General features: G+C 35.5%; 18 protein-coding genes, 1 long non-coding RNA gene and 1 pseudogene across 26 annotated transcripts; 11 read left to right on the top strand and 9 right to left on the bottom strand.

Annotated features, from left to right (window-relative positions):
• The first annotated feature begins 1616 nt into the window (after positions 1-1616).
• Positions 1617-6330, top strand: LOC109149783 (probable protein S-acyltransferase 19). Its single transcript, XM_019297767.1, has 9 exons — positions 1617-2133; positions 2811-2924; positions 3035-3445; positions 3972-4040; positions 4149-4220; positions 4335-4463; positions 4547-4627; positions 4725-4928; positions 5031-6330. The coding sequence occupies exons 1-9, from the start codon at positions 2089-2091 to the stop codon at positions 6039-6041; spliced, it is 2136 nt and encodes a 711-aa protein (XP_019153312.1). The 5' UTR covers positions 1617-2088; the 3' UTR covers positions 6042-6330.
• A 272-nt stretch (positions 6331-6602) lies between these two features.
• LOC109149347 lies at positions 6603-7225 on the bottom strand. Its single transcript, XR_002048951.1, has 2 exons — positions 6949-7225; positions 6603-6868 (listed from the first exon to the last, which is right to left on the bottom strand). It is a non-coding gene; the product is annotated as an uncharacterized LOC109149347 (long non-coding RNA).
• A 2039-nt stretch (positions 7226-9264) lies between these two features.
• LOC109149845 (60S ribosomal protein L27) lies at positions 9265-9901 on the bottom strand. The gene has a single exon (XM_019297855.1). It carries the CDS (start codon positions 9827-9829, stop codon positions 9422-9424), a length of 408 nt encoding a protein of 135 aa, XP_019153400.1. The 5' UTR covers positions 9830-9901; the 3' UTR covers positions 9265-9421.
• A 6410-nt stretch (positions 9902-16311) lies between these two features.
• On the top strand, positions 16312-21211 carry LOC109149339. Its single transcript, XM_019297056.1, has 5 exons — positions 16312-16772; positions 16993-17180; positions 17576-17632; positions 18242-18317; positions 18763-21211. Exons 1-5 carry the CDS (start codon positions 16712-16714, stop codon positions 20832-20834), a joined length of 2454 nt encoding a protein of 817 aa, XP_019152601.1. The 5' UTR covers positions 16312-16711; the 3' UTR covers positions 20835-21211.
• A 2540-nt stretch (positions 21212-23751) lies between these two features.
• Positions 23752-29793, bottom strand: LOC109149338 (auxin response factor 6-like). The gene is made up of 14 exons (XM_019297055.1): positions 29224-29793; positions 29016-29128; positions 28462-28560; positions 28309-28365; positions 28070-28228; positions 27889-27973; positions 27438-27528; positions 27138-27302; positions 26711-26833; positions 26303-26378; positions 25965-26112; positions 24769-25871; positions 24444-24634; positions 23752-24174 (listed from the first exon to the last, which is right to left on the bottom strand). The coding sequence occupies exons 1-14, from the start codon at positions 29462-29464 to the stop codon at positions 23967-23969; spliced, it is 2859 nt and encodes a 952-aa protein (XP_019152600.1). The 5' UTR covers positions 29465-29793; the 3' UTR covers positions 23752-23966.
• Positions 29794-43210: 13417 nt separating this feature from the next.
• Positions 43211-45454, top strand: LOC109149242. Its single transcript, XM_019296903.1, has 3 exons — positions 43211-43269; positions 43698-45203; positions 45294-45454. Exons 1-3 carry the CDS (start codon positions 43218-43220, stop codon positions 45452-45454), a joined length of 1719 nt encoding a protein of 572 aa, XP_019152448.1. The 5' UTR covers positions 43211-43217.
• Positions 45455-51881: 6427 nt separating this feature from the next.
• LOC109149344 (protein ABHD17C) lies at positions 51882-55682 on the top strand. 2 transcript variants are annotated; one of them, XM_019297067.1, is made up of 5 exons: positions 51882-52610; positions 53718-53754; positions 53879-54115; positions 54353-54400; positions 54933-55682. In XM_019297067.1, exons 1-5 carry the CDS (start codon positions 52285-52287, stop codon positions 55386-55388), a joined length of 1104 nt encoding a protein of 367 aa, XP_019152612.1. In that variant the 5' UTR covers positions 51882-52284; the 3' UTR covers positions 55389-55682. The 2 variants fall into 2 exon arrangements, with proteins under 2 accessions (XP_019152612.1, XP_019152613.1); XM_019297068.1 differs by having other exon boundaries at positions 54940-55063.
• Positions 55683-56629: 947 nt separating this feature from the next.
• On the top strand, positions 56630-59087 carry LOC109149241 (annotated as a pseudogene).
• Positions 59088-59377: 290 nt separating this feature from the next.
• LOC109149342 (UV-B-induced protein At3g17800, chloroplastic) lies at positions 59378-62246 on the bottom strand. Its single transcript, XM_019297064.1, has 3 exons — positions 61986-62246; positions 61247-61524; positions 59378-60402 (listed from the first exon to the last, which is right to left on the bottom strand). The coding sequence occupies exons 1-3, from the start codon at positions 62139-62141 to the stop codon at positions 59592-59594; spliced, it is 1245 nt and encodes a 414-aa protein (XP_019152609.1). The 5' UTR covers positions 62142-62246; the 3' UTR covers positions 59378-59591.
• A 796-nt stretch (positions 62247-63042) lies between these two features.
• Positions 63043-68826, bottom strand: LOC109149343 (bZIP transcription factor 16-like). 2 transcript variants are annotated; one of them, XM_019297065.1, is made up of 13 exons: positions 68442-68826; positions 67365-67473; positions 67221-67280; positions 67004-67078; positions 66094-66183; positions 65935-65994; positions 65687-65847; positions 65093-65147; positions 64811-64832; positions 64433-64719; positions 63802-63879; positions 63599-63724; positions 63043-63510 (listed from the first exon to the last, which is right to left on the bottom strand). In XM_019297065.1, the coding sequence occupies exons 2-13, from the start codon at positions 67428-67430 to the stop codon at positions 63406-63408; spliced, it is 1185 nt and encodes a 394-aa protein (XP_019152610.1). In that variant the 5' UTR covers positions 67431-67473; positions 68442-68826; the 3' UTR covers positions 63043-63405. The 2 variants fall into 2 exon arrangements, with proteins under 2 accessions (XP_019152610.1, XP_019152611.1); XM_019297066.1 differs by having other exon boundaries at positions 67221-67271; positions 68442-68825.
• Positions 68827-72237: 3411 nt separating this feature from the next.
• LOC109149341 (phosphomevalonate kinase) lies at positions 72238-76912 on the top strand. 5 transcript variants are annotated; one of them, XM_019297060.1, is made up of 11 exons: positions 72238-72352; positions 72506-72572; positions 72683-72833; positions 73259-73356; positions 73546-73655; positions 73785-73837; positions 74243-74626; positions 74869-74973; positions 75366-75593; positions 75928-76050; positions 76439-76912. In XM_019297060.1, exons 2-11 carry the CDS (start codon positions 72565-72567, stop codon positions 76703-76705), a joined length of 1527 nt encoding a protein of 508 aa, XP_019152605.1. In that variant the 5' UTR covers positions 72238-72352; positions 72506-72564; the 3' UTR covers positions 76706-76912. The 5 variants fall into 5 exon arrangements, with proteins under 5 accessions (XP_019152605.1, XP_019152603.1, XP_019152604.1 ...); XM_019297058.1 differs by having other exon boundaries at positions 72239-72352; positions 72519-72572; XM_019297059.1 differs by having other exon boundaries at positions 72239-72352; positions 72514-72572.
• A 98-nt stretch (positions 76913-77010) lies between these two features.
• On the bottom strand, positions 77011-78863 carry LOC109149345. The gene is made up of 3 exons (XM_019297069.1): positions 78589-78863; positions 77921-78112; positions 77011-77379 (listed from the first exon to the last, which is right to left on the bottom strand). Exons 1-3 carry the CDS (start codon positions 78652-78654, stop codon positions 77191-77193), a joined length of 447 nt encoding a protein of 148 aa, XP_019152614.1. The 5' UTR covers positions 78655-78863; the 3' UTR covers positions 77011-77190.
• Positions 78864-79749: 886 nt separating this feature from the next.
• Positions 79750-84521, bottom strand: LOC109149340 (DEAD-box ATP-dependent RNA helicase 5). Its single transcript, XM_019297057.1, has 13 exons — positions 83926-84521; positions 83730-83848; positions 83489-83596; positions 83219-83299; positions 82507-82585; positions 81771-81856; positions 81558-81614; positions 81410-81477; positions 81110-81178; positions 80795-80888; positions 80460-80624; positions 80278-80370; positions 79750-80114 (listed from the first exon to the last, which is right to left on the bottom strand). Exons 1-13 carry the CDS (start codon positions 84443-84445, stop codon positions 80019-80021), a joined length of 1635 nt encoding a protein of 544 aa, XP_019152602.1. The 5' UTR covers positions 84446-84521; the 3' UTR covers positions 79750-80018.
• A 2467-nt stretch (positions 84522-86988) lies between these two features.
• On the top strand, positions 86989-89542 carry LOC109149812 (geraniol 8-hydroxylase-like). The gene is made up of 2 exons (XM_019297813.1): positions 86989-87934; positions 88782-89542. Exons 1-2 carry the CDS (start codon positions 87029-87031, stop codon positions 89385-89387), a joined length of 1512 nt encoding a protein of 503 aa, XP_019153358.1. The 5' UTR covers positions 86989-87028; the 3' UTR covers positions 89388-89542.
• A 3073-nt stretch (positions 89543-92615) lies between these two features.
• On the top strand, positions 92616-97001 carry LOC109149105 (secretory carrier-associated membrane protein 4). The gene is made up of 12 exons (XM_019296750.1): positions 92616-92832; positions 93312-93425; positions 93532-93594; positions 93899-93932; positions 94026-94148; positions 95005-95067; positions 95178-95271; positions 95397-95442; positions 95550-95617; positions 96001-96049; positions 96299-96364; positions 96746-97001. The coding sequence occupies exons 1-12, from the start codon at positions 92770-92772 to the stop codon at positions 96776-96778; spliced, it is 816 nt and encodes a 271-aa protein (XP_019152295.1). The 5' UTR covers positions 92616-92769; the 3' UTR covers positions 96779-97001.
• A 1649-nt stretch (positions 97002-98650) lies between these two features.
• LOC109149531 (phosphoribulokinase, chloroplastic) lies at positions 98651-102226 on the top strand. The gene is made up of 5 exons (XM_019297339.1): positions 98651-99351; positions 101064-101148; positions 101275-101359; positions 101462-101706; positions 101802-102226. The coding sequence occupies exons 1-5, from the start codon at positions 98819-98821 to the stop codon at positions 102048-102050; spliced, it is 1197 nt and encodes a 398-aa protein (XP_019152884.1). The 5' UTR covers positions 98651-98818; the 3' UTR covers positions 102051-102226.
• Positions 102227-102250: 24 nt separating this feature from the next.
• LOC109149529 (4-coumarate--CoA ligase-like 6) lies at positions 102251-113159 on the bottom strand. Of its 2 annotated transcripts, XM_019297335.1 has the most exons (7): positions 113046-113159; positions 106303-107352; positions 105794-105983; positions 105104-105249; positions 103088-103155; positions 102706-102808; positions 102251-102617 (listed from the first exon to the last, which is right to left on the bottom strand). In XM_019297335.1, exons 1-7 carry the CDS (start codon positions 113106-113108, stop codon positions 102501-102503), a joined length of 1737 nt encoding a protein of 578 aa, XP_019152880.1. In that variant the 5' UTR covers positions 113109-113159; the 3' UTR covers positions 102251-102500. The 2 variants fall into 2 exon arrangements, with proteins under 2 accessions (XP_019152880.1, XP_019152882.1); XM_019297337.1 differs by lacking the exons at positions 102251-102617; positions 102706-102808; positions 103088-103155; ... (1 more) ...; positions 105794-105983; positions 106303-107352 and adding exons at positions 108342-108695; positions 108817-108925; positions 109075-109142; positions 110162-110307; positions 111343-111541 and having other exon boundaries at positions 112014-113159.
• Positions 113160-119028: 5869 nt separating this feature from the next.
• On the top strand, positions 119029-122148 carry LOC109149530. The gene is made up of 2 exons (XM_019297338.1): positions 119029-119451; positions 120641-122148. The coding sequence occupies exons 1-2, from the start codon at positions 119066-119068 to the stop codon at positions 121932-121934; spliced, it is 1680 nt and encodes a 559-aa protein (XP_019152883.1). The 5' UTR covers positions 119029-119065; the 3' UTR covers positions 121935-122148.
• A 3295-nt stretch (positions 122149-125443) lies between these two features.
• LOC109149532 (myb family transcription factor PHL11-like) lies at positions 125444-128281 on the top strand. Its single transcript, XM_019297340.1, has 6 exons — positions 125444-126118; positions 126243-126319; positions 126899-126962; positions 127127-127202; positions 127292-127361; positions 127717-128281. The coding sequence occupies exons 1-6, from the start codon at positions 125926-125928 to the stop codon at positions 128071-128073; spliced, it is 837 nt and encodes a 278-aa protein (XP_019152885.1). The 5' UTR covers positions 125444-125925; the 3' UTR covers positions 128074-128281.
• Positions 128282-129593: 1312 nt separating this feature from the next.
• Positions 129594-139806, bottom strand: LOC109149528 (protein ENHANCED DISEASE RESISTANCE 2). The gene is made up of 23 exons (XM_019297334.1): positions 139564-139806; positions 138885-139390; positions 138413-138487; positions 137990-138043; positions 137728-137793; positions 137054-137157; positions 136306-136376; positions 136091-136207; positions 135903-135943; positions 135698-135798; positions 134833-134928; positions 134575-134639; positions 134424-134495; positions 134133-134288; positions 133721-133956; positions 133607-133646; positions 133321-133472; positions 133140-133241; positions 132164-132208; positions 131946-132086; positions 130289-130384; positions 130059-130160; positions 129594-129966 (listed from the first exon to the last, which is right to left on the bottom strand). The coding sequence occupies exons 2-23, from the start codon at positions 139020-139022 to the stop codon at positions 129847-129849; spliced, it is 2190 nt and encodes a 729-aa protein (XP_019152879.1). The 5' UTR covers positions 139023-139390; positions 139564-139806; the 3' UTR covers positions 129594-129846.
• Between the last annotated feature and the right edge of the window lie 537 nt (positions 139807-140343).

Below are 140343 nucleotides of genomic sequence, written 5' to 3'. Positions count from 1 at the left end.
TAGTCGGCTGCCGTAGAGTCGATGCTTTGTACCACATTAGTGAATCATTCTTAACGATTATTACTTTGTCAAAATTATGTGACTTCAACTAACTAAGAGATTCTCAGATGGATACTGCCTCTATTTCCTTGGGACTATATAGTCCTCTCCACGATGCTCCTCTAACTGCAACAAAGTGACCAAGGTCATCCATCAAAACACATCTGAATCCCAACATTTAACACATCAAAACACATCTGAATCCCAATTGCACCAATGTTACATGTCGATTTTTTAATCCTTGCATGAGAACCAACTTTCTCATGAGTTCATGAAAATCAATCTTATTCATTAAAAAAATAGATCTATAAAAGAGATTAATTGGAAGGATTAAGCATGTGTGTATATTAACTTACGGTCTGTGCAATAAAAAAAATCCCAATTAAAAAAAGCAGACGAATTGTGTATATTAAACATTATGATATGTGCATATTAAACATGTGTTGTGTGCAACATAGAGACATTTTTTCTAAATTATAATTGAAGGAAGCTAGAGGCAACAACATTCTGCCTCCTTCCAGATTGGAGATGAGGTTACAAATATGGCCAATTAATTGCTATGGTACCCACAAATTTTTAAAAAATGACAATATTTTTTTACTAGTAATATATTGGTCATGAGTAAAATAAATTTAATTGCATCATTTTAATGAGTTTGAGTAGCAAGTATAATACTATTGACTTTCCAATAAACTTGAATGTGTAAAATATGATAGTCAGTCTTACCCCCCCCAAAAAAAAAAAAAAAAAAAAAAAAAAGTGGTAGTCAACTCGTCATTAGAGCCTTAGAGGCATAGACCGTAGTCATTATGAGGACACCACAAGATGACAATGAAAAAAGAAGAAAAAAAAAAGAGTGAGGGACCCACCATAATTATTAATAAATAAATATTTTTTAAACAATTATTAATAAATATTAATTTTCATGTATCTTTCCATCAAAGAAAGGGCCTCATCACTCCAATACCCTTCTTTTCCGCACCGTGTTGGCTGCAGCTTTTTATTTTTATTTTTTCGCGCCCCACAGACCGCACCACAGTAATACACTAATACATATATATTTTTATGAATATTATTACCTATAATATTATGAAGATGAATTAAAAAAAGAACGCAATAACATTATGCGTATTATTGAAAACTTAAGATGCTTCATATTTAATATTTAAACTTATATTCCAAATTCTCAAATGGTCATTCTCCATATGTCTCGCGATCTAATTTGTAGTGAAATTTGTCCCACCGTAAATCTGCCAAAATTTGGAAAATATAAAAATTTGCTATTTTACTAAATCATTAAATGAAAATATAAGAAATAACTGAATTTCAAAAAAGACATGGTTATAAATTTAAGACAACTGATTTCAAAAAAGATTTAAATTTAATTTTGATGGCAATTTTGTACTTACCAATTAAGTTACCCTAACATTAATGCCATCAAGACTGTGGACCAAGGGAATGTTCATATATGTATGTTTGATAGAGGTTTCAATGTAAAATGTATAAAAATGCTATTTTTTTCTTACAAAAGAATTATGATAACTGGAATGGTTCATATTGCAAATCAATCCTTTTTCACTTATTATGAATGCAGAAAATTTAGGGATGTATGTTGTTGTTTTGTTATTAATAAATGTTTGTCAGTAAACTAATGTCTGTCAGTGACCTAACCCATCTTCTTCTTCTTCCCCCTCCGGCGGCTCAACTATCCTTTAAACAAAAACAACTTCAAATTCGTTAAGATGGGTCGGCGCTAACTCTTTCAGCTTCAATTATTCTTTCGTCTTCTGCCCTTTTTGTCGTCTGGGAATGGAAGCCCAACATTCTTCTTGGATTTGCAGTGTCATGAGGGGTTCTTTTTTCTAAGTGTTTTTTTGTAATTCTTGATTGGTTGTTTCAATGTTTCACCTCTGAGATTGGGATCTTCTGTTTCCCCAAAGAGGAAAGTTGAGATTGGCCTGCTCGCTATCATTGGGGGCTTTCAAGAAAGGATTTTTTTTTTTTTTTTTTTTTTTAAAGGAGCTTGGTTAGAGGTTGGAGTGGGAAGCTATGGTGAGGAAACATGGATGGCAGCTTCCGGCACACACCTTTCAGGTCTGCCTTTTTGGTTTTCCTACTTTTCTTAATGTGGTGATGTTTTTCTTGTTCAGTATCTGCTCATAGGATTTAGTAAAGACACTACTAAGAATTGCATAAATGTTGCTTAGTTTTATGAACCTACTAAAGGGAATTCAACTTTAAATCTCATCCCTGTGCATACTTGGGTTAGGAATTGTGTTTTCAATTTTGGAATCCTTTTGGGCTGGAGTGGGCAGGAAAGATAATGGATTTAGAGAGTTTAAGGTGGAAAAAAGTAGCTTTGGTCTTAATTTTGTGCCTCAGTGGGTAATTACATAACTGTATGGTGTGAATAACTTGCCCACAAAGGCGAAATTCCTCGCCCCTGATAGGCTAATGGAGGGGTAAATCACGGTGATTCAGCAGCCCCTTGATACCAAATTGAAACATGTGCTCTATTTCAACTAAAAGCCTAAGCTGATAGTTGGATTGCACGTTAATGGCTATATGCTCAACATCTACCACCCAGGAACTAACCGGTGCGGGTTGCATGGTGTGAATAACTGCATATTGTTAATGGATGCGAATTTTGTTGCTTTCTTGGTAGTTAACCATAGTTGATGAGCTATTTTGGGAGACCTTATTTGAGTTCTTCATGTTTCAAATATGTGCATTTGCAAGTACATTTTCTAATTTTTGACTGCTTTTTGTAGGTCGTTGCAATAACCGTTTTCTGCTTATTAGTGGTTGCGTTTTATGCTTTCTTCTCTCCTTTCCTTGGAGGACACGTTTGGGAGTATGTACTGGTTGGAGTCTATTCACCAGTGGTACGTGGATTGACTAAATATTGGAATAACCTGCCCACCTTGTTGGATATGGCAGAGATTTTGTCCTTAATTTATGCTTCGATAACAAGTATAATCTTTTGTGGTTGCAGGCACTCCTGGTTTTTATTCTTTATGTTCGGTGCACTGCAATTAACCCTGCAGATCCGGGTATAATGTCAAAGTTCGATTCTGAGCTATTAAGCAATATGAGCCCAAAGCATGGACTTTCTGCAAAAAATACATCTGGGAAGTTTGAAGGACTTGGCGGAGATGCAAATTCTTCTCCTTCTTCAGTCTCGAGAAGTTCATTTGGTGCATCGCACTCTGTTAAGAGAAGTCAACCGGAAGCTGACAGAACAGATGGTCGAGTAGTTTCTTCTAGAAGGAGGTCTTCTTGTTGTAAGATTGGAGGAATCTTCTGTGCCTTGTTCGTACACGAGGATTGTCGCAAACAAGACGGTGGAGGTGATCAGGAAGGTGCGAGCGAAGATGCTTTGTTCTGCACACTGTGCAATGCCGAGGTATTTATGGCACGTTTGGTTCGCGGAATAGGCCTGGAATGAAATAACATTCCCAGCAATAGGCATATTCCTTTGTTTGGTAAAAACTTCTATTCCCAGGAACAACAATGGGAATGACATATTCCCCTTGCAAGGGGAATACAGATTCCGCACACTGTGCAATGCCGAGGTATTTACGGCATGTTTGGTTTGCGGAATAGTCTTGGAATGGAATAGCATTCCCAGGAATAGGCCTATTCCTTTGTTTGGTAAAAACTTCTATTCCCAGGAACAACAATGGGAATGACATATTTCCCTTGCAAGGGGAATACAGACTCCCCCTCTTGATATTAGGCTATTCCTGAGAACTCAGGAATAGCCTAAAGTTGTTATTTCCTATTTTACCCCGCGCAAACGTTTATACTTCAAGGGAGCTATAATTTGAAAGTACCGAGTTATATAGACGGTCTTCATATCAAGATTGTTGAGTGCTATACATTCCTAGTTTGATGCCCTTTTTGGATTATTTTTGCTTCTTTGCTTGCAGGTATGCAAGTTTAGTAAACATTGTAGAAGCTGTGACAAATGTGTTGACGGATTTGATCACCATTGTCGGGTATATCTTATAGCTTTGCAGAAGGCATATTTTTTTATTTTTCGTCCCTTCTGACTAACCTAGCTTTATTTTGTTCGGGAAGCTGACCAAATTTGTCGAAAATTGCAGTGGCTAAATAACTGTGTCGGGCGAAAAAATTATGCTACCTTTATATCTCTTATGGCCATCAGTCTAGTATGGGTACGTTTTATGGCAAATAGTTGGTTGAATATGAAGAAAAGAAAAAAAAATAAAAAATCTCCGGTTTCTGACTCCTCTCTCTCTCTCGCCACTCGTACACACACGAATGTGCAGCTTGCTATTGAAGCCGGGACTGGAGTTGCTGTTTTGGTTCGGTGCTTTGTGAATAAAAAGAACATGGAGGCTGAAATAGTCGACAGATTAGGGAATGGTTTCTCTCGGGCTCCATTTGCAACCGTTGTGGTAATTTGGTTTCGCTCACCCCGCACTGTTGTGGAATTATCCAATAGCGCCATAATATAAAATTGCGTTTTTGCGTTTTGCAGGCTGTTTGTACAGCGGTTTCTGTCCTGGCTTGTGTGCCCTTGGGTGAACTCTTCTTTTTCCACATGATACTGATTAGAAAGGTAGATCGTCGTATATTTTTCAGCGTTGTTTTAGAAAAATATAAGAAAATAAAAAAGTTTATTTACGACCAAATGGAGCATTTTTGTCTTGTGTCAGGGCATTACAACGTACGAATATGTTGTTGCAATGAGGGCGGCCATGAGCGAGGCCCCGGGGGGAGCATCTATAGATGAGGAGCAGGGAAACATTCTACTCTCTCCAACGGGTTCTGCAACGACTGGTTTCAGCGGTGGAAGCTCGTTAGGCCTGCAGTATAAAGGAGCGTGGTGCACCCCTCCTCGTGTGTTTGTTGATTATAACGTAACTATCTCACGGTTTTGCCCTTTCTCGTCTTCGATTTTTCCGCTCTTTTCTTGTTGCAGTAACTGATGACATGAATGTGTTCTGACTCTTGTGGAGCAGGAAGAAGTTGCGCCTCAATTGGAACCGGGAATAGTCCCGTCAACGGTTGATCCAGACGCAGCTGGCTTCGAGGACAAGGGAAACAAGGCATCTAAGCGGCCCGTTAAGATCAGTGCGTGGAGGCTCGCCAAGCTGGATTCGAGCGATGCTATGAAAGCTGCAGCTAAAGCCCGAGCATCGTCGTCGGTCCTACGCCCTATTGACAACCGTCGTTTGGGTGATTCTGAGCTAAGCTCGAGCGAGAATATGAGTGTGAGAAGCAGTATGAGTGGTGACACGGGTGGAGGAAACAAAGACACGAGAAACGAACTGAGGATTTCTCCGTTTAGGAACTCGTTTGCGCCTAGTCAAGGCAGCCGGGACGAGTACGAGACGGGCACCCAAAGCATGAGTAGCTTCAGCAGCCCGAGCCATGCTCACGAGGCGGTCACGCTAAGCCCCCTCCCACGGGCTGCTACTGCACTAAATGGCATTATTATCCCCGAGCAGGCTCGGGCGCCATTGGCTAATAACACCCGCCCGTTATCTTTCACCTCTTCGGACTTCGATGAAAAGATCGTGCAGAGAAGTGGCGCTGCTGACCCGTTACTGCTCTCTGCAGTCGCTCCACCAACGTCTCTCCTCAGAGACGTTAAACGAACATCTGTTGTCTGGGATCAAGAAGCCGGGAGGTACGTATCTGTCCCCGTCTCAGCTGCAGAAGCTCGTGGCAGACCGTCTTTACTATCAAATCCTATCCCTCTCCCTCGAGAGCCTTCCCATCCAGCACCAAAGCCTCCTCCGGTCCAGCAGTCCGAGAAGCTGATGTACAGCGGGGAGTCTATATTCTTCGGTGGCCCTCTGTTTCGCGGGCCCATCAAGGACAGTATGAAGAACGAGAGAACCTCCGGATCAGGAAATGGACTTGAGAGGCTGCCACTGAACTTGCCTCGGGAATCCAGGTTCAAGAGAGACGGCGCCTCCCACCAGCTTCCTGTGTTCGCCCCCGGGGATTTGGTCAGGCCACAATAAGTAGGCGATTGTAATGTGTTTTGTATTTTAGAGCATTTGGCATTTGCAATGGGGGGTTGGGGAATTGAGTGTTTTGAGAAAACAGAAGAAATCTCTGAAGGGAGGTAAGATTTAGGCCTCCAGGAACCTGCAGCCTAGTGATTTGATTCAACTAGCAGGCAGAGGTTCCAGTGGTTTCTTCTTCAATCAATTTCCTAACTTTTACCACGATGTATTATAGAGCAGATGGACTCGTAGACCCACTTTACCCTTTCAAAATTTGATTTATGAGATCAAAAACTCTCTTCCTTGACGTACTTGGGTAGTTCAAGTGGTCAACTAATTAACATGTATTTTTGTTTTTAAGAGTAATGTCATAATGTGAGGGTTCAAATCCCAATCCCAAACTTAAAGAGTCATTGTGAAATTTTGACCGATCACTCAAAACTCAGAAATCTAAGTCAGTAAAAGAAAACTGTACTTTTATGCAAAAATTGCAATCACTAGAATTTAGGGGCAAATTATACCAAGGACCAAAGACTCTGGTCTCAAAATAACCCTTCAGTATGTTAACACATTCTGTACAAAAATAACCTTCAAATTGAATTGACATATTCTATCAGTACAACTTGGAACCATTAACTGTTCAAGCTATCAAAATTCAAATATTTTGACATAAAATATTAAACTAAGATTAAGAGAGTAAATAGAGAGAGGATAGGATGAATCTAAGGTTTGGTCTGTTTTTGAGCCTTTTTTCTAGCAGTCCTCTCTTTAAATCTAAGGGCAGGGTTGAATCCTCCTCCATTTTCGGAATCTACTTTTTCATCCAACTCTCTGAAAGACTTCTGCGAATTGCATTCACAAGAGATTTGTAAGCAAATGTTGTAGGAAGGAGAGATAAAGGAATTGAGTTCCAGTATGGTACCTCACTCATCTCCATGAAGCTTACGGCGTAGAAAGTAAGAGCAGCTACGGCAACTATTCCGACTACCGGCACACCAAACTGTTGAAACCCATCCATTTCTTCTTTGCGTATCTTTTAGCTTCAAATCTGGTCCGGTTTTTGCTCCGTTGATATGGTGAGACAATAGAGCAATATAGTTTGTGGTTGTGGATAAGGTTAAGGGATATACGGGTCTTCGCACAAGCACGAGATAGACCACGATAACCAAAACAAAATAACAATATTGCCTCTCGTATTTTGAGATTATGACATTACTATAGCCACGCGCTCCCATTAAGACGTTTTTCTTAATTTTATATTTTCAAATAACAATTAAAGTTATTTTCAAAAAAAAAATAATAATAAAGATTATTGGTATTGTTGAAAAAAAAATGTTTTAAGGGGTTATAGTATGTGCTAATTATATGCTACTATGTTTGGAAGTTGTTTACAAAATATTATTAGTGATCATTTTTATAGATAATTTTCTTTGAAAACATAATATTTTGTTGAGAAAATCTCTATGTTTGTTGTGATGTGAAGCCTACATTGAAGTTAAGCATTATAAAGCCTTATGGCTAATTATTTTGGATGTGTGATTATATGCCGTATTAAACCTATTTTACAGGATGAGGGTGTTACAATTGCTAAGTCTTTAAATAATCCGCAATTATAAGAGACCCCTGTTATATCCGTATAATCAAGAAACATGTTTAAATACTAAAAATGGTATTTTATTAAGGGCAGCTGCAAACATTTCTAGTTGAACTAATCTTGCATCTATTTCATATCCGATTGATTATACAAGTATATAAATATCCAAATGAAAGTAAATTCCTATCCACTATAGACCCATATATTGTAAATTCCTTAGAAATCACAAGTAGTGAAAATCTGTTGCAGGAGACAGGTAGCAATATGCAACTGGATATGCACCATGCTGTTTAATACTGCCATTTGATCTATGCCCCGGAAACTAGAACAACCTTCATTTCAATTATGAAGGGGTTCACCAGTAAGAAGCAACAAGAATAAATCAACAATCTAAATCTATGAAATCCCACACATTTCATTGTTAATGTTACTCGATCATCAATACATACACACTAGAACCCAGAGATCATACACCGTAAATTCCTTAGAAATCACAATACTGTAATAAAAAATTGTTGCAGGAGACAGGTAGCAATGTGCAACTGGAAATGCACCATGCTGTTTAATACTGACTTTCGATCTATGCTTCGGAAACTTGAACATCCCTCATTTGGTTTTATGAAGGGGTTCACCATTAAAAAGCAACAACAATAAATCAATATCCTAAACCTACAAAGTCACAGGCATTTCATTGATATGTTCCAATCCCTACCCAAACAAACCACTTCCAATTCAAGTCTGATAAGAGGAAAAAGACCATTAGTAGTAGGATTAGATCAATTCTGTGAAATAACAATCTAAATCTATATAGTCCCACACATTTCATTTGTAATGTTACTCTATCATGGATACATACACTGTAAATTCTGTGAAGTAACAAAAAACTGTAATAGAAATTTGTTGCAGGAGACAGGTAGCAATGTGCAACTGGAAATGCACCATGCTGTTTAATACTGACATTTGATCTATGCTTCGGAAACTTGAACATCCCTCATTTGGTTTATGAAGGGGTTCACCATTAAAAAGCAACCACAATAAATCAATATTCTAAACCTATACAGTCACAGGCACTTAATTGACATGTTCCAATCCCTACCCAAACAAACCACTTTCAATTCAAGTTTGTTCGAGGAAAAAGATCATTAGTTGTAGGATTAGATCAGATATATTGGTCTATGCTTTCATTGACACGCACATTGTACTGCATTAACAATGCCCGTAACGCCTGTGAAAGCAACCTAATCAACACCATATGCTTCTCAACATAAGAAGCAACAACAATAAATCAAAATTCTAAACCAATGAATTCACAATCATTTCATTGACATGTTCCCAATCCCTACACAAAACAAACCACTTTCAATTCAAGTCTGTTCGAGGAAAAAGATCATTAGTAGTAGGATTAGATCAGATATTTTGCCCTATGCTTTCATTGACACGTACATTGTACGTCATTAACAATGCCCGTAACGCCTGTGAAAGCAACCTAATCAAACACCATATATGCTACTCGGCAACAGTTTATATTATTCCAACTTCAATAACAAAGACAAACATGAACTTAATGTAAGTTTCAACGGTAGATAGAAATGATGAAACTGTAAATACTAGACTATGTCAAGCAATATATCAATACTCAGGAACTAAGCAATAATTAACGAGAGAAATGAAATATATTAGAAATTCGATTGTCACATATAATAAGGATAACATCTTCAAGTAAACAAAATCCAGTTGAAAAAATTACTAAGAGAAACAGACAAAAAGCTCATAGGCTGAGAGTATTTATGTATTGATCTACTCAGAACCTGAGTTTGGAAAAGAACCACCTGTTCTTCCCAGTTTTGAACCGATCTTCGAGACGAGCTTTCGCCTCTTTCGCGGCAGCGACTCTCTTGTCCCGCGACTGAAGGCAGTCGGGGGTGACGGCGTCTTTCAGGTCAACGTCCAGGGTGTAGCGCGTCGGCATAATGTGGTTGTAGTTAACGAGCTTGACGAAAGTCCTCACGCGAGACTTCTTCGCCTGCTTCTTGGCGGAGTCCTTGCGGATCACCTTGCTCGGATACTTGGCGATCCCGGCGACAAGGCAGTGGCCGTAGGGGCGATCGCGAGTGCCGTCGTCGAAGGACTTCACGATGACCGCCTTCTTGCCGGCATAGCGGCCCTGAAGGAGAATAACGGCCTTGTTAGGCTTGAGAAATTTCACCATTTTCGACGCTAGCCGCCGCTGCTTACTGCTGCGAGACGAAAATGAAACCCTAAGGTTGAGGTTGCAGATGGTTTCTGAGCTTTATAAAGAAGTTATATACGAGTGTCACGTGCGCCCGGTTCCTCTGTGGAGCCCTAGATATTATTTGGGCTGACTCTACTTTTTGGACAATGGTTCAGCGGTCCAGCCCTGGTTTATTGGGCCATCTACAAGGCCCAATATTTGTAATTACTTAAGATTAATAAGAGTCTAGATCAAGAGCACGAACAACGGAAAACAAAGAGATTGAAAAATAGTTCATATAGTTAAATTTGGGCAAGGCCTTCCGAGCTAACAAATGGGCGACATTGTTCGCAGACTGTTTAATTAACAAAAAGTGGATTGGGGTTTCCTTGAGGACACATTAGAGAAGTTTGGATTCCCGGGAAATCTTATCAACCTAATTCTTTTTGCTTTACGTGAGAGTGATATCTCCATTCTTTGGAACGGTGGCTGGCTTCCGTCCTTCACACCGGGGCGGGGCATCCGTCAAGGTGATCCGCTTGCCCCCTACTTATTTAATCTCATCATGGAGCGTCTGGCTTACGATATTCAGGACATGGTAACTGCAAAAATTTGGAAGCCGTTACATGTGACCCGTGGAGGGATTGGTCTCTCTCATCTTTTCTTTGCGGATGACTTGCTGCTCTTTGGAGAAGCTTCGGATAGCCAAGTTGAGGCAGTTATGAACTGTCTTGACATGTTTAGTAAGGTCTCTGGCCTCAAGGTAAATTACTCTAAATCCCTTATCTTCTGCTCTCCAAACACTTCTGCAGGTATGAAAAGAAGGATCGGCGAAAAGACGGGTATTCCAGTGGGAGATCATCTAGGCACTTATCTGGGTATTCCCATGCTTCATAAGCGTGTCTCTAAACACACTTTCTCTTCCATCATCGATAAAATGAGGAATAAGCTATCAATGTGGAAAGCAAGTGCGCTAAGTATGGCGGGTAGGAGAACGTTGGTCCAAACTTCTCTTGCCACGGTCCCAACGTACACCATGCAATCTTTGGCCATCCCGGTAAGTACTACTAAGGATATTGACAAGCTTTGCAGGAATTTTCTCTGGGGACATGCCGAAGACACGAGGAAAATCCACACAGTCAACTGGGGTGAGATCTGTAAACCCCGGGACGCTGGGGGCCTTGGTATTCGTAGAGCTATTGATTTCAACATGGCGTTTCTCACCAAATTGGCCTGGCAAGTCTCGACCAATCAAAGCAAACTTTGGGTTAAAGTCATTCGTGAGAAGTATATTAAAAATGGGGACTTCTGGACTGCCTCCAACACTGGCAATCCCTCTTGGGGCTGGCGTAGCATCTTGAAAGGCAGACAAATTCTTAAAGATGGGGTGCGTTGGAAAATTGGCACTGGTTCCTCTATTAGCTTTTGGCATGACCGGTGGATGGGAGATAAAGAACTTTCCTCTCTTATTCCCCTCCCCATACCTGACGCTGATTATCATAAAACAGTTAGTCACTTCATCTCAGACAGCAACGATTGGAAGGTGGCTGAATTAGAACCACTTCTACCGGCTTCTATGGTGGACTGCATTCGCGCTATCCCCATCCCCGTCTCAAGCGGCTCTTACGACAGAATCTTTTGGCCTCACTCAGGTACTGGCATTGTCACTGTTAGTTCTACTTTTTCCTTTATTTCAGGTACAGGGGACGAGTCAGACTCCTATGATTGGCTATGGCGCACCAAGTGTCCGGAGAAGATAAAAATTTTCATGTGGAAGATTGCTAAGGATGGTCTCCTAGTGAACAGCGAACGGGTAAGGCGTGGCCTCGCAGTAGACGGAATCTGCCCGATTTGTGGCACTGGTGAAGAGTCTCTTGACCACCTTTTTAGACAGTGTGAAAGGACGATCGACTGTTGGCGCCTTGCTGCTTCTCCACCTGGGTTCAACACCATCAACCACCTTCCTCTCTTCAACTGGATGAGGTTGGCCTGTACGGATGGTCTCCAAGGTGCTGCTAATGACACCTGGCGGCACCTCTTCCCCTTCATCTTGTGGCATATTTGGAAGGCTAGGAATACAGCTATCTTCAACAACCTTTGGGCGTCCGCTTTGGACATTCTCAACTCAGCGAAAGCAGAAGCGGAAGGATACCAATGCGCCCTAAGGAAATTCAATGGCCCGTTGGTAGCTAAGCAAACATGGGTTCACTGGCTCCCACCACAACCGGGGATAGTGAAACTGAATACAGATGGGGCGAAACGTTCCTCCACTGGCGTCGCTAGCGCGGGGGGCGTCCTACGCGATCACCAGGGTAGATGGATCACGGGTTTCACTACTAAAATTGGTATTACAGATAGCTTCGTTGCGGAGTTATGGGGTCTCCGGCAAGGTCTTTGCCTCGCAAAAGATCTTGGTCTACACTCTTTGTTGGCAGAAGTGGACTCTTTGGCAGTGGTGCAAGTTCTAAAGGGAGATACAAGTTCTTCTCCGGAAGCGAACACGCTTATTTCTGATTGTAAAACGCTTATGCGGTTCTTCCCAGTCTTTGACATTGTTCACACTCTCCGAGAAGGCAACCAGTGTGCGGATTTTCTAGCTAATTTGGGACAAAGTTCTCCGTGGGGGGTGACTATCCTTCCCCATCCTCCCGACGGGCTCACCACATCCTGGATCGCGATGCGAATGGCGTAGCTACGAGACGTGTTATTTAGTTCCCTTGGGGCCTTGGCCCCTTCCCTCTACCAAAAAAAAAAAAAAAAAGAAGTAGATATTAGAAAAATCTCTAGCTATTTTATTAGCATCATGGGTAATGAGATCAAAAGATGAATGCAAAAACTGAGGGGCCGTTTACTAACTGGAAATTTCTGAGAATTTCCGGAAACTGGAAAATAGAAAACAGAAAACATGTTTACTAACACAATTTCCATTTTCAAAACTGAAAATAATTTTTGAAAATTTCCGAAAAACTGAAACACACTTAAAAACTGTTTTCAAAATAGAAAACAGAATCATCTATCATCTATTTAGTTATATGTCACTATAACCACATTACTATGATTACATTAATTATCATCTTATTTTACTTATCACTATCTTCTATATTTTCTACTTACCTTACTTATTTAAACATAATTTATTTGCTTACACTTTAAAGTTAGACATTATTTACATTATCAAAATTAAGAATTAAACTCTATATAATGTTTTAGATTTTGATTGAACTCAATAAACTAAATTTTAGGTGAAAACTAAAAAATTAGAAAACAAAAAACAGAGAACAGTTTTATGTTAGTAAACAAATTTTCTAAACAGAAAACAGAGAATTGAAAACAAAGAATGAAAATTGAAAAATTAGAAAATGAAAACAGAGAACAGTTTTCTGTTAGTAAACGGACCCTGATTCTTCATTGCATTGACAACGTTGATGCAATCTGTCTCCACCTGAACATGATCCAGATTCAGCATCTTCAGCCATTTTAGCGTATCTCTAACTCCCATAGTCTCCGCTTATGCTGGTTTAAAAACTCCTTTCTAGAGAACTTCTTTGACAGTAACAAAAGACCCGATTGAATCCCTCATAATGAAGCCAAACCCCATCTTTGATTACTTTTTGTTTGATAGAAAAATTAATTAATAAATTAACACCCGTTTTGGTTCATGAAACAAATATTTGAGAATGAATGGAATTGAAATTTCATATCAAATACAGTACCATGAAGAATAATTACATTGTTTAATTGATAGAAAAAAATTGCTGGAAAAATATTTATTCTATTGTTTGGTTTGGTTTTAAATTGCTATGAAAAATGAGTATAAAGACTAATATATATATAATAATAATAATAATAATAATAATAATAATAATAATAATAATAATAATAATAATAATAACAACAACAACAACGTTCTACTGGACAACATTGTCCTACTAATTTTTATTAATAATACTAAGGGCGAGGAGTCGAAAACTTTTTCTTCATTCTTGAGGAAAACATTTTTCAGTAGCTAATAGCAAATATTTGATTGTATTATTGTTTTGTCCATATGATAGTGTTGGCAAAAAATTCAATAATAATTCTACGAAAAAATGATTATTGTTATTTATGGAAAAAATGGAAAAAATATGGGAAAGACAACCACAGGGACGAAAGGGTATTTCTGGTAGGTAGTTAGAACGAGTCACTCTTTCCTTAAAACCTTATTTGCCGCCTCCTAACGACGATGCTAGGAGCGTTGCGGCCAAGGTTTCTGGTTTTTTTGCTACATCCCAACGATGCTAGGAGCGTTGTGGACGAAGTTTACACGAGTCAAGCCTTTTAAGACTAATTTTGGAATTTGATTTGTACCCCTGCACGAGAGAGAACCTCTATGTTATACAATTCAATAAGCTTTAGAAAAAGCTCTTGTATAAAAAGTGGTGCAAACCCACTTCCCAAACCAATGTGAGAAAAAGACTAGTTTAAAGTCTTTCCCTTTTATTTCTCCAACTCAAATTGGTCTACTTTGATAATCAATTTCTCATTATCTGTTTTTGAGCATACAATATATCAATCTCTTCGTCTCAGTATGATGAACCTGAATCCACGTCAACCCGACCCAATCGGAAGTGGACCCCACTAATAATTGTACCATAAAATAGCCACTTAAAATGTCATTTTATGCATATTATTTGTTTAAACAATCCCCCACATGAATGAAAATTTGATTTTCGTGGTTGTTTTAAAATCGGAAACAACTGTGTTCAACGGTCGATCCCTGCATAGGATAGATAGGTGCCTTTCCTTGTGAAGATATACTTACTCTACTGGTTGTTCGATAGAACGCGATTCTTTGAACCGACTGTCGTTTGTGTAGACGATGACATATCTCACACAAGAACCTTCCAACCACGCTATGTTCTCATGATTGTGCCTGTTTTGGTCGTGAGTCACCGTTTCTGGTTCTGGAATAGTTTTTAAAGAATTGATCTCTATTCAATTGTCATTTGAAGCGACCCTCACTTCTCTCTCACATATGTGATTCTTTTTCAAGTATCCCGCATACTCGTACATGTCAAATGGCGATGAATCCATCTATGCTACCACCAATAACCCAATTGCACATACACACTACCAATAAAAAAAGAGAGGACATGTACTGAAAATGAAGACAATGATAATATAATGCTACCCAAACGAGAATTAATTTAAGAACAATTAGAAAAATTTAAACCAAAAATAGTAGTTATTTAGACTATCGTTTTTAGACTAGCGTTATTACAAAGTTGCAAATATTTATTTTAGTGACAATATAATCAATATCTCATATATTATCTTGCATTTATATACTTTAAATTACCAATTTAAAAAAACAAATTCAACATTTATTTACATATGCATAAACATCTTTGATATAATATTATATTAATATACTTTGAAATACTTATTTAAAAATATAATTGCATTATTCCATTCGCGCAAAGCGCGTAAAATAACTAGTTACTAAATAAACCTAAATGGATTGGCATTATTTGGATTTTATGAACTACACACTAAATCTGAATGGAAATTTAAATTGTAAGTAAACATAAGAGCAACACTATCAAAGGATATTTTGAGAAGAATGTCACATTAAATAACTCTTGTTCACGATCATAGCTGATGTGAGAATCAATTAATTGAGAAATAATTGGCTTGCAAAGACCCAAAATAATATCAGAGTTGTTTTTGTTTTTTTTTTTTTTTTTAAAGGAAGGGAGGTGCGGCCGCTGGGCGAGTCATAGTGGTCGCCAGCTGGCGGCCACTCTGACTTTTGTTTAACTTTTTATTTTATTTTTAAATGTCAGTTTTGTTATTTTTTATTTTTTCTTCTTATTCATTCACATTTTTATCTCTTTTTTAATCACACCTTACAAAAATCTCTCAATAATCGTACAGAAAATCAACTATTGTGGATGCTCTAAATAGTTAAGGAATATATATTTAAATATTTTAGATTATTGTGTATCTGAATTTAAAATTGGGTATGATATCGAACATTAAATGTTTGTCTATATTTGAATTGAAATTTTTGAAAATCAATCTGATCATAAAATTTGTTATAAATATAATAATTCATAGAGTTGATTATATTATTTGTTTTATATTTATAGGTAACAGTTTACTATAAGTTTGTTTGTCTTAATTGTATTTTGAGCAGTCTTTTGTGAGACCGTCTCACGAATTCTTGTCCGAGTCGAATCAAAATAAAAATGTAATGTCCATACTGAAAATGTAATACTAATCAATAATAAAATACTCCGTATTACATTTTTCTTATAAAGTAATAAATTTTTTATTTTCGTATTACATTTTTATCTCGACTGAAATAAAGATAAGTGAGATACTCTCACAAGATCTTTTGTAAAAGAAAAATAAAAAAATATATATATTATTTCTATATATACATTTACATCTACAAACTTAATAATAAGAAAGAATAATGCGTAGTATAGTTGTATAGTTGTATACACACCCAAAGAAAAATAAAAATCTATCAGTAGTACGGATGCGGGGGTACTGATTCTCTCTCTGTGCAAAAACGCATTCTCTCTCCTTTCACTTTCGTTGACCCCATTAGAGCCTCCTCTCCTCTCCTCAACTCCACCGTATATTTATTTCTACCTGCAACTCTACAATACACGCTACTTACTGTCTTCTATACTCTACCTGCTCCTTCATCATCCCTGTTTTCTGCCGAACCCTAGAATTCCAGTCATTCACGAAAAGCGCTTATTGTATTAGGTGAAATATTCACTTCTTTTGTCTATAGATGTATGTATATGTGTATGCGTATGCGTGTGCGTGTGTGAATCTGTAGGGGTTGCTGAGGCTCCGGATTTGCTAGCTGTTCTTCTGATTATGGAGAGATCCTCTGGACGGGATTTCAAGGACTTCACCGACTCCTCTAGTTCCGCTTCTGGTATTCAGCTCTCTGCTCTCTCTCTCTTGATTTTCAATTCTCGATTGTTGTTTTCAATAGGAGAGGAAGTGGTTGGAGTTTATTCCTTGATTTGTGGTTCTGGAGACTGGAGATTCTCTTCTAAGCCAGATTCTTTTGTTGTTTTGGATTGGGAGAATGCTGAGGCTTGGGGATTTGTGAAATGAGCTGACTTTTGTTTGTTTTGTGGGGTTCGGTGCAGATAGTGGAGTTTTCAACGCTTCTCAATATGCCTTCTTCGGGCGGGACATTGCGGAGGAAATTGAGTTGGGCGGTTTAGAGGATGAGGAGGTGCGGGAGGATACTAGTAGTAGCGGTGCTCCCGTTGCCGGAGGATTTGGCGGTGGCGATGATGGGGTGCATGAGTATCATTTATTTGAGAAAGAAGAGGTATGTTTTGTTTTGCTTTGCTTTGCTATGTTCTTGATTACTATCCTGGAAGTGGCAAGTAAATGAAGCCCAAGTATTGCTTGATTCCACTCACTGGGAAGAAATGTGCAAAATTATGAACTGAGGTTATTGTGTTTCATAAACAGAAGATGACAGAAACTGATAAGAATCTGCTACTTTATTTTTGAATATCCTATGATCTCAACGTGTTTCTGTGTGTATGTCTTTCCTCCTTGCTTTAGCTTCTGTTGATTATATTTTCAAGTTTGTTATGGTCGTTTACCTATGAGTTATTCCTTATCTATACTTGTGTTTGCAGCATTTGATATCTAGTTATTACATGATAATAACTTACTTGACTGACCTATGTGTTGCCTCTAATTCTTTATTTGCAGGGATCTGGACTAGGATCTTTATCTGATTTAGATGACCTAGCAACAACCTTTTTGAAGGTCAGCCAGATGGAATTTTCAATTCTGCAGCAATTAAACTCTTCGGTGTTATCTTCTTTCCCTTCATCATTGTACTAGAGTTTTTCATAGCATTTCTTCATTTTTTTTTTTAATTTTTTTTTTGAATTTGAAATCAATGTAATGTTGTTCTAATACTCATAGCAATTCTGATTTTGCCAATGGTATTTCTTTTTTAGTTTTGTGTTTGCTGTGTACACGAACGAAGCTGATAAAAACATGCATTGTAAATGATATTCAAGTGTAAAATTTCCTGTAAACTTGATGCTTTCAAGGATTATACTATTCTTAGAGGTTTTTATATGAATATTAAATTGTCTGTCCTAAGGCCTAACCTTTTCAGGATTACCTTTACCATAATTTACATGTAATGGTATAGGTTGAACATATTATATTTGCCATGATAATTTTATGCATTAGTCATCAATCATCATTATCATCTCATGCAAAAAGGTATTATATCTGTGCCAAGTTAATTATCATCATTTTTGTAGTACAATTTTTCTTAAATCATTGCTATCATCTTAGTATTCTTTTCTAGACTATAGGCTTTGTATTTTTCTTGTGACTTCACATAAATTCTCCTTCCAGTTGAACAGAGTTGTTGCAGGTCCAAGGCATCCTGGGGTTATTGGTGACCGTGGATCGGGATCTTTTTCAAGGGAAAGTGAGTATTCATATTCCAATATACATCCATGGTGTCATCATATATTGCTCAGTTTTTAAATTTATATTTATTACCTATTTGCATAGTGATTTTCCTTGCACTTGTCACAATATTTGCCATCACTTAACTTTTTGCAGAGAATGTGTTCTCTTATGCATCATATAGTTCCATATTGAAGGCATCTTTGGATATTACTAGTTATCAGTAAATAGGAAAGGTCAATGAATGGAACTAAAATGGGCTTACTCTAATTGTTTTCTAGGATGATCACAACCTGACCCCAGAGAAACTCACGGTTATTACTTGCTTTTAGTTGGACAAAGACACCAGGAAACAAAAAATCTAGAAATTTGAGCATGAATTCTACAATCTTTGCCTTAATCCATTTCTCCTGTCTTAAATTTGTCAATCGTAGGATTCTATATTAATGAAAAGTTCCGTGTAGGTTCATCTACAGCTGACTGGGCAAAAGATGCTGATCTTCCTGACTGGCTTGATCAACATTTCTCTGATACTGAATGTTACAGGGAAACCAAAAGATGGTCTTCTCAGCCACACCTCTCTTCTATACATCTTTCGGAGTCAAAACCACTTTATAGAACGTCTTCATATCCTGAGCAGCAACCACAGCAGCTACAACACTGCTCCAGTGAACCTATTTCAGTACCAAAATCTGCTTTTACTTCCTTTCCTCCTGGTGGCAGATCTCAACAGGGTTCACCACGTGGCTTTTCCCAACACCGTAATATTTCCTCACTTGGGCATCAGTCACCATTCTCTGCTACAAATTTGTCTTCTCTGTCAAATTCTAATGTGCATCTGTCTGGCTTTTCTCATGGGCTTCAGTATGGAAATATGCCCCAATTAACCTCTCCTGGTTTCTCTGTAAATAACCACCTACAAAACAGTTGGGCCAACCATTCAAACCTATTCCATGGTGATCATTCTAGTCTCTCAAACAACAGTTTGCCACATCAATTCCTGCAGCACAATGTGCTATTTTCACCTCAGTTGATGTCCTCCCAGCAGAGAAGACTACATCTTTCTGCTCAAGCATCTCTTCCCCATTTTCCAGTAATGCAGTCCCAATTGCATAATTCTCTTTCTGCGCCATCTCACCTGGGTAAATATGTACTATCTGATGTGAAAGATTCAAGACCTAAATCACATAAAGGTAAAAGTGTGCGATTTGCTCAACAAGGCCCTGATTCAGGTAGCCAGAAGAATGAAAGTAGTGTCTTGCAGTTCAAATCCAAGTATATGACAGGTGAAGAAATAGAAAATATTCTCAGAATGCAGCATGCTGGAACGCATTGCAATGATCCATATATAGATGATTATTACCACCAAGCTCGACTTGCTAAGAAGGCAGCTGAGTCTAGAGCAAAATATCGTCTCTGTCCAAACAAGGAGCAACCGTCACGGTCTCGTAATAGCACAGAGTTACTGCCTCATCTACGCGTTGATTCTCAAGGACGGGTTTCCTTTTCTTCCATTCGTAGGCCGAGCTCTCTTCTTGAAGCCAATCCACCAGGCTCTTCTGTTTGTGGCAGTAGTGAGCAGAAAGTACAAGAGACCCCTTTGGAGCAGGACCCTAAGTTTGCTGCTAGAATTACAATAGAGGATAGTTTCTATCTTCTTCTTGAGGTTGATGACATTGACCGGCTTCTTCAATTTAGTCAGCCACAAGATGGAGGTGCTCAGCTTAGGCGAAAGAGGCAGATGCTTCTGGAAGGTATGGCAGCTTCACTTCAACTTGTTGACCCACTTGGAAAAACTAGCGGCCCATCTGAGCTGAGTCCAAGGGATGACATTGTGTTTCTATGGTTGGTCTCTATTCCCAAGGGCCAGAAACTCATTTCAAGATACCTTCAGCTTCTCATTCCTGGTGGAGATCTTGCTAGGATCGTTTGCATGGCAATTTTTCGTCATCTAAGGTTTTTATTTGGTGGTCTATCATGTGAGCATGGGGCAGGTGAGACCATTTCTAATCTTGCAAAGACAGTGTCAACCTGTGTCAGTGGTATGGATCTTAATTCACTTAGTGCTTGTCTAGCTGCTGTAGTATGTTCCTCAGAGCAACCACCTCTCCGCCCACTTGGAAGCCCTGCTGGGGATGGGGCCTCGCTCATCTTAAAATCTGTTCTGGAAAGGGCATCTTACCTGTTAACTGATCCTCAGGCTGCAAACAGCTTCAGCATGCCTAACCCTGCCCTATGGCAGGCATCATTTGATGCCTTTTTCAAACTTCTTACGAAATATTGTGTTTGTAAATTTGATAATATAATGCAAGCAGTTGCACAGACAGAAACAAGCACAGACGTAATTAGTCCAGAGGTAGCAAGGGCCATAAACAGTGAAATGCCTGTGGAACTTTTACGTGCTAGCCTTCCCCACACAAATGAGCTCCAGAGGAAGATGTTAATGAATTTTGGCCAGGGTTCCATACCTCTTGCAGGATTCAACTCTCGTGGTGGAAGCAGCAGAAAAATAAATGCTGAGTCTGTGAGCTGTTAGCAGGGATGTCAAAGGTGTCATTACAATGTCCCAGTTGTATATACATAATTCTCAAGGTCATCACTTGGCTGCTTGTGCCATTGAATAGCCAGAAACAGAAACAAGGGTATGCATATACTATAGGCATCATTTTACTGCCTGTAGTGTTCTCTCTTTCATGTCAACTTGTTTTCTTCCCCTCCCCGTTCTCTTTGCACTCTCTCTGCATCTTCTCTTTTAGTTTTATTGTTCTCGTTTCTGGGTTAGAATATGTTCTCTCCTTGTGACAAGACAATGTCTTAATAACTTTGTATTATGTGAATGAGTGAAATTCTGTTCCAAGAGCTTTCTCTTATGCACTCTTTTATATAAAAAGCTTGAAGGGTAGAAATGTAGAATGTACAGGTGAACAATGAAGAGTTTCAGCTGCTGATGTGGTTTCTCTTTTGTAGCTCAGTTGCCATGTTTCAGGATGAGAGTTTGGTTCTGCAGGTTTGCAACCTTTTTCTTACAAGGACAGAATTGTAGTATTTAGATTTTGTTGAAATTATGGAAATCTAGGTTGGTTTATCTTTTTGTGGTTCTTTATTGGCTAGGGTCACAAGGTGGGCTTGAGGTACAATCGTTCTTGTAAATCGAAGATTTTGTTGACATATGGAATGTGTGACAAGGATTCAAACGAGTCAAGCCGAGCTTGAGTCTAGGCAGATTTGAGTTTGATCTTGAAATAGTTATAGTGACTCGAGTTCCAGTTTGATTGGTCTTAAAAATTCAAACTTTTGATTTTACTCATTTGCACCTCTACCTCTAGTGTGGGGTAACAAATGATCAGTGAATGTAGAAGAGAAAACTAAGGGAAAGCATCACACAGGCCTTCAACTGAAGGCCAACAAATTGGTTGATATGTACAAAACTAATAGGGGATGTTTGGTAAATAGTTGTTAGCTGATTGAGTTAGTGGGTTTGGCTAGTTGATAACATTAGCTGATTGTAGAAAAATGTGTAGTAAATTAGTTGTTAAGTGATAGCTGATTACATGCAAAATGACATTTTCAAAAAGCTGATCAAAAAAGTTGTTTTGAGTAGCTTTTTGAATTGACAAGTAAAATGGCTTTTTCAAAAAGTTGATAAAAAAAGTTGCTTTGAGCAGTTTTTTAAATTTTAGCATTTTGAATTGATAAGCTAACTATGTTATCAAATAGGGTCATAGGAGCGACATACGGTCAGATATGATATTTTGGGATATTTAATATTATCTGGACGGTGGCATTGATTTTTCCAATTAAAAACCAATCAGAATTGAAGTGTGAACATATAAGAGTTGGGTGATCTTAATAGTTTGTGATGTTGGTTAACATCATGATTGCTTCAACCAAATAATTCGGTGGCCATACACTCCCATCATTTTCACACCACGTGCTCTAATGGCCTTCTAAAGAAGTGGAATATTTTGATAAATGTGGGTCTTGAGGTTTCCATCATTAATCCATTCGCTTTCTAAATTTATTTTCTTAAAAAATTGGTTGTTATTTTTTTTTTTTTAATAATATGATAATATATTAGATTGATTATCTCGAAAGATCTTATATACCCTAACAAGTATATAAAGGGTTTGTAGCATGACCACCAACCACCAAGAGAGACTACAAGTGTCGATGAAGCCTTAGATTGTCCCATTGCTCTGAGGAGAGCAATGAGCAATACAGTCTCAAGAGTACAGTTCAACTGATTGATCAAAATCCAAAATAAGTTGATATTTTAGCTTTGTTGGCAGGCACAATATAAGGTATAGAATTAGCTTTGTTGGGTGGTAGGAATGTAGAAGAAGCAGAAGCAATGGGGGTTAGAGAGGAGAGAAGAATATATAGAAGGCAGTGCAGTGCATATTGTTTTGCTCCATGTATAGTTATGGTATGTTAGGAAGAAGAAGAAGCATGTGTTTTTTTATTTTTTATTTTTGAGGATTATTGACTATGTTACAATGTAATATTTGTTCATACATACTTTCTCAACATATTGAAGCACAAGGAGTGAATGTCCCAACTAGAGTTTGCACTTGTGACCTCCCCATTTGGAAGAACCACAACGATGCCGCTTGACCATAAGGTCTTTTGCAAAAAGCAGGTGTTAAACACACCACAGCACAGGAGAATGAAGAATAGTGAGTGATGTGAATGTGAGATGGTACAAGTGATTAGTGTAGTGGGGTCAGAACAGAAGAGAACAGCCCACGAGACCAGCTGGTTAGCTGTTTAAATCATCAATTCTCCTACATAGAAACCAAACCTTGGACTTTATCACACACTACATTACTTCCCATCCTATCCAATTAAACACTAGTAGTTGGTACCATTCAATAATCATGTGCCCCAGTCCGCCCATTTCCATTTTGATTTAGGATTACTTCTATCTTCTTTTTTTTTTTTTTACTAACTAAATACAGTTTGAGACACGCCCACAAAATTTGATTCTTATTCAAAAAAAAACCCCAAAAACTTTGAAATTTTACCCTTTACAAGAAGGGAACCCACAATCTTATAATTACATTAAGAGTATACTTATTAACTATCCCAAACTGACTCATCATAGAGAAGCTAGTGTTTGATCTTATCCCATCCCATTACTCTATCACATGGTTAACATGTGCCTTTTTCTATCCACACTTAACTAATGATGCCACCAAATATGATCACTTTCACATCATACCAACACACAATTTTATCAAATCAAAAGCTGAAGAATATCTAATCCAGAAACATCACTATAGTTGAAAATTCAATATGAAATTAAAGCTGTTTGGGGTAGGGGGTCATTTACTTTCTGAGATGCAGGAAGGGATATCCTTATCCTGGTTACAGTGAGATGCAATCCCATGAACCAAACACAGTCGGGATGAACAATGAAAGTTGGAAGTATGCATATATCAGAGGAAGTTATATAACCAAATTTCCATAATAAGAGTTGGTAGAAAGATGTATTACTCTCAGAAATCATCATTTAGGAAGGTAGTAGTAGTAGTAGTAGTAGTAGTTGAATACGAATTTAATCATATTATAATTTACAATCTGATTACCTTACCTGGGAGGGAATACAACAGTTCTAATATGGTACAGTTGCCTTGGGAAGATCCATTACTATTTTAAGTCTTCCTTATTAGTAGTCAAGAGACCCCAATGGTATTCCATTCATATTTCTAGTCTCTTTCTGGCTCACATGAACTTCACAGCTACTGCCACCATTTGGGAGCCTCTGATTTGCAGCAGGGAGATTGTTTGGAAGATCGATGCCTTCTTCTTTCCCCATCTGGTGCACTTCAAATGGAGACAGTATTTTGATATACCAAACATTGTTCACAAACTCCCTGACAACACAAACACAAGTTCAATATGCAAGTAATAGGTGCAACACATTAAATTCCAAGATTGAATGTTGAGCAACAGTTAAGGATGATATATGGTCTGGTCTGGTGGAAGCATGAAAAAGCTATCAAATGCTTAACAGGGTTTTAAAAGAGCTAAACAGTATAACTTTGAATTTGGAAAAAGTATCTTAATTGGATACGGTTTTGGAGGAGCTGCGCTATATTGTTTCAACGTTTAGGATTTGAAAAATAAAAGGGTCAGTGCTTACTGCCAAGGGTCATCGCCGAGGAGAAGTACATCATTCTCTCGGTCAACAAATACAAGCTGCCAGCCTGATCTCTCAGGGTCCTCCAACAGGCCTTCAAGGCCAAACATGCGAGCAAGCTCACTTCGCAGCTCATGATAGCTGCTAAACTTGGAGATATCAAGTGAACGTCCAAAGGACCCTGACTTGTGAACCTGCAGAAGCCAGACTCACACATTAAGCTGCCATGATAAGAAATTCTTCACTAGGAAGAATTTTGAAGGCAACTACTGACAGGTAGTGTAATTGTATTCCAAACATATGTCAAGACAGCAGATAATGAGCTCACCTTCACAAAGGTTCTGTTAGGTGGGTTTGCTTGGTCCACATTTTCTGAGGACTGCAAGAAACCTGATTCATCCACACAACTAGAAGTTCCCATATCTGGGTTGAGGGGATAATCCGTGCCAACACCACTAGTGAAATTACAGGTTGAGAATGGCATATTCAAAAACCCATTCTCACCACCACTATTTTTGAGGTTTGAAATCCCATTCTGCAGTAAAATTGACGAGTCTGTATTAACCCCGAGTAGAGCATTATTGCCTTGGGAGTATGCCACCCCTTGGTACTCAGGAAACTCTTTACCAGGGAAAGGTGGCAAAAAAGTGGGAAGGTCAGAGACCTTAGAGTTAGGTGAAATCATATCTGCCTGGGAAACTACATATGGAGTAGCTCGGGAAGAAACCTGAGATTCAAGAGCAATTCGCTTCGAGGGTAAGGTGGCTAAAGGATTGGTTTCATGCATGTTTAGGAGTTGTGATGCTTCATCATGAGAAAAAGACCTAGGAAGACTCTGTGTAGAAGAATTATTAGAGGTCATAACATGGTTTCCAACTAGATCAGAAAAAGACTGTTGGGGAACAGTTGAACTTAAGGCCTGGAAATGTGAAAGCTGGGACTGAGTAGTTGAATTCATCCTAGGGAGACTGGTGATGGGCTTTGACATTTGCTGTTGCTCTTGAAATTGTTGAATTGGGGGTGGATGAAGTTGTTGTTGTTGCTGCTCATTGTAAGATTGCTGACGCTGCAATTGCTGTTGTAGAATCTGAGCCTGAGATATAACCTGGTTCTCCTGAAAGCTTTGAAGCAAATTCTGTTGAGGATGTGGGCGCTGCAACATTTGACTCTGAATCAGAGATGAAGAAGAACTAGGGATGCTCTGTTGGAACTGCAGAAGTGACTGCTGACTTGCAAGCTTGGAAGAATCAAGTGTTGCCATTGTTTGGTAAATATCAGGTTGTAAACCAAGCATGGAAGCATCAAGCCTTGGTTGCATGAAGGGTGTAATGCCATATCCCTGAAAATTTAGAGATTGAATTCCCTGATCACCCATATTGCCACGCAGCCACGAAAGTGGAGAACTGATGTGCATATCACCATTGCTGAGACCTGAACACAGTAAATGGGTACAATAATGAAAAGGACTAAAGAACTATACAGATGAAATGGCTTATCAGCCAAAAATGCATCAATTAATCACACCTGGGAAAGAGGGTAGCCCAGATGGCCATGGTCGCTTTAGCCTAAGGGAGAATGGGCTTGGATACATTGGAAAAGTTGTAAGCGGTTCAATTTCCCACAAGGAAACTCTAGGCTGTCTCTCCCCAGCAGTTGATTCATCCCATCCTACCTGGGAAATCAGAGAATTATGTAAGAAAGCACTCTCTAAATCCATAAGTTCAGCCTATAAAAGCTGGGGTATTGAAAGTTGTAAATCATGTTAATTGAAAAACTTCCACCACAGATACAAGTGAAATTAATTTTTTTATGAACTATAAAATAGGAATCCTAATTATGAATTACATTTTTTATGCACCAACCTTGACAGACCGCCAATGTGAATTTGGCCAGCGAACAGGATCTAAATCACTGATGCCAGTAATTGTACCCATATACCTGAATCCAAACACACTTTGTGTAAGAGCACAGATATAGACTGATGCAGGAACAGAGAAAAGACATTTTCCTTTATTATTATTACTATTTTTTGGGTAGGGTGGGTGGGTGGGTGGGCGGGGGGGGGGGGGGGTGGGAATTGGTCATCGCTGAGGATTAAGTGTTAAAGAATTTTAGTCACATCTACACTTGGAAAAGTCAATAGAGTAACTGAAATTGAACTCATGTAATGAAGAATTATTTGCATTTATTTTACAACAATGAAAAGCAGGTTACCTCAGAGAATTATTCCAATAAAAAGCATGGGATTTTACAATGAAAATAATACCAACCTGCGAACACTTGATTCTTCTGTTTCAAAGAGCATTCTAAACCGCATACCAACAGAAACTCGAGTATGATACACAGCTTTTGCATATTTGGCTAGAGGTATGACAAAGTCTGAAGGACTAGCCCTGAAATACAGAAAACATGAGTATCAATGTATTCAATTTCTCCAAGCACTCGTTAACCTGAAATTGAGCCTACCCACAACAATGAAATTGCACTACTAGGATTCAGAATCAAAGAATCAAGTATAGAGAACTGTCTTTTGGCAGAGAATTTATAGGTGTAAACAGAGGTCAATCAACTTTGGTTTAAGTGGGGGCACCTGCTATGTCTCAATTTTAGAAAATATATACATTATCAAGTATGCTCCCACTCATTAAAAATCCTGGGGAGTCAAGGTAAAGCCATCAAGTAGAAAATGAAACTTACCTTGGATTGTAAAATATAGTAAAGCGACTATTTGTTGCAGCTGCATGAGCTGCTGCTGCAAGAAGGCCAATGTGCATGCTATCACTAGACAAAACTGATGAAGGCATGACAGTTTGTGGACGATTAGCACGCCGAATTCCCAAAAGCAACTGGTTGTTTTCATTCCTAACAGAAGACACAAGTTTTTCTTGTGAAGTAACATGATGTTCAAAGATGTAAAGACACTAGTGAACACACATCCATAAAGAATAAGAGAGGTAAAGTAAACATCTCATGCTGAGATTTGATGATAATCCCTACCAGATAAAGATGACAGCATCACCTGCTACAAGTCTCTTGGCACTTACAAATACACTCCATCCTGTTGTCAGGAGATGCCTCTTTGGTTGTCCTATTCAATAGGAATCACATCAGTAATGCTTTAAAAGAGCTACTTTCAGAATTCATATGCTAGTTGCAAATTTGGATATATTTAAGAGTATTATCTTGCTTATACACAATTCATCAGTCTTTATTGCCCCTCCGAAATATAAATTATTATCAATATAATAAAAGGAAATTAGAGAAAAAGACATCAGCTAATGGATATATGTATTATTTATGTGTCCAATCACTCATTGTTCACCCTTCAACTATAAACTTTTTCACAAAATTTGTTGCCTTTAGGAAAAATGAGGCGAAGATGGCCATTTCCCAAAAGTATTTTTAAAATTTTCCCATTAGACTTGAAAAACTGTTTGAGTAAACTTACCCCGGAAAACATGCCTGAACTTCCATTCATTCCCGTGAAGATCTTTAGCAATCAATTCTTGTGCAGGAGGCTGCTGGGAATAATCCTGGACAATAAACGAATTTTCACGATGACATGAACAAAAAAAATTGATGGCTGACAAGTTACAAGACTCAATAAAATCTAAAGCAATGAGCCCTACCAGAGGAGGGAAGACTTTTTCAGCTGCTCGCCGAGGCACAGAGAATCCTCCATGAGTACTAGTGTCACTAGCAGTCAAGGTTTTGCAGAAATAATTTGTTGGCTGTTTACTTGGCATCCCTAGTTCAGCAGGTAGCAGACAGACATCCTTTTGCTCTTGCTGCACAGATTTGAATTCATTAATGCAAGGATCAAAGGGAACAACATATCATTAAAACCATAAAAGGGAAAGTATCATACTGCACTTAGCGGCTGCAATGTCATCTGTGCATATACTTCATCAGTCTCGTTATCTGCCTGCAATTCCCAAATTCTTAAGTTACCACCGCCCTTAACAGAGAAAACAGTTCGTATCACTCAAATATCAATCCATAAAAGAAACCGCAAACTTACATGCATAGTAACATTGTGAAGCTGACAGATGAGTTGCGCTGGTAAACCAGGATAACTAGGTATGTGAGCATCTATTTCCTTGTTTGTTGAAGCAGTAACCTATAACAATTATAATATCAATTAGACCCATATACTCCCACCTCCATAGCAAATCAATACGAAAAAATAAATAAAAAAAAAATCAACATCTTCCAAAAAGAAAGAAGACTATTTAGAAAGCAATAAATAATTCAATTAAACATCATATCTGGTACTACTACTACAAGCCATCAACTCCGTTGGGGCTCAGATATATCATAACCTGGTATCAATTCACTTATATAGAATAATAATGACACATATAGAACACCGAAAAATCTGATGGGTTTTAAATAATTTCTTTTACAGTCTCTCATTACATAACAAATCAAAACAGCAACCAATATTCCCCTTTTAATAATACTTCTAAAGCAGGAGGATACTCCAAAATATCACAGTAAATCCAGCATATTATAGCAGCATACTCAACTACCGATCTGCATCTTATCCAACAATTCATGGTTCAAAACACAAACCTGCTCGCTATGCCCTTGGGGGAAGTAGACGACGCGGCTTCCCAGCGGAGGAAGGGAAACAAGCGGGCCAGCACAGGCATGCCACAGCTCCGAATTCAAGCATTTCTTCTCACCTATTCTCACAAAAACCATATGCATCAAAAGCAGATATAATAGCCTGTCCACTAACAGAGCTAGTTGAAGAAGAAGCATAAACACAAACACATACCTGTACCTTCCTCTGCTTGAGGATTAACCCCGGCCAAAGAAACCCTCATCCCGGGAAATGATTGAGCCGCTAAAGAGCTGCTCCTTGTACCGACTACAAATCCCACAAACTTGTTGAAGCAAAAAGCAAAAACCCAAAAGAAAATAAACGTAAAAGGAAGAAGAAAAGTGATGAAGCGACTGGTTGTACCCTCACCCACAAACCCACCCCCCACCCAAACAGCAAAAAAGCATATTCTCATCCGAACCCACTCCCGCAACCAAACACCACCGCCCTCCTCCTCGTCTGCTTCATTCTTTAAGCTCCAGATCCTCTCTGCAACTACCTCAGCTCTATTCAACCCCCTGGAATTCCCCTTTCGCCTGTAGAAGACAAGGAAGCAACACAGGAGCAGATCTCGAAGGTAGGTTGGTATCCAGTCTAGCAAGAAGAGAGGGAAGATGATTGGAAACCCTAAGAAAGAAGAGTAATAATAAGTAAATAGTTCCCAAGCAGAGAGCTGAAATGGGCTCTGCTCATAATACAACAGATCTCTTTGGAAGTTACAGAGAAAATAATAGAAAATGGGAATAATTTTGAAGTGATTGGGTAAAGATAGATTTTTGCTACAGCTATGTTCTCTGCAAATTTCGGCAACAATCAAAATTCTTATTTTTCTTGGCAAGTGTTCAATTAACCCATTCTTCTAAAATAATATCTAATTAGTCATATTTATTTTAAAAATATTGTTCACTTAGCATTTTCTCTATGTTTACATTGGGTAACTCTTCCTTTCACTAAAAAAAAAAAATTAGTAACTCTTCCATAATGCTGACATAAAATTTAAATAAAAATAATTTAATGACTTGTTTTATTATTGACTCATTCAAACCCAGAGAAAATCGCTACTATCTCCTTCCTCATCCTCACCACCACTGTCGTGGTTGCCGATATGAAAACAACTCACCAGCTTCTATTGCCTTTGCACTATCATTTAAGTTTTTTTCCTTGTGTGCTCGTGAAAGGTTGGTGAGTGATAGTACTATCGACACTCTGCACATTCAAAATGAACATAATAAATGCGCTCATTTGCTGTCCAGTTCAAAGTTTCCTGAAAATTTTGATTTCAAACACCTCGTAGATTATATGACATTTTAGAGTTGGTACATGCCTAACCGAGCCAACAGAAGCAAACAAGATAAATGAAATTTTAAATTGTGACTAGGAGCGCAAGGCCATGAATAAGTTATGCCTTCGAACATGTCCAGTAATTAGGCAACGAAGAGTTTCAAGATGGATGACAGTGAGCTATACAACAAAGCATGAAAAGGCATGGTAATATGCATATAAATATGATACAACCATATAAAGTTTTAGCAACCCCATACTAAAAATATTATGGGATTGCTCAGGCACACAAGTAACAAGTGGGATGCAACAAACAATTGTTAGTTTTCATATCGGCATCTACGATGATGGTGGTGAGGATGATGATGGAGAGAGTATCGATTTTCTCTGAGTTTGAATGGGTCAACAATTAAATAAGACATTAAATTATTTGTATTTAAATTCAATGTCACTTGGAAGATTTACCTAGGGATGGCAATTCAACCCGCCACCACTGAGTAAAACCGATCCCCGCCCCGATGGGGACGGGTTCGGGAAATTTTTTCGGGGAACGGGGGCGGGGATGGGGAGAGCATTCCCCGCCCCGACCCCGATTCCCCATATATATATATATATATATATATATATATATATATATATATATATATATATATATATATATATGGTTTAGAAACAATTTAACAAAATGTAGTTTTTGCGGCTCTTGGAGAAATCTGTAAACATCATGGGCTCTTATGAAAATAAACAAAAACAAAAACAAAATGGAACAAAAATTCAAGGGCCTGTTTTCCATTTTTCCCTTTTTGAAAAAATGGCACATTTGGTCCCTGAGTTATTACCGTAATGACGACTCAGTTCTCGGGTTATGACCGTATTTATTTGTAGTCCTTCAGTTATGAGTCAAGTAAGGGTAGAAATAGGCCGAGCCAAGCCGAATTTTAGAAAATTAGGCATAAGCCTGTTACAAAAATTTAAAACCTAGGTCTGATATATATATATATATATATATATATATATATATATATATATATATATATATATATATATATATATATATATATATATATATATATATATATAGAGGCGGGTGCGGCAGTGTCTTACGGTGCGATTATTTCTTACAGGGCGGCAACACCAATAGTTCACCAAATATGCACCATCAACGTTAGGAAATACAACACACAAAACAGAGTAAACAGAGCTCTGCATCACCAAACACACACCATTAGGTGTGAGTAAAAACACCATACACTGTTCGGAAATACACCATTGGGGGTGGTGAGTTATATGGTGTGTTTTTTTGAGTATGTGGTGTATTTTGTGATGTTTTATTACACTTCATTGGGGTGTGTTTTTATTACACTATTGGTTCATATTGTTAACACTGTTGGTGTATTCTGAAATTTGACCGCACCGTCGCACCGTAAGACCCCGCCGCATATGAGCGCTCTTCTATATATATATATATATATATATATATATATATATATATATATATATATATATATATATATATATATATATATATATATATATAATATTAATCAATAAACTTATAAACAAAATTTAAAATATATTCACTCATCTCCGTTTCCCTTCTGCTAGAATTCTGTTAAGACATTTACAAATATATATATATGTATACTTATAATATTTTCTATTTTCAAAATTTAAAACAGAAATCTGTATGTTTACCTACAGTATGTTGTTTTGTTTTTTTTTTAATAACTTACAGTATGTTGTTGTTGTTTTTTTTTTTTTTTTTTTTTGAAATAACTTACAGTATGTTGTTATTGCTTATATATATTGTTATTACATATTGTTACTGAAGTTTGTTGTTATTATTTATATGTTTACTTATATTTGTAAAAATTATATGTTTATTCTATATGATAACTTTCAATTATGAGTTATGACTTGATGTTCCACAGATTTGAACAACTTACAAATTCATTGTCAAAATACAAAAAATGGAGCGGGGATTCCCCGTCTCTGAAAAATCCCCGCGGGGACGGGGATGAGAAATTCCCCATCCCCGCCGGGGAACGGGACGGGGACGGGGAATGGGGAGTTATTTCGGGGACGGGGACCCCATTCCCCGCCCCCGCCCCGTCCCGTTGCCATCCCTAGATTTACCTGATGGAAACCTAGAGAAAATGCTAAGCAAACATAATTTGTAAAGTAAATGTGACCAATTAGTTTTTTTTTTTTTATATATATTTTTAAGAATTAGATGTTAATTGATCACTTGCGAATAGTAGATGAAACTATTTGATTATTAATTCTTTATATTTAATTATTAAATAAATTTCAATTTAATATTTTTACAATATTTTGTTTTACTCTAGTGTACACAAAATAAACCATACTCATGTGTATAGTTGAAATCACAATGCTTCACCTGCTCAACTTTATCATAATTAACTAGAATGAATAATATTGGTATTCTAGTATAAAAAATACTAATTAATTGATTTAATATTAGACTTGAATAAGTATACGAATTTATTACAACTTCATATTTAGTATTTTAAAAATGGTTAATTATAACAAACTAGTTTGAACAACAACGATACTCACCTAGTATAAAATTTAAACTCTAGTTCCATTTAAAACAAAAAGTTTTGAACTGTAACTTGTATAAATTTATATTATTGAAATATATTTATACTTCCAAGGCTGAACGCCAACTCTAAGGGCCCCCCACACCCCGACCCGACAGAGCATTTGGGAGGATGTAAATCATGGTAACTCAACTGAACATGAACTACAGAGGCTAGACCGTGCTCACTGCGCACAAGGAACCCCCTCACTTTGAGAGGTTGCTCCCACACTGCCGCTGGTAAGACTCGATTCCTGGTCAAGAAATACATTTATTATAATATAATAAATTGTGATCGATAGAAATATTGAATATATTAGTTTATATGTCACTGTTTTCAACATTTTAATCATATTTACTTACATTGACTCGTAGATCAATTATAAGTAAATTTTGTAATACAATGGGGTATTTGGCAATTTTATTATTATTATTATTTTTGTTTATAAGCTAAAATTGAAAAAATTTACTTGATAGTGTACACAAAATAAACCATACTCATGTGTATAGTTTAAATCATGATGTTTCACATGCTCGGCTTTATCATAATTAACTAGCTGAATGATTAATATTGGTATTCTAGTATTATTACGAATACTAATTACTCCGTACTTGATTTCATGTTAGACTTGAACAAGTAGACGGATTTATTACAACTTCATATTTAGTATCTAAAAAATGGTTAATTATAACAAATTAGTTTGAACAACAACGACACTCACATAGTGCAAACTTTAAACTCTAGTTTCATTTAAAACAAAATTTTGATTGTAACTCGTATAAATGGATATTATTGAAATACATTTATTATAATATAATAAATTGTGATCGATAGAAATCTTGAATATATTAGTTTATATATCAATGTTTTCAACATTTTAATCATATTTATTTATATTGACTCGTAAACTAATTATAAGTCAATTTTGTAATACAATGGGGTATTAGACAGACAATTTTTTTTTTTTTTTTTTTTTTTTTTTTGGTGTGTGTGTGTTTATAAGTTAAAACTGAAAAATCTATTTTGAGCAATTTTTTGGTATCATTGATTGCATTTTATTTGTAAAAGTATTATTAATCATTAATAATTGATAGCTATTATGGTGTTTAGTATATTTAATTTTTATTCCAAATCAAATTTACATTTCAATATTAAATTATTTTTATTTAACAAAAACAAAAACAATAGTTAAAATTAAAATAGTAAATAACAATGATAAAGATAACAACAACAACAACAAATAATAATAATAATAAATTTAAATTTATACATAAATTTTTAAAAACAAAGATAATTTAATAAATAAAATGATATAGTTATATCATTTCAAGTAATTTTAAAGGTGACTCGATTAGTAGTAAAATATTAATTTATCAAATAATTTTTTTTATAAATGGATAATATTACCAGACAAATTTTTATAAATATATAATATAAATAGCTAACACAATCAGATAAACTAACAACTAATTTTTAAACACGCAAAAAATAATATAAATGAACTACAAATTCATACCTTTCTTAAAATTGAATAAAATAAATCTTGTTTATTTCAATATTAAATACATATAAGAAAGTTAACATTTCAAATTATACAAATCGATATTTAAAATTAGGGTTTCATAATTGCACATCAAACATAAACTATCTCACTTTAAATAAATTCTAATTATAAGATTTCTTTAAACAGTAATACTATAGGAATAATAGAGTGTAGTATTAAATCTTTTCAGCGTTATCGGATGTATACCATTTTAATTATTTTTCGTAGGTGATAAAAATAAATAAATTTTATTTGGGGTAATATTAAAAAAAAAAAAAAAAAAATAACAACCCATTACCCTCGGTTGAGGAAGGTGAGTGTGCCACCGTGCTAACTTTTTTGGTAATGATAAGACCGGTTGACGTGAAGGGTCAAGGGCTGTAGAATGTAGATGTTTTAAAAAAAAAAAAAAAAAAAAAATTATTATGTGATATTATTGGTGTCAATTTATATTTATCTCTACTTGAAACGTACAATGGTACAATTGTTAAAATATACGGAGTTATATTTTTTATAAATTATTTTAAACATATTACACTTTAGTACTTTACTTTAAAAAGTAGTATTACATATTTCACTCATTTCTAAGCTTTTTAAGCAAACAAGTAACTAGCGATTTTTTTTTTTTTCTATTCATTCATTAATTGACGACTTGATCAGGGCGGTTCACAATTTCTTTGCTTTGCTTGCTTTCCCAACCTGTTTTCTCTAAAGATTGCCCTCTCTCGACTGGATCTTGGTCCAACCTACTACGAGAATCCCGTATCCAGCATGCTCATAGTGCATGTCCCGATTTTTTTTCTCGAATAAATTTTTCTCTTAATAGACATCTTCTATAAAACAACGGGCTACTCTCGTTTCTTCATTATAAATTAAGATTTTCTTCGAATTTGAAGGCCCTGATACTACCACTTGTTATTAGCCAGATAGATAATTTTTAGTAACCATAAGGTTACAAGTTTGATTTGTTATGAGAGTTGTAGATTAGTTTTTTTTATTTTTATTTTTTTCAGTGTTGCAAAAATCGCGCCTAGGCGGCGATTAATCGGCGCTAGGCGGTCGGCCACCTAGGCGCCCGCCTAGGCGCTCTAGGCGCCGATTAATCGCTCTAGGCGCCCGCCTAGGAGCTCTAGGCGCCCTAGGCGGTCCCCAACCGCCTAGAGGGCGCCTAGCGATTTTTGCAACCTTGATTTTTTTTTTTATTTAGTCATTTATAAGTAACATAAACTAGTATATCTCCTTATTATCCATTGCTGAGTCACAAGGCGAACTTTGCCCATAATCAACATTCGGGTAGTGGTTGACTGGTTGTGAGCTTTTTTCGTAAATCAAAATTTAAAGAGAATCACGATATCTTATCCATAACTTATGTGTGTAAGTGAGATATGGAGTACTATGTTCTATAATAGAAAAAATGTTTTTTACCCCATAAAAATTTTCCTCATAAATCCATCATGATGTGACTTATAATTATGGACCGGGATTATTCAATCAAATAGTGTTATTTCATTAAAGGAAATCTATATATATATAAAAATAAAATCCTCCTATAGGTTTTTCCCGCCCAAACTTATTGGTCAAATTAATAATAAATCTTATTTGGTAAGTAAATGTGTAATGAAAATTAAGTAAAATTTATTAATTGGTAATATTACATAATTATGGTATAGTATCTCCATATTTTTGGTCAAATTAGAACACAATTCGTAGCAGAAGATGGCATAATTAACTTACCGTAATATTGCATTAGTACGGTAGAATAAGAAAAACAATTCGTATTAGAAGATTGCATTGCATAATTAACTTATGGTAATATTGTATTAGTATGGTATAATAATATTAAATTAGAGTGCTCCGCGTCATTTATGAATATCATTGCTATTCGGTGTAAGCCATTAGGATCCCAACGCCAGTACTATAAAATGATAGCCGAATTTGGGCTTGCCTTACCCTGCGCACTACTCGAGAGATTCAAGAATCATATTCTCTCTTTAAAGTTTTCTCAAGAATGACGGATCGCAGTTCCCAATCTCCAAGAGATCAGAGCGTCTCGGTGGCCGTTAACATTTCCTTTGGTTTGTATTCTCTTCCAGTTTTCTTTTCAATTTTTGACTTTTCCACCTGCACGTGTATGCTTATCAGTGCGTCTTCCCTGTGCAAAAATTTGAAATCCGAATAGAAACTGCACTAGAACGTTGGACAAAGCTTATGTATCCAACTTGGGTGATGAAGTTTCGAACAAAGATATCTTTGTATATTCTCTCACATGTATTTTTTTTTTTTCAATTCTTATTTCAAATTTATTCATACAGATAATCTGGTTTTGTGCATGCAGGAACTGTTTTCATAGATTGGTTCTTTGAATTTATCCACGCTCAAGTATAACAGGATTGTCAAACCAATGATAATTTATATATATATATATATATATATATATATATATATATATATATATATAGTTTCAAACTAACCTGTTTGTTCAATCAGTTGTGATTAATACGTGTGATTATTGTTGCAGGGAATTGCATGCAAAAGTGGTTTTTTATAGCCACTCAGACGATATGAAAGCACTAAGAAATTATCAGAATCTCCCTTAATGAATTACCTTCTCTACTGTGTACAGGACACAAATTTTTATAATTTATTGAACCAAAACATAAGATACTTAATGAATCATTTTATATTTTGTGTTTGTTAGGTGTTTTTTTTTAATATTTATTTTTAATTCATAGCATGCACACAGTTCACTTACCATGAACTAATGTTTGTATTTATTTATTTATTTATTTTTTTTTCTGTGTAAACTGATATTTGTATTCTGATTGTAACACTTATTATATTTTTTTAATGCACGGTTCACCTAGCTTTCCACTCTTAATTTTTCTACATTGTATTAAAACAACTTAAATACTTACAAACAATGAATATAATCTAACTGACAATCAAATGTCAACACATAAAGGAGTTGAGGTGTTTTATCACATACCTGTAATGCTCTTTAATACGAAATAATGTGTAATGAAGCTTTAGTATTGATATGATACTAAAATCTATCTGTATACAGTAATTAAAAACAGTTTAGTCTCACAGTATGATTATTGTGAACTTATCTACTATTCTTATTATAAAATCCTTCTATATAATAAAGTCATAGAGTCATGGCCAATACTACGTTGTTTAGCACATATGGTGGTTAAATTTCATTTTTTTTTTGGATTTTAATTCCTTTTGTGTATTACCGAGAAGTTATTTCGTATATCAAGATCAAATTTGTACATAATGTGAAGCTATTAGTATAAATAAAAAAAAATAATGATTTTTTAAAAAGAAGAATCAAATAACAAGTACAATTTTAGATTTTGTGTTACTCCATTCACATATTAGTATAAATAAAATAAAAAAGTAATAAAATAAAATACAAAGGAAAAAAAAAAAATTTAACCAAAAATTACTTTTAGTCACAAAGTAATTGAACCCCTAAAATGCACTTGCTCCTTCCAAATGTAATGCAGTATCATAGAGGTCCACTTCTCCTTGGGAGCCATTTCAGGTTGTGTAAATAAATGATGTGTGTGGGAGCCATTCAAAATATATTTAATTAAAGAAACCTCCCAAAAAATCCACGTTGTACTGAACCCAAATAAAAAAATGTTAACAATGGCACAATCATAAGGATCAAAGGGAACAATGGAAGACCCAGAAATCCAGACATCATTGATGTATCGAACGGTGATGAGAGACTCATAAATAGGAATATCATTATGAATGAAAATGGTGATTTTCTTGACAACCGAGTTTAGTTTAAGGATAAGTTTACTATTGAGTACAAATGTCTCCTCAATGGATTGTGTATGGTCATATAGAGTGTATTTATACACCATGGATGAGTTCAAAATGGCACAATATTGAAATTATAAAATGGTAAGAGATCTCAAGAAAGGTAAAACTTTCAAATTTTCAATTAATACAAAAAATGTTATAATCCCCGAAAATATATATCTTTAAATTTAGACAAAAATTAAAAATGAAATCAAAAAACAATTTTAATAATTGACTATTTCATTTGTATGTTTCTAGAAAAAGGATGGGCATGACCAGGTTGACTCATCGAGAAATATAGTAATTAATTAATGAATTACCATTAAAATTAGTATAGTAATTAAAGAATTACCATTTGTATGTTGACATTTCCCCCCGTATATTACCATTTCCCCACTGTATATTACCATTCAAATTACAAAATGCCATTCAAATGTTTGATACCAAAAAATATACTATATAAACACGAAATATATATATTGTGCCAAAAAATATAAATTTCTACATACATACATACATACACTTTTTAAATTTCTAAATATAAATTTTTAAAGTATAAATCTATCAATATAAATTATAATTAATGAAATTATATATAATTATGAATTTTCCTATATACATATTAATAAATATTATGTGTATATACAATGTATTATACAATCATATAAGGATATGCATCCGATTAGAGTTTTTATTTATTCATACAAAATTTAGAATTTATATTTTTTATTAATTTCTAAGTACAATTCTCTTAGTTATTATTATTCATATTTTTAGAATTATAATATATATGAAATACAATTTGGAATAAATCAACTTAATTATATGAATTTTTTTTATAAATTTATCTAAATATATAAATGATTAGATATTATATTAACCATACAAAATTTAAATTTTAATTTTGTATGTTATGAAAATAGATACTTGACCAAATATATAAAAGTTTAACTATATTATTATATTGTACATTTTAACATCTTTTTATTTTTTCTATTTTTATTTCAAATCTTATCTTATCTTATCTTATTACTCTATATAATAGCAAAATATTTTTTGCCACATCAGTTTCCCGCCTAAATGAAATTACATCAATTTAAGGTATTAAATACCAATGTGAAATTTATTGTGAAAGTTACTAAATCAGTTGCATGAACAATAATATTGGAGAGACGAATAAGCTTAAACAAATAACACATAAAAAATTTATATGAAAATTAACTAATATATAATGAATTGTTACCAAAGATTAAAGTCACTATGTACATAAAAATGGAAAATGGTTACCAAATTTTGAGAATAATTAAATTATTATAATTGTGAAAATAATGAATACAAATTCTGCGTAACAAATGAGAAAATTCGTTTGAAATTCTACGTAATTTTATAGAGAAATAATAATTTATTAATTATTATTTACATCAATTTATACTATTAATAAAAGTAAAATCCTCATCTTCAACATTCCCGCCCAAATTAATATGAGTATTAATTAATTTGTAAAAAAAAAAAATCAATAAAGCTTAATTGGTAACAAAATTTTATATAAAAATTAACTAATATCTAATGATTTTTTATCACAAATTAAAGTTAATGTGTACTTAAAAATGGAAAATAGTTATCAAATTCTGAGAATAATTAAACCATTATAATTGTGAGAATAACATAAACAAATTCTGCGTAATAAATGAGAAAATCCATTTGAAATTCTATGTAATTTTATGAGGAAATAATACTTTATTAATTATTATTTACACCAATTTATATCTATAGTATTAATAAAAGTAAAATCTTCAATTAAAATGTCTTTCACCCTTCTGATATGAGATTGCCCTTCAAGTTCTAACAAAAATAATTCACGTTGATGTTCGCATATGCCATGACTATCAACAAAAGTCAGGGTCAAACAATAACTCAAGTTGAGTTATTACTGAAAAATTATCTTTAATCACGGTTAATTGTATGTGACTTTTTCCCGAGTCACCCATCCTGATGGTCTAATTGTTTTAACTCTAGACAATGATGGATAAAATTTCGTTACTACTACCAATGTTGTCTACAAAGAGATTTTCAATAATGTATAATTCAAGCCATTGATATTATGTTTTTTTTTATATATACAAAAATGACAAAATTGCTATATATATATCTACATATAAAATATAACTTCCGTATAAATAATTTATATAACCGAGTTGCTAGACAACGAGCTAATTAGCCCAATTAATACAAATTCTAAACACTGATATATAAAATCTCTAGAGTGGTAACAATGAATGTGTATATCTACATGCTAGCTATTAATTAGGAAATTATTTACTCGAATTCAAGCATTGATAACATCAGAAAACATAATCGGTGCAACTCAATTCTTCAATTATATTATATAATATTCGATGTTATAATTTATACAATTGTATATCAATCTAAATATTTTTAAAATATTTTAACAAATTCATTCCGTGCAACGCACGGGCGCAAATACTAGTTAGGAAAACAACATTTTAGAGGGGTGAATATCATTATTATTGTCCACAAAAACGAAATTTCCTTCCCCTCAATATTCCCTCACATTCCAACTTAAAATGATAGTGAACGAGTAAATTACGATAACTCAATGGTCTATTAAGTGAAAAAATTATTGTTTGGTGTGAACATCATTATAATAGTAGAAATTGCTACACTATTGGTTGAAGGGTCGGATACGAGGGTGCAGATCTCAAATTTGGCAAACCAAATATGTCACACAAACAAATAAAACGAAAAATAAATAAAATGTTATGCATAAACTTACCCAGACAACCAAAAGCCCTTTACTCTTTAATTTGTTAGGCGTCAACGTTGGAACTTCGAACGCCATCATTTCAACAATTATTTGATGTATTTATTTATTATTTATTATTATTACTATTTAATTTCACAAATTTGAAAAGAATAAGAAAAGTGGATCATACTAGGTACTGTATATACGAAATTAGACCTCACAAAGATGACATGCACCGACTGTAGACAGTTGTGAATCTGATTCAGACTTCAGTTATGCCCAATTAGTTGAGTACATACCATGTTAGTCTACCACTCAACTACATAACTCTATATCTAATTTGGACTCACATAATTATTCTTATCTTTAATTAAGAATTATACTGCTCCTTAACTTGGGAGCGTAGTTGAGTGGAAGAGACTCACTCATCCTTAATCAAAGGTTAATGGTACAATCCTTGACGCCTTAAATCCTGGCGGTGGAAACCCTGGGTACGTATACCCAAACAAAACAGTTCTTTAATGTTCGGCAGCATATAAATACTAAACATTTTTATATGTTCTACACTTTCTCAATCATTTTCAGTCCAAATAAACTAAGCCCCACAACTAGGTTCAAACCTATAACCACCCATTTTGAATGATAACCGTGATTATGTCATGACACTACATAGTAATTGGCATATAAAATTGGAGGTCGAAGTTGTAAGGTTTGATTTAATTTGCAGACATTCTAACATTATATTGAAACACATATATACATGTTGTTTCATATATGCATTTACAGGAGTGGAACGCGGCATCATTAACTACTGAGTTGATTGGAGTGTGACCTTAGTAGTCAAGCCATGGCCACACTGCAAACTTATAAAACAAAACATCATGCGGCATACGGAGTACTATCCCGTATATGGTCAACCTCAGGGCCAACTAACCGGCCTCTCACGTGCAGTGTAACAGGGATGCCCACAAATGAAGAACACACACTACATAGTACATATCATCAAGTGTTTGAATATATTGTTGTTTGCATGCAGGAGTCCTGGAGTGTGGATGAGTTTGCATTGCACTACTCCTCAATCATTATTCTACTTAATTGGGACACAAAAGTGGTCACCTCCACCCATCTTCTGCTCGGAGTGCCTGGTTGACTCTCTTGTATATGTCTTATATGTTATTAAAAGATCGATAACAAATGTTAAATTAAAGCGAATTGGGTTCACTGAGTGAGTTAGGGATACGGGATAATGTCCTAGATACAGTACGAATAATGTAATTTCGTAAATTTAACATAGGTTATTAGGTTAGGGTTACATATAAATGTAATGTTGAAAAAAATTACAATTTCAGTTCTTACTTTACAAGGCAATTATAAGATTCGTCATTGCTTGTTGGTTATGCTCACTTTTTGTTTATAAGCTATAATTGACGTTGCAAATTTCGTCACTTATCTAACAAAGCATTAGCTAGGGACGGAATTTTTAATTCGATTATAGTTTAAGGACGAGAAGTGAGTACAACCTATTAGAAAAATAATGAAATTGGCAACATTAGTTATAACTTATGGACTAGAAGTGAACACAACCAACAAGTAGAGACAAATCATTCAATTACCCTATAGATGAAAAAGTGCAATTATCCCTATAATGTTTGTAATGTATTATCATCACATGCAATTAATAAAAGAATTGTTTCACTCTTGTGGTGGTAGATACATTGTCAAACCAATACTTTTTTTGATTTTTTTTTTAACTTTGTTATTGATTTATGAGTAAATACCCAAAATGGTCCCTCGACTATAGCTAAATTCCCAAATTGGTCCTCAACTTTCAATTTTAACCAATTAAGTCCTTAAGTTTCAAAATTTGACCCAATTTCGTCCTATGTTAAATTCTCCGTTTAATTCCCGTCAAGTTGAAGGTCAGAGTGGTAATTGCACAGCATTCCCGCCTTTGCACAATATTCCCGCCTTTGCACTTCACCTATCCACCAAGTAAACAAGCAAAATCCCCAAATAATAAAATCTAATCTCTGCATCTCTGAATCTCTGCCTCTCCGAATCTCTGCATCGCTGCCTTTCTCTTCGTTAAAATCTCCAAATTAACAAAACCTAACCTGTGAATTTTATATCTTCGTTGAAATTGAAAGTCGAGGTGCTCATGGCGTGGCTAGGAGCGCAAGGTCGTACAAGCCATGGAAGCAGTGGACTAGGTATGTTTTTTCTTCGTTATTTTTAGTCGAAGTGTGTAAATGTTTGTCTGTAAAGTTTATATATGCTGAGCGTGAATAGTTGTTGGGGAATTTGGGGACCAGTGGGGGAGTAGTGGGTATTGGTTTTGATGTATGTTTGTCTGGTTTTAAAGTTTATATGTTGATTTTTGTTTATAAAATTGGCTTTAAGCAATGGGACCATGAATAGAGGTTGAGAACTGTGGGGACCAGTGGGTAATCCTTTTCAAACAAGCATGGGGACTATACACTTACTTTGTTAACATCTTAGATTATTAAAGTGTATTGTATTACTTGTAATTCCAATTGTGTTTGGCTTGTAGTGCATGATTAAAGTGCTTTAGTTTATTGTAAGTGCATTATTTAAGTGCTTTGTTTGACCCCATGTTTGGTTATTTTTATACTAGCAGTAAATGGGTACAAGTTTTTTCTGAAGTTAAGATATGAGGGCAGAATTGTTCAAAGTAACCCACCTAGATATCTGGAGGGGAGAGTTAAAACCTTTGCAGAAATGGATTCAGATGAGTGGGGCATGATGACATTAAAGGAAAAGGTTTATGAAGTGGGATATAAGAAGGAAGACAACATTAGGTTGTTTAATTTGAGTGATAATGGTTTAGTAGAGTTGCTTACAGATGAGGATGCTTGTGTATTAGCAAACTATGTTGTTAGACCAAAGGTAGTAGAGATATGGGTTGTCTTAAGGGTGGTTGGAAATGATGAAACAAATGGTGGTGAAGCTGAAATCAGTGCAGATGAGAGTGAGGGTGGTTCTGATTGGCTGCAGGGGGATTCTGCAGGTGAGTATGAGAATGAGGAAACTGGAGTAGATGACTTAGAGTTTCTGAAGTATATTGATCCAAATGTTGAGTATGGAGGTGATGAGGATGGTGGTTGTGATAGAGTTGAAGAAAATACTGAAACATTGGATCCAAAGTATATCAATGCTGAGATCCATTTCTCTGGCAGTGAAGGGGAAGAAACTGAGGGAAATGTGAGGTCTGTGGGATATGTTAGGGAATCTGGTGAGGGAAATGGGAGGGAATGTGTACCTCCTAGGCCAGTTTTGCCATCTCCACTGTGGCTTGGGAAAACATTTCTTACCAAAGGAGATTTTAGAGAAGCTGTGAAAACATATGGGTTACAATTTGGTAAGGAGTTAAAATTTGTGAAGAATGACAAGGTTAGGTGTATTGCCAAGTGTGTGCAAGAGGGCTGTAATTGGAGGGTTAACTGTAGAAGAGATCCAGATGAACAATGTTGGAGAATTATTGTTTTAGTTGATGAGCACAATGATTGTGCATGGGTACATGAAAACAGATTGGTAACTGCCTCACTAATTGCAAAAAGATGGAGAAATCAGATTGATGGGAATAGTGAATGGAAAACTAGTGAATTTAGAAAGAAAGTATGCACTGAGGATCACCATGACTTAACTGTTAGGCAAGCATACAATGCAATGTGTTTGGCTAAGAAGGCAATCAAGGGTGAACTAGAAGACAACTTCAACAAAATTTGGAATTATGAGTTGGAGATAAAAAAAACAAATCCAAACACAAGGTTTCTTACCAAGTTATCTGATTTAAGATATGAGGGTGGCAAGCACAGATTGCTTAGAGTTTATATCTGCTGGGAGGCTTGTAGAGAGGGTTTTAAGCATTGTAGGCCACTAGTAGGTGTGGATGGATGTCACCTTCGAGGCAAAGCAGGAGGGATGATGCTTACTGCCATTGGTGTAGATGCTAATGATAGCATATTTCCAATTGCATATGCCATAGTAGAAGGGGAAAATAAAGACTCCTGGTGTTGGTTCTTGAAATTATTGAAAACAGATATTGGGCTAAATAACCTTAGGCAACAAAATTACACCTTTTACCGCACAGGTCACTCATCCAGCAACTGCCACTTCTGTCCAGGTATAATTAATAGCTGTTAAGCATATTTTAATTGTTATTAGCTGTCTCATTTTGTGCACCACTAATAGTTGGCCTGGCAGAACTACTTAGGTGCTGATATCCCTCATCAAGAAGAGATACCAATTCAGACACAACCTGAATATGGTACTGATATAGACATCCAGATTGAGCATGATGACCCTGCCTATGTTTTTGAACTTCCTGTTGAATTAGTGCATCTATCAAGTAATGAAATTCCAGGTGGGATGTAAGTCTTATATATGTTGGTTTTAGATAATGATAGTCACTAATGGTTGTTACTTTGCAATTGTTTAGGTGAAAGCTTAAATGTTGGAAATCAAATGAGAGCTCAAGGACCACCACCAAAAAAAAGATAAAGACCATAGACAATGTGGGAGGAAAACAAGTCATTACATCTACTGGCAAAGCTAAAGGAAAAAAGTGATTGGACATTTAACCTTGACTGATGAGACAATGTAGACATTTCTATTAGAGCTTTTGTTTTTTTTTTCTTTTTTTGTGTTTGATATGTGCCATGTAAACTCTAGTTACACAATTTTGGCACTCTCATTTGGCAGTATGTAAACTCTAGTTAGACAATTGGCTGTCTCATTTTGGTCTCTAGTTAGACAATTGGCTGTCTCATTTTGGTAAACATTGACTGTCTCATTTTGGTAAAATTTAGCTCTGTCATTTTGTTACTTTGGTTATGCAATGAAAAGGCTCTGTCATTTTGTTACTTTGGTTATGCAATGAAAAGGTCCACATTTGGTTACTTTGCTTATGCAGTGCAATTGTCATTTGATTACTTTGGTTATGCAATGCAATTGTCCATTTGGTTACTTTGGTTATGCAGTGCAATTGTCCAATTGGTTACTTTACTTATGCAGTGCAATTGTCTGGTGACTTTGGTTATGCAGTAACTTTGACATTACTGAGACCAAACTAAACTGAAAATTACCCAATTATATACACACATTAAATCACAAAACACTTCATTGATCATAAATTAGTGCAATTACAAATACAATTTCACTTCTAGTCTACAATGCCAAGGGACGCGTTTTAACTAATTTTCCACCACCTACAGTTCTAGAATTGGAATTACACAACACCATCACTAACACTGCTACTGCATCAATTGAAATCATCACCATCACCAGGAGATAAGAACACTTTGATTTTTACCATATATACAAATGATCTTCTGCAGTAGCTGTAGCTCTCAACCTTGATTTCAACTTTTGGATTTCCTCCTCATTTCGATTTATACGCCGTAACAGTCCAGGAATGTTGCCCTTGACCTTGCACACATAGGAGGATCATACCATCTTACGAATCCACACCCATCCACTCTCCTGCCCTATACCCAAAACCCAAAACCCAAAACCTATTACAATCTAAAATTAAACACTAAACAAATATAAATTGTCAGAAATTACTCACCATATTCAGTCCACAGTCCCAATACCTTCTCCCAGGATTGTCATTCGTCCATGAGGTGTGTAGCTTCAACGATTCACCACAATGACAACGCATATTCGACATTACTTCACCGTGTTGAAACAATGAGTGGTTTCTTGAGGAACCATAGCTGTCTTCATTGTAGTTCGAATGCATCTCGAAGAAGGCGGTGAAGGGAGAAACTGAATTTAGGGTATGAAGAGAATGAATGACAATTAGGGATTATTCTACATCTTATAACCGACGAGATGAAGGGAGAACGCACGCAGGAGGGGAAATTACCACTCTGACCTTCAACTTGACGGGAATTAAACGGAGAATTTAACATAGGACGAAATTGGGTCAAATTTTGAAACTTAAGGACTTAATTGGTTAAAATTGAAAGTTGAGGACCAATTTGGGAATTTAGCTATAGTCGAGGGACCATTTTGGGTATTTACTCTTGATTTATTGATCTTGCATGTTTCTCAACAGTTGTCATTGTGTTTCTTTTTCAAATTGCGATGTCAGTCAAAATTTAAAGATATGTCTATAAAGTTATTAAGCAATATTGGAAACGTTGCGAGAAGAGGAGGTGATGTCTTGGCCAAAGTCCATATGCGGCATGGCGGCAGAAGGTTGGTTATGGATGGCAATGAGTCAGGGTGGATCAAGGACTACATCCATCACTCGACTCATCTTATATTTTCTCCATCTACCATACTTCATCGGGTGCGGGTGCCCACCACTTATCATCTTATTATTATTATTTTTAAAAAAATAATATTTAAATTACTTACCCATAATACAATAATAAAATTCATTAGTTAGTGATATTAAAACATAAAATAATATAAATATTTAAATATAATAATTAAATTGTTAATTTTTAAAAATAAACTTAGTAGTTTAGATATAAAAATAATAAAAAGATACACGAAGTTATATAAATTTTTATAAATAATTACATACTAGTACTTATTTTACTATTTTTTATATATATATATATATATATATATATATATATATATATATATATATATATATATACACACAGAGTGGGTCAGATGTGTTATAGGCGGGTTTTGTACATAGAATTCGAACCCAACCAGACCCATCACGGGTTTACTTTTTTAACACCTACCACCGATTCACCACCCACCATCACCTAAAAAACCCGATCCATGCCGAGTGTATTCGGGTGGATATCTGTGGGGCGGATTGAAATTGCCATCCCTAGGGTTGGTGTTGGTGGTTTTTTTGTTTGTTTGTTTGTTTTTTTTTTTTTTTTGTTTGTTTTTTTGTTTGTTTTTTTTTTTTTTTTGTAGGGTTTGTCGTCATGGATCGTTCATTTGGTCTACTAATATCAAATGAGAACAATAATTTTATGAATGATTTCATTATTGATAAATCTATAATATTTAAAGTACATAAAAATATTATTTTATAAGGATACATAGAATTTCAGGATATAAATGGTAAATGATATATTTTCAATAATACATGAAGAGAAATTATTATTATTATTATTAGTGTGTCTAAAATACATAGGTCCTGTTTGGTAAAATATTCAGCCTATAGGTCAATTTTGACTTATTTGACCACTATTAGTTGTTTGACTTAATTAAAAAAATCAATATAAGTGTTTGGTTAATTAGCTTTTTGTAATTCCAAAATGCTAAAATTCAAAAAACTGATCAAAACAACTTTTTTAATTAACTTTTTGAGAAAATAAATTATACCAAACAGCTATCAGCTAACAGTTAATTTACCAAACACCTTTCTACAATTAGCTAATGTTATCAAGTAGTTATATTATCTAATTAACCAAATCAGCTCAGAACTATCAAGTAACATCCATTTACCAAAGTGGACCACAGTCCTAATAAATAACATGTATTGAAGGTTTTCTGTTTTCATTCTGTCGGGTTCAAAGCCCATTATAACTGGTCTGCGAGTCCACAAACTATGCCTATGGCCCATTTATTTTGAAAGATAGTGGGCCCTGAAATTTCGGCCCATATATGATGATATCAACCCGATTCCAAAGAAAGTAAATTGACAATTATGGTGGGGCCTACAGCGTGTTCCAATCTTGAATTTGTTTCGGTTTGGTCCTTTATGTTATAAAACAAAAGAAATGTTGATGTCCACATTTGACCCTCTAATTTCTTGCTTAAGAGATAAGATTCTTTATCACTAAGCTACTGGCTCATTAATGTCAAAATATATAAAATGTATTCACTAAATGTTGGCCAAAATAGTCAACAAAATCTATTTTCAAATTTTAACCAGAGCTGACATTTGATGTCAAAAATCAAACACATAACCTCTGATAATAGTTGGTTCCTGTTAGCATATGGCAAACAATATCCTATAAATATCCCTCATCCCTCAGTATAGAAATCATCCAAGGACCAATATAAAAAATTCCTTTTTTACTACTACTATTACTACTGAAGTTATAAATACGATTTTTAATCTCATATTGTAAGTGGAAACAATATCTTCAGTCTTATACATGTCAATACAATCATTATCTTTAGCCTTCTTTGATTTTCATAGTTGTGTTTAAGTTTCCAATATTTCATTAACACCAACACATATATAAACTTTAGCGTCATTGTAATAATAGTTCATCATATTGTACCCGAATTTGATTTGTGACACTCGATCTATTATTGTACTACTCTAGTTACATACATTCATGACATTTGTACATTTTGATAATTGGTCTAATCCAATCAATCCCTTCCAACAATATTAGATGTGCTAATCCTCGAAAATTCATTAGATCAGTGTTTTTTTTTTTTTTTTTTTTAAATTTCATTAATATAATTCTATTATGACATTTTTTACATACAAAATCATAATACTTCGATTTACTGAACTCGTCAATAATAGATACATATATATATGGTAAGTATTAATACTTGAAATCAAATTTGATTAGCAAGTAAAAGTAGATTACGTATAATTGGTGTAATTGCATTACGTATTTTGTTAATGGTATTTATATACAAAAAATGATATAATTAAATACAAAACAAATTCCCAACACATAGAATTATTGAAGGTGTTTGTCTATGGTTTGAATATGATGGCATTTGTGGATGAATATGATAAGAAGACGACACTTTTCACATGAGATTCAGGAACCATAAGTGCAAAAGGACCAAACTATACTACTCACCAATGAGCCAAAATTTCTACCAAAGATTTGTCCAATCTCTTTACAAATACTAATATTACTCATTGTAGGCATTATAGCATGGTCATATTAGCCTTTTTATAGATTATTCATATGATTTATGTGAGAGCATATATGCTCCCACATAAAAAGTGATTTATATTTATATAATTTATCAATTTGGCCGGGTAAATCAATAGCTGAGGTTGTTGGAAACAAGGGGTTAAAAATATGAGATTCGTTTTATGAATATCGAAAATTTAAAAGTTTGCAATAATTATACAATTGATCACGTATTTTTTTTAATAGTAAAACCTTAGTCATTGATGATCCATGATGAACGACTGTGATCGGTCTTTATTTTTTAAGGACGGATCATGTTCTTATTTGGTCCTACCCATATATATGTGTGTATACGCCACATGGTCCGAATTTATTGAGAAAATCATTGGGCCTAATGAGAAGAACGTTTCAGACGTGTTCATTCAATTTTTCTAAGTTTCAATTTGTATTCACTAATTTCAAATTAAAAAAAAAAAACAAATGTATTTTATATTTTTCTTTCAATAACTTTTCTTCTAGTCATAAAAATGCAAAGATTCTCAAGTCAGTAAACACACTCAAAATATTATTTTCATGTTCTTGCCATGGTTGTCCTTTGAGAGTTTGAGGTATGAAGAAGATAATGAAGGATGACAAAGAAAATTTAATTTGAAGGTTCTATAACAATGCGACAAATAAATAAAGTTACGTAATTGTTTGAAACATGTTAATTGTATTGATCATATTACACAAGTTTTGTACTAAGGACATCTCTAACTTAAAGATTTTTAGGAGGAGCATGCTTATCCATCAAAAGAAGAAAACGTGATTTTGAAGAAAAGGGAAATGATGCGGAACAAGCAGTTACTACACAACATCTTTGACAATATGTACACGACACATACCAACCAATAGACTACTGGCTATCACAAAGTCGTACCTATTATGTGTTTTTTGTTATATATATATAATGGACGATGTAAAGATAAATCAGTATTATATTAATGACGTGAAAACAAAATCCTTATATATAAAGAAAAAGGGTTGAAGTATTAGAGATATCCTAAAATAATTTAATTACACATTTTTCTATTGTTAAATTGTAATTTTTTAAATACAAATAGAGAAACATATTTGACCTCTATCTATGCAAATGTATACATAAACTTGTGTGTATAAATAATACGGAGTACTCTACTAACATTAACATAACCCCACATTATAACATAAATCATGCATCCAAATGTTAGTAACTTTATTTTCATTGTTTTAGTTTATTAAAATCGTTCTTTATATCAAATCTTGTATTTACTCTTACTACCAGCTGTAATGATCAATATTTAAGTATATTTAATGTCAGACAAATGCTAAGCAAGAATATGGATGTCTCTAACTCCTAACCAGACAACACCGTTACAACATAAAAGTGGTACCAAATTTACATTTAAGAATACATTTATTAAATTATAAAAAAGAATACATTTTTTTTGAGTAACCAGAAAAACCCACATTCACACTAACCAAAAAAATATGAATTATCCACAAAAACTTACCTCGGTGATTTAGTAGATAGTATTTTGAAAAAAAAAAATCACTGTTCAAAATGTAGCAGCTTTAGTGTGGAAATTATGGTTGAAGTGGACAGATTCCTTGTGCGCACCAGCATTTGGCCTTGTATATTGAGTCACTAAATTATCATGATTTACCTATTGTCACATGGTTTGGTCATGTCTGTTTGAGTCACTGAATTAACGTGATTTATCTCTTTCCACATGCTTCACCTTTTTTTCACATACTTTGTGACAACGGAACCGTGATTTACCTTCTCCACATGCTTTATCAGGCTAAAGAGATCAAGATTTGAAATTTGATCAATATAAGTGGTCATATCTGATTAACTTGGTTGAAGTTGTTATTAAATTATAATATAATATAATAGTGAATAAAAACAAAATCAGAAAGAAGAAAAAAAGTAGAGAAAATGACATACAGAAAATGGTCTCTCTACACACAAGTCTTGCAGTTTGCCACCTCAAGAACTCAACAGTACATACACAGAATCTCTCTCTCTCTCTCTCTCTTTCTCTCTCTCCCATAAACACAGGAAAACACAGATTCATTCTCTATGTAAGTGAAATTTGAAAAAACATTGTAGTAATATAGTACCAACAACAATATGATCTCGTTTCACAGATTTAGCCAAACACAGTCCTAAAAGCCTCTCTCTTGGAAAGCTCATATTTTTCTCTCTCTCTCTCTCTAGAACTCTGTAAAACCCCTTCACCATCTTCACCCAACCACATAAACTCCGCTCAATCAATTCTGGAGAACCCCATAAATCATCTTCGCACCCACATGCATTGATGAGTTGGGTAGTGTTGAGGAGCTTCTTCCATATTTCTGAGAATGGGGTGTTTGATTTCTCAGCTGGCGGCGAAGTTGGCCTTCTTTCCGCCGGCGCCGGCGACGTACCAGGTGAAGGCGCGCGACGACGGGCGCCTGGTGGCCGTGTCCGCCACCTCGGCGGCGCCCATTTCCGGCGCCGCCGATGACCCTTCTCTGGATGTGCGAGTGGTGGAGACTAAGAGGGGCAACAAGATCGTAGCTTTTTTCCTCAAGAACCCTTATGCTAGGCTTACTTTGCTGTATTCTCATGGCAATGCCGCTGATCTGGGCCAGCTTTATGACTTGTTTCTTCAGCTTAAAGCTAATCTCCGAGTCAACATCATGGGGTCTGCTCTGCTCTGCTATTTCCTTTTTTTTTTTCCAAATTTTCTTTCCTTTTTTTGAGGTTAAAATCTCTGCATTTTATTTAAAGAGCTCATTGCACCTCTTAATGTGAATATTTACAGATTTCCCAGTTATAATTTCTGGGCTTTGATTTGGAAAGAACTTACTTGGATATGGTGGATCTCCGGTCTCAAAATTTTTAATTTTAAAAATAAAAATCTGATCTTTAGCGCCACTGTTCTACCCATACCCTCTTCATTTGTTTCATCATTAATCTGGAAAAAGGGTGGCTTTTCTTGTCTTTCTTTGGATGCCCATTTCGTTTCTTAAAAGTAAAAAGAGAGTCTTTTTCCTTGGTAGGGATAGGTGGGGGAGAGGGGGGTCACTTTTTTTTTTTTTTTTTTTTTTTTCTTAAATAAATATGTTTCTATGTATGTTTTGAATAAACTAATGTTGTTCCATTCTAGGTTCGTACGATGTTTTCGGCTGCTGCTTATTGTAGTGCTGCTCTTTGAGCTGAAAATCTATGGGGGTTTGATAATGTGGGTGTTCAGTTCACCTTTTCTTTTTCCTGCTAAGTAAAAGTTAAAAATGTTAAAAGTAAAAGGAGAGCTTGGGTTGAGAGATTTTATTGTTGTCACAACTCACAAGTCCCTTTCCACTTTTTACTGTTTTTTTTTTTTTTTTTTTTTTTTTTTTTTACTTTGCCTTGGAGTCTTGGTATGGTAAACTGACTTTTAGATAGAGTTTTAGATAGAGATATTTCTCATTTTGCTCTCTTTAGTGCTAGTGATAATGGCTGTTGAGCCTTAATTGTACTCGCTGTTCTTGCTTTGGGCTTTGTCTTTTCTTCGCTATTTGTACAATGGATATGGCATTTCCCCGTTGGGCGAACTTTGTTTCTTCTCTCATCAATTATTCAGATTGCGATAATTGTAATGAGAATCAGCTATGGCCACCCCCACGAGAAAATAAGAGACTGATTGATTTTGATTGCGGTTTTTGTAGTTTTCTACTTTGTATGTTGTCTAGTTCTAGTTCTGCATAGTTGCTTGCAGTTTAGATGTGACGTTTATTATTATTTTTCTTTTTATCTCGATTATGTGCAGATATGACTATTCTGGCTATGGAGCCTCTACGGGGAAGGTACGTTGTTTTCCTTTCTGTCATGATGAAGGTTGAGTGATTGTGTAGAAAATTCATATTGTCATTATTGGTTTGAACTTTGAAGTGTTCTTATTTCACTTTTTTTTTTTTAAATATTGTTTAGCCGAGTGAATTTGATACGTATGCTGATATAGAGGCAGCGTATGAGTGCCTTGAAACCGAATATGGAGTTAGTCAGGAAGACGTAATTCTTTATGGACAGTCCGTTGGCAGTGGCCCGACTTTGCACTTGGCAGCACGATTGCCGAGGCTGAGAGGCGTAGTTCTACATAGTGGCATTCTTTCTGGCCTCCGCGTGCTTTGTCATGTGAAGTTCTCGTTTTGTTTCGACATTTACAAGGTGATTAGCCCCATCGGAATGAGATTAGCATGTGTTATTGTTTTTTTGTTTTTTGTTTTTACTAAGCTATAGTTGTCTCAATCCTGCTAACTGTTTGGTTCTTTGCGATGAAAGTGGTTGCAAGTTCATATTTTCATCTTTTCTGGTTTTCATTTTTTGAATAAGCGTTGTGTTGATTTGCGTTATTCTTGCTGTGGCGTTTGCCTTACTCCAATTAACGTTCATTTGAATGTGCAGAATATAAACAAGATGCATAAGGTAAAATCTCCGGTGCTTGTGATACATGTAAGTTCTTCTCAACTGCCCTAATTTGAGCTTGAAATGTTCTAATGAAATGCGTAGTTGAAATGAGAATATAACCTATTTAAAAAGGCTAGACTATAAATTTTCAACAATCGACAATAAGGTTTACTCGTCTAAGAAAGGGAACGAGGATGTACAAGCATGTATTGCTGTTCTATGTACATTGAGAGCTCGTATAGGTTCTATGAGACATTTGGCATAATAACAATTGGCTCTAAGACTTAGAACCCAAATAATCGGGTCTAAAAAAAGCCTAAGCTGATAGTAGTTGGATTGCAACACAGATTCGACCTTTGGTCTGGCTCTGATACAAAATTGAAGCATGTGCTCCATCTCAACTAAAAGCCTAAGCTGATAGTTGGATTGCACATTAATGGTTATATGCTCAACATCGAGGATAGTCCATAAAGTTTTGTATTTGTTGGTAGATTTCTGAGAGCCTTATAAGTTTGTTTTCTGCAGTTGCGATTGGGTGCATTGTTGTTTTGATATTTACTGATGATGCGTTTGGCAGGGCACAGAAGACGATGTTGTGAATTGGTTACACGGTGATAGACTATGGAAAATGGCGAGGGATCCATACGAGCCCCTATGGATAAAAGGCGGCGGGCACTGCAACTTAGAGCTTTATCCCGATTACATTCGCCACCTGCGCAGGTTCATTCAAGAAATGGAGAACATGACCACCCAAACTCGACTAAAAAAGATCCGCCAAACCCTCCGTCTACCAAAGCGGTCCAACACTAGTCCGAGCTCCACCACTCGCTGCTGTGAAATGAAATGCCAAAAGCCGAGATGCTTCGAGTGCTCAAAACCTACGTGCCCGAAATGCTGCTGCTGGCCGAAATGCCCGGAATGGCGGCCAAAATGCCCGAAATGCGTGTGCTTCAAACCGGGGTGCGTAAAGTGTTGGTGTTGGTGCCCAAAATGCTCATGTTGTTGTTGTTTCACAAATTGTGCATGCTGGTGATAGATATGGTGGGAGGTATACACAGAAGAAAGTTATACAGATTTCCCATGACCCTTCTTCAATCTGTGTAGTGTTAGATATGAATTTATTTATTTATTTGTTTATTTCTAATCTTCTTTTCATTGGATCAATGGCTTTAGATTAAGGTATACAATTCAGTCCTGTTTCTCCTTCATCTACTCTAGTTTGATCACCTTCTCTTGCTAAGCTTCAATTGTTAAAAACACCATTAGTGTAATCTGATCTCAAAATTCTCTGTTCCTTTGAATTGTAAGGCTATTTATATCCTTGAAATACTACGTTTCATATCTTAGCAATGACAAATTTTGTAAGCCTCATGGGTTGCTGAATCACCGTCTAATGGGGAATATTATTTATTTTTCACACTGATAAGTGAGGCATCCCCATCAGTGATTTTCGAGGAGGCTATGCTGAAGTGGAAGAGAGAGGAACCTTAGTCTTTGTTGAAGGACCAAGATTTTTGTCAGCTCTGTGAGTCCCACCATAAAAGAAGACAAAGAACTCAACTCCTCATGTGGGCGCATAAATGTTTAATTTTTTCTTTTTCTTTTTCCTCTCCTCCAAGCTTCTCTTTTCTAGTCAAAAACTTCTCAAAAGCTACAACTATTGGTGATGCTCTGATATGTAGTTTTCTATAAGAACCAGTCACCAAGCTCAGCCATGGACGGCTGCTAGCTGCATTGGAAAGGTGGAAGCTTTGTTTAAGGATTATGTCAGTTTCCACAAGCTGGAGTTTTCATTAGAGAGGTTAAATCTTCAAGAATTGGAAAGACCGTTAGAAGAGGATATGGAGCATATAGAAACAAAATAAAATAGTGGCCGTTTTGGTTTGTATTTTGTAATGCAATAGAAAATGAAATTTAGACTTGGTCTTGTCGATCTGTACGTAAACTCGCAGTCATTACCTGAGGATGTGCACTGGGTAAACTTCGTCTTATGCACTACATGGAAATAAACTAGTCTAGGTTACCCATGTTGACTCACTGGAAATAGAACTTCTAACCTTATGGTTACCGGTCAACAGCCTCAACAACTTACTAGGGTTATTCAAAATGTAGGAACTAGGAAGCAGAGGTGTGACATATCTACTCTACCCTACTATTGCACTATTTATGCATATCATTCAATACTGATGGTTCAGCTATATATGGAGATATATGATTTGTATCCCAGAAAGGCTGTGGATATGCCTATTTGAACTGCATGGATTCTTGGTTATAGTGAACTTACTTGGAGTCTCTTGATAACCAGCTGATGGATCCTTCTGTTTCACAGAGGGTTGAAGAGCAGAATGTGTCTAGTTCACTGTTTACAGGAGGGTACAACAGTGCAACTCTTGCTCATTTGATGGATAAGGTGATAGACTTGGAAGTCAACCATCCTCAGATGGCTGGTGCCAAAGGGTCCTATTGTGCAATACCAGGATGTGGTGGAAAGGTCATGTCCGATGAGAGGGGCGAAGATATTCTTCCCTGCAGATGTGATCTTAAGATCTGCCAGGATTGCTACGCGGAAGCTGTGAAAACTGGTGATGGGATTTGTCCCGGTTGTAAAGAGCACTACAAGAACACTGTTGTAGACCAGGACAGACAGCCTTTATCTTTAGCATCCAATGGTGGGCAGTCTAGGATGGAGAGAAGGTTGTCGTTGATGAAGCTAAGCCGAGGTTTGATGAGGAATCATACAGGGGACTTTGATAATAACAGATGGTTGTTTGAGGCAAAGGGGAGTTATGGTTATGGTGATGCTGTACAGCCAAAGGAAGAAGGATTAGGAGATGATAAAGATGATGGTGAGTATTCTGAACTTCTTAACAAGGAATGGAGGCTACTTACACACAAATTGAAGATACCTGCCATAGTTATCAATCCATACCGGTAAGTCCTTGTGGCCATGCTTTGTGCTGTTCTCCTGTCATCTTCTCGTTCTTGCCCAGTTCTGATTTATGACACACCTGTATGCAACAGCCTCCTGATTTTCGTTCGCATTGCTATACTTGGACTACTTCTTGAATGGAGACTGAGTCACCCCAATAATGATGCAATTTGGCTTTGGTTTATGTCCATTGTTTGTGAGATTTGGTTTTCATTCACATGGCTGCTTGATCAACTTCCAAAGTTCTGCCCAGTCAATCGCGCCACTGATCTTACTGTTCTGAAAGAAAAGTTTGAAGCACTTACTCCTGCCAACCCCTCAGGGAAATCTGATCTTCCAGCTATAGATATCTTTGTTTCTACTGCAGATCCAGAAAAAGAGCCACCACTTGTTACTGCAAACACCATTTTGTCCATTCTTGGAGATGACTATCCGGTTGAGAAGCTTTCGTGCTATGTTTCAGACGATGGAGGAGCTCTTCTGACCTTTGAAGCCATGGCAGAAGCTGCAAGTTTTGCCAACATATGGGTGCCATTCTGTCGGAAACATGATATTGAGCCTAGAAATCCAGAATCTTACTTTAGCTTGAAGAAAGATCCTTACAAGAACAAGGTACGCCAGGATTTTGTCAAGGACAGAAGACGGGTAAAGCGTGAATATGATGAGTTCAAGGTCAGAATCAATAGCCTTCCTGACTCTATACGCAGGCGTTCTGATGCCTATAATGCCTGGGAGGAAATTAAGGCTTTGAAGCTTCAGAGAGAGGTAGATGGTGATGAAGTTATACATATACTGTGTGACAAAGAGATTGGAAATCCATATACTGTGTGACAAAGAGAGACGCTTTTCGTGGCACAGCACCAATCAATTTGACAGACAGGCTTCACCAAGTCCTCAGATGGGCAACCGGTTCTGTTGAGATCTTCTTCTCTCGTAACAATGCTTTCCTGGCTAGTTCCAAGATGAATTTCCTGCAGCGAATCGCCTACCTCAACGTTGGCATCTACCCTTTCACATCCATATTCCTCATTGTTTACTGTTTTCTCCCAGCACTCTCATTGTTCTCAGGCGGGTTCATCATCCAAACCCTCGACGTTACTTTCCTCACTTACCTCCTAGCCATCACGCTCACTCTCTGCATGCTGACGGTGCTTGAGATCAAGTGGTCTAGCATCAATCTGGAGGAATGGTGGTGGAATGAGCCGTTCTGGTTGATTGGGGGCACAAGTGCCCATTTTGCTGCTTTACTTCAGGGACTACTGAAAGTGATTGCAGGGATAGAGATCTCATTTACACTGACCTCAAAGTCTGCTGGTGATGATAATGACGACGAATTTGCTAACCTGTATATCCTCAAATGGAGTTCACTGATGATTCCACCCACCACGATCATCATGACAAACTTGATTGCAGTATCAATTGGGGTTAGCCGGACAATATACAGCCCTGAACCGCAGTGGAGCCATTTGATAGGCGGATTGTTCTTCAGCTTTTGGGTGTTAGCTCATCTCTACCCTTTTGCCAAAGGACTGATGGGTAGACGAGGTAAGACTCCAACTATAGTATTCGTTTGGTCTGGACTCATGGCCATTATCATCTCCCTCCTGTGTCACAATCCAGCCCCCAGCACGAAGTGATCAAATTGGAGGTTCATTCCAGCTCCCTTGATTTTTCCGTCTATTTATTGTTTTCCAGCAACCTCTGTCACCTGGATTTGTTATCAGTATTCATATAGAAAGGCAAAACATATATACATTCTCTGTAATCAGACACAAAGAAGCTGAAAGTAAGATGATTCTTTCATTGATCTTCTTCTGCTACTCTCCACATTTTGAGGTTGTGTGCTAGAATAAATCTATGATTTTGTGTCTATGGATTCAACCTTTCATCTATATCAATGAATTCAAAGATCAAACAGAGTGAATTCTTTCAATTCCACTTCTAAAGGCAAAGAGGTAGTCACACTACAGAGTTGTTAAACCAACAATGTTGATCTAACTGCTACCACACAGTTTTTGGGCAATGACAGTAATCAAAAAATTCAAAATCCATGTACCTGTCAACAATTCAAGCTCGAAGCATTGAGAAACACATTAGTTAAAAATTCAAGATTCTTGATATGAGTAATAAGCGTATCCTGAAGCTCTGTATAAAATCCAGATATTTTACATGAGCTCAGTGTTCATAAACTAGAAAATGCTCACCTCATAAGTTTTTTATGAGTATGCAATTTACAGAGTGGAGAAAGACTATTTAAGAAATAGTATCCTGCAGGAAAAAGGAATGGTAGACAAAAGAAAACAAATTTTAACTATTCAAGAAATGGTATTTTGATTCAACATAGCTTTCTGCTTCCCATAAAAATGATCCTAAAGCTACTGCCTCCAGAACCAGCATGGTCAACCCAGAATATGATAGGGAAACCACTTCGTCATTAGACACATCGAGGGTACCATCTTCTGAAACCTTGATGTCAGGCCTTCCAAATAATGCTTGTGTCTGCTTTTCTATCACAGAAAGTGCTTCTTTAGATCTTAAGGTAGCATATCTCTGAAGGGTCTCTGCATCCAAATACATTACATAGGATCTCAACCTATATGATTTACTACCATCAGTGACTGAGCCCATTAAACCTTCTGTATCGACATCCTCAGGTTCAATCACTATTAATGAATCTGGATCCCAGAGTTGATTTCCAGCAGGCTGTTCAGGTCGTGGTTTGCCCAAGAAACCTTCAGGAAGGGTATTCATAGATCTTTCAAGTTGATAACGCTGATCAACCCTTTTGAGGAAGTATCCATACATTATAGAGGCAGCATAAAGTTTCCCGAGTTTGATTTTACTGATTTGAACAATGTTGTCAAAAGGCCCTACATCACGTTCACCTAGAACCAGAGAAAGGTGGCTAACTATCATTTCAAAAGCCTCAGGAGAGTGCACAGATTCAAGCTTCTGCTCTTGATTAGGCCAAAAATCCACTCTTCCAGTGGGATCTGAGGTTGCTGATATCTTTGGAATCATTGATATATCTTTGTCTATGAACTTATGTACAACTATTGAGTATAAAATCTCCACTAGTGCTTTTCGCCTTTCTTTCTCTCTCACTTCAGCTATTCTCCTGAAATTCAGCAAATTTGTATTGGTCAGTAAAATAGGGGTGTCTCAAGCTGGTGCATCCAAGAAGTTTAATACCTACAAATTGATCTTATCTCATACTTGTATTACAATATTTGAGTGTAAAATTTATGGCATGGGACAGTAATATTAATAATGGATTAATGGGCCCCTAAAACTTATAGATCAAACCCTTCAAACATATATGGTTTGCTCTCCAAATTGCCAGATAACACCCTCATCACCCACTTACCCTCTCCTTCCAGCCTCCCACATTTTTTTTTCTTTTCTGTTTTCATTGCATTCAAGTTTTTTGTTTCAAAATTACTACCTCTTGTTCTCTCTCTCTCTCTCTCTCATTTCCTTTTTAATTAAAACTTTTTTTAGCCACGTATGTTTTACTCAAGAGATTTTGGGAAATAAGGATTTTCATCAAACACTGTTTTTCTTGTGACAGAGATAGAACAGTAATGTCACAAAAACTTGCATTCACACAAGGAGCACAATAAAGGCAATCGTTTGAGAGATTGACAATTTAATTAATGTTTTAATATTATTTTCCATAATGATTCAATGATTATAATTTTGCAGAATGCACTCCTTTTCAGGTTTATCTCACAATTTTATTTATTTATTCTAAAATGGCATGCCTAAATATAGATTCATGCACATGGAAATATCCCATATCCCATATAATAATTGCACAAGAAATAGTAGATTATGTTTAATCAATGGTGAGCGAAGGAGATAATGATGTATCTTTAACTATTGACCTATTGTCATCAAAGGATACTATATAGCTAGGAATTGTGAACCCAAATACTTGTAAGATAGATAAAGCTTCTTACTTATAGAGCAAATCTTGAGATGGAGGTAGTTTTTCTTTTTTCTGTTCATCCTTTTCATTCTGAAGATTCTCAAGCTGCTGATCAATAGCCGCCAGGAGCAGATGAGGATTGGTTTGCAATGTTTGTTCCAAAAACTGACCAATGGGAGACTCCAACTGAAGAGGAGCAAATGGGACTGAATCACCACCCGAATTTCCTGATGCTCTTACTTTTAATCTTCGGGTTTGAGACCTATCTTGTCCATTTTTTAGCTTTCGAACAGAAAATGATAGATATCCCTGCAGAATAAAATGGAATTTTACCCCCAAAATAATAGGAGAAAAAACTTGAATTGAAAATGTTATATTTCTGCCTACAATTAATTACTGAATATTCATCTTCCTAATAAAAGCTGTGTTTTCCAGAGTCAAGTGTATAATACTATAATTAGATATCAATATACCTAGCTCTAATTCTTTTTCTACTTACCATTCCAAATTCAAGGAAATTTAACAGTCCAGTATATTCATACAATTAAATTATATTAAATTTTATTTTAAGGAACATTAATGTGCATCAGATACTCTAAACATTTCCGGTTTCCCTCCTCTGAATCCTCTCCCTTTTTCTTGTAAAATTATTTATAACACACAATATCAGGAAATAATTTACACAATAAAAAAATATAGCCAAAATTACTGAATGATTAAGATAAAATACTATTTCTAATGCAGTAGAAGAAAGGTAAAAAGAAGCTCACAGTGGGGAAAGCAGGGGAGAAGAGAGACTTGGTGGAGTCTGAGAATGAGCGGAAATGATTGAATTCGTAGGGGAGCTTGCAACCGCCGGCAGCTGTGGTTGCCGTTGACGGAAGAACCACCGGCGGCGCATCAGCCAATATGCCGGAAATTTGCATCGCGTAAGTGGTTACGACAGGGCGGACGACTGATAATCTTCTTCGTGGTGGTGGTGCTGGTCTTGTTTCCGTTATTCTCGTGAGAGAAAGATGTTACGTGGCCACCACCCTAAATATCTAATCTGAATTCTGAATAAAATAAGTACAATAAAAAAAATTACACCAAAAAAAAAGTACAATAAAAAAATAATAAACTTAGGGGAATTTTTTTTATTTCTTTTTATAATAAAACAAATTGAAACTTTTTTACTTGCCAATATAACTCTTTATATTCATTAGTTATCTTAAATTAGTGGATGGAGTATATTTATATATTTTTTATATTTAAAGGTCAGAAGTTTAATTATTATCAACACTTTCCTGATCGAATTCGTTACACAGTACCGTTCTAGTGCAAAACTGATATCAAAAGGATAACATAGCATCACAATGTTTACATTGTTTCGTTCTCAAGGTAAAAACGGTAATAAGAGTTTAGAGTCCAACGGGGTAGTTCAAGTGACAAATGAGTTCTCTTTGTGAGGGAGAATTTCAAAATAATTCGAATTTGATTTCCACAAGTGAAAATTCCCTTGGGCCAACTCCCGTGTCTTCGTGTCTCCCGAAACAAACGAAAATTAGTCAGGTGGATCTGAACCGTTAAACGGACAGCGAAAGACACCAAAAACTTCATTATAGGGTAGCATGTATGTGTGTTGCATGTTAAAATCGACGCACATACTTTCGCAGCCTTAATAGAGGCTCTTCAAACTATTAACAAAAGGGCCAAAATATTGCGAGTGATACTTACCCTATATTGTCAAAGTTAAAACGACTAAATGTTAATCTTTAATAAATTGTCTATGTGAGAAAATGTTGATCAATTGAGTGCAAGATAGATACACTAAGAATGAAATTGAAATTAAAATTAAAATGTGTACAACTTTAATTTGTTGTCCCCAGGAAAACCATATTAGTGCATAGGTACAAAGCATAAGCATGAGATTAACAGAGATACCGCCCTTATATAACACACAAGGTTGCAGCATAATTAAGATTTAAGACCTCTACATATCATCCATCCGAGTTCCTCAAACCATAAAACATTTGAGAAACAATGGACAATATTTGACAAACAGAACCCTACACTAGAAAACTAGAAACCTCGCTGTTGCAAAATTTAAACTAATATCATCTGCAAATTAAATTAATTACTTTCTGTTACCAAGTCATTAAGTTAACCCAAACGGTCGAATCATCGATCTGCAATAAGGCAGTCGGAACATCATTGACCACCCTGCAAGGGCTCTGCTTCTGATGACTGCGTGCCCAGATGTTCATTCCTGCTCGGCCTGGGGTCGTCTTTCCCAGGAGCTTCACCGAGTTTTTCCTGCCATAGATTGCATACATTTCTTATCCAGAATATAGTTTCTTTGGGAACACCATGAAAATTAATGAGGTAGCTAGTATTAAAATACCTTCAGAGATGCATTTTGAGCAACAAGCTGCTCATAGTCACTCTTGATGCGATTTATTTCTGATCTAAGAGATGCATTTTCTTCCTTTAAAGCTTCAGCTCGTTGTGCCAGTTCATCGCATTCTGCCTGTCCCGAAACAAGAAAACAGTATAAGGGACTAATCCCGACCCACAAAAGCAAATGATTAAAGGGATTAATTTTACCTGTTTGCGCAACCTGGAACGGCGGGCAGATTCCCGGTTGGACTGCTTTCTTCTCTGCCTCTTGAGCTCCTTCTCATTCTGAATATCAGGAAAGAGATGGTTAGGTTATGGAGGACACGACAAGATGAAGTGCCTTGAGATTGATGTCTAGCACAATATCATTTCCATTTACTAATATAACTAGAGCATAGTTGATCAATCTCTCAAGCAAATACTGGGTATTGTAAGAATCATGTCTGCATCCACATGTTGGTTACGATCACAACAAATAATATTCTCGACGTCATCAATGTCGATTTTTCTACTTTGGTGTGAATGTTCTGTTCTTACAGAGTTTCTATAGCCATTATATACTGTATGTAAGAGTCTATCTGCTATGACTCTGTGAGTAATGTGTAAACATCACAATAATCTCTATATTAATATCTAGTTGATCGGAGCTTTATTTTACAGTTGAGTATACATATTCAGATCCCCCTAAGGACAATCTCACAAAATTGATCCAGTTGTCCCTAACCTGATCCCTCTTCCGAAAGAAAAGAATGGAGCAATAAACAAGGAAACAAAAACAATACATTCATAAATCATAAAGGCTAGAAAGGAATCGACAGTTGAAGGACAAGAAGACAACCTGAACCCAAAGTTGTGGTTGAACACCCTCCCGTGATCCAGCAGCAACCATTCCACCGGCAACTGGGGCAGAAGGTACTTTCCCTTGGATACCATGAATAGCAGATGAAGCAGCAGAGCCCCAGTAGTCCATTCCAATATTCAAGTTTGTAGTGGGGCCAGGAACACCTGATGCAGTCCCACCTGCTGTTATTGGCAAAACTGCCATAGTGTGGTTCATCATTGCATGAGCATTACTCTCTCCATTCTGAGAACCATGTGCAGCATTACCATTCTGAGGTGCTTCACCTGTAGTAAAAGGCATCACAATTGTTTTTTTATTAATCAAATGCACTGCAAACTATTCACTGCATTTCCAAAGGATTTGAACCTTGCCTACCTCCTGACTTTGTTTGTGATTCCTACAGAAATAAGAACAAGATCAGATGCAGCGGGCAGAAGACTAATATCACTTATATGTATTAGAGACTAGAGAGACAGGAAACCAAATACAGTTTCATGCATCAAGAGGAAAATAAAGTACAACATAAAAAATATAATGTTTTCCATAAAAAAAAAAAAAATTAAAAAAAAAATTAAAAAAAAAAATTAAAAAAGAAGTATACATTGCCATCAAAATTATCTTAAAAAATTACTAATAACTAAGATATAAAATACCTACATTTTGAGAGTTTGCATCACTTCCCCCACTTGAACCTTCACTTGCACTCTCAGCACTGAAAAACAATATTATTGATGTTGACAAAGGTTTGATATTAACAAATTGTAGGGTTACAGACAGTTTAAACATTAAAAAATGTCAAACAAGCAGAAGTGTATTCTCATTTCCATAGGGCATTGCATCCAAAGGTGGTTTATTCAATGTCCTTATGTAAAGGTGACCTATCAACTGGGCTAACATTTTACACACAGACAAGTTGATGTGTCCCAACTAAACATTAAAAAAAATAAAGCAGTGAAGAACCTTAAAAAATGGAATAAAATATCAATAAACAGAAATATGTACAGTGTACTAATATGCACATAAAGTTAAAAGACAATACTTTCACCTAATAGAATACACCTCTAGTGCTGGACAATCTTCAAGCACAAAACCATCCATACTTGCATGTAAGAGGAAAAATGGGATATGGAGCTTGATTGCTTGTATGGTTCAATAACATTTCTGGAGCATGATTAATCACCTCACATCTATAGTCAAATGCACTTTAATTTATTTATTATGTTAAGTTTTCCAATTAATATATCATCCTACCTTTTAGAATATACTCCATTTGCAGATGCTTTTCCAGGTTCATTATTTTTCCCTGTAACCATATTCAAACTGCCCAAGCTTCCCTTAGATCTTTTAATGGGTAACTTCTCCTTCCCCTCAGATGCCTTACTATTCACTTCTACATTGCCCGAAGTATTAACCTAAAATGCATATAAAAAAGTATAAGTAAAACACATATAGTATTATAAACAACAGTGGTTGTCTAAATGCAAAGTTTTAACACTCACTGAAGCCTCTGCAATACCATTTGGAGAAGGCACTGGAAATGGACTAAATGGGTAAGCTCCCTGATAAGTTAGTAAATGCCTAAAAAGTTAGTATGATGTAGAAGTAGGTAAGAAGTGTAAGCTGAAAAGGCATTAAATAAAAAGAAAAGGAGCAAATACCGGTGGCATAGATGGATGAGCATAAATACTACCATGTGGATACATTGCAACATAAGGATGTGGTGGAGTACCATATGGCGGCATGAGATGCTGCATAACAAACCAAAAGGGATTTTTATATAATAAATTTGAGATTAATAGTCACCTCATAGAAGGAATGGACTTTTGGTTTGGTTTATTATAGTTAAGAATCTCATAGGTTAAAAGAGTATGATGAAGAAAAGAACTAACTAATAGAAAGTGAAATAACATTAGAAATATAACATCATAAACATTTTTCTATCATTATAAATATGAGAATAATAGGCAATTTTACATTAGTAGTCCTACCTCACCCCTTATGCAATAGATGAAAAAAATAAACTAAAAGAAAGGAAAAAAAAAAAAGGAAATTACTACTCCAGAATAAATCATTTTGATGAACAAAGCAAGAGATGTGAATATACAAAACCTATGCCTTCAGTTAGATTTCCTATTAGAGGTTGGGCCAAGACCCAACTCCTTTTACATAGGCTATGCTCCAAGCAACAAAGCTTTTAACAACTCCACTTCTCTTCAAATATGAACCAAATAATTAATTTAGAGTACAGTCTAAGCATTGCCTTTCACAAGGTTTAGGAACTTCTGATCTAGGAGAACTAACATCAACAGTTTTTTAGATTTCTAAAATCTAAACTGATTAATATAGACAAAATCTTAAAAATGGATCGATCATCTCCAGTGTTTACTTGTATGATTTACCCTTAGGTCACTAAAGAAGCTGGATAAGAATAATTTGCAAAGTGCATGCTTCAATCAGTTAGTATTTGGTAAATACACAATAAGGATTTGTTTCAAAATTTTCCTGGTAAAAATATCATAACAGCTGCAGTACACCAAATGACAAATTGAAATAAAACAATTTTGAAACCTGAACTCCCCACATATAAGGGTGTGCTTGAGGACTTGATGCCAAGAACCCATGTGGTGGCACAGGAGAGAATGCCTGCAAAGTGACAACCCAGTACTCGTAATAAAATAAAATAAAAATAAATGATAGCCCGAATATGATAACTATCAGTAATGAGATATGGAGTAACAACAAAGGAAGCAGCATGTTGACATAGCACGCTTAAGAGAAGCTCAACCTGAAACCCCGGCCACTCTGGATTGACCGTGCCAGTAGTCGTAGCCTGTTCCTGCAGAATCTCAAAAAAATTGATGTCCTTGGTTGATAGTATGTCCAGCATTTGTTGTGTATAAAGGATGCAAAAAGAAAAAGTATCATTTACCTGTGAACTAGGAGTCTTTGGCTCCTTTGCTTCCTTCGGGGATTTATCCCTCTCACTACTACCCATGGTCCAACTGCACCGCTATACTAAAAGGTTTCCTCAGACCATCCTGTCATACATATATACATAAAATTCATCATAAAAATCACTCGAATATGGGTAGATGCACAAAAATTTGTGTATACAACTTCACACTTGCTTATGTAGCCTTATTTGATCAACTCTTTGTGGAGTTCACCAATGTACAAGTAACCAATGAATACAGAAGTTGAGAAACCACTCACATAGTCACATAGCTATGTGAGATAAATGAGCATTACTCACAAGTGTGATGAACATTCAATTCATGTGTAATCAACATCGCAGATTTGCAGCTTTCAATATTTACTTCAAAGATAATGACATTATAGTGCTGAGCATTCATTATTGGTGAGCTGGTGCTTATCAAAATCAGAAAGATCAATATAAACAGAAAGTTGCATTTATACTGTATGTTATGCATTTGCATCCATATCTATTTACGTGTCAATTATATACATGGATGAAAAAGGCAAATAAAATAAAAGAAATCATTTTGTACAGTTGTATATTATTCCGTAGTAATTAAAAGTAAAATATTTGATCTTTGAATTAAAATCTTTAAAAATATATTATTTCAATTTTGCACACAACAGATAATACCAGAAAATCTAGCATCTGAATGCTTATGAATGCACACATAGGAATATTGAAAACGTATATGAACAGATAAAGACAACTTAGCTGAAACAGATAGAAAATATCAAACAAACAGATACGTTTCTTAAGGACCTGATTCCATTCTAAAAATAGAAACTTCACAAAGTTACTCAAATGTAATATTTACTCCAAACAAGAAAAGCTCCCTAACTCTGATAATTTTTAAACAAATTCCCTACATCTAGAATTTCAACTAATATACATAAAACTAAATCTAATCTGACAATGAAAAAGATAACAAAAGCACAAAATTCCTCTCCTAAGAATTCATTCAAAAATAAATTGAGAAAAAAAAAAGTTGAAATTTGAGAGGCGTGAGTTATGAGAAATTTCAATTACCGCGAAGGAAGAAGAGATTGAGTGAATCGGGAGGCGGTTCAGCTTCACTCCGTGTTCTGAGTCCCAGCTGAAAACCAACAAGTCGGGTATGTGTAGGTTTGTCGTGTGTGCAGAAATTTGTGGAATCGATGAGAGGAGAGAGAGGGTTAGGGATTTGGAGGTAGGAGCGTGGGGACGGCGAGCGGCTGTTTCCGGCGAATTGCGGAGAGAGGGAGAACCGGAGACGGGCGCAGAGTTTGATCTCCAGGTGGGTGTTGGATTGGCAGATGACTTGTTAGCTGATTGTGTGTCGTGGACCCTCTTCGACGGCTCAGATTTGTCTACCTGTTTCTATCAACTTACTCCCTGCCAGGCCAGCACCTGCCTGCAATGCTTTTCTCATTTTCTGGTCGGGTTATCGGGTCGGTCTCGGTCTATGATATAGCACCGCGTCTACTATTTAACTTTTTTTTTCTTAAACCAAAAACTTTATAAATCATTAAAATGAAACAAGAAGTAAATCGTGGATACAATTCGGGGATGATATCCCAATAGTAGAAATGAGATTAATATTTCATAATCAAGTTCGTTGATCTCTTAATATGATGGTAAAAATAAAAAAGACTCAAAATAATCTATAATGTTAAAATATTATTTGACAATAAAATTAATGTAAAAGAGGTCAGTACTTTTAGTATACAAAGTCGAGAATGCTCTAGTCTAATCATATACCAGTTGGATTGTAGTGTGGGCACGACTCTTAATTCATGAGAACGCTTCTCTACAAGCTAAAACGTTTGTTATGTATGGATCAATTGCACCATAAAGTTTGCCATTAATAACTACAACAAAACTTCCTTCATTTGACAATATGATTGCCCCGAAAGAGGAATATGCACCATTCGAAGACCAAGTTGCATCCACTTGACAAATGAGAGGGAATATACTACTAGTTTGCTTAAGAGGACGAACTGCTAAGATGAGTTAACTATTTAACTATTATATATAGGAGACGGATCAGGTGAGAACCATCTGCCTAGGAGAAAATTGAGAAGCAATCGCAGTCGTCAACGTGAAATTTGAAGTGCAAGTAACAGTTTCATATAGTGCACCAAAGTACAAGTAGAATGTATTGAAAGTGCATCAAATAATGTACACTGAACATCAATATTAAGTGCACCAATGTAAAAGACATTATCATTAGATGCACCAATGTTAAAAATGTAAATTACTTGCATTAGTAAGTGAAAATTGTTGCACTTTTAAGTGATTTTACTTGCAAGTAATTTAGAATTTAATTATACGAGTATATGTTACTTTATTATTTTATTATTTTATTATTTTTTTCAAATTACACATTGAGTATGTAAGTTTTTCCAAAAAAAAAAAAAAAAAAAAAAAACCAACGAAAAGAAAAAGACTTTTTACATGCCCAACATGCGTTTGCAATGAAAATTTCATCTTTTTTATTTATGATAGTGGAACCCATAAAAAACTTATATTTGTATGAGTATATTTTTTCTTTCTATGGTGTTGCTCTAAGGTTTGGCCTTTCACATGTACTATGAAATGCGGCATTATATGATTTTTACATAATTTTTTCTCTTGCAAGTTGCAAATTTTGAGCAAGGCTCATTGTTTAAAATAAGGGTGCAGGTGTGTGTTAGGCGCGTAAATTTTCTTATTTATTTTTATTTTTATATTGTTGTTGTCATTATTTTTTTTCCTCAACTCTTCTATTTTTTACTTGTTAGGACAAAAGCTTACAATATTTTGAACTATTGAGATTGTTCTTAGATGATCGACTGGACAATTAAAAATTAAAAATTAAAAATTGCCAAATCGTGACAACCCCCTTTTAACAATTTTAATCAACGATAATATTATATAGATAAATTTGAAATTTAATTGCTATATTTGTTCAACTTTAGGAAGTGATAGAGTATGTGGTACTTTTTCTCCAAATTAAACTAAGATGCATCTGATTGTAAAATGTTGTATAATCTAATCCCTTAATACATTCGAGGGTATATTTGATTCAAATATTGAAATCAGAATAATAATGACAATCAAATATTTAGTAATGGTAGTGAGTTTAGATTAAGCAAAAACAGAAAAAAAAAGTCCATTTGTTTAGTAGTAGATAAAATTTAGAATCAAAATAAATAAATAATTAATTAATTAATTAAAATACAAATAAATAAATATCTTATAATATATATATATATATACACACACACACACACACACATACATATGTGAATATATATTGAAGTTTCATATTTAATGCATTAACAATGACTTTTTTAAAGTACTAAAAATAAATACCAAAGATAAAGATTAACTCAAATACAAAATATTTAAATCAAAACACAGTGAGCTAAACAAACGAATCACTAAGAACCAAAATTATCAAATTCAAAATCAAAATAGAAAAAACTTAGGAGCATGAATCAATAACTATTATTAATTTTGTATTTAGTTTAACTTTGTCAATCAATTAAGAGTTCGTTTTTTTTTTAAAAAAAATTTTTATTTTTTATCTAACTAATGGGAATGACGTCCAAAGTTAGTCATGTATTCTAATTTCTAACGGTTCATATGCTTATAGAGCATTTATTTAATATAGGAGTAAATGACCAAAATGGTCCATCGATTATTATGAAATTACCAATTTGGTTTTCGATAATTTTTATTCTCTAATTAAGTCCTCAACTTTGAAAAAGTTATCCATTTTGATCCTCAGTTTGGTCAGCGTTAAAATTATATTAATTTGTAGGGCACTAATGAAATTTCATTTGATAATATCTATTTTCTATCTTATTTAATTATTTAACCCTATTTCTACGGTTCTACCACAGATTGACGCTGCATCCTAATTCATTCTCAGAGACAACGCTCAACAGTCACCTCCGACAAGGTTTTACAGCTATGTTGTTATCGTCGGGTCGCCGTCCCCAGCCCTAACCCTAATTCTTCCGCTATCCACAAGAAAAACGACAGCAGTTCTTCTTCGATTACAGATTCAGCCCTGAGAAATCGCAAGACCAGAGTCCTCGACGAAGATACCTATGTCACCGCCATTGAGAAGATCATCGAGCGGGATTTCTTCCCTGACATTCCTAAGCTACGGGATCGACTCGACTGGCTCGAGACCGTCCGCACGGGCGACCCGCTTCAAATTCGCAGTGCGCAACTGAAAATTATTGAGTGCCACCACGGCAAGGTCCTCAATTATGACATTGTAGGTAAATTTCGAACCCCCGGCTCGACATTTTTCAGAAACTCTGCCACCCCCTTTGATGATGCTTACAAGAGCCATACACCAAGTGTAGCCGATAATGCTAATAATAGTAATGATAATGCTGTTAGTATTGGCAATGGTGGTGAGGGTGAGGGTGAGGGTGAGGTGGATGTGTCCTTGTCATTAGATGATGAGAAAGTGAATAGAAAGAGGACAGAGAGGTACGAGCAGGTTAGCGGGTAAAATTTCATCAATGTCCTACATTTAAACAGATTTTTAACGCTTAAACAAATAGAGGGCCAAAATGGTTGGTATTTTTAAAATCGAAGACTTAATTGAAAAAGAAAAATTGTCGGACTAAATTGATAATTTTACAATAGTAAACTCATTAAGCAAAAAAAAAAAAAAAGTATAGAATACTCGATTTAGAATACTTAAATTATTTATAATTTTTTTGGAAATACACAGGAAATATTTTTTTAGTGTAGGAGTCACGAGTCAGCAGCGAGCGGCGTGCAGTGGCGGCGGCGGCGATACATTTTTGAACATAATATAATATAATAATATTAAAATAACAAAAAAAGAAATCTGTTAAAAGCCGAACATAGCTGTCTCCGTCTTCATCGCGCCTGCTTCGTGAATTTTACAGTCTCATTCCAGTCCGAGAATTTCAGCACCTTCATCGCAGGTACAATCTCCCGCGCACGAATTCATACTTTTTGCCCAATCCTTTATAATCAGTAGCTATCATTTGCTGTTTGCTTCCCTTTCTGAGAAGAAAAGTTACTGGTTCTACATTTTCTTTCTTTTCCTAACAAAACTGCAAATTATTCACATCTAGATTTGTAGTGCAGCTTGTGGATCGCACGGAAAATCATAGCGTAGGGGATCATTGAGAAGATGGCTGTGTAAGTTAGCGATTGAATTTGTTTGTGTATTTGTATAATTATGGTAAAAGTACTCTTAGCATCTGCCTAGATGGAAGTGTTAATTTTTAATGTTTTTGGTGCTGGAATAGAGTTGCTTCTGCTCCGGGGAAGGTTTTGATGACTGGAGGATATCTTATCCTTGAGAGGCCAAATCCAGGGATTGTCCTGAGCACAAATGCTCGATTTTATGCCATTGTGAAGCCACTTTATGAGGAAGCCAAACCTGATAGTTGGGCATGGGTGAGTCATTATACTTCTGGAATATCCATTCAGTTTACAGTAATATGTTTTTCCCTTTTTCCTGGGCAATTTTTTTAGAATGGTGTGGTAGTCTAATTGGTTGGCTTTCATGTTTCTTTGGTGGTAGAAGAAATTTGGGATTTTCTAATGACTACAAATTATGCTTGTTGAATTCTTCCTCATATTTTGACCCTTTTCATTACTGAATGCTGTTTTCTTAGTGTTTGACTTGCTTAACTGTTTTAGAATTGACTAGAAGTCTGCATTTTCATAACTGTTATTTATTTTCTTTGATCACTGTACACTTCAGTTTGTTCTTTGCCAAGCTCATTTCCATCGTTTTTTTTTTTTTGGAAGATGAATTCTACTTTCACATTTTCACATGCAAGGTTTTATTTATCTTAGGCTGCACTGTGACTATGCAGGCATGGACAGATGTGAAATTAACTTCTCCTCAGATGTCAAGAGAAACCGTTTACAAATTGTCCCTTAAAAACTTGACACTTCAGTCTGTCTCTTCAAGGCAAGTTTTAAAATTTCGCTCAGTTCATGTCTTTTTTACTTGGATGGAACATATGTACCATTAATCCATATTTGATTAGAAACATTATTTTGGTTGGTTTTCATGTTTAAACAATTGTGAATTAGATGCAAAGCCTGGCCTGCCCTTATATGTACTGATGGATGCTTTGTATTGATGGCTGTATAACAGTGATTCAAGAAATCCTTTCGTGGAATATGCAGTGGAGTATGCTGTAGCAGCAGCACATGCAACCTTTGACAATGATAAGAAGGATGCATTACATAAGCTACTTTTGCAAGGTAATATCTGGTACTTTGAATATTTGCCTTGTCTAAAAATTAGACATTTCCAAAATACTGTGCCAATTTGCAATTAGTTTTCAAAGAAAGAAAACAAACAATTAACATTATAACCGGATTATCATGCAGGTCTTGATATTACAATCTTGGGTTGCAATGAATTCTATTCATATCGGAACCAGGTATTCCATCCTCAAACTATTGACAACATATATGAATAATCTGCATGTGCTATGTTTTTACTTTTTTACTGATGATTATTGCTTGCACCTTTTTATTTGTTGGCATATATTATCTTTTCCATAGTGACCATACTTCAATTCTTTGGACAATAACCATCAAGTATGTGATGCGAATTATTTTTATCATAAAAAACACATTGTATGCATTTTGAGCTGAAGTATTGCAAGGTCCAGAGGTTCTTCAGCACAATCGACACAAATAAAATAAATAATGTTATCAACATGCTACATGTAGATTTCCCCCTTTCCTCCCCTCCTGAGTCCATGCCAAAGATAAGAAATGAAAAGGTTGTTTTAGTCTCTTATACATTGCTGACATTAATCTTTTAACTCTTCGATTTGTAGATTGAAGCACGTGGACTTCCTCTTACACCTGAATCTTTGGCTTCCCTTCCACCTTTCAGTTCAATCACCTTTAATGCAGAAGAATCAGGTGGGGAAAATCGCAAACCTGAAGTTGCAAAGACTGGATTGGGATCATCGGCAGCTATGACAACTGCAGTTGTTGCTGCTTTGCTTCATTACCTTGGTGTTGTTAAGCTTTCCTCAACTGATAATCATATTCAAGAAGAGAAAGATACTGCTGTTCTTGATGTTGTTCACATTATTGCTCAAACGGCCCACTGTATAGCACAGGGTAAAGTTGGTAGTGGATTTGATGTGAGTTCTGCAGTATATGGAAGCCAACGCTATGTACGGTTTTCACCTGAAGTGCTTTCTCCTGCTCAGGTATGCATTTCACTCCTTATCTTTCATGTGTTAAGATGCTCTAGAACCAATTTTCTTTGTCCTAAAGGAGTAATAGAAATAAAGTCTGAGTTTTCTCTTGGTTGTGACTTTTTCTTTACCTTCGATTTTTTTTTTTTCATTTTTTTTTGCATATAAATATATAATTAGAGTAAGTTATGTTTTAATTTCCTGGATAATTAGATTTACTTGTCCTTTTTTTTTTTTTTTTCATGGATTTCCAGAATGCAGGTATGGCAACACCATTGACAGAAGTCATCAGCGAGGTCCTAAAAGCAAAGTGGGATCATGAGAGGACCAAATTCTCGTTGCCTCCCTTGATGACTCTTGTAAGTTTTATGAGGCGTATGTCATGTTTCTTACTGTAGCTTTGCCTATCTGCTTCAAATGCTAAATGATGTCGATAGTGTTTACAAGCAGAAAGCTGTCTCATGGTGCCATGTTAAGATGGGTATATACCGCAGTGTTTTAAATTTTATATGCTATGTGCTGTGTTAAGCAAGGCGAGATCTGCAAGATAATTAAAACATTTTTTTGGATTAAAGCTTTCATATGCCCCCGACCCACATATGGAACGCAAAAGAAAAGGAAGAAGCTTTTCTTCTCTTTCGTTTCTAAAACATTTTACTGCTGCAGACTGTTACTTCTAATGAATTCTGAATCGTGTTTCATGCACAGCGATTTTACCTCTATTTTGAAGTGCTAATACTGCTCTTTGCAGTTACTAGGAGAGCCAGGAACTGGAGGATCTTCCACACCCTCAATGGTAGGAGCTGTAAAGAAATGGCAAAAGGCAGACCCTCAAAATTCTCTACAAACATGGAGGAATTTATTAGAAGGAAACTCTTCACTCGAAATGCACCTGTACGCCTTATGTAAGTTAGCAGAAAGTAATTATACTGCTTACGAGTGTGTTATCAACAGCTGCTCCGCACTTCCATCTGGAAAGGTAAATCTTAGTATCTTCCGAAAACAAATATTACTTGTCAGTAGCTTTACATCAACTTCAATAATTTGTGCATTGAAATGCCTGCTGATTGCATATACAACAGATTTTTCTTAAGAAAACTTCTGCATTCTTTTTATCTTAAGCGATGGATATTGATACGTGTCCTCGTTATGAACCTCATTTTTTCTGATAGCCTATTCTCCATTTAAGTATCCATGTAGTTGCTAAAGGTGATAAATATGGTCAAGCCTGTAATTGAGAAACCCATTCTAGAATTCTAATCAAACTGTGGATGTTTGAGTTGACCTTCAAAAATTATGTTTTTCATCAACAGTGGATGGAGGCAGCAAATGAGCCGCATCAAAGAGAAGTCATTAAGGAATTATTAGGAGCTCGGGATGCCATACTTGGGATCAGATATCACATGCGGAAAATGGGTGAGGCTGCTGGAATCCCGGTGAGTTCTCTTCCACTAGATAGGGAAGCTCATTTCTTTCTTCGTTCCTCTATTTTCCCCAACCCGCTATCTCCCTGCCAAAAGTAAAGCCCATCCTTGTGCCTCTATGAACCAACCGAAATTTATTTTGGATTTTGCTATTGCTAATTAACCTTCTGCAGGAGTTTCTGTATTTCTGCACACTTATTGCTGATCCAAAATTTTGCCACCAATTTCTTGCCATCTTTATTCATATATATATATATATATATATATATATATATATATATATATATATAATGCTGCAAACTCAGTGATTGTTGGTCAAAAGGATTCTCTGTCTGTACTAAGTAGTTTGTTTTCCCTCCATTTTGATCATTTCTTTTATACCACATCTCTACATCTACAGATAGAACCAGAATCACAAACTCGGCTTCTGGATGCTACGATGAATATGGAGGGAGTTGTATTGGCTGGTGTTCCAGGTGCAGGTGGGTTTGATGCAGTCTTTGCTGTTACCTTAGGGTCTTCAAGCAACAATGTCGTAAAAGCATGGAGTTCACATAACGTACTAGCCCTACTTGTAAGAGAAGATCCCCGCGGTGTTGCCCTGGAGAACAATGATCCTAGAACCAGTGCAGTCACATCGGGTGTTTCTTCCATCAAGATTGAATAGTGAAGCCAAAACTAAACTAAACAGCAGGTTCCTCATTCCATCAAATTAGCAATTTTTAACACGGTTATAGAATAATTATTTGTCTTGAATTCCAGATTATTTGCTGTTTGGTCACATGTACTGTACACAAAGTAAGTTTACAGGGAGCATTTAAAGGTGTGATGTAGGGTGAAGAGAAGTAAACAAGAGCTTTTTGTAACACTCTCATTTCTGTTCCCCCAAATTTAATAAAATTTACCTTTTCACTTCACTTCCATGAAAGCAAATTCTAATGGTGGAAATATTGATTCGTATACAGCAGGGTCTATGCAAGAAAGGAGAAAGATCATATTTTTATAATATAATTGACATATAACATATGCAAGCATATATTCATTCAAGAGTAGCAGTTTTAAGAATGAAGAAAAAAGTATAGAAAACCATATATTTATATGCATCGTTCTCGTTCTTGAAAGAGCTTCCAAGGTTTTAGAGCAACACCATAGCTAAATCCCAGATTCCTCGAGCAATTTTAAGATACTATGCTCTGGCGCACTGATTGATGGCAGAATAGGTCGATTAGTCTGGCGTTTTGATTTCGTTGCAGCAACCTCTGCCTCTATGGCTGCCCCTTCCTGCTCCATAACTGGCCTTCCTCGTACTGCAGAAACACGCTCCCTCCATATTCTTCCATCCTGCAGCTTTCTCATCAGTTTCATTACATCTGTTATACTGTATGAATGATTTTGATGACTACCTACTGAGATTTGAAGTAGCAAACAAAGTATTTTTGGGTAACGAGGGAAAGAGTGCACACTGGCTAATTGGCTAAACCCGGCCTTGTGAGTTGTGACCCTAGCCAGCAAAGGACCACAAGGAGGTAAATCAGCCTAGGTTGCCCATAGTTAATCGGCTCAAATCAAGAAAGCTAGTGGGCCAGCCGCTCCCACCGGGAGTCAAACTTGGAACTTTGTGGTTACCAAGCCAACAATCTGACCAACTTGCCCCGACAAACAAACTGAAAGATACCAAAACTCCAAAAGCAAGAGGCTGACATTGATTGCTCAAAAACTTTTACCTTAATCATTGAAAAGTGAAGAATGTTAATCCTACTCCTATTCCTAAGATCATAGAACCAATTACTAGATTTTGAAGTTGTGAACCAGAGTAACAGGCACAACAAATTCTAACATACCACACACCCTATGTAGACTCATCAACAACCTCCAAACTTACATTCAGTATTGATGGTTCTGGCAAAGGACACTGGATCGGTGAATCATTGTCGAGAGGCTCAACAGGGTGCTCAATCGGCTTAAACTCAACCGCGACCTCAATACCATGAGTGGTGGTGGTGGTAGGCTCACCTCCTGCTACAGCAGAAGCCCCAGCTGCCTCACAGTTTTGGGGACATGTTTCCCTTTCATCCTGCATTTGTAATCAAATCTAATCAAAGCCAAAAAACTATGAACCCTACACCACAACAACTCTAAAAGTCTAAAGAGAAGACATTTTAAAACTCAGAAGTAGGGGGAGCCATCCATGACACCATCAATCTATTCTGACAAAGTGACAAACAAAATAAAACCATCAAAAAATTTAATCTTTTTTATTTTTCCTGAGAATTGCAGTATAATATGCATAAAGTCAATTTCATGACAGACATTCAACTACCATTAACAATTCCAAATAGCAAATTAAAAAATGGCATCCCCATAGAAAGTTCAAAGCTCATATTTTTAACGGTTAGAAACATCATAGGATCATCATATCAAACAACACAGCGAGGTACACACATCACAGAACAAGGCAACTTTAAACAGGAAAAGAAAAGAAAAAAAAAGATAGAAATTTGAAGACAATGGAATCAAGAAAAGTGCAGGGTAAAGAAGAGTGTTGCTTACAAGGGCACTTTGAGCTCTTCTATGGGCAGCTTTAGTGACAGAAAATCTTGAAAATACACCCACCATATTAGGCTCGTCCAAAAAGATCTAGTCTTTGTCGCTTTCTTTATATCCACCACAATGATATACATATATATAGTGAGAGAAAGAAAGAGGAAACGATAAGGTGATGAGTGTTTACTTAAAATGGGGGGGGTTTGTTTGTGTATGGATTCCAGGTGTCTCCATCATCTTTGCACATTAAATGGCAGTTTTGTTCCCTTACGCTTGTACTCTACTATTACGTTGTAGATCCCAAAACCACTTCCCTAATAATTCTTCATATTTTTACTACAAAAATTAAACAAAACTATACGATACTACAAAATCGACATGAAAATGTCTCACAATATACATATAGGAGTATAGGACACACGAGACATTTTTTGGGTGGGGGATGATGAGGTGAAGGTGCATTTAAGAGCATGATGGTGAGGGTAAATTTCAATTATGGCAAAGATGTTTCTTGAACTGCAGAGCCGCCATGTGATCTATATTTAATTTCTAGTGTTGCTTGCATCACAGCTGGGCCCCACCCACTTGCTTCTTTATATATATATATATATATATATATATATATATATATATATAGGGTTAGGTTCCTGTGAGAACAAGTCTTCCCGTGGGGTCAGTGCAGCATAGACCATTAGGTATGCATAAATGCACCACACAGTGTTCGAAAATATACCATTATGTGTGGTGCTGGTGTATTCTCGAACACTGTATGATGCATTTATGCATACCTAATGATATATACCGCATTGACCGCATAAAAAAACTTGTTCTCACAGGAACCCAAATATATATATATATATATATATATATATATATATATATATATATTGCTATCATGTGAACTTGTGAACCCTCATACACGGATGATGTGTGAGATTAGACAGTCAAGATCTGGCTCAACAATTGTTTTATGAAATACAAAAATACATATCAATTGTATGTACATAACTTAGATCAAGATTCACAATGCACATGATAAACCAAGGTCCACAACATAATTTGAGATGTATGAAATAGTGGGGTGCAATTATTTTAAAGAGGGCAAAAGAAGCACTGAAGTGTGAGTTTATAGAATAATTGCATTCCAAGACTAACCAAACAAACACATCAAATGGGAAATGCACACTGTATAGAGACAGAGAGACATTTTTCTATAATTAGAGTTTGCAAATAAATATAGGATTGGAACTACATGAACAAGTGTACTTTCCATATCATCAAAAACATGTCGGCATATCTTGTGTGCAAACAAGATATCCAGATGAAAGAATAAGTAAATGGTACAAGCATTATAATTGAATTTCCTCTTACTGCCCTGCTGGCTGCTACTGGTACTAGAAAATCGTCGTTTAAATAAGACGCTTTGCATCCCAAAATCAATCTTCATCGTCAGAATTATCAAATTTTATCTTTGTTGCTTTTGCAGCATTAGGAGTGATTTCTCTGAAATGGGCGCCATAAAGCTTCGACTCCTGATTCATGCACGCAAGTGGTTAAGATGGCAAGAAGCCGAAAACAGTAACAAGAAACAGCCAAGAAGGGGAATCAAATTTAAGAAGCGGGCAATTCAAATCACAGCTCTTGTGGGATGACAAAGAATGTTTCGAAGGGAACAATATTGGAGTGGAGCGTTACCTTTTTCTTTACATGAGTACCGAATTTCAGGAGGTCAGCTGGTACGATTTGTCCTGCTTCTTTAAGAACATTTACCAATTCCCCTGCGAGTCCCTGCACAAATTTTGTAATTCTAGTCAGATCAAGTAGCAATCATCAAAGAAAAATACGAAAACTGTCATCTTTACTGAATAGAATAGTACCTTGTTTTCTTTCGTGAAGAATGTATGAGCTACTCCTTTCTTACCAGCCCGTCCGGTCCTTCCAATTCTGTGAACATAGTCTTCCGTTGTGAGAGGAAAACTATAATTAATTACAACTTCAACATCAGGAATATCCAGTCCTCGGGCAGCCACATCTGTGGCTATCTGCAAAACGTTGAAAAGATTGAGGATATCATTGCAAACAAGAAAAAAAAAATAGTAGAGACAAAGGAATTTGGAGTATATACAAACTGAAGGGGGGAGAGAGTAAAGAAGACCGTGAAATGAATTTCATATTATAATAAATGAAATTTAAAGTGGGGAAGAAAGTATACCAATAGGGGACAACTTCCCTCCTTAAACAGTGATAATGCCTGTGTGCGTGCATTTTGTGCCTTGTCACCGCTTATTGAAACTACTTTCCAACCCCTAGAGACCAAAAACAAATTTAATATATTAAAATATTTTCAAAGATTCTAAGAGCCAAAAGTTACAAGTTCCTATTGGGGTAAGTATCAACAACTAACCAAAGTTCATAGTCACAGCAGAGTCAATTGAAAGGTAACAGTAAAAAAAGTTATTTATTTTTTACTTAGTTTTGCAGGGCAAATAACAGCATTTAAAGAATGAGGTTTAACAATTAACACTACCTCCTCTGTAGCATATTTTCAACTCGAGATGCTTCCTTCTTGTATAAGACAAAAACCAGTACCCTATTCCTGCTCAAAGAGGACAATTCAAAGCATTATCAAACTCAAGCAGTTCGAATATGTTTTGTATTTGCGAATAGATTTTGAATAAAAGTTGTCCACTTTGTGTGAAATGGACTCAAGATGTGTATGTAGCAATATGCATTCAAAATCTCATTTAAGACTATATGCATCAAAGTTGAGGCTAGACAAGATTGAACCCCGTTAGTTGTCTTATTATTATTCTGTGGAATCAAATACCTTCTAGACTTGTGGTACTTTTCTAACAAATTTTGTAGGCGTTCATCTCGTGCTCTGTCCTCCAAGACCTGCAGAGAGAAGAATGATATTTGCATTCCATTGAAAACAAAGTGAAATGTCTGAGCATCTTGTTCAGCTTAGTACATACCTCCACTATTTGCATGACATCATGGTTGGCAGCTAAATCTTCAGAACCTACAACTACCTGAAGCAAAATTCAATTTTCAGATATTTGTAAACGGTAGAGAGTATAAAGAAGCAAAAAATAATAATACACCATAGCATATCTACTACAGTTCAGTTTCATTCTTCAATAAAAAATTCAATGTGCATTCTTAATTTTCTTATAGACAATTCATACCTTAACTGGGTTGGGGTCCATGAACTCTTGAGCTAACTGATGAACAGGTGGGGGCCATGTAGCACTAAACATAACCATTTGGCGAACTGAAAAAACAAACAAGATTAGAATAGTCAGCACTATATGCATTCAAGTGGATCAGAGAAGAACTGTATAAAAGTGCTATCTGAAGGTAAAACATAAAAGATTATTATACAAAGTGAGCATGACATAGAACAATGTTGGGTCAAGCACTAACCATGATAAGTGGTATTCCTAAAAATGATATTTCATTAAATTGCAAAATAATATGGAGATAAAATCAAAGCTCACTTTGGAGGAGAATAGAAACAAGCACAGACGAATAGATGGTAGGAAACTTCCAAGCAGAACTATGTATAGAGAGCAAGTTAAAAAGTTCACTTACTGAGAAAAACATATTGAACATGGAAGGCAAGACGCCAAGAAGAAAAATAAAGAAAAGAGGTGTCAAGAATAGCATCATTTTGTTCATGGGCAGTCTTGCATATTTTAGTTGGTCATTGGGGAATTTACTATTCAACAATATTTCTTTAACAGTCCTAGCTTGAATAGGGACAGATATGACCAGGAGGAATCACAGTTCTTTTTTTTTTTTTTTTCAATAATTAAGATATGCATTTCACAGTCCAATTTGGCTCATTTTTTATTTAACATTAGTTGTAAACTAGGATATCACCCAACAGTCATCAATGAGCAGATGCTTAGATTTCCATACCAGAGCATGTTTGGCTCAATATAGAGCGAACCTCTGGTTCAAATCCCATATCAAGCATCCGATCAGCTTCATCTAGAACCTACATCATAAATCACAATTATTAAAACATTAACTGGACATGACATGATATAGCACAACCCTTTTAATTGTGCTTCAGACCAAAAGGCAGACAGAATCAAGTCAGTCTTAAATAAAAATGGCAAAAGATAAGTAAACTGCATTTATTTTTACTCGTGAAAAAAAAAAAAAAAATGATGCTTAGTTTCACCCTGAGGGAAAAAACAAAGCGCAGTAAACAAAGAAAATGGCATGAAAAAAAGTTGATTTAAAAAATCTGTGATAACACAAACACTAAAGGATTAATTCTAATTGCATTTTTATGAAAGCAATACTTTCCAACAAATTCTGATTTCTTTTACCAAATTTGGTTTCCTAATCCTTGTAGAATTGGATCTTATGTCAAATTTAATAAAAATTATATCTATAAAAAGTGGCTAAAAACAAGAATGGTTCTATAGTTTATTGATACTCTTCAGCTTTTCTATCAGTGGGCTGAATAGCTCTTATGTAAAATACAGTTGTAAAACACACAACATCAATAATTCAAACCTATTTTCATGTTTTTCATAGAAATAAAAATCATGTTGAAAACGCTAACAATTCATTCCAATTATAATTCAACAAAATAACAAAAGCATATATTAAGACTTACCACAAAAGACACTTCCTTCAACTGGCAGATACCCATTTCAATCAAGTCCTTCAAACGACCAGGGGTTCCTATAACAATGTCCTGGAAAATGAAGTAAAATAGTGAGCTATGACAAATAAGTTCAAGTCCTGAAAGCATACAATTCAACATGACATGCCAATTTTAGAAGAATGCATTAGACAATTTATCCAAATAAATAAATAAATAGACAATACAAATCTAGGTAAAAATTATCAGCTAAGAAGCATCCAAAATCCAAAATAAATTTACCACTCCAGATTTCAGAGCAGATATCTGGGGTCCTTTGGAAGTTCCTCCATACACACAAACTGATTGTGTTCCATTAGGCTTCCCAGCATCACACAGAACATCTGAAATCTGCCATAAAAACATACATTAACGACAAAGTTAAAAATATTCCTGGTAGGTCAATTATTATCTATAATGCATGGAAAAAAAATAGATTGCAGATAACATTTATCTATCTATATATAAAAGTTGGAATACATACTTGCTGGGCCAGCTCCCTGGTGGGTGAAAGCACAAGGCAAAGAGGATTCCTTGGCTTTTTCCCGTTTCTTTTGCTCATAACGTGCATTATGGCTGGGATGCCAAATGCCAATGTCTTACCTGATCATACAGAGCAATTAGCATAAAATCTATATTACTAAGGAAACAAACAAACCCAGAATTATGAACATCCCAACCTGACCCGGTTGCTGCTATCCCAATAAAATCTCGGCCGTTCAACAGAAACGGCCAGGAATGGGACTGAATTGGAGATGGCTTTTCAAAATCTTTGCAGCATTCCAACACCTTATCAGGAAGCCCCGAGTCCGAGAATTTCTCCAAAGCTTTAAACTTTAAATTGTTCACATCTTTCCCAGAAACGACGACTCCCTCACTGCTTTCCATAATCTCAACTGACCCATTGTTCGAAACCTCTACTCCTTCCTTATTATTCGCCTTTCCCGATATATCCACCGACCCATTAAGTCCTTCGATCTCCCCAACATGATCTTTGGCCTCCTCGTCATCCTTGTGTTTCTGTTTCTTCTTCTTCTTCTTCTCTTTATTAGACTCTCTTACGATTTCGGGCTCTGGCTCGGCCTCTGGGTGTTCAAGCTTTCGCTTGTGCTTCTTCTTAGATTTGATCTCGTGATTTTCAATGGTGCCGGAGGTTAGGGGCTCTGAGAGGATTGCAGTGTCATGGTGCTTTCTACCCATGGCTGCTGAAACCGGTAGAGAAGTGAAAACCCTAAACCAGAGTTCGGTTAATGGAGGGAGATGGTACTTTAGGGTTGCGGGCTTCTCAACAACTGAATGCAAATTTGCAAAAATGCCCTTTCTCCAAGCCAAAATTACCACGTATCCACTTTTTTTTTGGCGCTGAAAGAAAATTACAGACTTAATTACCGAAATGGTCCCTCGACTATCAAGGGACTATTTCGGTAATTAACTCTTATTTGATTTTGAATTTGAAATAATTATTTTAATTATATAACTAACTTATTTAAATAAAATTTATAAATAAAATAATAGGTAATATTTGTCAAAAATCTCCACCAAAAACTTATTTATTTAAACAAAATTCTTTATGTAAGAACTATGTTTATTTTATATCTTTAATTTTTTTAAAAAAATGTTTATTTTATATCTAATTTTTTCTTTTTATATATGTAGAGTCAAATTAATTATAATTGAAGTTTAAATGAATATATATATATATATATATATATATATATATATATATATATATATATATATATATATATATATATATATATATATGTGTGTGTGTGTGTGTGTGTGTGTGTGTGTGTGTGTGTATGTGTGTGTGTGTTTAAGTTTCAGTGCGGGTGAATGCTTACCGTGCGGTTGTGCACGTGATTAATGTGCATGAGTTTTAATTTGTGCTTAATGTGCGTGAGTCTTGTGCTTAATGTGCGTGGGGGTGTAATGCTTAATGTGCGTGAGTGTGTAATGCTTAATGTGCGTGAGTTTTGTACTTAAGGTGCGTGAGTCTTGTGCCTATGGTGCGTGAGTTGTGTGCTTAATGTACGTGAGTGTGTACTTAATGTGAGTTGTTGTTGAAACTTTAAAGTGCATGAGTTTTGTGCTTAATATGCGTGAGTTTTGTGCTCAATGTGCATGAGTCCCGTACTTAAGGTGCGTGAGTTTTGTACTTAATGTGCGTGAATGTGTATTTAATGTGAGTTGTTGTTAAAACTTAAAGTAGTGCATGTGTTTTTGTACTTAATATGCGTGAGTTTTGTGCTTAAGGTCGGTGCGTGAGGGTTGTGCTTAAGATGCGTGAGTTTTGCGTTTAATGTGCGCGAATTTGTGTTATGAATGTACTTTGTTTGTGTTTAAGTGCGTCTGTTGTGTACTTAAAGTGCGCCAGTGTAATGTTTAATGTGAATCCACCCGATCAACCGCACGGAAAGCACCACCCACACCTGATCCCTTCCCTCTCTCTACACACACACACACACACACACACACACACACACACACACACATATATATATATATATATATATATATATATAATAAAATATAACTATATATAATAACTTCAAAAAATATGTATAAATATATCTACCCACACAATTAATGCACTTAAAATGCATTCACACTTTGAAGGGAAAATTTTGTAGTCATTATTTTGCTTTAATATATACATAGAGACAGGGACGGACCTACAGTGGGGACAGTGGGATCAGCTGCCCCCACTCACCCCACCCCTTCCCTTATATAACCCTTGTATGTATATGTGTATATATAGTACAAGCTTTAATATAAGTATTATAAAATAGAGAATTGTTAATAGAATGTGGCTTAGCTTAGTTGGTTGAGCCTATGGTTGGCTTGAATGTAGGCTAGGGTTTGAAACACTATCTTTTCCTTTCAACATTTTCCTTTCCTTATTAACACTATCTTTTCTCATCATTTCACATTTTCACTATTATTAATAGTGCATATTGCTTCAACACAATAATATAATCTTCATTTATATATTAATAATGAGATGAGATGTGTAATTTATAATGGATCTTTTATTCAAATTATTTTATTAAATTGAATTCAAATTATTTTATTAAATTGATTATGTTCATATTTTGTTATGAATATTTTTATAATGTTTTGATGTGTTTTATAATTTTTTTATATCCAACATTATTTGTGGTTATACTTTTTAAGTGTTTCATTTTTTTTTTCTAATTATCAATTTTGCTTTAATATTTTGCCCCCGCTGAAAAAAATTCATGGGTCCGCCACTACATAGAGATATATAGAGATAGAAATTAAGAGATGATGAGAGAAAAATAAAGTGTGTTGAAGATCGTGAATTATAATGAATAATACATGAACTTTGTTTAAACTAACAATAATGACAAATACCACAAGTTATTTTTATCATTCATTAATGTGAAATTACGTCCACACATAAAAAATCTTAAAATTGGATGGCATGAAAATTTGAATGAAAAAAGAAAAAGGCTATCGTTCACACGTTTTAATCGAACAAGTATGTGGTTTAAGATTATTTGGACAATGCATATAGTAGTACGTGAACTCTCATACAATGTGTCTCACACCTTGTAATGTTTCGCATGTACCCACAACACGTAACCATTTAGAATGGTACGTAATTTTATATTACAAAATACAAAATGTTAGATATTTGTCAATTTTAATTTCCATGTAACGACAAATCTACTATTTGACTCTTTGCTTTATATATAGTCCCACATGCAAATATTGTCTATATATGAGAAACAACAAACCAACACGTACAGATCAATAATGGAGCTACACAATATTGTTATCTCCTTCATCGCCATCATCTTGTGGTTGTTGATCATCAAACCCTACCTCCATAGCCGGTCCAGAAAGCTACCTCCCGGTCCGACCGCTATCCCCGTGATCGGTTCACTCCACCTCCTCGGTTCTCGCCCCAACCAATCCCTAGCCAAGTTGGCCAAACTGCACGGCCCCTTATTCACCCTCAGGCTCGGCTCCGTCACCACCATAGTCGCTTCCTCGCCGGAAACCGCCAAGGAAATCCTCCAAAAACAGGAAAACACCTTCTCCGCCCGCACCGTCCCCGACGTCATCACCGCGCAGCCCAACCCTCAGGCCACCCTCGCCTGGGTGCCCGGCGACCACCGCTGGCGCACCCGCCGGAGAATATGCAGCACCCGGATGTTCACCAACCAACGCCTCGACTCCCTGCAGGAGCTCCGCCACAGAAAAGTGGAACAGATGGTTTCCCACATAAAAAACCACTGCGCCGGCGGCGGCGGCGGCGGTGACAATGAAACCGCGGCGGTTGATATAGGCCGGTTGGCTTTCGGCACCACCCTGAATTTGATGTCCAACACCATATTCTCCGTCGACATGGTCGACCCGGAGTTCGAGACGGCGCAGGAGTTTAAGGACTTGGTTTGGACGATCATGGAGGACGCCGGGAAGCCAAACTTATCGGACTTTTTCCCGGTGCTGAGGTGGCTGGACTTGCAAGGAACCAAACGACATATCCGGCCGGCGTACAACCGGCTGCACGAGATATTTGAAGAAACCATCGTGAAAAGGGTGAAAGAAAGGAGTTCCGGCATGGAAAGAAAAGGTGATTTCTTGGACGTGCTTCTTGATCAGTGTGAAGAAGACGAATCTGCTTTTGATCGCCAAACTATCAAGCCTTTGATCCTGGTAATTAAGTGCTATCTATCAATATTTTTTTTAGTGATATATTTAATTTTACTTGTATAAAAAACAAATTTAAGTTTTAAAAAATAAAGAGAAGAAATAGGCATGCATAAATGCTGGCCGATGATGATGGAACTGTTGAACAAAATCAAAGTAGGTGAGAAACAACCATTAATAATATGACAACTCAGCTCTTGTCACATCGTAATAAAGTTTTTAGTTATTGTTTTATAAAAAAAAAAAAACAATAATAATCTATCTACTTCGTTGACTCTATGGTGCTACATCTTTTATTCTCTTTTTTTTTTTTTTTGGGAAAGAGGGGAACACCCGTGGGTCGTTAGGCGACCCTCACAATATTTCTCTCGCCAAGAAGGCCAAGCTCGTCTTCCCAGAGGAATCTCTGAATGGTTCTGGGTGGCCTTTCAAACCATCTGAAGTCAACGTCTTGATAGAACGCTTGATATGTCATAGTGTCCGCTGTGTTATTTTGTTCCCTAGGAGCTTGAGTGAAAGTTATCTCCCAATTTCTCGTTCTTGCATCACGACACAACTCTATGGTGCTACATCTTTTATTCTCTTTATGAGATAATTTATCGTAAGTTTGATTTTTCTTTATGAATTGTTTATTAATTTTAACTAGTCAATTATAAGGAACTTAAACTGACTTATCTCAGGACTTTAGAGGCTTATAGTCCAATAATATCATGATGTTTTTTTACGTGGGAGGTGATAGGTTTGAGCCTTCCTATAAATTAAAAAAAAAAAAAAAAACCTCTGATTTACCTCATTATATAATAAATTAAAGGGTATTTATGTATGAATGATCTTTTGGTTTATGTATTAACAGGATTTATTCATCGCCGGAAGTGACACGTCGGCGATAACAACGGAATGGGGAATGGCGGAGCTTCTTCACAAGCCGGAGTTACTCCGGAAGGTTAGAGAAGAAATCCTCCAAGCAATCGGCAAAACAAGGCCGGTGAGGGAATCGGACTTCGAGAAACTTCCGTACCTCCACGCGGTGGTGAAAGAGACGATGAGGCTCCACCCGGCGGCGCCGTTACTGTTGCCGTACAGAGCCGAAAACGACACCGTAATGTTCGGGTACACGGTTCCAAAGAACAGCCAGGTACTGGTGAACGCGTGGGCGATCGGGAGGGACCCAGAGTACTGGGATAATCCGTCGGAGTTTCGGCCGGAGCGGTTCTTGGGGTGCGATCTGGATTATAAAGGCCGGGATTTCGAGTATATTCCGTTCGGGGCGGGGCGGAGGATTTGCCCGGGGATGCCGCTGGCTATAAGGATGGTGAACTTGATGTTGGCGTCGATTATTCAGTCGTTTACGTGGAGGCTGCCGGACGGAATTACGCCGGAGAAGTTGGACATGGAGGAGCAGTTTGGTGTTACGTTAAGAAAGGCTGTTCCTCTTCTTGCTATCCCTTCTATGGAGTAAAAAGCTTTCTTCACGTGATCACGTCATTAAGGCCTCGCTAGTTACATTGTTGGTTAAAAATAAAGGTATAGATCTCAATGTTGTCAGTTTTTTTTTTTTTTTTTTTAGTGTACTATGAACTCGATTATATATCTGTTCAATATACTTTTTTCATATGTTGTAACTCAAATAATTAATACCTGATCGAATATTTGACCTTTCCACCAACATAACGTCTATGTAGTTCAAATTATACACAGCATAACGCATCAAAATTGGATTTTTTTTAAAAGGCGGACGTTAAAACAACATCGTTTTTGCAACCGTGTACACCATGTAAGTTGCACAACATAACGCTCCCCTCAAACATGATCCCTATTTTTATTTTATTTTTTTTAATTTATGAAACCACCTATCTCCCAGCTCTTTGTAACGAACTCTATTTGTGACATTTGACATTTAGTGCTTATGGATATTGCCTGACTAGGACCCTAGGTTGTCTAAAATCGCCACATCATATACATGCAGGTGCATGATTGATTTTATGATATTTTGTTAATCCATATTAAATTAAAAAGAGTTAGGTATTATGGATGTATAAATGACACCTATAATCAAGACAACCTCATCAAATTTATCTATAGCATGTACATATTATATATATTACATTAATGAAATAAATAATAATTAAAAAAAATCCTCACAAAATGTAAAAACGACAAATAGATTGGATTGCCTATGTCACAACATAGCTCAATCCATCAAGGTATATGGCCAAACATGACCCATATTGATACAATGTTAGATTGTTTAAGCAATACTCGTTATTTGTTAATTATGAACCAACTAAGATTGAGTTCATATTGCAACTTGAATTGTGTTACATATTTATTTTCATTTCGATTAGTCGTATACTAACAACTAAATTTTATCAAAATCTAATATACTTATTCAAAATGAATTCACAGTATACTAAAATAAACATATATTAAGATCTACTGTACAGTGAATTTGGAGATCCACCGTCCATAATTTGTCATAACTTGTATGTTGAGTAGTTATGCTACTGAGTGTTAAATTGTGGGTCAGGTAAACCCCACTCAACATACACTAGTAACTTCACATTGACCAAAAAAAAAAAAAAACTTATTACATATTAGTTTACTATGGAGTACTAATTAGTACTTCGTAATGTCTATTAATCTATTACTGATTCACTATTACTCTACTATTATGAAATCAGTGGATTCTAATTTATGGAGTAAACTGTAAAGTTGTAAAAAAATATTGTTTGTTCCACCCTCCATATATTATGCACTTATGTATTCTAATAGTTTAATCAATAACCATTTAGTAATACACTAATAATAAAATAACTCAATAAACTAAAATATTTGAAAAACAATAAAGTAAATATAATACTCCGTAGCAAGCATGGATGGCCTAATGGCCTATTATGGTTAATGAGTCGAAATGGGACAATGTATCATGCTGCTCAAATTAGTCCAATTATGGAATAGTGTAAACTTTTTTTTTTTAATTATTATTTAAAAATGTAAATAGAATGAAACTCGTCATGATCATAGTTAATAAAGAAACATAAGGAGGTAAATCAATTTAAGTTATTTATAGTTGGATAACTCAAATCTAAAAAGACAATATACAATTCTCAAAAATTAAATTTGAAATTTTGATTTCTCATTGTCAAACTAATTTGATTAGGGGTGTTATTGGATTGTGTCAAATGTTATTATAGCGTATCGAGTAACATATAAAATTTTTTAAAAAGTATATAATCATTGGAAAATAGCACTTTTCCTTCTTAAATTATTTAAGTGACAGTTTTCATCTCTGATATGTTAAATGAACACATTTATCCAAGAAACACTATAGCGAAAGAAACACTATAGCGACCAAACATAAAGATTATGATGACAATTTAGAACCGGAACTCAATATTCAGAGTTTTTTTTTTATTTATTTATTATAAGGAAGGGGATACCCTATATAACACTACTTGCCTTAAATGAAGTTCAAACCTTTCACCTCCCACTTAAGGAGCAACGAGGTACCAATGGACCACAAGCCACTTGGTATATTTAGAGTTTATTAAAATCGTGAACCGAAACTGCATGTTCATGTTCTGAATTGAAAAATAAAATACTGCATGTTCATGTTATGAATTGAAAAATAAAATACATTTTTTTTGAATGCTACGAGCTCTACTGCCACAAGCCACTGAGGCTCGAACTCACAACCTTCCAAATCCAAATAGAAGTACAACCCGAATACCATTAGACCACATAGTCTTAGTAAAAAGATAAAATACATTAATTGTTGAATTTTGAATGTTTTTTTTTTTGTTTAAAATAATAAAGAAAGTTTGAACTAGCAGTTCAAATTGGATCCGAAACTATGAACCGACGGTTCAAAATCAAACTAAATCGCAGTTATATATACTTATACGTGACAATCAGAATAAATGCGAAAAAAGAACATACACTATTTGTAAATATTATAATTCTAATTTTAAGCTAATGCCTAATACTAGTAGTTGTTCCGATTCGAACATCCGGTTCACTGTTCAGGATTCAATTTTTTCAGTTCACGATTTTAATAAATTGAAATCGAAATATTGAATTCTGGTTCTGAATCATAACAGAAAAATTTCAATTTGATTGCTATAGTGTCCGGTTCAGTTCGAACCGAACCGTTGTCAATTGTCATCCCTACGTATAAGCACTAATTTATTGAAGAAGAAAAATAAATAAAAATATTTATTTTAAGGGTAGAAATGTCAATTTAATATATCATGGGAGAAAACTGCCACTTTTATAATAATTGAGGGGATACATAAATAATTCAGGGAAAAAAAGTGCTATAAGCATATAATTTAGGGAGAAAAATGTCATTTTTTCATATAATCAATGAGTAACATTTAACATTTTTTGGTTAGACGTATTCATAATTTTTTTTAGGTGACGGGAGAAGTCACTATTGGATGACATGTCTTGAATAAAGATTGCTTACTGGTTCAATAGACAATTTAAGAGATCAAGGTTCGAACATCGACGGAAGAGTGGGAATTATGCCCTGAATCATTAAGTCACCTTTATTTACATCATCTAAAATGTTGTGTTCAGGTGCGGGGATCCTTGGAATTTTTGGAGTTGTAGATTCAACATGTTGAGAGAAGATAGATAGTTACTTATAATAAATTATAAATCATATAAAGCAACAAGCTGTGAGTTGTGAAAAGCAGGAAGCAAAATACTTTCCTTGCGGCGTGGTGTTAACTAAATACAGGAGTGTTTGTCCAACTGAACCACCACTTCTGAGTTCTGAGTTGTTATTAATTTGGCGAAATTGTTCGGAGAATCTGGTCGGAGAAATCGGGACGACCATGAATCGGCGGAACGACCCCAATCCTTTTGACGAAGAAGAGCAAGAAGTCAATCCATTTTCGGTAACCGCCTTTTTGTTTTTCCTGCAATTTCTGTTTTCTAGAATTGCTTTAGATCTGCTGCACTTGATTCAATGCTTTCTGGATGGGTTGTGGGATCTGGATCTGGGAAGTTGAACTAGAGAACAGTGTTGTTTGATCTCTTGAGCTATTTCTGGAATATCTTTGCTCCTTTTTCCTTTCTTCCCATCCCACCCCAGTTCGTGCCCAATTACAACCTTTGAGTTGCCAAATTTAAGCCTAACTGCCCAAGTTTTAGTAATTTATGCGAAATATACAGGATTGTTTACATTGTCAATGTCCCCTCTTACATATATGATATGTATATTTTTAAATATTAAAAGGGAATTAAAGTACAATGTTCTTCACTGTAGATACGTCTATTTCTTGTAGCATCTGGTAATGTGGTATCTAGAATGTTCTTTGCTTTCTTGTTTCTTGTGCCCTGGTTGCTGCATTCAAACTGTCTATTTTATTTGCAGAATGGCAGCACTGCTGCAGGATCAAAATCACGCATTCCTCAAATGGTAGCTAATACTCTTGGTTTTGGCCAAAAGCATGATGCTACTGTTGATATACCGTTGGATTCAATGAATGTAATTTAACACTTACCAATCATTTAGTTTTATTTATTTACTTTTATCTTATTTATATGAACACATCTAAAATTCTGACTGTGATGTCTTTGTATTTGTGCTTTAGGATCCAAAGAAGAAAGAGAGGGAACTGGCGAATTGGGAAGCCGATTTGAAAAGGAGGGAAAGGGTCTGTTCTGAGTTGTATTCATGTTATCTCTTGGATAGGGATTTTCAATACTTTTATTGTTAATATCAAATCTGTTATGTGTTTTGTTCATTAAGTGTGAATAACATGCTTTGCAAGAAGTAAAATGCTTTTGGGAGACTATAATTTCAGCTTTTAGTATTCCACATTCTTATATTCTGCAGTAGTGTAACCTTTTAAGAAAAACTAAAAAATAAAAATTAATGCATTACTATAAGGTTTAATATGTACTTGAGATTTAGGTATTTGTAACTTTTCATGTTATGAGAAACTTCTACTTTTGCAGGACATCAAACGCAGAGAAGATGCTGTTACTAGTGGTAAGCTGCAAGATATTTAACCGTGTTGGTTTATTTATTTATTTATCTTTGGCACTACACGGATTGATATTTTATTTTATTTCTTCATTATAGCTGGTGTGCCTGTCAATGATAAGAACTGGCCTCCCTTTTTGCCAATTATACACCATGATATAGCCAATGAAATACCAGCTCATTCTCAGAGGATGCAGTATTTGGCATTTGCTAGTTGGTTGGGTATGCACCTTCTCCTTCTGGTTTTCAAATTTTTAAGGTTTTGTTTTCGGAATTTCAGCTGTAAATGAGAAAAAAACTGAATAAGGATGGAGTTAAGGTTTGAGAAATTAGGCTCTTTGGTTTTGGATATTGGGCCCATGGCTGTTGATGGGCTTTTGTGGGTTCTGAAATTGGCTGTGGTTCTTCAGAATATTGTAATGGCTTGTTCTTGTACTTGGGTTGCACCCCCTTGATGCTTTCTAAAAATTTTTACTTGTAAAAATGGAAAAACTTATTCAGTAAAAATTAGTTGATATCCCGACTCCCGAGTCATATAATTATGCTTTCGGGGTACCTATTAGGTCTACTACAGACAAAACTGTATTACAATCTATTCTTCAAAAAGAATATCCAGTAGAGGTTCCAATGTGAGTCATTGAAGTTCATGATTCATTTCAACAGTGGGTGGGAAACACTGTAGCATTGCTTTCAGAGTTTTACTAAAGCTTTTTGATATTGTAATGCAATTCACTTCCTTTACACATGCCCTAGTGCACTTTTAAGCAGACCCTTTTAATTGATGTGCGCAGGACACTATTCAAATTATTTTCAGGGGATAACTACTATAACCAGAAGCACTTTGCTATTCCCAAAGTATGATTGATCAAGATGACAAATTTTGTGCCTTAATTCTTCTGCAAATTATAATGTTCCATTGAAGTATACTGTATACATTTGCCATGATTAGCTTATGTTACTGACCTTTTAGTGGTGGTACCTTTTATTGCCATTAAGGAGACCTGGGTATCTGAAGTCCTATAGACACTTTTTCTCAATGCATGGATGCCAATTTGACACTCAAACAATATCTATGCAGGCATTGTTCTTTGCCTTACATTCAATATCATTGCGGTGATTGTTTGTTGGATAAAGGGTGGAGGTGAGTTCTCTTCTACCTACTTGTTCATGGTATCTGTTCTTCCTGAGGGGTGTTTCCCAGATAAAACATGGGTTGAATTTCATTCTGAGTTGTGATGTTTGATTGTGTAGGTGTCAAAATCTTTTTCCTCGCTGTAATATATGCCTTACTTGGGTGCCCCTTATCCTATGTTTTGTGGTATAGGCCCCTCTATAATGCAATGAGGTATCTAAATATCTTATACTTTTATGGCATCACAATCAAGTCAAACACTCCCCTCCCCATATCCCTGATAGGGCTTTCCGACTGTTGTAAAAATAACAGCTGATTCTACGTGGCCTACTTTGCAGGACTGACAGTGCACTCAAATTTGGTTGGTTTTTTCTGTTCTACATGGTATGTTGTGTTGTCAAGCAATCGACACTTGTATTTATATATTTAGTACATTTTCAATTATATGTTTTAGCTGTCACTAAATTTATTTATATATTATTCATATGCAGCTTCATATTGGATTTTGCATATTTGCTGCCATTGCTCCTCCCGTTGTCTTTCATGGAAAATCATTAACGTGAGTCTTGCCTTTGTTTCTGCTTTCTGTATTAAATAAGCTAGTTTTAAGAGAGTATGTTATAGTTCTCTGAGAGCTGTGGCACACTTTTAGGAACAATGTTTTCAGGTATTTGGACTAGTTGTCTCTTCTCCCTTTATGTTACCTCAATACCTCGAGCAATTCTAGTGCTTGAAACTAATATAACCTTTTCAAATACTGTTTCATGAGTGATGGAACCCCTTGGTTGCCAGCCTTCAACATAGACAGGCATCACTGTGGTCTGTGGGGCTTGTGGGCTATTAGATATGAAATACACTTCAAAATTGTAGTCAATTATAATGTGTCTTTAGCAAGTATAGCTCCTTTAATCTAACAATTTACATTATCTTTACTGATCCCAGGGGCATCCTTGCTGCAATTGATGTATTCTCTGACCATGTTCTTGTTGGGGTGAGTTAAGAATTAGTCGATCTGCACTACATTTTTTTTTTTGTATACGGTGGAGTAATTGCTTAGATATGTATTTTACTGCATCCTTCATTCATGATGTGCTACATGAATATATATTTATATATATATATATATATATATATATATATATATATATATATATATATATATATATATATATATATATATATATATATATATATATTTTGTTTAGCCGAAATCTCAAATGGCCATTTTGCTTACTTACAGATCTTCTATTTGGTTGGGTTCGGCTTATTCTGCTTAGAATCATTGCTAAGTTTGTCGGTGCTGCAGGTCAGTGACTATTGAATTGATATTTTCCAGTCTCTGTATAACATCAGTAGTTTGTGAGATTCAGTTGTGTTAACTATTATCTGCTTCATTCTGATGCTCATAAAATATAGTATTTGTTGACAATATCATTTAATGCCCTTCCCGTTAACTCCATAAATGAAACATTAAACAATAAGAATGTTCATACAAGCTTGCCTCCAGATATTCTGAACCAATGAATTATTTGTTTCTGCTAATATGAAAACCCGAGGGTGGGAAGGGGGTAACACAATAGTTCTCAGGTCCTTCTGTCCTTCACTAAAGAAGGTCATTTAACACGATTACAGTATCATTTTTCTCCTCCGGCTTGTCTAAACATTACATTGGTACTTCATTTTGCAGAGAGTTTACATGCACTTCCGAGGGAATAAGTGATATTAAAACTGTCGTTCCAATGATCATCCAGAGAATGTTTATGGAAACATTTTTCCATGCTGCCCGATTATAGAGTTGTTTATTAGCTGCCTTGGGTTAGGTTGAGGTGAAAATGACTGGATTCTTATATTTATTTGTAACTTTGTAATGTTTATTAGTGGTAGGCTTTATATGTGCTTCCTTTGTTGACCAAGATATTTCATAAGCACCAATATTTTCTCTAGTTTCTTGTGCAATTCTCGTACTACATAAATGCCATCCCAAGCATTGGAATACAATTCCTAAAGTCTATTCTTTCAGCGAACAAAACAATAGAATACAATTACTGTTTTATTCTCTATGGAATAACATTTGTATTCCCTCAAAATTTATTCCGTAAACCAAACGTGTTGTCAATGATTTGGTGAGATATGTAATGTGGCAACTGGGAATGCAACCAACCGACACTCACTCCTCTTTCTCGCTATTAGTAAATAGGAATATGTTGTCTTAGGTATCAAGTTAACAACCTCAATTTTGGTACGACCTCATTCAATTCTCTCCTTAAAACTATGCCCACTTGACACAAGAAAGTGCCACTCATATTTCTATGGTCATTTCTTAAATTACTTTGTCATATACTCATATATACATATATTACTACTACAAGATGCAATGTTCGAATCCTACTAAAGACCCAGAAAAAGGATAAGAATTTGATCTTGTTGTAAATATTAGTATACAAATACTTGAGACAGATCGATTTACCTCTTCCACTAGCTTTTAACACAAAAGTTGTGACTTTTGAGGAGCTTTTAAGTTTGGAATTCAAACATATATATTAGCACTACAACATCATCTTCTGTCATTAGTTGTCAAACACTTTCATTTTTTTTTCTTTCTATAAATTCAGTTATTAAAATTTTAAAATGAATATTATTGTCATACACACAAGTAACTGTCTAATAAATAATAAATTAGATATTTATATGGGAACTTATATCCTATCAGTTAGTAGCAATGCTGATTAAAACATGATCACATTTGTGTAACATTGAAATACTTTTCAATACTACCTAAATGTATTTGACACAATTAGAAATCATTATTTCGAATAATATCATGTACAATCATATCGTATAGTGAATTAATTTACTGTTTGTTTTGTTTTGTTATTTTTTTTCTTAAAATTTATTTAGAGAACATTTTATGCTCATTTGTTTTTAATATGTTACTACTATCATTAATCTATTAATAGTTATAATTATTCTACATTTTTCATTGTCTTGAAAAAAAGGTACTAAAGTACAAAAGCAATCTCCAAAATTCCACAATATATATACAAGGTCCATATTCCCTCCATTCCTCATCTTCTAAAGACCATCATCCTGCTGCCACGTGGAAAATAATATCCAAAACTACAAGAATGTCCACCAGGCTTTCCATTTTTCATATTTATCACAAACTCCATACCCTCACTCAATATATATATATATATATATAATGTTCACGGAATATTTTTTTTTTCCAAGTTAGTCAGAGAATTGACTTAGTAATCACAATATTTCAAGTCTGATTTTTGTTTATTAACTTTTTTAATTTGAATTAATTAACTATGGCAACTTATTAAAGCTGATTTACCTACTTAGGGTTTTTTGCTGTTAAGATTACAAGACAAACTTCACTCAATATGCACATTCGGATAGTGATTATGGAATTTCTATAAATGAAAGAATAATATTTTTTTTCTTTAATTTATGGTGAGTATGACCACCACACACATTTACAATAATGTCCTTGTCCACCTCCATTGCACCGGAGAAGAATTGTCCAAAACCAGGGGTATGGCAGTCACCAGAAAAACAGCAAACAGTGGCTCTCATCACTTTTCTATCCAAATTCCAAATAAACTCTTGCCATATGATTTCTCTAACCTCAGCCATAAACCACTTTCTTAGCTCTTAGCTCTTATTCATGTCATCAGCTTAAGCCACTTATATCCACACCTTCCATTATTATCTGCCATTTCTCTCTGAACATTTTCCCAGAAGAGAAAGAACAATGGCAGTTTGCACAGTGTACACTGTTCAATCCCTCCACTCAACATGTTCAATCTCCACGCCCACCAAAACCCACTTCCAAAGACAGGTTTTTGTCTACAAAAAGAGCGCTAGGAAGGTGGGAATTTCGTGCGCCGCCGCCGGGGGCGACGGCAAGACGGTGGTGATAGGCCTGGCGGCGGACTCGGGGTGCGGGAAGAGCACGTTCATGCGGCGGCTGACCAGCGTGTTCGGCGGCGCGGCGGAGCCGCCCAAGGGCGGAAACCCGGACTCCAACACGCTCATCAGCGACATGACCACCGTGATATGCTTAGACGACTACCATTCTCTTGACAGGACCGGGAGGAAGGAGAAAGGAGTGACGGCTCTTGACCCCAGAGCTAACGATTTTGATCTCATGTATGAACAGGTTAAAGCTTTGAAGGAAGGTAAAGCCGTTGATAAGCCTATTTATAATCACGTTACTGGCCTTCTTGATCCCCCTGAGCTTACCAAACCCCCCAAGATTCTTGTCATTGAAGGATTGCACCCCATGTAAGTTTTCCCGCTATCTGAAAGTGCGCTCTAAATGTTACCTGTTATTAAACGAAAGTTCGTGCGTTTGAGTGACTGATACAGTATAAAGAAATAAAGTTGCGTTTTCACTACTAATTATAATTTTTAGTAAGTGATAAGTGCGATCTGACCATGCATCTTCCGCGCATACATGCACATATATGATTAAGTATTTATAGATATCACCTCACTTTTACATACACATGCAAGGACTAACTGGATCATTGAGGAGAAATGTATTTTTTTTATCGTTAATTTTAAGGATACAATTGATAAGAGATATGTGGATATCTATGATCTATCCTTGAATCTTAATTGTATGGTTGAGGAATTAAGATTGCCCAGTGTCATCGATCTTCTTCTGGGCCCATTCCTGTCTCTATCAACTATATCTTCCCTTTTTCCTTCTTTTATTTTTGGATTTTATTTTAATTAACTAGTATTTTCTATGGCCAAGCACCTTGTGTTCGAGTCTCAGTGGAGGCGGTGTTGACTTTGTGTACTTCAACAGCTTGAGAAAATATAAATGAACAGACATATACTACAATGTAATAGAATCAGTAGCTTTCAAAAAACTAATATTTTCTATGCGCGATGTGTAAAAATTGATGTACAAACTTATTTTCTAAACAGAGGTGGATCCATAAATTCTTTCTAGTGGGAGTGCAAAATAAAAATATTTATAATAAAATATAAAATTGTTGAAATAAATTTAAATAATCTCTATTAATTAATATGATATTCATAAATACTTAGTAAACTTTCTTTTAAAATATTTTTCGTAATTGAATTAAAAACATATTTCGTAGCAATTAATTAATCACTTTAAATAAGTTTTATCATATACATTATAAATTTCATAATTAATATACAATTAGAATTATGAATAAGTCTCACAAATCACAATTTTAATTTTAATGAGAAGATAAAATTAAAATATAATAATATATTCAAAGTGTGTTAGAGAGATATATACATATATTTAATGTGTATAAGGAAATATAAAATATAATTAAAATGTGATGAGTTATCCGAATGCATATAATGTATATTATATAATCTTTTATAAGTTCCAAAATCATATTCAAGACCAAATATTTATAATAATATTTATTACATTATTATAATAAAATATGTAAATAATATATATTTTTTATTATTATATATTATTGTTAGGGGCATATTGATTTTTATATTCATAATTTTTTACCATTCCAAATCCAACCAAATAATGAAATCTATACTTTCAGTAATTTCTTTTTCACCAACCAAACAATGGATTCAACAATTTATTTTTTATGGAATTTCAATTTCATTTCTCTTCCACTATTTTCAGCGGGCTGTAAATTGATGGTCAAAATAATAAGGGAATCTGCATTTTGTGTTCCTCCAATTATACTGGTGGTAAAGACTTAGTCTCTAAGTTATATGGGTGACTATCTTTTAACCCTTAAGTTATGTGCGAAGTGGCGATTTTAATTATTGAGGGACTAAAATTGCCACTTTGTGCATATTAAAGATGATTACATATATAACTCAGAGACTAAGTTCGTAACTTCGTATAACTGGAAGGATAAAAAATGCAATTTTCTCAAATAATAAATTGAAATGTGCAATAGATTAATTAAAGTAAAAGTGTGGCAACTGGCCTGGGGTGACAAATTGACAATTTTATGAATGGATATATATAGGTATGATGCTCGTGTGAGAGAGCTCTTGGACTTCAGTATCTACTTGGATATCAGCAATGAAGTTAAGTTTGCATGGAAAATCCAGGTATATATATATATTTGTTCAATATAATCTGTCATATATCCTGCTTTTTCTTTCTTGAAAACAACAACAATTACTATGGTTTCCCAAGACCCTTTTGGATCTGAATTAGGTTTCTTGAATCTGCAGAGAGATATGGCTGAAAGAGGGCACAGCCTTGAGAGCATCAAAGCCAGCATAGAGGCCAGGAAGCCAGACTTTGATGCCTACATTGGTGTGTATATATATGCATTTTTCTTTTCTGTGTTGTAACCCTTTCTGGATCGAGTCATAATGCACATGGGTCAAACTAACACCGGGATATCTGCCTGTGCAGACCCGCAGAAACAATATGCAGATGCGGTTATAGAGGTGCTGCCGACGCAGTTGATTCCAGATGACAATGAGGGCAAGGTGTTGAGAGTGAGGTTGATAATGAAAGAAGGGGTGAAGCATTTCAGCCCGGTTTACCTCTTTGATGAAGGGTCTACTATCTCATGGATCCCTTGCGGGCGAAAGCTGACCTGTTCTTACCCCGGGATCAAGTTCACCTATGGACCCGACACATACTTTGGCCATGAGGTATATATGTTCGCATTGCTCTGATACCATCAAATTATTAACTGCTCTGATACCAAATTGAATCATGTGTCCCGTCCATACACACAAACAAACAGGTGTCTGTGCTGGAGATGGACGGGCAGTTTGACAGACTAGATGAGCTGATCTATGTTGAGAGCCATTTGAGCAGCCTCTCCACCAAATTCTATGGTGAAGTGACACAGCAAATGCTGAAGCACGCCGACTTCCCGGGGAGCAACAATGGAACAGGCTTCTTCCAGACCATTGTTGGGTTGAAGATCAGGGATCTGTATGAGCAGATCGTTGCCACCCGGGCTGCAGCTCCAGTGGAAGCCAAGGCCTAAAAAAATTCGCCCAAATTCATTACTCTTTCCCTTTCTCATCACTTCTCTGTGGTTTTCACTTTTCATTTAGGTTTTCTTTCTCATCTTTCATGTAATTCCACTTGAGAGAGAGTTAGGTGATATGATATGATATGATCCCCCATAAATGAGAAACAGTCCATGTGTATTTACTTCCAGCTGCCTCTCAAAGATAGATAAGCAAAAGAAAAACAAAAAAAAATGGTGAAGCCATGCATGAATCTACATCATATATCTTCACTGGAAAATACTATAACTTAGGAGAATTAAGCACATATAACTATATAAGCATTCCATATGATCTGATAGCCTTTATATAGGAACACATAAACAGAAACAGATATACCCATACTTAAAATGCTAGATTATGGGATTTATGGCATAATTAAGATAATCCCAGAACTGGAAACAAACATGCATATATGGTCCCTTCTATATTTTGGAAGTCATTAAGAGGGTCCTAAGCTCCTTTCTCAGAATCTTTCCTTGAGCAGATTTTGGTATTGATTTTGTAAAGTAGACTCTTCTAACCTTCTTGTATGGTGCAACCTGCAATTAATCACAGAAAGTGTAAAGATCCTTTAATGGTGAAAGAATCTGGATGGAGATTCAGATCAAAGAATGAAGAAAGAGTGACCTGTTTGGCTACAAAATCAATCACAGCTGCCTGGGATAGTTCACTGCCTTCTGTCTTCACCACAAAAGCCACAGGAATCTCTCCAACTTCTTCATTGCTGGCTCTGCACAATAATGCAACATATAAATAAGCTACAGAAGAGGAAACCCACAGTCCCTATCTGAAAGTCTGCACCAGGTAAATCCTGGTTTGTGGTCCTAGCCGGCGAAAGAATACTAAGAGATAAATCAGCTTAGATTGTCCATAGCTGACTGACTCAATCCAAGAAGGCTAATTTGCTTGCTTTCTTGATCTTGTGAACTAAAACTTTCTTTTATATTTTGGTGTTGTTGAATTGTAAAAAGAAAAGAAATTGGGAAGTCAAACAAGGGATTGAGCATACGAGGTAACTGCAGCGTCTGTAATATGTGGATGAGACATCAAGACTGATTCTAAATCAGCAGGAGCAATCTGCAAATTAAGGAGAAAGGTTATTCTTAACAACACAATTGACTAAGACCTTGCAATCTAGTGGGATCAGTATGCGAACGAGCCCCCCTATCTAATGCGTGGGCAATCTTATTCACTGATCTAGAAATATACCGAATAGACAATGTTTCAACTTATGAACTTCTACTATAATTCACTTGTTTAACAACTTTTATCACCACCTATATATTTATCCACTCGCACTCTTATCTACGAATCTACCAACTACTATGATTACATTCATTATCCCTTTTTTTTCTTATTTTTCCATCATTATCTATTTTCTTCATTCCCTATATTGCTGATTTGTCAATTTATAGAGCATGGTGTCTTGAGATACCTAACTTTTATCTCTGAATATTTATTTGTAATTTGGCACCAAAGAAGCGTGAGAAGATTTGGAATTGTAAATAGAAAATTGGGAAAATAGTGTTATTATTATTTAATTGGTAAACCCAGAGTTTCTACTGTACACAGTGACTAATCTCCTCGTTGGATTGTAAGCACCTCTCTTAAATGGTACAACTGGGGAAAATAGTATATATATATATATATATATATATATATATATATATATATATATATATATATTTATTTATTTATTTATTTATTTATTAGTGACAAAAGAAACAATCAACCACTGATGATGTGCACGAAATAAATTTCACATTGTATAATAAGGGACGTTATGCCATGGAACCGTGTTCACCATTCATGGTGAACACGGTTTCAACGGTGTTAGTACACCGTTATCTTTTTTTTTTTTTTCTTAATTAATTGCGTGACTTTTCTTCTTTATTTTCACATTTTGCGGTTTCACTTTAATTTGAGGTGAACAAAGATTTCGGACATTCATAAATTATGAATTCATGCCTGCACATTCACTTTGGAACCATGCCTACACATTCCCGTCCGAAATCACGGACATTCATAAATTATGAATCCATGCCTGCACATTCACTTTGGAACCATGCCTACACATTCACTTTGGAACCATGAGATTATGAATTTTCTGTTATAAGATTATGAATTTTCTGTTATGAGATTATGAATTTTCTGTTATGCGATTATGAATTTTCTGTTATGAGATTATGAATTTTCATTACATTCATAATTTCGAACATTCATAAATTATGAATTCATGCCTGCACATTCACTTTGGAACGATGCCTACATATTCCCGTCCGAAATCACGGACATTCATAAATTATGAATCCATGCCTGCACATTCACTTTGGAACCATGCCTACACATTCACTTTGGAACCATGAGATTATGAATTTATGTTATAAGATTATGAATTTTCTGTTATGAGATTATGAATTTTCAGTTGTGAGATTATGAATTTTCTGTTATGCGATTATGAATTTTCTGTTATGCGATTATGAATTTTCATAAAATTCATAATCTCATAACAGAAAATTCATAATTTGATCAAACGCGCGCCGTTAACTCCACATCCGCAATTTTTTTTTTTTTTTGCCTAAAAACGACGTCGTTTTGCCTTGTGTTCACCATTCTCGGTGAACACGATTCCATGGCATAATTTGCGGTATAATAAATCATATAAAAAAGGTTAACCACACTAGAATATATATTAGGAACACCGCGTTAGTACTTGTTACAACTAAATCATTATTTCAAATAGTAAAAAAAATGTGACAATAATTAATTCATTTTCTCTTTCTCAATTAATATCCTATGACCCACTTTTTAATTACTGTATTATTTGAAACGGTGATTTGTCAAATTATAAGGCATGGTGTCCTGAGATACCTAACTTTATTTTTCAATATTTATTTGTAATTTGGAACCAAAGAAAAGTGAAAAAGATTTGGAATTATTGTAAATAGAAAATTGGTAAAATAATGTTCATGAATTATAAAAAAAACAACATTTTTCGTCCCGTATTTATATGCATATATAGTACCTGGAAACCTTTGTATTTGATCATCTCTTTTAACCTGTCATGCACGTACAGATACCCATCTTCATCAAAATACACAATGTCTCCGGTATGGAGCCACCCATCTTCATCTACTGCATTCTTGGAAGCCTCACCATTATTCAAGTACCCTGCAAATATATAAAGTTTGTGTTGAGTATCATATATATATATATATATATATATATATATATATATATATATATATATATATATATATAATAGAATTAAGTTCCAGGTGCATGTTTTCCACTCATGCGGTTGTACAGTACTGAGTAATGTGCATGAGACTTGTGCTTAAGGATCGGAATTGAGGTGCGTGAATGTGTATTTTTGTGCTTAACCGACACTGGAAGTCCATCTGGGCCTGATCCCTTCCCTCTCTCTCTCTCTCTCTATATATATATATATATATATATATACAAATTCACTTCTATAGTAATGATTATACCATGTCATCATATTTCTTATATTTTTACAATATCAGCCTAATTTCTCAAACAGTTCCTAATTGTATTATTGAGATGTGGGACTGAGTCTTTAATGTCTTATTATTATAACTTATCAACCAGCTGAGTTTGTCTTATTATTATAACTTATCAACCAGCTTGTTGTGGGGCTGGCAGATCAGACAATGAATGAAATTATGAATAGTTGGGGATGGGATGGGAGTACCTTTCATGATACCAGGACCGCGCAGCCATAGCTCCCCCATGGAGTTTGGAGGCAAGGATGAACCACTGCTCCAATCTACCACTCTAGCTTCCATGTTGGGAGCCAGAAGTCCCACAGAAGTGTGGTTACGAAGCTTTGCAGTGTTGAAACCTCTTGTTCCAACTGCACTGGACTCTGTCATGCCATAACCCTGCATGGATAGATAGATCCACAACTCTTTATCATCACTCACTACTGGAAATTATGGAATTTCTGATCACCAAAAGTGGTCGAAACAAGGCTTTTGACCTGATTTAAGATCATTTTCAGATGGTTGGAAATTATATAATTTTCAGCGGTGACTGTCTTAACCCAGCCAAGTTAGTCAGACTGTCTTGTTTATTTGTAATCACAATGCTACAAATTTGACTTCAAGGGCCTTCTTGATTCGAATGGTAACCTAATCTGGTTTATCTATTGTAATCTAGAGTCACAATATATGATTTACTCCGACCAGTTTAAATATATACCTGAATGAAATCAATGTGGGGGAATGTGTGAACAAAGTCTTGAATGGAAGTTATGCTGACCGGAGCTGCTCCACAAGAAACCTGTTTCAGGCTCTTCAGACGACTGCAATTAGCAGCGCCGCCGACAGCCGCCTTTGCTTTTCTTGTCAAAGCAACCAACAATGGCGGCGCCATGGGGAAATGGGTGACTCCATATCTATCTATGGCTCTCACCGCATCGTCGATATCGTATTTCCTCATCACCACAACGGTGGAACCCAACGACAACAACCCCACCACGAAAAGCGACAGCCCATACACGTGAAACATCGGCACAACATCCAAGTACACGTTCGCCGTCGCCGGATACTCGTACTGCGAAGCTTCAAACCTCACGAAGAGCGCCACCGTAGCTATGAAGTTGGCGTGCGTGAGCGCCACCGCTTTGCAGCCGCCCGTCGTGCCCGACGAAAACAGTATGGCGGCGGTGTCTTGCTGGTTGATTCTCGGGATCGGAGCCAGTTTTTTTGGGTCACTAGAGATTAATAACTTGCCAAACTCATCAAGATTTAAACTTTCCGGCAACCCAATAACCGGAATACCCAATAATGCAGAACCCAGATTTTGAACTCGATCAGGAGTGGCAAACGCGAGGCGGACATTACAGTCGAAAGCTTGCTTCTTTATCTCGGCCAAAGTGCTGAGAGGATTCATGGTGGCCGCCACTGCGCCCACGCTTAAAAGGCCGAGGAAGATGACCGGGAAATAAATGGAATTGGGCAGCAAAAGCAAGGCCACATCGCCTTGCGAAACGCCCATGCGGTGGAGAGCGGCGGCCGTGGAGTTGACGAGAGAGTGGAACTCCGGGTAGGAAAGTGAAAACCCAGATTGGGAATCCACCAGAGCAGACACGCCGCCATGATTGTGTGAGAAAATGAAGGAAACGACGTCGAGGAATGGGTGGGATGGGAGTTGTACAGAAGGGTGTAAGCTTCTGTATATTCCTGTTTCTGCAGAGTACCAATATGGGGTGCCGTTACTTTCTGAATTTCGGGTTTTGGAGATGTTTTTGTCAACATGGGTTTTCGCGAAAGTTGTCGCCATTGGTTTATTTGAGATGGACTGGCAATGCAGTGACTGATCAATCCCCGTTTAATAAAAACCGAAGGCCTTATTTTTGTATGTGTTATCTATAAAACTCTCTTGTGATGGTAGCTGATAAAAAATTACAAAAGATAAATTAATTTAGGTTGTTTATAACTGACTGTCTCAAATTAAAAAGGCTGATAAACAGCTAACATGCTCTTATATCTTTGAAATAATATATGTGATTTAACAAAAGTTGTGGCCATTGATTTATTGGAGATGGGCTGGCAATAATGCAGTGACTGGTCGTTCCCATTTAATTGAAACCAAACCTTAACTGTTGTTTGTGTATATCATTAGAATATAATAGAAGTTGGTTATTTGTCCAAATATATATCCAATTTGTTTCATGCATTCTTCTACATTTGTACCATACACAGCTTATTAGTTATTAGTGTTTGGTAAACATCTTATCATCCGATCCAATTTTGTTAATTTAATTAATTTTACTAGTTTAGCATGACTATACCATTACCATAAATGTTAATTAAGTAAATGGTTGTATGACTTAATTAACCTAGCTTAGTTGACAAATAGTGATTGTATTAATGGATATATAGTGAATGCTATTATAGTTTTGACAAGTGAATTATTGTATTAACAATTTTATAATTTGTAGGGGTTGGAGATTCGACATTTTGAGAGAAGAAGGATGTAGAAACTGAGAACGTCGCGAAGAAATTAAATTTCGTGTATTGGCTTTGATACAAATGAGCAAAGAGTAGTGGGAAATTAAACTCACACTGCATATTTGCATGCATGCATCTTTATTCACCATTTGATAGCGGCTATATATATAGGCAATACATAAACACAAACATACAATAAAGCATGCAGCAATATAATAGATCAGATGAGCGACTAATAAACTGATCACTAACACTAGCTACAAGTTCCTATAATATAATACATAGGAAACAACACAGCAATAATGCCACAAGACTATATATGATCGACAACCTTAGCTTATTAATAACATTCAACAGATATATATGCAAGAATTGAACTTAAGAAAATGTTACATTATATTATAATATTCAAACTAGCTTAGCTGCTAATAAAACAACCATGCATGCATGCATAATGAGGCTGCTAATTAAGCTAGTTGGATGAGTCCTGGAGAAAGATCAGAGGTGTATCTGTGTACATAATTATATTTTGGAAGTGATGAGGAGATTCCTAAGCTCCTTCCTAAGAATCTTCCCTGATGCAGACTTAGGTATTGATTTTGTAAAGTAGACTCTCCTAACCTTCTTGTATGGCGCAACCTGCAATATTATAATATAATCACAGAAAGTGTTAATGGTGAAAGAACTTAATTGGGCTGGGGATTGGATGTGATTAAAGAAATTAAATTAATTAAAGAATGAAGAAAGGTAGAGTAGTGACCTGTTTGGCTACAAAATCAATCACATTTGCCTGGGATAGGGATACTTCACTGCCTTTCTTCTTCACCACAAATGCCACCGGAATCTCTCCAACTTCTTCACTCTGGGCTCTGTTACAATGCCACATATCAGTAAATTAAAACCCCTTTAATTTGCTTACTTAATTTCTTCTTCTTGTGAAATAAATCTTCATTTTTATATTTACAAATTAAAGAAATGGATCGGGATAGGAATTAGGATATGATGAAACTTAACGTACGAGGTTACTGCAGCGTCAACAATGTCTGGGTGACTCATCAACACTGCTTCTAAATCAGCTGGAGCAATCTGCAAATTAAAGGACAAATGCATGTTCTTCTCATAAGTTTACATACAATTTTTTCACTTATACTTCTTGATTTTTATTTTTATTTTTTTGTTTTCGAAAAACAAGAAACATTACTTCATTCAATAATGTCCAAAGACAAAACAAACACAAAGAAAGGGAGGAGGAGCGCCCTGCCACTCCAAAACGCCTGACATAGATCAGAACACCCTAGTTAAGACATGAGTAACCCGACTGACAAATTGAATGGTTAATTAAATTTTGAAAAGACTTCATAAGTGATCTAATATCGTCTTCAAGGCTTCAACAATTGAGCCCAAAGAACCAACCCCTGCTGACCCTTGAACCGCACGCACCTCTTGCTGAGCATCCATCCCAACCACTACACCCTCTCAACCCAACTCCTTTAGTCAACTCAAAGCCTCCAAATATTGGTACGGTGTTGGACTTAGTGCTTGACTTTAAATTTCTTATAATCTTATTATTGTTAGTCATTTTCAGGAGTTTTCCACCCAAACATTTCTTGAAACAAGCATTTGCACTAATAATAGTGAAAAACTATAGGTGAAAATGTGACAAAAGTCAAAAGACAAAAAATGATAAAAACTCTTAAAAAAAGATTATTGTTGAGGTAATATGATCAATGGATCAAAGCCCAATATGCCCAAAGATAAATTTTTGTATTTAGGTCCGACTGGATCTTAAATAATGATGTTATTTTCATATATTGGACCGGCAATATGATAGGTAGGTATTGAAATTTTGTTTTTTGTTAGGTGCGCTGCAAAGGACCACCATATGTACGGGCTGATGCATGCATGCAAGCAAGCTTGGATTTTCATCTTATCCTCAAAAAAATTGGAGTATGTGCTCCAACTCAACTAAAAGCTTAAGTTGATAGTTGGATTTTGGGCTCCAAACAACACATGGATTATAATTGCATCCTCAAAAAAATTGAAGCATGTGCTCCATGTCAACTAAAAGCTTATGTTATATTATATGCTCAACAAAGAAAGAGTACCTGGAAGCCTTTGTATTTGATCATCTCTTTTAGCCTGTCATGCACGTACAAATACCCATCTTCATCAAAATGCACAATGTCTCCGGTATGCAGCCACCCATCATCGTCTACTGCATTCTTCGAAGCCTCGCCATTGTTCAAGTACCCTGCAATTATATTTTTTTTATTTATGCACCAAAATATATATTTGGAGCCACTGCAGTTAACTTAGACTATTTATCAGTGAAATACTCTCTCACTATTTTCAAAAGTAGTCGCATTCTCACATCACAATATAATAAAATAACTAATTAATAATAAAGTATAAAAAGACAGTGGCATGGCAACTTGCGTCCGTCTTTTTTTTGTACTTTACAAGCTTGCAATACACCTAAGAAAAAAAAAATAAAATTATTTTTCCACTTATTTATCCAAACTGTGTAACCCCATCTTTAATTTTCAAGGATATATAGGGTCAGCCTTAATTTGCATGCATTGGTAATTTTCAAGGATATATACATACAAATATTATATATGGGGTGGGAGAGGGGTGAGGAGGGCACCTGCCCCTCCCCCCCCGGCTCCGTCTCTATGTGTCGGGGATTATTGTATGGACCATGATTCACATAGTTTTGTAGATCATATTATCAAATAATGTACATTCAGTACACAAATAATGTATTTTTAATATATTAAAAATATACATTGTATTCGGAGATTTACATTATTTGAGTATCGAAAGTACATTATTTTGTATAATGTATATTCAGTACACAGATAATGTACTTTTAATACATCAAAAATGTATTTTTTGTTATGGTCCACACAATAACTCGTCGTGGGACTGAACTGATGGATACCCCTAAGTTGTGTACCCAGTTAGGGGCATGCACAAACACTCGGGCTTGCAACCTATCCGAGAGACGACTGGAATTTCAAATTCGGGCACGGGTACAAGCGCAAGTGGCCTTCGTTTTTAAGCATGTAGAACTTGTTTTACAGTTGCATTGGCCCAGGCCGGGTGACAGGGACCACGCGCGGAGTATTATTACCATTATTATTAATTCATCAACTAACGAATTGAAGCAGCTTGCGTACGTTGTGGGACTGGCAGTGAATGCAAATTAAATTAAAGATAAAGACGACGATGAAGAATATATGAATGGATCGGATAATAATGGGGCCGGGATGGGTGTAAGTACCTTTCATGATAGCAGGGCCGCGTAGCCATAGCTCGCCCATGGAGGTGGGAGGCAAGGATGAACCACCTCCACCGCTGCTCAAATCTACGACTCTAGCTTCCATGTTGGGAGCCAGGAGTCCCACAGATGTATAGTTTCGAAGCTTTGCAGTGTTGAAACCTCGTGTTCCAACTGCAGTAGACTCTGTCATGCCATAACCCTGCAGGTCACCCATCATATATATATATATATATATATATATATATATAAAAGTGTTAATCAATAATAATAAGATAATTACATTTATTTAAATCTAGCTCGTTGTTCTCAACAATGACCCTAAATTCAGTATTCTTCCAAAAGGCTGAACCCTAATCCCTAAGGGTCCCATACTCCGACCCTATTGGGAGGATGTAAATCATGGTAACTCAAAACCACATAGGCTAGGCCGGTGCTCACTGCCCATAAGGAACCCCCTCACTTTGAGAGGTAGCTCTCACACTGTCGCTAGTGAGATTCGATCCATGGTCATTCTTCCAAAGTTTCAACTCTGTGACCAGTTGAGTTGTCCATGGGGGTCTAAATCCAGTATTCTGTTTGGTCTGGATGTGAGGCCGCGAGGTTAAGGATCTAACCTTTGGGAACAATAAAGTGTTCATTAATTAATTGGTATTTATTTTATGGATTCTTACCTGAATGAAATCAATGTGGGGGAAAGTTCGAACGAAGTTTTGAATGCATGTAATGCTGATCGGAGCTGCTCCAGAGGAAACCTGTTTCAAACTCTTCAGACCACACTTATCAGCCTTTGCTTTTCTTGTCAAAGCAACCAACAATGGCGGCGCCACCGGAAAATGGGTAACTCCGTATCTATCAATGGCTCTCACCACCTCATCAACCTCGTACTTTCTCACCACCACCACAGTGGAACCCAACGACAACAGCCCCATCACGAAAAGAGACAGCCCGTACACATGATACATGGGCAAAACATCCAAGTACACGTTCGCCGTCGCCGGATACTCGTACTGCGAAGCTTCAAACCTCACGAACAGCTCCACCATAGCTATGAAGTTGGCGTGGGTGAGCGCCACGGCCTTGCAGCCACCCGTCGTGCCGGACGAGAACAGTACGGCCGCCGTGTCTTGTTGCCGGATTCTCGGGGTCGGAGCCAATTTTGGGTCACTGGAAATCAACTTGCGAAACGGCGAATCAAGATTTAAACTTTCCGGTAACCCGATAACGGGAATACCTAATGTAGAACCCAGATTTTGAACTCGATCAGGAGTGGCGAACGCGAGGCGTACATTACAGTCGAAAGATTGCTTCTTTATCTCCGACAAAGTGCTGAGAGGATTCATGGTGGCCGCGACTGCGCCGACGCTTAAAAGGCCGAGGAAGATGACGGGGAAATAAATGGAATTGGGGAGCAAAATCAAGGCCACATCCCCTTGGGAAACGCCCATTCGGTGGAGACCGGCGGCCATGGAGTTGACGAGAGAGCGCAACTCCGGGTAGGAAATTGAAAACCCAGACTGGGAATCCACGAGAGCAGACAGGCCGCCATGGTTGCGTGAGAGAATGAAGGAAACAACGTCGAGAAATGGGTCGGAAGGGAGGTGTACAGAAGGGTGTTTGCTTCTGTATATTCCTGTTTCAGAACTGTAAAAGCAGCTTCTTCTTCCTTTTTCTGCTGCCGAATTTCGGATTTTGGAGATGTTTTCGTGAATATTGATGGGTTCTGGAGCCCTGGAATCAACATGGATTTTCGCACAAGTGTTCGCCATTGATTCCTAGCTTGGAGACGCTACTAGTTCTCACAATGCAATTACGTTTAATTTTACGTCCTCCACTATATTGAAAAGGAAGGCCTAAACTCGCCCACAAAATAGCCCGACTTACCTAACGAAATAGGCAAATTATTGGTGGACCTGAGTCCAAAAATATACCATTATACACTAAATGTTCACAATTTTTATATACAAAATGTTCATAATTCAAATTGTGAACATTCAGTTTGTAAATTGTAAACGTTCAGTATATAAATTGTGTACTTTGACTAGCAAGGTGGATCCAAGTCCATGACATAACTGTTGAACAAAATAATAATGGATGAATAAATTAGATAACTCAACGATTCATTAAATTCTAAGTTTAAATTATCCGACTATTAAGGTCTCACACTCTAACTCGACAAGATGAATATAGATGACTAGCAGGTTGGAAGATTAGTGCCTAATACTTTCCACAAGGATAATTCTAACATTATACTTTTCTAACACTCAATTGAATTACCGTGTGCGCAAGTAGAAGGCTTAAACTTCTCTTGTGTGTGAAAGTCTGTATACATCACTATTAGGTATAGAATATAATAGAAGGGTATTTTTAGTATTTATCCAAATTTCCAATTCTTTTCTTTTTCCTTTATTTCTTTCTTTTTTCTTTTTCCTACTCTACCCAGCAAACTAATCTAAATTTAGTACAAATTCACATGTAGAAGTCTTATAAACCTAAAGAAAGTCTAAATGTCTAATCCTAAAAAGTTTTCGAACTTTTTTTTTTTGGGTGCATTTGAGGCAGGAACCCCTCCCCCCCCCCCCCCCTCGCCTAATCCAAAAAAAATTCCAACTTTACGTACACATCCAATAACCAAATCTCCCATCTTGATAAAAAAGAAAAAAGAAATTCCAGCTATACTTATAGTCAAGCCACTTGGTTATTGGATTTGTCATGTGTTTATATTCGAGCCCACATTATAGTCACCACCTTCTTCTGCATGTCTCCGTTTCCTCAATAAACACATGAGAAAGCCAAGGAGGATGCCATTTTAATTTCCAGCTCCACGGTCTGCATGGTGATGAATAGGTGATACCCAATTGTTTTACCACGGACCAGTTCATATTGCATTGTGAACTTGATACAAAAATTCTGTACCTTCCGTTAATCTACAGTTAACCGTTTGTGTACATGTAAACAATAACTTGATAATTGTTGACACATAATATGATAGCTACCAACACAGAAACTATCAATTACAGGTACAGAATGTGTCAACTATATATACAGAATCTAACTTGATAATTGTTTTATGTGATTTTATTTAGAAAATAATAATAATAACGACTAGTTTTTGCCTGCAGCTCAGTAACTTGCACAAGCCCAACAACACCCATGCACACATGATTAATAATAACAATTTCATATGATTTTATTTAGAAAATAATAATAATAACGACTATTTTTTGAACCAATGCACCAAGTACAGGTAGAGAAACAGAGAAACTGTCAGGTACAGAATGTGTCAATAATTATAAATACAAAATGAGAATGTTATTTTTGAACTAAGGTCTACAATGCAAGGTAGACCCTGGTCCATGGTATAATTTGACGGTGATACCCCTGCCAATTGTTATGCCATAGACCCAGGTCCAAAACGACGCAGTTTGCGCGTGTGAAAATAACGGTGCCATTAATGGCACCATTTCCTCAACGAATAATTTATTTTTTTAATTATTGAAAACAACTCAACGAGTGAATATCCAGTTCTATAATTGTGAATATAGAGTTATGCAATTGTGAATATTGAGTTATGTAATTTTGTATATTGAGATTTAAAATTGTGAATATAGAGTTCAAAAATTGTGAATATAGCGGAACGAATTATGAAGACAAACGGCAAGTTAACATCATGGAAGGAAGATTTTTTTTTTTTTTAAATTTCAAAACGACGCCGTTTTGGACCCGGGTCTACAACGTAATTTGCCATTGATGTGCCAGACTGCACCAGTTTGATTACATTGTACTCAGATCCGACCCTATCATTTTATAGGCCCGGAGTATAATAACAAAATAGGCCCTATATAAAATTTTCATAACTAAAATTTAAATTAAATAAGAGAAAAAATATTAATGTCAAATAACTTGAAATTATATTTACAAGTTTTTAACAATTTTACATACACATAATAATCATAAAAACAATTCTAGATGCTATCCTAAAAGCAAAATAATCAATCTTCATAAATAAAGAATTATAGTTTATAAAAACGAATAAACAATTTTAAAACTATATAAGCTAAGCTTATAGACAATATCACATTGTTATTATAATAAATAATAAAGTAATTATTAATTAAAATTTATTTTTAAAAAAACTTACAAATAATAACCAAGCATTAAATCTTAATTATTCAGATCAATAAATCAAAACACTTTAAAACATGATAAATTATATTTATAACAAAATATGAAACATAATTAATTGGATAAAATAGTTCTAATAGAAAACACAATTTAAATCATACATCTTCTCCATTTATAGTACTACGTAGTACCTACCCGTCAAAGTTTTAAATAATTATTAGAGAAGTCAAATTTTATTTTGATCTTTCTCACAACCAACAAAAGCTATTGCAACAACCACCTAGCATGAAAATTTTCAGCAACTTTTTATGAAATTTTTCCAGTATCGAAATCGTGTCATAGTAGGATAATCATTTAATGGGTAATAAAAAAAAGTTAATTTATTTAAAATTTAAATTTTAATAATTAATGTTTTACTCACTAACTTCTTTTTTTTTTTAACTTTTTTTTTTGGTACATGAGGATTTTTTTTCTTTTTTAACACACGCATGATATAAGAATTTTTTTTTTTTTCTAATATCAAAATGACGTTGTTTTGGACTATGGTCCACAATCCACATAATAATTTGCCGTGTAGGTTCACCTGCTTTTACGGTTATACCCTCGTCATTCAATTTCTAATAATGGATGTTCTGTTTGCAAACTAAGGCATTTGATGTGTTTGGTACCCTTCAATCTTAAAATATGCACTATATTTGAGTGCATTGGTTAATGGGTGAAAGATCAACTAATTTATCCAAAACAAAAAAAAAAGAAAATCGAAAAAATTGCAAAATTTGCTTACTTGTCATTTTTTTCTAACTTCATGATGGAGATGCACGTAACTCTATGTTTTTATCTAAATTTTAGAGAGCTATTTAACAAGCTAATTAAGTACGTTTTCCAAATTGGAGAAATGGAATTCCTAGCTACTAATTTCCTTTTCTTTCTTTTCTTCTTTGTTACGTTCCTTGGCTAGCTTCCTTCTCCAACGTAACGTCTGTCTTTATGGTCACCGCCTCCCTCTCCCAGGGTTTGACAAAACATTTGAGAGAATATAAATTACGGTGACTTAATTGCTTAACAGATAGGGTCAAATGCCGGTGCACACAAGGGATCTGTCGATTTTGGACATAATTCCCTAAATGCCGGTGCACTGTCACTATCAATTAGGGATGGCAACGGGGCGGGGCGGGGGCGGGGAGTATACTCCCCGTCCCCGTCCCCGAAACCCCGACCCCATCCCCGTCCCCGTCCTCATCCCCGGCGGGGAATTGAAAACAACCCCCATCCCCGTCCCCGCGGGGAATTAGGCGGGGACGGGAATTCCCCGTCCCCGATTAATTCTTAATCAAAATTTTAAATTAGTGTAATTTTTAATTTTAAAAACTAAAAAGTTAAATCTTAATTTAATATATATATATATATATATATATATATATATATATATATATATATATATATATATATAAAATGTAACAGTACGTACTGCCTTAGCATTTCATTACTTTATATTATTTATATTTATTTATTTATTTATTTTTAATAATAATAATTATTCGGGGACGGGGCGGGGCGGGGAGGGGTATCCCCGTCCCCGACGGGGAATTACAAACATTCCCCGTCCCCGTCCCCGTTCCCAGAAAATTTTCTACATCCCCGTCCCCGTCAGGACGGGGATCGGGGATCCCCATCGGGGACGGGGCATATTGCCATCCCTACTATCAATGTTCGAACATTAACCTTTTCTCCTAAATACTACATATTGAACCAGTAAGCTAAGCTAAGCCCGTACAAACATTATTCCTTCTCTAGCCTCTATTTCCAATGCTACCATCCACCACCATTTCCCAAATTTCATTTATTAATGTTATTATAATTTATTTATTAATATTTGTTATCTTTCAAGTAATTAATATTAGTATATCAAAATTGACCTTATAATTTATATCATTATTTTCTTAAGAAGAGAAAATGACAGTTTTAGTCTATTAACTACGCTAATATTGTAGACTCAGTACATAAATTATTGCTCTCTATAATTTTTTCTCCTTTAATTATGTTGAAAGAGTCTCAACCAATCCATTACTTATAAATTTTGTTAAAATTAAAATTTTATATTCTTTTGTAAAAAATTTTCAAGCATAACAAAATAAGTTTTTCACATTATATTTAATTTGATGATTTCAAGTAAATGTTGGGTTTTGTTGTATTGTTGACTACTTGAAAATATGATATAAATTTGCTCTATTAGTCTATTATTATATATTTAGTTATTAAATGTTTAATGCTTGTATAAATAATTTTTGAATTTTAATCATGTTCCCGTTTTGACCTTCTCATAATGAATAATTAGAAAGCAAAAAATTTTTGGGTCTATAATTTAAAGATTAAAATTGCAATGTGACATGATTAAAATTACAATGCGATATTGTTTTAAAAAAACTCGCAATGCGATTAAAATTTTGAAAAAATTATGTTCTTTAAAAACAATTTAGCAATTGATTTAGTTGATTAAAACAATAATTTATGGACTAAATCTACAATTGAATTTAGGCATAACTAATGAATTAAAACCATCATTTTCCTTCTCAAGAAATTGAGTTTTGGAAATGAACTTGAATTGAAAAATAAAATTATTCTCATTTTTTCAAAATAATAACTAATATCCCGTGATCTTTTTCATACATAGAGATATATATATATATATATTTTATTTATTGTCATTTTGTGTATGTAGTCATCTTTTAATTTATTTTTTTAAAGTTAGATTGTCGGGTTTAATTCTTAGTCTGAAAGCTACTGATTAACAAGAGGAATATTTAGTGCAGCTATTATATGACTTCACTTTCTACCTACTGCATCACAGCTAGCTAATAAGCTAATTATTGTAATATATATATTTTTGGGAATCATGTACCATGATATCAATGAAAGTGTGAAATTGTTTTTCTTGACTTATTAAGAATTTGACAACTTTATTCAATTACATATTCATCCTTTTTGTTGTCATACCGCATGTCATGTTAAAAATCTCTTACAAATATAAGAAATTTAACTTTCCACCGTTACACATTCTTTATCAAAATATAAAGGTACGTGCAGTGGTTCAAGTTTTTCCTACATAATCTGATTTGTAATTTGATAATATATATATATATATATATATATATATAATGATGGTTTTACTGAACCAGTTATTTTTGCTTTGCTGATTATTATATGCTATTAATTAATTAACTGTCAATTAGGCAGCACGCATATATATGTTACGTTGTTACTATTGTTAGCATAACATAAAGTTTAAGGCATTGAAAACTAAACAACAGCCGATCGAGCATGATATATTATATATATACCATCCATGCAATATAATAATGCAGTTTAATATAGGACTGATTTAACCGAGGTTTTTATTCTCTTGGAACTTCCACAACAGCTGTATCCATCCTACATATATATCTATAATATCTCTCAATATCATCATCATCAACAATGCGTCAATGCTTATAACTAAGCTAATTACATTATTATTGTTTAATTTGGAGGTAGAATTAGTTAAATATTATTGGTAGTAGTATAGTACAGTGTTGATTGATTAGCCGTGGCAATAATTAATATAATGGGATCGGCGGCGGACATGGATATCCCTGAGACCGAAATCAGTAGTCAATCTCGGAGGCCGAGGTCGGTGGAAGACGACGATGAAGAATCGACGCCGGAAATTGTGAGGACGATGAAGGTTGTCGGGGAGGATAATAATGTAAAGGCGGCTAATAATAACTACAGTTACAGTAATGATGTAGTATATCATGTGGGGAATGAAGAGAAGCCTTCAAAGGGAGAAATATTTAGCTGGTATTCCTATGGCCTCTGCTCCTACTTCATACACACCCTTCTCATTCCTATTGTGTTTCCTCTTATCGTCAGCCACACCGTTCCTCCGCCCAACCGCCTTTGGTCCCCCAATCACACAGACGGCGGATGTTCCATCAAGGAATTGCAAATGTACGTGAGTTCAATTTTATTATTATTATTATTTTTTTATATATAATTCATGTGTTTCCTCGATTATATGCAATAATATATATGTTCTAATGTTAAAAGAGGAAAATGAAATTTACTAAAGCGGGGCCAAGCACCTTGTGTTCCTCTACTTGAAGGAAGGTCACAAACTCACAGGATTAAATTCCGGTGGTAGAATATTGACTATACTCTTTGGGTAGGGTTACAACAGATAGAGAAAGTATAGAACATATACTACTTGTAATCAATCGTTATACCATGGATCAGGCTTCACACTGCACTATGGATCCTGGTTCATCTGTTTGTGTTTTGTGTTATCACTTTTTGTGTGTTTGCGTTATGAAATTATGTTACGTGTTCCTTATGAGTTTGAATTCTGTACTTTGAATAAATTAGTAATTGTGTCTTATGTTATGAATTTATGTGTCTTTGTGTTGTGAAATTTTGTGCCTATAAATACAAATTATGTACCTAAATCAGATTTGAAAAATAAGTAAATATATAACATGTGTATGTATCTTGTGTTATGAAATTATGTACCTTAAGAGTATGAATTCTATACTTCCTCTTTTTAATGGGTCCATAATGTTATGCTATGTGTCTTGTGTTTTGATTTTTCGTGTCTTGTGTTATGAAATTCTGTATCTTACAATGATGAATTTTGTACCTTGTCGTTTTGATTCACAATCCATACTACTAAGTGGATTCTGGACCATAATATAAATTATTAACTTGTAATAGCTAGAATCAATAGTACTCAAATTTTTTTTTTACCAGAGCAAGCTATTATGGATGGAAATTAAAATGAGACCACATGTAAAATTTCAAAAACAACATTCTAAAAAAATGTACCTAGTTTTAAACATTTTTTTATGACTTCTATTAGCAATGAAATCAAGTTTACAACACTTTTGAACAATTGAAAAACTAAATTTCTTAAAATTAAAAATGAAAGATTAATTGTATAATCCGCAATAATTGATGGGATACAAGTGAAAAATCTCTTTATAAATTATAATAATATATGTACTGTAGTTTTTTTTTTTTAATGATATGATGAGGTAGTTTTAGTTATATATAGTGTTTAAGAATTTTTATATTTTTCGATATTGGTTTAATTAATTTTCATGAGAAAAAATAAATTAAAATATTTGCTGTAATTAAATTGCAGATACACAACAGTCACTAATCGGATTATAAAGATCGGCGGCGTTAATTTTTCCCCGCTGGACTGGATATCCTTTTCTTGGGCGATTGGCCTAATTCTAGTGGCGCCACTGCTCGGAATTCTGTCCGTCCACCTCGACTTTGGCCGGAATCAGCAGATCGTCGCCGCAGCCGCCACCGGAGCAGGAGCTCTCTTTTGCCTCCCTGCCGGGTTCTTCAGGACCAGATGGATCTTCCCGCCGTACATCGCCGCCATCGTGGCCGCCAACACCATCGCCAACTCCTCCCACGCCCGCCACCTCGGCCTAATGGTCCGCGGCCTCGTCGGCAACTCAATCCGGCAACGACATTTTCCGGACAGAAGATCGGTGGCCAGCTGGCTTTCCCTCCACGCCACGGCCGCCGGGTGCCTCGGCGCCGCCGCCATCTCCGCCTTCACTTACCACATGCTCCGAAACTCCGACGGGTTCACGAGCTTGTGGGTGGTGTCGATCTTTAGCGGCCTGATATGGGTTCTGGGCATGATCCATATTTTCAGTTCGTACAGACCCGGAAACACACCCGCCCCGCCGGATAACCCGACCCGGAACGCCCATATTATTTCCATCTTCAAATACCCGCACGCCGCCGGGAGCTTAGCCGGAGTTTTCCTCTCCTCTTTCGTTACAATGTGCATATTCGCCGGCGCCGTTCTCTACGCAATCGGAGACCTTTGCGTAGAAGCCCCGACTCTTCTCTACCTATGGCTAACATATTTCCTCTTCCCAATACTTTCCCTTCCATTAACGCACCCATTACAGCAACTAATGAAACTGGACGCGGTGAAGATGCAGCTTCTAGGGTTCCTCTTATCGGTCCTCACATCCGGGTTCGGGTTTTACTACCGCCGCGCGAAATGGAGCACCGGCCACCTCCTCCTCTTCGCCGCGATCCAGAGCACCGCCACCGGTTTCCTCCACGCGTTCGGGCGGGTGCTGCTGCTGGACTGCTCGCCGGCGGGGAAAGAAGGGGCGTTTTCGGTGTGGTTTTCGTGGGTCCGGGCACTGGGCTCCTGCGCCGGGTTCGCGCTTGCGTCAGCATTTCCCGGGAATATTAGCAAGTCGTTTGGGACGGCGTTCTGCGCCGCGTGTCTTGGGATGATAATACTCATATTTGGGAATATAAGCAGTTTTGGAGGGGCAAAAGCGGCCGGAAATGTGAGGGAGTACAGTGAAAAGGGTTCGCCGGCGGCTGCCGTCGTCGGGGACGACAACGTTAAGGCTCACGCCGGAAATGATGGAGGGAAGACGGAAGTTTAAAACTCTTTTTTAGGAGTAATGGTGACTTTTTATTCTTTTTCTATAAATAAGAAATAGAGTAACTGTACATTTAGTCATTTACTCTAATAAGACAAATATCAAATAATTAATTTGTATATTTTGATTGGGTGACTATCAATTTAGAATTTCGTTTAATTTGATGGTTAACCAATCAAAGACTTGTTTTATTAAAAATATTTTGGGAGTATTTTTTGTGTGTTTGGGTGACGATAATAAATTACAATTATTATTATGTTAAAAAAATTGAGATTTTTTTTTTAATGTTACTGGCCCTATTACATTGTAGTATCTGTTCATATACTTTCTCAACCTACTGAAACACAAAGAACCAATAACGCCTCCACTGAGGCTTGAACTCACAACCTTCCAAAAAAATTGAGATTTGAATTTAAATTTATTGTAGAAAAAAGGACTTTATTTGAAGACAGATTAATTGTATAAAAATTATACATTAGTTATTATATTGCACCTAATATCAATTTTTAAATATTTTAATGATAATTATATTGTACTAATCAGCATATGTATGTCTAAGATCACCAAATTCTCTGCTAATTCAATTCACCCCTCAAATTATGTGTTCATGTGTATGTCTTTTGTACTTTTGTGTGTTATGATTTTTTTTTGTTTTGCGTTATTAAATTTTGTACCTTAATAATATGAATTTGGTACTTATAACAAATTAATAATTATATTTTATATTATGAATTTCAGGCATAGGCCAATAAAGAAAAAATTAAATTTCATCAAAGGTCTTTTAATTATTGAATTTTATCATATTTAATTTGATCCTCAACTTTAAAATTAATCTTATTTGATCATGATAATTTACTAGATTCAATTCTCAATTATCAAATCAGTTGGTGTACTGTCAAATTTAAGAGTAAAAGTTGTAATTTCCTTAAGTTGATATTAGCATTTGAAGTCTTTATTAATTACTTTAAAATTGTCAAAATCAAATTGCACAATCTATACGTCTATACCCATGATGTGTGAATGAGATGACGTGAGTCTCTTTCAATTTAATCTAAGATTTCAGGATCAAGTTTTAGAAATACAACTTTAGTTTTAATATGTGAGGTCTATTGTATCTTGATGTGTAGAAACATGTGATAATGTATGCAATTATACCATGGACCCAGGTCGAATATGTACATCAGAGTTATTTGAAACGTAACATAGGTATGTACTAAATAAGTAGACATGTACGTAGGCTTAAATAATATTAGTGGATAACCAATTTAGTTGGCGTAAGTGGCCGTGCACTCTTGTCCCATAAAAGATGTCGGGATTTCGAATCCCCTTTTGTATGAAAAAATCAATATGATCAACCTGATACGAACAGAAATTAGTCTGAGTGATTTAAATGTGTCTCATACAGTTAAACCATGTTCACGACAACTTTGATCTAACAAAAAAAAACATTAGTGGATGAATGATGGATTGACTTATTAATTAAGAACATGGAAGGAGATTCCATTTTGAATTGGCATCCCGTGCCGTCCGCTTTCTGCTCTTTTAATTTAATACCCAAATGATGTAACCTAGCCACCCCAATCTAGGAAGATGATTAGCATTTAGCAGGAACAACCTAGTAACCTACCACGTGCCTCCCACGTTTCTCTTATTATATATTTCCATTTGTTCTTTTTTTTTTTTTTTTTTTTTTTTAACTAAGAAATTATTTCATCTTCAAAAATCATTTTTACTCCATTAATCTTTACTTAATATCACTCCACACATCTTACTTTGAAATAATATTACTTACATCAAACTTATATACAAATTCTAAAAGACTGACTCAAGCTTTAAAAATAAAAATAAAAACATATCAATCAACACGCTTAGACTTACAATAGTTAAACTAGCTAAAAATAAAAAAATAAAAACATATCAGTCTACTCGAGTCTAATTGGTATATTGTTGTGTCACCTAAACAATTAATTACCGCTACAAATCAAAGGATATCGTGTCAACTAACTTGTAAGATGTTATCATGACATAAGTAACTTAAAATTTGTATATTCAAGATTGATCATTTTATATTTTTCTCACATCTTGTTCACTACTTGAGTAGCTCGAATTACTGAATTTCATCTTATTGGAGGCTTGGAGCTATTCAACATTTCGATTATATTACATCTATACCTGGACATTAAAGTAGTTACCTTTACAAAATCTAATAATTAATAAAATATTATTAATTCTTCCCATTTCTCTTTCTATATAGTATAAACACAAAATTGTATCGCCGGTCTAATTTACACTTGCAATAACATAAGACCAAATTAATGTTATAGCGATTATAATATGAAATATTGTGTTAGGATGTTGTCAATCCTCTTAGGTGAGGTCCATCAAAGTTATGAAATTTGTTCGTTTGAATAACCTAATGGAGAAACTGCTTTCGGCGTCTTTAACATTATTCTCATACGACTAAGACGTGGCACGTGAGAGCATGAATATTCCTCCCCCTCGTTTGCCGCCGAATATTCCAGCTTGTCATCCACGTGTCACATAGTCCTTTTCTTGGACTCACTTTTCATCGCCTCCCATGAAATCTCTCGTTTTTCGGGCAATCCAACGCTCACCAATGTTTGCAAGTCATGCTCCCCTGTCACACTTTATAATAAACCCTATAACACTACAAATATATTATTGGGATGTTGTGTTTCGTCAGATTCGGCGCCATTCTTTCCTCTCTGTATTCTTTTCATCATAGATATATATTAGGTGTTTTTTTTTTTTTTTTTTGAAAGCATGATATTAGGATTTGGTACCACAAATATTGTACACCTATCATTGTGAAGAAAATTTAATATTTTTTAATAACATGATAAAATGTTATATAAACATAACAAAAGTTTATCGTGACTATCAATAACAGTATCACTTATATTAAAACAAAGTTAAATGTTTTAGTAAAAATTTTGAGTTTCTATTAATTGGACAATGCCCTCATAATACTCACTATAAACTTAAAAAATTTGCCATTCATTTTGCGTGGTACCGATTATAAGAAATCAGTACCGTAACATTTTCTTATAAACATTTTTTTTTTTTACAAAAACGATGCTATACACCCTCCTATATAATCTCATCTTAATATTCATATCATAGTGCGACACTTTTGGTTGAATTTTTCTATATTTGATTATTAATTTTTTTAACTCATGACGGATAGATACGCCATAAAATGAACTGTTTTTGTTGTCATGTAATAAGGAAATAAACGTAAATCAAACAATTGTTAGGAAATAGAAAAAAATAACATTATCTATTTTAGAATAACCATAAATTTATACCAATAATAATGAGATTGTAATAATTAAAAGAATTTTAATGAATTTTTACTTTTTTTTAGTAAAAATTGATGACTTTCACTCCAAAAAAAAAATATCAGTAAATACAAATTATTACATTAAAATAAGATTTACTCAGTACACACCCTATTAGTTCTAACTTAACAACTTCTCATAGAGTGTAATTAAAGCAAATGGCGACCTCAATCTTTCCTCATAATGCATTCTAAGATTATAATCAGTAAATTTAAGTCTGGGTTTAATATCAAAATTCGCAGATTAAATTTATTTTTCATCTAATTTAATTATTTTATTTTGCATGTATGAAAGAAACGATAATTGAACTTGACACGAAATTCAGTTATTATAAAGAATATATTTTGTCAGCATTGATTCGAAGCTGGGAATTTGTTCAAAAAGAATAAAACTTTTACTTCCAGTAGAGAGATATATATAAAAATGGTGGCTTTCTGCTAATCATTTGATTCACTTTCACATTTAATTATCTTCTTAAATCTGTAATCATAGCGTCGCCTTCAATATTTATATATATAAATATTATATTGTTTAGAACAGTGAATTGTTGATCACAAAGAGGGAGCATTTTTGTTTGAGCCTGTTGGGTTAGTCAAAATCCATTCTTTTTCTGCTACTGTTCTGGAATCCGGATGGTGATGGACGGAATGTACGGCGGCGGTGGCGGTGGTGGTGGCGCCGGAGGGAGCTGCTACTCGTATGGGGACGGCGGCGGCGGCGGCGGTGGAGTGATGATGACGAGAGATCCGAAGCCGAGGCTGAGATGGACGGCTGATCTTCATGATCGGTTCGTAGATGCTGTGACCAAGCTTGGTGGCCCTGACAGTAAGCCATTGAAAATTTTCTTTTGTTGTTTACATTAATCAAATTGAAATCTCAAATCTGCAGCTCTGCAAGTGATTGGGTTTAGGGCAATACATATATAAAATGTTTGCATTTTAATTTGCAGAAGCAACGCCAAAATCTGTGCTGAGATTGATGGGGTTGAAGGGGTTGACATTGTACCATCTCAAGAGCCATTTGCAGGTACAATTTACAAAGACTATTTATTACTCCATATTATTCATCAATCGTGTTTATTAAGTACATATGTGACGTATTCATAGAGATACAAGAATTAGTCCTAGCTAGGGCAGGACTGATCGTGTTTACAGAGTACATATGTGACTTCACGTTCATAGAGATACAAGAATTAGTCCTAGCTAGGGCAAAACTGATCGTGTTTGTACATATGTGACGTATTCATAGAGATACAAGAATTAGTCATAGTTAGGACAGGACTGATCGTGTTTACAAAGTACATATGTGACGTATTCATAGAGATACAAGAATTAGTCCTAGCTAGGGCAGGACTGATCGTGTTTACAAACTACATACATTCATAGAGGTACAAGAATTAGTCCTAGCTAGGGCAGGACTGATCGTGTTTACAAACTACATATGTGATGTATTCATAGAGATACAAGAATTAGTCCTAGCTAAGGCAGGACTGGTAAAGTTAGAGTCACAATAATATACAGAATTCTAAAGCTGATATGATAAAATACAGAGTAGTAATCAGATACTCAAATTTCTCTTATTTTTTTCCATTGTTATGATCTTCAGAAGTACAGGCTTGGACAGCAGGGAAAGAAACAAAATGCAGGAGACCAGAACAAAGAGAACAGTGGTGAGTTGATGCTGGAATACATACATGGCTCAACTGCTTTCCCTTAATGTTGTTTTTTTTGCATGATTTTCTGTTAATTAGTCTGGTAATCTACTTAATTATTATGTGGTTTCTGGGTTTTGAATCTTGAACATTTAAGGTTTACTTTAATGTTTGTGTGTCAGGGGATTCTTGTAGACAGTTCAGTATACATTCATCAGCCACAAGTACCCCTTCATCAAGCATGAACTGTATGCAAGGGTAGGCCATATGGAATCCATTGCTTTTTTTTTTTTTATCTTCTTTTCTTGGTTTATTAACAGAATAGTGTTTGCTACTGTAAAAACCAGAGAAATCCCATTTGGAGATGCAGTAAGATGTCAGATTGAAGTACAGAATATATTACAAGAACAGCTTGAGGTCAGAATTCACAATCTCTTTTTTGTTTCAATCTTTGCCCCGATAAATCAAGTTTACGTGGGAGGATAACTCTCACACTGGGATTGTTAGGGCTCGATCCTGTGTTCTTGCTCACAATTTACCACTTAGGAACCAACTGAACTGCCCGTGCTGGGTCTGTTAGGGCTCGATTCTGTGTTCTTGCCTACAATTTACCATCCAGGAACCAACTGAACTGTCCGTGCTAGATATTTGTTTTACATAAAAATGGCAAGAAAATTAGGCTACGTTTACTTCAATTCTCCAGTTTCCGTTCTTGGATCGTGGGTTCTTGACACAAAGTGTAGTAAATGTGAAGAATTGGTGGTATGAGCAGGTGCAAAAGAAGCTGCAGATGAGAATAGAGGCACAGGGGAAGTACTTGCAAGCAATACTGGAGAAAGCACAGAAGAGTCTGTCCATAGACATGAACTCCCCCAGCAGTGTAGAGGCAACAAGAGCTCAGCTTAGTGACTTCAACTTGGCTCTCTCCAGCTTCATGGAGAGCATGAATGGAGAAAGCATTGGGAAAGCCATGGATGCCAACTTGCCAAGCTCTGATTTTCTCGGGGAAGAGGAGGAGGATGACAAGAGGGACATCAACATCAAGCTCCATGGAGGGTTAATGAATTTCGATTTGAACTGTGGGAGTAGCCATGATTTTGTTGCTGGTAAACTTACAAATGGAAGATGAGATTGGAAATGCAAATATTTTGATTTACCGAAAATCTCATAGTGATTCTAGCCGGCAAAGGACTAGAAGAAAGTACAAATATTTAACTCTGATCAATGGAAGTATATGCTTTGTATTTTTGTTTTGTGTTTGGGATACATGATTTTAGAAATACCATGTTAAATATATCATAATTTTTTTTATATAGAAATTTTTGTTTGTATATCAATGAATTGATTGGTGCCATCGCAAGTTACTACAACATTCTTTACTAAAGTAGTAAAGTCTCATTAATTGATTGAAAACTGAATTGATGTTTCATTAGTTGATTTGAAAGATATGGAGTAATGTGGCATTTCAAGAAAATTTAGCTGCAGTTTAATAAATCATTTCTAAAGTACAAATTGAGTAAGATGTTTGGTATGAAAAATGTTACATTTTCTAAATCATTTTGAAGTGATTAATCTCTCATTAAGGGGGAAAAAAAGTTGCAATACATTAAGATAAAATTTGGTAATGCAAAATTAGTGGTTGTGTAAATCAAATCCGTAGACATTTTATTTGTGCAAATATTATATGTTGTTTCGTTGATAACCGTGGAGTAACCTACAACATCTAGCTTGTAACCACGTCACCCACGTGCATACCTTACAAATTGCCGGTATCATAACGAAATTTTAAAATCGTTTTTGTCGCTATTTCAACTCTAATTCATTGCATTTACTCTTTGGTCGGCTTCATCAAATCATTTTGTGGGTAATTGGGTTTATCACCAGTTGACTTCAGTTCTCAATTACATCTATTTATTTTGAAAACTCATTTATGAGTTTTCAATGTTTAGATACAATTGAAATATCCAATAAACAAAAAATATTTTTTGTTAACTGAGAAAAATATAATTTTTTTTAAAAGAAAATTGAGAAACATATAATTATTTTAACATAAACTGATTTCCACCAAAATTCTCAAAACAAGATTTTTTTTTGCGGAAATCATAAGTTTGATTTTCGCCAAAAATCAGAGCAATTCTGGTTTATCTCTAGTAACCAATTGTTTTTAAAATGTTTGATAAATAATATTAGTTTTAATATTATTATAGATATTTTTATATTATAAATAAAATATATAAAATATTTAATTATACAATTCTAATCATTTTTTAGAAAATGAACCAAACACACAAACACAATTTTTTTTATCTACAACCAAATACGAGAAATAAAAATATTTTTTGAAAAATAACTCATTTTCTAAAAAACATTTTCCTGCTTGCTAAACGAACCCTGAAATGAATTTTCTTTCTAAAGAATCATTCTCTAGTGTATAAAAAAAAAAAAAAAAAAAAAATTCATTCTCTAGTCAATCTGACTCACACTATCACTCTAAATGAAAGGCATCAACGAGTCTGGAAGAGAAAGAAAGGCTCAACACCTATTCCATATAACACCGAGGTAGAATTATTGAAACAGGGCATGCAATGGAAGCCAAATTTAGGAGAGCAGTAGAGAACAAAGGCAGACAACAAACAATATCCCAAACACTTATACAAAGATGATAACACGTGTGAGATTCATTATGATTCATTGTGTTTGTCTGAACATGAAAAATGAACAAATGGAGAGGAATGCCTTGCTGCTTTACACCATCCACACAAAATTTGAACCTGTTATTGCACTCTGGGATGTACAAAAAATGTTAACAGACTACAAGAACTAATAAAAGAAAAATTATATATGTATTTTAGTATATATCTAAGAAATCAATGTATTAAACTGATAATGGTCATCACTTGTCCTACTCCAATGCATCAGCCTCCACTCCCTCCAGGGTTGGCACAATAGCAGATTTCAGTTCTATATGTGAAACACGGACGGCACCTAGGAGCCGCTCTGGCAACTCATCGGGAGTGTTGCCCTGAGTAGCAGAATAATATGCCAAATACTTTAGATACAATAACTCAAAGATAATTTTCTTTTTTAAAAGAAAAAGTAGAAAGATGTAAATACCTGTATGAGAAAAGCCATGTCAACTACTAGTGATGTAATTACACCAATGACAAGTCCCAGAACTCCATTTGCGACAGTAGAAGAACCGATATCAACATCAATCTACAGAAAAATAAGCACAATGAACCTCAATGCTATGAGTACCTTAATTTTTATCAAACTCTGTATCTGCATATATATGCACGATGGATACTCAAATATATGTGATCTTTAAGAGACAGGAACTTTACTTCTAAATACTTGGGACCTCGTATATAGTTACAATCAACAGCCTTTCCAAGTAAGCAAGGGGTGCTTCCAACACTCTGACGCACAATCCATGAGCCCTGTAATAATAATACAGTAAGATATTATTTTAGGAGGATTCGCAATAGGATGTGATCATTTACTAGAAACCAAGAACTATTTGAAGCAAAAACACAGCTGAGCATCATCTTTTTTTAGCAGCTCTGGACTTTTATACAAGCATATAGAGAAGAACATCAATTTAAGATGACTGATGAAATTTCTAAAATTGCATAATCTACAGAGGTTTTGATCTAAAATAAGAAAAGAAACATACAAGTTAATGCAGCCAAAAGAGTTTTGCAAAGATGACAAAAATATCAGCATGTTCATATTACATACGAAGTTAGGTTAACCATTAATTTAAGAGAAACTGCAGATCTTCAAATACAAATGTCAAAATATGAAGATCTTTTTATTCTTGAGAGGGTCCTATTTACTCGGCATGGAGGGATTGTTCTGAGATGGCTCATCTTCAACAAACAATTTGAGAGGTAGGGTGACCATATTTGAAGGTATACACTCGCATCATAATTGAGCAGATGTAGGAATTCCAGAGAAAACATGGGGACACATGTTCTGTAAATTCTGTACCTTTTTTTTTCATTTTATATTTTCTAGGACATATGGGTTCAGCTTAGGGGACAGGTGCTCTCTTATCCAGATGTTTGTACACAACTTGTAAGTTTTAGGCCCTGTTTGGTAAAAAATTGGCCTATAGGCCAATTTTGGCCTATTTGACCACTATTAATTGTTTGATTTAGTTAAAATATCAATATAAATGTTTGGTTAATTAGCTTTTTATAACTCCAAAAGGCTAAAATTCAAAAAGCTACTCCAAGCAACTTTTTCAATTAGCCTTTTGAAAAAAAAATTATACCAAACAGCTATCAGCTAACAGCTAATTTACCAAACACTTTTTTACAATCAGCTAATGTTATCAACTATTTATACCCTCTAATTAACACAATCAGCTAACTGCTAACAGCTATCAGCTAACAGCCATTTTACCAAACAGGGCCTTAATCAAATTCAGAGAAATATACATATTGATTGAAATAACTATAGAAAAAGCCATTTCTTTAAATATATAATGGCCCTGTTTTGTAAAAAATTGGCCTATAGGCCAATTTTGGCTTATTTGACCACTATTAATTGTTTGATTTAGTTGAAATATCAATATAAATGTTTGGTTAATTAGCTTTTTGCAACTCCAAAAGGCTAAAATTTAAAATGCTACTCCAAGCAACTTTTTCAATTAGCTTTTTGAGAAAAGAAATTATACCAAACAGCTATCAGCTAACAGCTAATTTACCAAACACTTTTCTACAATCAGCTAATGTTATCAACTATTTATACCCTCTAATTAACACAATCAGCTAACAACTAACAGCTATCAGCTAACAGCCATTTTACCAAACAGGGCCAATATGTTTTCAGTGTATTTAAGTTAATCTGTGTAAAGTAGTATGTTCATGGATCAGTGTCTTACACGGGTATGCATAGTTAAAAATGAGAAGCCCAGTTAGAGAATTCCTAGTACCATCAGAGAGCAACTAACCAACTAAACTCGTAACAAATAGCAAGGTGAACAAAGAGTACCTTGGGCACTGATGGGATTAGTTTTAGTCTACTATTACGAAACTCATCATCCCCATCAACAAATCGTTGTAAGAGAGAACCAGGTAATAGAGCTTTTGTGACAAGATAGAAAACCATGCTGTAGTGTGTTGATCCAGGCACCTTTAAGAAGAAAAATATCAGCTTTTGAAGAAACATAATGATTCACAAAACTGATAACATCAATTGAATCAACTTACTTGCAGATTTACAATCAAAGAGAATAGCCCTTTCTCTGAAGCAACCTGGAATAGAACAATATTAAATAGAATTAACAATGGATTCATTATGAAAACTTTCAAGACATCATTTATATAAAAAATGTGACCAGACAATAATAACTAACAAGCTACCTACTTATGGTTTATCTAAAGCAATTTTGTTTTGCACTTCAATTACAATCCCAGTGGTTTGAAAATAGATAGGGAGGAATTGAACCCTTAGACACAATTGCCAATCTAGTAAATTTACTAGGGAAAAGTACACCAACTCTACCAGTATCACGGACAAACACAGGAGGTAAAAATTCAGGATTTCCAAAAAAGAAATGAACTGCACCTCCACTTTCTACTGAGTCAATTTTTATCTTTTCTTTTCACTTAGAAAGTGCCCATGGCAAGTTCAATAGTTATAAAGTAACAATATTAAAGATCCATCCAACAAATAACCAAAATTGTCATAAAGAAAGTGTTACGTGAAATAAGATACATTGTAGCTTTTTTCTTCTTTTCAGGAACTTGCGAGCCAAGTAAACTTGTGCAGATAGTATTGGCAAATAGCAGAAACATAATTGCAGGGGCAGAATTAGTTTGAAGTAGTATCATCCTTTCTACCATAACCAGCAAAATAATTTGTTTTGCTTCTTTCAAAATTTTGGTGTCCTATTCTCTCATATATGAATTTTCCAAATTTCAGTTATGGAGCACTACTTTTTTTTTCCGCACAATCAACCTGCATAGCCTGTCAAGAATCTCAATTTTTGACAGTCTAGTGATCTTGCTCTGTGAAGATCACCTAAACATGGTCCCAAAATTTAGTTTTACTTTTTCTTTTGGGGTGCAACTTGCCAGAAGTGTTTGGGTTTGGGGTTGGGGTTGGGGTTGGGGTTGGGGGAAGATGCAGAGTGTTAGCCTGTAAAATGATCAGATACAAGACACTACACCTCTGAAAACTTACTTGCGCTGCGCAACCACGGCGCCTTGCAACATGGTCCATTCGTTTTGTATCTTTGAACCAATCTACTGCAACAAGATCCATGGTATGCTTACCAGCAGGAATCTACAAGGCAATGTCCAAGCAAGATGAAAAATATTTTCACCAAGAAGCACAGAATACTTGCAAAAGAAACTATAAGAACCTTTGATTTGTCGAAGCAAAAACTCCTGCTGCGAACCCTGAAGTTGTTTCCATCAGATAGTTTCCAGCAGTCACGAGCATTGTCACGGTCATCACGGCGAAGATTGCCAGAGAAAATGGACAGATCAATTTGATCTCTGGGTTCTTCTTCCACTATAGAACACATAAATAAGTAGAATACATTCTTCTATAAACATATTTTTAAAAAAATAAAATAAAATAAAATAAAAAACTAATTTTATATCAGGGAAATTTTTTTTAAAAAAAAGAACAGTGAACAGCAGTACCATTCTTTTTCACTTCATCCTCAAGACTAGGTGGCTCTACCTGCAAAATGGTCCAAGAAATCATGATTAAAAGGATTCTGGAGAAACTAAAATGAGCAGAAGTACAATACTAACATCTTGATCTGCAACTTGGTATTCTTCATCCTCATCAGAGTATTCGTCCAACATTGACACATTTCTGTTTGCAGCACTCATTTGATCTAGAGATGGACTGCGATGATGATGAAGAGAAGTCTCATGGAGTTTTTGTTTCCTCTTAGAAGAAACAGAAGCTGATGTCATATTAACCATAACTGGGATTCTTGGAGCTGCCGACCTTTCATCAGTTTGTGAAAAATATTCGCGTAGTCCTGTATGAAGGAAGGCCCAAATGGAAAAGAGAAGTGTGTTCAGATGCAAAATATGAAGTGAAGAAGTGACATGGAGGAAGACTACACTGAAATAAATCATGAACTTGATTTAATAAAGAAACCAAGATTTGAGACTCAGTGATAATCTCTAAATCCCATTTGGTATAAAAGCTTACCCGCAACACTGTTCAACATCTGAAGCAGGCAATGTTGCTGAAATGATGAGATATAACCTACTCCCCATCCTTTCAAATCAATCTGCACGAGATGCTGCACCTGTGTTCTAGGCTTACCATTACGTGGTTTCAGAGGGGAAATATTATATCCACCACCTGTAGGAATAAAGAATAGTTTATTATTTATTTCTACAGATAGATTTAAATGGTTGCAATCTCCCCTGGGGACCGTCAATTATGTTGCAAATTTTCAAAAATATTCCATAAGCAACAAAGGATGACTGAACTTACTCTCAATATGAGCTCGAATATAGCCAGGCTGTGGACCACAATTTTCATGCTCCCTAGAACGAAATAATACAACTACACAATAACAATGATGGATTAAGGACAAATTCATACATGAATCATGATAGGGGAATAAAGGTTCCAAAACATTTACCATAGCTTCCATCATCATTTCGACGCCAATAGCGAACATAACACAGATCACGTGGCCACACCAGCCTGAAATAGCAAAGCATCACCCTTTAGAAGGAATAAAGCATGGTTAAAAGAGAAAGCCCAAAACTAGTATATGGTATATATTTCAGAAAATGTGGTTTCTTTAGTTTTCTCTTTGAATTAAATATTAATGACAAAAAATTATGCTTTAGTCAGTTTAGTGATTACAGGAATATATACAAGGAAAAAATGTTACATTGGGAACCAGTCAAGTTGAAGTCTGTGATAGAGTATTGCTGTATGTCCATCCACCTCCTCAACTAAACTACCATATTGAAATGTGCAGTCCCACCTGTAAAGTCCATAGAAGAGTCAAAGCGTGAATAAAAAAAAAAAGACCTAGTTCCTCCGAGTTTGGAGGAGCTAAAGCTTCCAAAAAAATAGTTAGTTGTCCCACAACAGTCAGGCATGTGCTGTGTTGTAAGACATCCAATGCATAGAAGAACTGAACCCCAACCAAACACAAGTATAAATTTTGTCAAAACTGTATTATTGACTTCACCACTTGCTAGTTTTCATAACAATAAGGAAACTACTCTTACATAACTTTTAAAATAGGCCTGCTACAAATGAAATAGTAAAATACCAAACATCCTAATGTATGACCTCTATTGAACATATTTCCCATTAACTTTACTACGATACTCTGACTTTGTCATTTACTCCTAAGAAAATAAGAATAAGAATATTAGGTTAAAACAAAAAAAGTTGTACAACATTTGATATAACAAAAATGAAATCTTAACTTTAAAAAAAAAAACAAAACAAAACAAAACAAACACTATTGCACTCTAACTTGGCATTTGGTTAATAGAATAGGCCAAGAATTGAATAGCATTCTGCATACTAGACCTATTCCACTATTTGGTTCATTTTCTATTCCACAGAATTCAATATTCCCTTTGCAATAGAGGAATGGCCATTCTCAGAGAGCACCTAATAGTAGCTCAGTGTGTGTGTGTGTGTAATGAAGTTGAAATAAATTTCTGTGCATGCCCAAGTTGTACTCATGCAAGAATGAAAAAGTCTCATGGATTTGGTTGACAGTATAGACTACTTACTCGAACCGTGTTGCATCCATGCTCATGACAAGCTCAAAAATTTCTTCACAACTAGCCTCAACCACCCCAACAGCTTTCATTGCCCTGCTGCAGCTCTTTGGCTACATAGAAAGAAAAGTTGATCATCAAAACACCCTGAATTACAGCATTGATCTTATATTGGGCTGTGCAGATCCAGTCAAATAAGTTATAAATCAGCACGTACAAGGATATCAACATCAACAAGCTCCTCGAATATGCGGAGCCCTGCAACCATCCATATTGAAATGTGGTCAAATTTCGTATATCAAGGTAGATGATTCACCACTATTAATCTACACTTAGCACTGTATGCATTTAGGTGACTGTTAATATGTTGAACATAGATATGACATATCAAGAAAAGAAACTAACCATTTTGACATTGAAGCAGGCGCCAGAACTTTCTAGAAAATGCCTGATTGTTAGCATTCTGGTTTGCCAAGTCTGTATCTATTTCCTTTGTCCAGTCAAACACAGATTCGGGAGGACCTGTTCATGCAAAGATATCTAATTTAATTAAAAATTTAAAAAAATAAAAAATTGAAAGGGGGGAGAAATGTCAAGACAAGAAGGAAGCCACAAACAACCATTCCCAATTGTTGTTCTTCGCAACAAGCTATGACTACTAGGTTCATCTTCCTCTTCAGCAGCACTGAACCTAGAGGGGGAAACAGAAGCGAGGTGGGGTGTTGTCAGATTTGAAAAGCAGTCATTAACTCAATTGGTCAGCCTTTAAGGGGTAAAGCAGAGCAGAAAACAAGACATAAACACAAAAAATACTAAAAAAAAAAAACGTAAAGTTGTACACAGGCTATGATTCAGACACACATCAAAGTGCCAGATCAAAATTCTAGAATATGTGAACAAAATCACTAACAAAGAGTGTATGAACCCATGCTATTAACCTATTATGAATCAAAGGCATAAAGTTCCTAAACTGAAAATAACAAGGCACCAAGATACACATTAGTTATTTGGTTAATGACTTTACTGTTAATTGTTATTACCTTCAGCCCCTCCCCCTCCCTCAAAAGGTTGATCATGATCTTGATGGTTTGATGGATGATATTCAAATTGACCAAATACAAAATTTCAATACTTCAATGCATATTAGATTAATATTTCCTATAATGAGTCATGTTCTCTTCAGTAAATTTCAGTTTTTTTACATCGCTACTACAGAAACACATCAGTCATCCTAAATGGTTGGTTAAGAATGAAATGCTCACCCAGCCTATTCATTGATGAGTTGAAAAAAGAAACAAGAACTAAAATCAATAATTGTATACTATAGTAAAGTCCACACCATTGAAAATGAAAAGGGTTGATACTTACTGGCTTTCATGATCTGATGAGGAACCATTCCTACCATTATCTGCACCAGATTTATACTCAAAGGAGACATACTTGTTACCATTAGTTGTCTGTGAGTCTTGATGCTGCAAACCATCAGCATATTATAAGTCTCAGGTGATTATATCAAGGCACAAGAAATATTTATGAAAGAGGAAAACAGGTAAGTGTTTCATCCATTCCAAGTTGTTTGAGCTAATTGAATAAAAAAGGAGTCAAGGAAATGAATGTTAGAATGAAATAATACAAGGAGTAATGAACTTGTAGGAATTTATTTTTAAAATAATTGTTAGAATGAGAGAAAGGGATATTAAGTAGATGAAAATGTCACATCAAATTACAGATGACATCATAGCATCATTATGAAGTAATCTGAATATTTTGGTGTTGTGAACTTTTCCAAATAGGAGTATGTCGAGTATCCTAATAGCTGAGAGAGAATTGGCTCAATAGGACAGAGAGTGAAAAGTATTGGTATATAGAAGATGGTGGGTATACAGTAATGGATACAAGAACAAACAAAAAATTTAAACCAAAAACCAACAATTTTTTGTTAAGATCACATAGAAAACAAGAAACCTAATTTCAGAGAAGGAAGAAGAAAAAAAAAAAAAATGAAACAATAGGGAGTAGAATTTAACAGATAAGAAAACAACCTGATCAATCACAGACTCAATTTTTTCCTTCCAAATCAGGGCCTCCTGAATGTTGAAAGCTGCCATCTGGAACAGTACATATAACTAACATTACTAGCTATATCCACTTATGCAGAAACTCAAGCACCATATTCTCTTAAGCGAAATTATCAATAAAGTGTTTGCCACTATCTTAGTTGTATACAACCCATAAACTGGTAGTCATTGTCTCATTGATTGTTCTCAGTAACAATAACGTGGGAGAAAGAAGAAGAATACATACTGTAATTCGGTTGTACTTCTCTTTCTTGTTGTAAACAGACAAGACATAGACCATCTGCAAAGATGAAGAATAAGATAAATGATTCCAGGGTGATATATAGCATACCCATAGTAGCCAAACTGCTGTAGGCTACAATCAGTGCTGACATGATCTAAACCAAGTACTTGACATGGACTATACCTATATCACTATATGCAAACACCCACCCCCAAGCTATATTCGAGAGAACTGGACACTGGAAAAATACTTTTTTCTATGTTGACAAAACTGTACTTGTAGGAGATCAAAGAAATGCAGTTCAAATAAGATGTGTATGTTCCCCAGCACACTTGACATTGAAAAGATATATAATTAGATAAGAAAATTTTATTACAGCAAGACTACTGATGCAAAGATGCAGTAAATAAGAAAAGAATAGCTCACATGTCCATGATGAGTCTTCAAGCCTCGGTCCTCAACTCGACAATTGCCATCTATGAGAAGTGTCTTGATTGGGACCTGATAATTGAGACATAAGAGATCATTTTGTCAGGATACTTCCTAGGCACTTCAGAAATCAACTTTACATTCTAAACTAGAAAGTGAAAAGTCCACTTACTGTTTCACCGAAGAAGGAGAACAAGAAAAAACAAAACAGACCCAAAAAATGACTTTTGAAGTCTAAAGTGATTTGATAAGACTACACACTTTTTCTCCCAATTCATTGGGGTAGCATATAAGGCAACCATTTCTAATAGCACACATCTCAAAATATGTTAACTTAAATCCAATCAACTAATTGATAAAACTGCATAGTTTTTATCAACTGACCTTAGTATGCAAAATTATTGGATTTTAAGTTCTACCAAATCGTTGAAAAGCACGAGCATAAAAGCTTGGAATTCTGGGAGCATACCACATTGTCCTGAGGCTTCCGCTTGTAGTAAGCGAGCAATCGAGTCTCTAGAACAAAATACCGCATATGGATGAACGATCGACCTATCTTCCTCCGCCCATACCTCACCATCCATCCTTCATATACCACTTTCGACATTGTTCAGTGGTCCTTGAATTATCTTTGACCCCAACGGTTGAGTCAGAGCTACACGACTAGCAAAAGACTATCTAAAATCCGGAAGTTCAGACTCAAATATCTTCACTTCCGCTGTTTCCACCAAGCTCAAACAAATGGATCCATGGCTACCGCCGCGAAACCTCAACTTCCAACAATAATAAAACGGATCCTCGACACGATTTGCTAAGCGTCCAGCTGAAACTGCTAATTTTCCAGAGCTGATTCACCGAAAACACTGAAAATTCTCCCGAAATTCGCCTCGTCCGACGAGAATCTCCGACCTGACTCCACGATCGCCACCGATCGATTCCGAAATTCTACCGAGCACCTCCTCCTCCGTCAAAATTCTGAAACACGGCACGAAAAGTCAGTCACAGAAAAGCGATGAACTACGAGCGAGCAACGCATTGGCAATCTGGCATGCTGATGTGCATCACATGTATTTGACTACGAATTCGCACACAACAAACACACACACACACAAGAAGTACGTAATTGAAACTAAAGTCGAAGTGCATACGCATCAACACGTAGACAGCAAGACAGGAGAGAGAGACGGGCGGCGTGATCTGTCGCAGTCGAGAGGAAGAAGCGTCCGGCGGAGAACGGAGGAGACAACTGGCCAACTGGGGGCCGTGGGATTATCGTTTAAAAAATTAAAAGAGAGTGGGCTATGGAGACTTCGGCCAAGCAGGGAAGAAAACGTTGTCTGTCTCGTCGACTCTTTTTTACTTCCTTTTTTTTTTCCCCTTTTGCTTTTGGGTTATTCTTTTTTTCTTTTTCCGTATAAATTTATTTACTTTTTCTAAACAGTATTTTCTTTGACATTTATAAGATTCCTTGCTCAAGCTGCAACTGACCTCATATATTACCGATTATAGACACACGAATTTTAAAAAACTTCTCCTTCTTCTCCCACAAGGACAAGTTTAAAAAAATAAAAATAAAATAAAATAACTACATTTTTGTCCCTCAAATATTCCACATATTAAAATGTAGTATTTGTTCATACATACTTTCGTGACCTCCCATTTAAGAGGGTCTATTCCGTTCGACCACAAAACCTTTGGACAAAATTTGTTTAATTGCTATACAAATTATCAAATCAGTTGCTTATGTAACAGACGGTATCGACACTTTCAATTAAATTTTTATTAAAAAATTATAATTTTACATTTCTCTCATACTTTATTAAGGTCCTATTGTACGATGTACAATTATTATTCTATGCATTTTTTATTTCTAAGAAAATCAACAACATTTTATAAGAGTTTAGACCTTAATGATCGACAATTATGTC

The sequence above is a fragment of the Ipomoea nil genome, unplaced genomic scaffold, assembly GCF_001879475.1.
Source record: "Ipomoea nil cultivar Tokyo-kokei standard unplaced genomic scaffold, Asagao_1.1 scaffold2159, whole genome shotgun sequence".
Lineage (NCBI taxonomy): Eukaryota > Viridiplantae > Streptophyta > Magnoliopsida > Solanales > Convolvulaceae > Ipomoea > Ipomoea nil.
The sequence above is the reverse complement of the archived record's forward strand: the minus strand, read 5'-3'. Positions and strand labels throughout refer to the sequence as shown.

Coding starts and splice junctions, on each gene's coding strand:
- LOC109149783 (XM_019297767.1), top strand. CDS start 2,089: ATGGTGAGGAAACATGGATGGCAGCTTCCGGCACACACCTTTCAG. Junction 3,446..3,971: donor GCACACTGTGCAATGCCGAG/GTATTTATGGCA, acceptor CTTTGCTTGCAG/GTATGCAAGTTTAGTAAACA. Junction 4,929..5,030: donor GTGTGTTTGTTGATTATAAC/GTAACTATCTCA, acceptor CTTGTGGAGCAG/GAAGAAGTTGCGCCTCAATT.
- LOC109149845 (XM_019297855.1), bottom strand. CDS start 9,829: ATGGTGAAATTTCTCAAGCCTAACAAGGCCGTTATTCTCCTTCAGGGC.
- LOC109149339 (XM_019297056.1), top strand. CDS start 16,712: ATGGAGAGATCCTCTGGACGGGATTTCAAGGACTTCACCGACTCCTCT. Junction 17,181..17,575: donor ATTTATTTGAGAAAGAAGAG/GTATGTTTTGTT, acceptor CTTTATTTGCAG/GGATCTGGACTAGGATCTTT. Junction 18,318..18,762: donor GGGATCTTTTTCAAGGGAAA/GTGAGTATTCAT, acceptor AGTTCCGTGTAG/GTTCATCTACAGCTGACTGG.
- LOC109149338 (XM_019297055.1), bottom strand. CDS start 29,464: ATGAGAATATGCTTTTTTGCTGTTTGGGTGGGGGGTGGGTTTGTGGGT. Junction 28,561..29,015: donor CCCAAGGGCATAGCGAGCAG/GTTTGTGTTTTG, acceptor TAATTGTTATAG/GTTACTGCTTCAACAAACAA. Junction 25,872..25,964: donor TGGGCTACCCTCTTTCCCAG/GTGTGATTAATT, acceptor TACTGTGTTCAG/GTCTCAGCAATGGTGATATG.
- LOC109149242 (XM_019296903.1), top strand. CDS start 43,218: ATGGCGTGGCTAGGAGCGCAAGGTCGTACAAGCCATGGAAGCAGTGGA. Junction 43,270..43,697: donor CCATGGAAGCAGTGGACTAG/GTATGTTTTTTC, acceptor TTATACTAGCAG/TAAATGGGTACAAGTTTTTT. Junction 45,204..45,293: donor CAACTGCCACTTCTGTCCAG/GTATAATTAATA, acceptor AGAACTACTTAG/GTGCTGATATCCCTCATCAA.
- LOC109149344 (XM_019297067.1), top strand. CDS start 52,285: ATGGGGTGTTTGATTTCTCAGCTGGCGGCGAAGTTGGCCTTCTTTCCG. Junction 53,755..53,878: donor ATGGAGCCTCTACGGGGAAG/GTACGTTGTTTT, acceptor AATATTGTTTAG/CCGAGTGAATTTGATACGTA. Junction 54,116..54,352: donor TTTGTTTCGACATTTACAAG/GTGATTAGCCCC, acceptor TTGAATGTGCAG/AATATAAACAAGATGCATAA.
- LOC109149342 (XM_019297064.1), bottom strand. CDS start 62,141: ATGCAAATTTCCGGCATATTGGCTGATGCGCCGCCGGTGGTTCTTCCG. Junction 61,525..61,985: donor TCTCCCCTGCTTTCCCCACT/GTGAGCTTCTTT, acceptor TTTATTCTGCAG/GGATATCTATCATTTTCTGT. Junction 60,403..61,246: donor TCTCAAGATTTGCTCTATAA/GTAAGAAGCTTT, acceptor GCTGAATTTCAG/GAGAATAGCTGAAGTGAGAG.
- LOC109149343 (XM_019297065.1), bottom strand. CDS start 67,430: ATGGGTAGTAGTGAGAGGGATAAATCCCCGAAGGAAGCAAAGGAGCCA. Junction 65,848..65,934: donor ATGGTATTGCAGAGGCTTCA/GTGAGTGTTAAA, acceptor TATGCATTTTAG/GTTAATACTTCGGGCAATGT. Junction 63,725..63,801: donor GTTCCAGGTTGCGCAAACAG/GTAAAATTAATC, acceptor GTTTCGGGACAG/GCAGAATGCGATGAACTGGC.
- LOC109149341 (XM_019297060.1), top strand. Junction 72,834..73,258: donor AACCTGATAGTTGGGCATGG/GTGAGTCATTAT, acceptor GTGACTATGCAG/GCATGGACAGATGTGAAATT. Junction 75,594..75,927: donor CCGCACTTCCATCTGGAAAG/GTAAATCTTAGT, acceptor TTTCATCAACAG/TGGATGGAGGCAGCAAATGA.
- LOC109149345 (XM_019297069.1), bottom strand. CDS start 78,654: ATGGTGGGTGTATTTTCAAGATTTTCTGTCACTAAAGCTGCCCATAGA. Junction 78,113..78,588: donor GAAGAGCTCAAAGTGCCCTT/GTAAGCAACACT, acceptor TTACAAATGCAG/GATGAAAGGGAAACATGTCC. Junction 77,380..77,920: donor CAGAACCATCAATACTGAAT/GTAAGTTTGGAG, acceptor AGAAAGCTGCAG/GATGGAAGAATATGGAGGGA.
- LOC109149340 (XM_019297057.1), bottom strand. CDS start 84,445: ATGGGTAGAAAGCACCATGACACTGCAATCCTCTCAGAGCCCCTAACC. Junction 82,586..83,218: donor TGAAGGAAGTGTCTTTTGTG/GTAAGTCTTAAT, acceptor TTTATGATGTAG/GTTCTAGATGAAGCTGATCG. Junction 81,615..81,770: donor TGGACCCCAACCCAGTTAAG/GTATGAATTGTC, acceptor ATTTTGCTTCAG/GTAGTTGTAGGTTCTGAAGA.
- LOC109149812 (XM_019297813.1), top strand. CDS start 87,029: ATGGAGCTACACAATATTGTTATCTCCTTCATCGCCATCATCTTGTGG. Junction 87,935..88,781: donor CTATCAAGCCTTTGATCCTG/GTAATTAAGTGC, acceptor ATGTATTAACAG/GATTTATTCATCGCCGGAAG.
- LOC109149105 (XM_019296750.1), top strand. CDS start 92,770: ATGAATCGGCGGAACGACCCCAATCCTTTTGACGAAGAAGAGCAAGAA. Junction 93,595..93,898: donor ATTTGAAAAGGAGGGAAAGG/GTCTGTTCTGAG, acceptor CTACTTTTGCAG/GACATCAAACGCAGAGAAGA. Junction 93,933..94,025: donor AGAAGATGCTGTTACTAGTG/GTAAGCTGCAAG, acceptor TCTTCATTATAG/CTGGTGTGCCTGTCAATGAT.
- LOC109149531 (XM_019297339.1), top strand. CDS start 98,819: ATGGCAGTTTGCACAGTGTACACTGTTCAATCCCTCCACTCAACATGT. Junction 99,352..101,063: donor ATTGAAGGATTGCACCCCAT/GTAAGTTTTCCC, acceptor GGATATATATAG/GTATGATGCTCGTGTGAGAG. Junction 101,149..101,274: donor AGTTTGCATGGAAAATCCAG/GTATATATATAT, acceptor TTGAATCTGCAG/AGAGATATGGCTGAAAGAGG.
- LOC109149529 (XM_019297335.1), bottom strand. CDS start 113,108: ATGGCGAACACTTGTGCGAAAATCCATGTTGATTCCAGGGCTCCAGAA. Junction 105,250..105,793: donor CGGTCCTGGTATCATGAAAG/GTACTCCCATCC, acceptor ATATATTTGCAG/GGTACTTGAATAATGGTGAG. Junction 103,156..105,103: donor TCAAATACAAAGGTTTCCAG/GTACTATATATG, acceptor CTTAATTTGCAG/ATTGCTCCTGCTGATTTAGA.
- LOC109149530 (XM_019297338.1), top strand. CDS start 119,066: ATGGGATCGGCGGCGGACATGGATATCCCTGAGACCGAAATCAGTAGT. Junction 119,452..120,640: donor TCCATCAAGGAATTGCAAAT/GTACGTGAGTTC, acceptor ATTAAATTGCAG/ATACACAACAGTCACTAATC.
- LOC109149532 (XM_019297340.1), top strand. CDS start 125,926: ATGGTGATGGACGGAATGTACGGCGGCGGTGGCGGTGGTGGTGGCGCC. Junction 127,203..127,291: donor AGCATGAACTGTATGCAAGG/GTAGGCCATATG, acceptor TGTAAAAACCAG/AGAAATCCCATTTGGAGATG. Junction 127,362..127,716: donor TATTACAAGAACAGCTTGAG/GTCAGAATTCAC, acceptor TGGTATGAGCAG/GTGCAAAAGAAGCTGCAGAT.
- LOC109149528 (XM_019297334.1), bottom strand. CDS start 139,022: ATGTCGAAAGTGGTATATGAAGGATGGATGGTGAGGTATGGGCGGAGG. Junction 135,944..136,090: donor CCTGCTTCAATGTCAAAATG/GTTAGTTTCTTT, acceptor GGATGGTTGCAG/GGCTCCGCATATTCGAGGAG. Junction 132,209..133,139: donor GCCGTGGTTGCGCAGCGCAA/GTAAGTTTTCAG, acceptor GTTCTATTCCAG/GTTGCTTCAGAGAAAGGGCT.